This window comes from Callospermophilus lateralis, chromosome 3 (assembly GCF_048772815.1).
Source record: "Callospermophilus lateralis isolate mCalLat2 chromosome 3, mCalLat2.hap1, whole genome shotgun sequence".
NCBI lineage: Eukaryota > Metazoa > Chordata > Mammalia > Rodentia > Sciuridae > Callospermophilus > Callospermophilus lateralis.
Window position 1 is genome coordinate 176,161,615 of NC_135307.1, and position 144,179 is coordinate 176,305,793.

At 39.6% G+C, this 144,179-nt stretch overlaps 3 protein-coding genes and 1 long non-coding RNA gene across 11 annotated transcripts in view; 1 reads left to right on the forward strand and 3 right to left on the reverse strand.

Annotated features, from left to right (window-relative positions):
- Window positions 1-4,262: 4,262 nt before the first annotated feature.
- On the reverse strand, window positions 4,263-6,854 carry LOC143395784 (uncharacterized). The gene is made up of 3 exons (XR_013090810.1): window positions 6,453-6,854; window positions 5,904-6,130; window positions 4,263-4,483 (listed from the first exon to the last, which is right to left on the reverse strand). It is a non-coding gene; the product is annotated as an uncharacterized LOC143395784 (long non-coding RNA).
- Tp53inp2 (tumor protein p53 inducible nuclear protein 2) lies at window positions 6,514-15,016 on the forward strand. Of its 2 annotated transcripts, none has more exons than XM_076851729.1 (4): window positions 6,514-6,734; window positions 10,367-10,540; window positions 10,954-11,242; window positions 11,612-15,016. In XM_076851729.1, the coding sequence occupies exons 2-4, from the start codon at window positions 10,417-10,419 to the stop codon at window positions 11,862-11,864; spliced, it is 666 nt and encodes a 221-aa protein (XP_076707844.1). In that variant the 5' UTR covers window positions 6,514-6,734; window positions 10,367-10,416; the 3' UTR covers window positions 11,865-15,016. The 2 variants fall into 2 exon arrangements, with proteins under 2 accessions (XP_076707844.1, XP_076707846.1); XM_076851731.1 differs by having other exon boundaries at window positions 11,074-11,242.
- A 1,308-nt stretch (window positions 15,017-16,324) lies between these two features.
- Window positions 16,325-107,834, reverse strand: Ncoa6 (nuclear receptor coactivator 6). 6 transcript variants are annotated; one of them, XM_076851728.1, is made up of 17 exons: window positions 107,661-107,834; window positions 87,662-87,731; window positions 86,880-87,045; window positions 79,655-79,760; window positions 74,511-74,792; window positions 71,286-71,441; window positions 60,540-60,662; window positions 52,829-52,957; window positions 50,997-51,857; window positions 48,789-48,899; window positions 44,119-45,232; window positions 40,458-40,579; window positions 33,981-36,968; window positions 30,481-30,549; window positions 27,415-27,451; window positions 23,644-23,792; window positions 16,325-16,855 (listed from the first exon to the last, which is right to left on the reverse strand). In XM_076851728.1, exons 5-17 carry the CDS (start codon window positions 74,743-74,745, stop codon window positions 16,812-16,814), a joined length of 6,138 nt encoding a protein of 2,045 aa, XP_076707843.1. In that variant the 5' UTR covers window positions 74,746-74,792; window positions 79,655-79,760; window positions 86,880-87,045; window positions 87,662-87,731; window positions 107,661-107,834; the 3' UTR covers window positions 16,325-16,811. The 6 variants fall into 6 exon arrangements, with proteins under 6 accessions (XP_076707843.1, XP_076707842.1, XP_076707841.1 ...); XM_076851727.1 differs by having other exon boundaries at window positions 48,789-48,902; XM_076851726.1 differs by having other exon boundaries at window positions 23,644-23,789; window positions 48,789-48,935.
- A 14,432-nt stretch (window positions 107,835-122,266) lies between these two features.
- The window catches only part of Ggt7 (gamma-glutamyltransferase 7), a 24,719-nt gene continuing 2,806 nt past the window's right edge, over window positions 122,267-144,179 (reverse strand). The window contains exons 2-15 of one of the 2 annotated variants that reach the window (XM_076849058.1): window positions 139,475-139,710; window positions 138,798-138,949; window positions 137,247-137,364; window positions 136,101-136,168; window positions 135,816-135,889; window positions 135,335-135,531; window positions 132,774-132,861; window positions 130,676-130,803; window positions 130,415-130,503; window positions 128,904-129,053; window positions 128,666-128,783; window positions 127,759-127,896; window positions 126,479-126,578; window positions 122,267-122,836 (exon numbers count right to left, since the gene is read on the reverse strand). In XM_076849058.1, the coding sequence (XP_076705173.1) occupies window positions 122,673-122,836; window positions 126,479-126,578; window positions 127,759-127,896; window positions 128,666-128,783; window positions 128,904-129,053; window positions 130,415-130,503; window positions 130,676-130,803; window positions 132,774-132,861; window positions 135,335-135,531; window positions 135,816-135,889; window positions 136,101-136,168; window positions 137,247-137,364; window positions 138,798-138,949; window positions 139,475-139,710 (1,820 nt within the window). In that variant the 3' untranslated portion in view covers window positions 122,267-122,672. The remainder of the gene's footprint in view (window positions 122,837-126,478; window positions 126,579-127,758; window positions 127,897-128,665; window positions 128,784-128,903; window positions 129,054-130,414; window positions 130,504-130,675; window positions 130,804-132,773; window positions 132,862-135,334; window positions 135,532-135,815; window positions 135,890-136,100; window positions 136,169-137,246; window positions 137,365-138,797; window positions 138,950-139,474; window positions 139,711-144,179) is intronic. The other variant, XM_076849059.1, reaches the window with a different exon arrangement.

The following is a 144,179-nucleotide window of genomic DNA, read 5'->3' on the forward strand; positions in this document are numbered from 1 at the left end:
AGTTTAAATGACTGGGTTGTAACTGTAGACAGGTGAGGCATGGTTGAAGAGGTGGGTCACTGGGGGCGTGCCCTGGATGGGTGCATCTTCTCCATGGCTCCTTCTCTCCTCTCTCTTTTTCTGCTCCTTGACCCTCTGTCTTGAGCTGAGTAGCTTTCCTCTTCTGGGCCCTTCTCTAATGATGTGCTGCCTCATCAAGGGCCCAGAATAAGGGCATCAGCGATCCATACACTGAGATCTCTGACACCTTGAGCCTTAAATAAACATTTCCTACTCTAAGTTTCCTTGTCAAATATTTTGGTCACAGGAATGCAAAAGCAGTCTGAAACAGGTGGAGGAATGAGGCTGATTCTCCTTCTGAGGAAAGGCTTCATGTTGTACCTTTGTCGCATCTGCCTTCCCCATGGACAGCCTGATCAAGGTACCTGGACTATTATACTACCAGCATCATTCCAAACAGCCTCTCCTGTCACCTCTCACCCACTTGGCTCCCTGCCATCAGGGTTCTGGGCTGAGAACCAAAGCCAACCGAATATATGGTGGTATTTCTAGAGGGTCCTATCAATGGAAGATTGGGCAAAGCCAGCCTAGGAGAAAGGGGCCATCTGGCTCTGACCTCTTTGTCTTTTTTCCTTTGGTGTCCTACCATCTCACCCCCTCCCCAATGTATATTTCTTCCTGAGTCCATTTAGGGGAGAAGGCATCAAGAAAGACCATTTGACTATATGTGTAGGAATTTAGAATTGTCCTCTTTGACTAGATGTATTTTGGAGGCATCTAAAGAGGACAATGCAGGCCAGGGGTATAGTTCAGTGCTCTAGAGTTCTTTGCCTAGCTTGTGTGGGCATCTGAATTCCATCCCCAGCACCTCAACAAACAAACAAAACAGAGAGAGCAATGTTCAATTATGAAATTATGAGAGAGGACATTCCCAGTGGCTCAGGAGGCTGAGGTAGGAGGATAGGGAGTTCAATGATAGAGCGCTTGCCTAGTACATGTGAGGCAATGGGTTCAATCCTCAGTACCACATAAAAGTAAATAAATAAAAATAAAATATTTCCATCTACACTAAAAATATATTTAAAAAAAAAAAAGCCAGCCTCAGCAATGGTGAAGTGCTAAGCAACTCATTGAGACCCTGTCTCACAAAAAAGGGCTGGGGATGTGGCCCAGTGGCCCAGTGCCCCCGGGTTCAATCCCTGGAACCCCCTAAAAAAATTATGAAAGAGGACATAATAGTGGTGGCAGGATTTCTAACACCTGTGAATAAGGGATCTGGAGGCAAAAAAGGTTTTGCTATCACTCCTAAGTCACACTGATAGGCAATGTCACAGAGATTGTGGATTCTGGAGCTAGATTGGCTGGATTCATGTGTCAGTCTGTCACTTAGTAGTTGTTGGAAAACTTGAGCAAATTCCTCTGTTTCTCAGTTTCCAAATCTGCATCAAAGTGGCTTCCTCACAGGATTATTGTGAGGCTGTAATGGAATGTTACATGAAAGTCTTTAGAACACCTCCTGAACCAGAGAAAACAAATTATTAAAGAAAGAGCTGGGTATGGTAGCTCAGCGGTAGAATGCTTGCCTAGAATACATGAAGGTTTTGGGTTTGATTCCCAACACCATAAAAGAAAAAAAAAAAAAAAGGTCTTAAAAACAGTTGAAAGAACTTTCCTCAAGGTGTCTTCTCCCCTACCCTACTTCTTTCCTGTCCTCTTTCCATTCTCTGTCACCCTGTTATCTTAGTGCTATCTTAAAAGTCTAGAAAGACAAATTTCTCCTTAGAAAGTTCTGGGCAGAAGGAAAAAATGAGTAAGTAAAGGAATTTTCATCATGTCTTCATTGTATAGCTAGAAAAATGGAGACCCAGGGAGGGACAAAGTCACTCAAGGTCATGGAGCAAATTAGAAGCAGAGCCAAGTCAAACAAGGCTGTAGGGCTCCTGATTTGAAATTTTATTCCAGGTCTTTCAACCCATTTGCCCCAAAGCAAGCTCCTTCTGACCTTCAAAGCATGGCTGATGTCTTCTCTTCCATGGGAGTCTTCTTTGAATATCCTTTTGTTGGATTCTCTTAGCACCTTGTCCTACCCATTGCCCTAGCTCTTATCTCCCTGAATTATAATGTTTCTGTTTCTGTTTCTATTTATACTGAATGGGAATCTTAAATATAGAAAAAGCATCTGTCTCCCAGAAAGGAACTCAGCATTCCTGGGTGTGTGGTGAATTCAAAGTGTGCAGTGCTGGAAGAGACAGGCCATAGGTTTTAGGAGCTCTAAGGAGAAAGGGCACTTCCTTTCTCCCAGAGAGATTCTGGAGAGCTTCCTGGAAGAAGTACCAGTTTGCTTTTATCTACCCTGGAGTCAGTGGTATCCTACACATTCAAATTACTCAATTTCAACTATATGACTTTGGCAAAAGAAAAAGAAAAAATTTGTTTTTCTCCCAGTTGCAACTCTATTTATTAGGAATATCACAAAAATATTTTCACTAAAACAAAATGTACTAGAGTAAGATTAGTAAGTCTTGGGGCTGGGGATGTGGCTCAAGTGGTAGGTACTTGTCCACACTCACTCTGTCCCAGAAACCACCCCACCCTCATACCCCAGGGATAGATGGATAAAACTAAGCTACTTTCCCCCCCCCTGCTTCCCCTCACTGAAATGAATGCTGTCCTGACCAGAAAAACCTCTTTTTGAGTAAAAGTTCTTGGGATATGGCCCCTTGTTAAAGTATTGGCCATTTGTTGGAGGAAATGTGGGGACTATGTCTGCCCTGGCTGAATTTACACATTAATAGTTTCTCTCCTGCCAGGCATGGGTGGAGGTATGCACCCATAGTTCTAGCTACTCTGAAACAGATTACTGAGCCCAGGAGTTTGGGGCCAGCCAGGGTAACATGAGACCGTCTTTAAAAAAAAAAATCTATCTAAAAATTTTTCAGTTTATTCACCAGTAACATGTGAGGAATGTATGATCTACATCTGAAGGCTTCCTCTCAACCTCACCCTCTATCTTAAGGAAAGGTGGATAAGGCAAGGAGGGAGGGGAGTGGCAAGCAGTTTCTCCAGCCAGGCATACAGACTGGTTCATACCTGTGAGTACACCAAGGTCCCATGAGCATCACACCCAGGCTGACACATCTCCTGCCCTTTGAAGTGGGGTGGGGGAAGCCAACAGGGAATCCCCAGGGCATGGTGAGGGCAGGCCCAAGGCCTAGACAGAAATAGAAGGGTGGCCTTTTGACCTCCAATTCTGGAGTTCATAAAATTGGGCAGGTGCTCACATCTGGGCATGGATTAGATGGGTGTAGGCAACTTTTAATCCCATGGGTGTGAGCTCATGTGCACATAGGTATTTATTTCTATATGGATGCCTTCATGTATATGCATGGATGGCCACGTGTGTGTACACAGGAATGGTACCTCATATCCAATTGGAAATGAAACTTCAGGATTACTCTCATTGTGATGCCCATTCATTTTCTCTCTCTCCCTCTCTCTCTCTCTATCTCTCTCTTTTTTTTGTTCTTGTTTATGTCCATTGCATCTTTTTATGGCCCCTGGCCCAAGTTAGGGTCCTCAGGCCACTCCCTAGGGCAAGGGTCAGTAGATGGCTCAGCTACCATATGATTCTAAGAAGTTTTTTTTTTTCTTCCCCCTCTCTCTCTGGGCTTCAGTTTCCCCACCTATAAAATGAGGGGTTTGGGTAAGTTGAGAGCTGAAGTCTCTTTCATCCCTGAAAGAGATGAAAGAGACTCCTCTCTTTTTTTTTTCTTTTTCTGATAATCTCTTCAGTGGAGAGGAGGGATGGGTGCCAAGGGTTTTAAGAGGCAAATCCACTGGGCTCCAGCCCCCCGGCTTTTCATGAATACTCCCGACTCTACAGAGAAATGAAAGACTGGAATCTGCCTAGCTGACTGTACATGGGGTTCATTTAATACTGGAAATAGAATCCAGGTCATTTAGGGCACCAGAGTGTATGCCAAGAGCCCTTTTCTCTGGGCTTGTGGAACAGGAACCTGGTGCTGAACCGAACTCTGCCTGTAACATCATAGAGGGTCTAGGTATAGAATCCTATGCCAACCATCCTTCATGAGCTTCAGTCTGCAATACTGAGCCTTGAATTCAAGTCCACTCTGTGCCAGACCCATTGCAGACTGAGTGGGGAAGTGAACGGAAAATGATTCTGCCCTTGGGATGCCCATCATCCCCTCAGGAAGACACATACACATTCAGGTATCATCACTTGCATATTTATCTTTTATTAAATTTTTAAAAATTAAGGGACAGGGTCTTGGTATGCTGCCCAGGTTGGCCTGAAACTCTTGGGCTCAAACAATTCTTCTGCTTCTGCTGGGTCTATAGTATGTCAGCACTCCTGGTTACTTACTGTTTTTACTGAATAAACAAATGCCTGTGCATCAAGGTGGCCATTGACACATGGGTAGATCAAGGAAGACTACCTAGAAAAAGGAATGAGTAGAATCTGGAAGACAAGACAGACATGGATTTCAGAAAGGCATGCTAGGAGGTGAGAATGCTAAAGAGACAATGAGGAGTTTAACCTTAGCACAAAGTACATGGATGAGAATAAGGGGGGAAATGAAGCAGGAGAGAACTAGGTCTGGGTCATAGAGGGCCATGAATGCTGTATTAGGAGTGTGGGGCTTATGAACCACATAAGGTTCTATATAGATTAAACAAATGTGGTATGAAAGAACAGGGATTATTTAGTTAGGGATAAATTTAGTTTGCCAGCAAAGAGGTCAATGTAGGGTATAAAGTTAGCAGGAAGTGGGTGTGATAGGCAGAGGTTCAGCATTGCAGGAATGTAGACACTTTAGGGACATCATTCTAAAGAATAGGATGCTACTCCCTCCCTCACCGAAAGTCTCCTGGTATTATATCCTGGCTCCTCTGAGATACTAGGGCTGAGTCCTCACTTGGGGGTTGCATATTAGGTTGAGTCAGGGTTTTATCACCAGAACATGAACCTCTGGACTAGCTCCTACTGGCCAGGTGAGTATTTCCCAGTCTCACGCACCAGTTCTGCTCTCTACTGAGAGAAGACAGAACCTTTGGCTCTGGAGATTCTGAGAATATGTATTTGTGGTCTCTACCTACAGGATATTGGGAGAACTGGGGCCTAGAGTTTGAGATTGGCAGAATCCTGAGGGTAGAGAATTAGAGAGAATTTTACAATGTCAGCTCAGAAAATTTGAATATGTTAAATATGACAGATAAAGCAATTGAGGTCCAAGAGGTAACATGACTTGTTTTAGGTTACACAGCAAGTTTGGGGCATAGACAGGACTGGAAGCCAGGTTTCCCTTGGGAGGCTGAAGCACCCTGAGGTGCAGATGAAGAGTGGAGAGCATCAGGGCTGGAAGCTAAAGGATTAACTCCTGGCTCTGCCATTGACCTTAGCTTAACTGCCTCAGGAAGTTACTTGGGCTCTCTGGGTCTGTCTCCTTTTTTTTTTTTTTTTTTTTTTTGAGAGAGAGAGAGAGAGAGAGAGAGAGAGAGAGAGAGAGAGAGAGAGAGAGAGAGAATGAGAATGATTTTTTTTAATATTTATTTTTTAGTTTTCGGTGGACACAACATCTTTATTTTTATGTGGTGCTGAGGATCGAACGCAGCGCCCCGCGCATGCCAGGCGAGCGCGCTACCGCTTAAGCCACATCCCCAGCCCTGGGTCTGACTCCTTAACTAAAATAATACATTTGGTGTTGTGAAGATCAAAAAACGATAACACAGTGACTGGCACACAATTAAGTGCTCTATAAATATCAACTAATTGGCAGTGGCAATAGTGCCTTTTTTTTTTTTTAACGTGTGTGTTTAGTGCATTAGTGGATATGAATTCATACACTAACAATGATATTTGTGCCTCAATTTCTCCATACCTAAATCGGGATTTATAATCCCTGTCCCTGTCACTCTTGTGTCCAGTTCCGGTAGCAACAGTGGATTCAACAGGGCGTGTAAACTTTCCAGGACAGAGCGGTACTAGCTCAATGTTTATTCAGCCCAGAGCAATTCCTCTCTAAGTCCGATTCTTTGCACAAGTTCACGTCAGCTTCACCAACTTCCCCTCACTTGCTGGTGCTCCCCCGCTGAACCGGGGAGAGAGCTGAGGAAAAATGGGGTGGGAAAACAGACAATGTGTCGGAAGATCAGGGAAATTGGGCATAGTATGCAGGAGAAAGGATACGGGAGCAGTGGGAGGGGTAAGTGCGCTGGGAGAAAGCCGGGAGAGGAGGATTCCCCAGGAAGGAATGGGGATCGCCTTCACTGAGAGGTCTGCAAGTGGCAGGGAGTAGAGATTTAACCCTCTGGCATTAGCCTCTCCAGGCGGCACCGGAGGCTCTAACTGCGGCTTCTGAACTGGAGTCACTAGCCAACAAACCGCGGAGGGGCGGGGAGTGGGGAATCCGCAGCCTGGGATTGGATACCTCTTCGGCGGCCAGTGACGCGCGGCGGGCGGGCCCCTTTGTGATGTCACAATCAGCTGTTTGGACGTTCCAATTTGTGCCGTGAGCCCCGCCGCAGCGGCTGCACAGACTCAAAGCCCCGCGGGTGAGCGCAGCAGCTCCGAGCACCCCACCGCTATCCCCGCGCCTCCCCATCCAGTCCCCGCGATGCGGCCGGGTCTGTGAACAGCCTGCTACCCTGGGACGCCCCGTTGTACAACTACCTCAGCATCACCCCGCCTGCCGCGTCGCTCCGGGTCCCAGGTGAGTCCCTGCCAACTTGGGCCCCGGGGCTCCCTGAGCCCGGGGACACGCCCTGCGCCCCCTCTGCCGGGGCCTTTGTCTATCTCCGCGGCCGGCAGCTGGGGCTGCGTTCCGGGCTCCCTATTGGTTGCCGCGCGCCGGTAGACCTTGACGTCGCACTATTTGCATATGACATTGAGACGTCACCAAGGCCAGCACCGCCCCCAGGCTCGGGTCGTTTGTCCTCCGGTGACCCGGTGGGCGCCGTGTTGGGCGGGACCAAGGGTGAGAGACGTTGAAAGGCTAGCAGGGCCCTAGAGGGCTCTGCGGTTTCCTGGGCTAATCTCGGGGTTGGGGTCAAGGCTCTGATACCCTTTCTCCTTGCGACTTGAGGCTCTGACGACACATCATGTCCAGGTCAGGGGATCTAGGAGGTCTTCCTATTCCAGGTCTTTTGGAGTAGCACCAGATGGTGGAGGAATCCCCTCTCTTGCTCCAGGCTCCGCCCCCCGGGGACTAACACAATAACATCCTCCTAATCCCTGACATGTGTGCGGCGCCTTAGTTGATGTCATTCCTAGGCTTCACATGAGGTGTCTTAGATCCCATTTCAGAGAAGGAAGCACTGAGACCCAGAGAAGGGAGGTAGCTTACTAGAGGACACAGTCAACTAACTAGTCATGTTATTGAGTGACAGATGAATGGCATTAGTGCCAGGCATGTACAGAGTTAGGAGTTCAATAAAAGTTACACATCCTTCTCCCCTGAGGACCGTATCTTGGACTCAGCATCATCCCAATTAGATCTTTTCATTCTTTGCCCTTATTCTAGGAGATCTTTGGGGATCTAGGTCCCCTTTGGTTGCCCTGACCCCTCTGCTCTCTTCCTTCCAATCCAGTAAAATCTCTGCCAACTTTTGATCACAGAAAAGTGAGCTATCAACTGCCTCATGGTATCTCCAGGGCTGATTTGGTTAAGATAGATGGTGAGATGAGAGTTCCCTCTATGATTGCTCACCACCTCCCCAACTCTGGCTTGTCAGCTAGGAGGGTATGTGACCTGGCATAGTACTAGTGATTATAGAGGGTTGTACTGCCCCCTCTCCTTGCTTACATAAGGGTAGGGGAAAGGGGATGAGAGATTCTGGACTTTCCAAGTGCATGGGTCTAGAGGCTGGACCTGGAGCCCCATCCCAGGCTGGAGTTTGCTTAGGGATGGGCTGGACTAGAGGTGGCTTAGGCCTCAAATGCTATTCTGGGCACAGCTGCTGTAGTTATTAAAGGGAATGGCTCTTCCTGGAGCAGAGCTGGGAATTTGAGAACCAGGAAGTTGGCAGGGCTGGGAAAGAAATTCAAGAGGCTCCCCCAGTGATCAAGAGAGGGGGCGGGCACTGGCTGTCTGGTGCTGCTTGTCACTCACACTTTGTGACCTCTGAGCCTCTCTTACCTCAATCTGTCTGTAACTGAGGAGGTCTGCTGCAGGTTCTGGTACATAGTGAATGCTCTGGTAAAGGCATGCTGAATCCTGATGCCAGGAACTCCAGTCTTTCTGTGGCTGGACAGAGGGGCAGTGATTGGATCAAGGTCCCTGTCTGACCTCCCTGCCTCCTATGCATCTTTATATTCTTGGAGATTATCTGTTGAGACTTCCTGACTTTGCACTGAATGCTCCACCACTATCTAGCTGTGTGTTTTGGATGCATTTATAGTCTCCCTCTGAACCCCAGATTGAAAAATGAGCCAAGAGCAGATCTATAGTCACTACTTTGTTGTCTCTATTTCTGCAAGAGGGGATTTATTTCACATCTTCACCCAGGCTAAGAGCTTGGGTCCTGGTCCAACTTTCAGTGTTCATCCTAAGGGGTCCTGGGATTTGATAGGTCCCACCCTCTGTCATCACCTTCTGCAGACCTGCTGCCTCATTGGAACAAGCAACCTGATCTTCCTCCTAGTCAAGGATGCTGCCCTTGAGCAGGAGCCTGGGAAAAGGAGGTTAGAGTGGGTAGGGCCTGTGGGCATAGAATCTTCACACCTCATCTGATAGACACATCTGAGGCTTGCCCAATAACATGGCAAGATGGTAGCAGTTCTGTGGCATTTCTCCTAGCTATAACTTTTCAAATTACACAGTCTCCTTAGTCTCTAGGATCAAAGATGCTGTTGAGGAAATGATGAAAACCAAGACCCCCCCTTTTTTTTTCCTCAGAAAAATACCCAGAGACCATGACCCCAGTCATCAAGTTAAAAATACTTAATCCAGAAAGACACCCAGCAAAGGCAGTGGGCTCTAGTGATCATGGGTACTGCATGGATTCAAATCCCACCTTTTACTAGCTATAATACTTTGGGCAAGTTGAGTTACTTCTCTAAGCCTCACCTTACTTCTATTTTCTTTACATGTAAAATAAGAGTAATTATGCCCACTTTCCACATTTTGGTATAAGGATTGCAAGAGGTAATATAGATGAAGCTGTTTAGTATTGTGCCTGGTACATGAATGTTATATTATTATGATGATAATAAACAATCACAATATGGGGAATTTGTTCCATGCCTGGAGAATTTCTGTTTACTCTTCAAGGACCAGATTGGATGTGTGATCCTCTGGAGAATTTCCCTGACAGAGCCTGTAATACATATCATATCACTCCATATCCCTAAAGCACCTTGTGATAACAATGAGCTTGTTAGTTTATTGAGTGCTTACTATGTGCCCAGAATTGTTTTAAGTACTTTATAAATGTTTAGCTCTTTGTATGTGTGTGTGTGTGTGGGGGTTACTGGGGACTGAACCAGAACCAATAAGCTACATCGTCAGCCTTTAAAAAAAACCTTTTTTTTTTTTTTTTTGAGAGAGAGAGAGAGAGAGAGAGAGAGAGAGAGAGAATTTTTTAATATTTATTTTTTAGTTTTCGGCAGACACATCTTTGTTTGTATGTGGTGCTGAGGATTGAACCCGGGCCGCTCGCATGCCAGGCGAGCGCGCTACCGCTTGAGCCACATCCCCAGCCCACCTTTTTTTTTTTTCAGTTGTAGATGGACACAATACCTTTATTTTGTTTATTTTTATGTGGTGCTGAGGATTGACCCTGGTGCCTCACATGCTAGCACTACCATTGAGCTACAAGCCCAGCCCTCATCTCCAGCGTTTTTATTTTTTTGTTTTGAGACAGGATCTTGCTAAGTTGCTGAGGCTGACCTAGAACCTGCAATCTTCCTGCCTTATCTTCCCAAATTGCTGGATATAGGTGTGGGCCATTATGCTGCATTTAGCTTATTTAATTCTCATTAAAGTCCAGAGGAGGGTACAATGATTTTTTTTTTTTTTTGGTGGAGACTGAACCTAGGACTTCAAGCATGTTAAGCTTATTTCTGCCACTGAGCTACACCTCAGCCCAGTTCGTTTAATTTTTATAAAGGCTAGAAAAAAGGGATATCATTGTTATTTGATAAATCAGAAAACTAAGGCACAAATAAATATCCTAAATTCATAACAGAAGACTTTCAGAAAAGCCTGGACTTGAATGCAGAAAGCTCACACCTCAAAAGCTTCCCCACACATCTCGCCTGTACTCTTATCGCTGCTCTGGGGAATAGGGGTGATACCAGGTGGTGGATTTCAGTCAGTGACTGACTTCTCTTTATGAACCCCAGGTTTTGCACTGCCATAGGGCGCCTCCTTGAGGCCGCTTCACTGCCCTACAATGTTCCAGCGCCTCACCAGCCTCTTCTTCAGTACTCCCTCCCCACCAGAAGACTCCGACTATCCCCACGCCTTTGTCTCCCAGGAAGATGAAGTGGACGGCTGGCTTATCATTGACCTGCCGGGTGAGACTTGAGTCGGGGGCCACAACTCAAACTCCTCAGCCTGTGAAGTCATTGGAAAGGGCCGACGGGACAGCAGTGGAGGGGAAAGGAGTTGTTTGGGGATTTGAGAGTTCCCCCAAACCTACTGGTCAAACGAGCTGAGGCAGTGACCTTGGAGGTGGGGTAACTTGGTCCCTTACCCTGCAAGCCTGAGCTGTCTCCAGGCGGCTCAGTGTTGGGGCCACACATCAGGGTAGCAGGGCGAGCCTCCTGGTCTGAGGGTGTTCCGTGGGCATGGCGGGCAGGGCTGCGGATCTGACTAACGTTGCCCTTTCTCTCCCCGCCCCTTGTGTCCGGTGTGTGTGTGTGTGTCTGTCCCCCTTCTCCCCGCCGTTTTCCCTCCTCCGCATGGCTCCCTCTCCCGCGCCCCGTAGACAGCTACGAGGCTTCCCCCAGCCCTGGGGCCGCCTCTGCCCCCGCGGGTCGCCCTCCGCCCGCGCCCTCCTTGATGGACGAGAGCTGGTTTGTTACCCCTCCCGCCTGTTTTACTGCAGAGGGGCCCGGCCTCGGACCCACCCGCCTCCAGAGCAGCCCCCTGGAGGACCTCCTCATCGAGCACCCCAGTATGTCCGTTTACGTCACCGGCAGCACCATAGTGCTGGAGCCTGGGCCCCCTTCCCCGCACCCAGACGCTGCGCTGCCAGATGGCGACCTCGGAGAAGGGTGAGTGAGCGGAAGGCGGAGCCTGGAGCCTAAGAGTCTTGTTGGAGCCTTCGGGAGTGAGGCGTGTATGGAGACAAGGGGCGGGGCCTATGGGCTGGGCTTTCAGATGGGAGGTGTGGCCTCGTGGCCGGGCGGAGCTTAGCAGCTACGTGGCTGAGATTCTTGGGCTGGGTTGAGAGGCTTGGGCCGGGTTTGAATCCTTGAGGAGGGAGGCTTTGGGGCCGAGGGGGTGGGGCTGCTGGGGGCAATACAGATTGGGGCAGACACCACAGTGCGCCAAGAAAAGGGAACTGGGGACCGCGGAGCGAGATGCCAGTCCCCCAACCCCTCCATGTGCCACTCTGACCCAGACCCGCTTTGTCCCTGCAGAGAGTTGGCAACCGCCCGCCGCGAGCCCCGGGTCCTGCACCACGCCGCGGCTCCTCTGCCCGCGCGGGCGGTACTGCTGGAGAAGGCTGGCCAGGTACGACGACTGCAGCGGGCCCGGCAGCGGGCTGAGCGCCATGCGCTGAGCGCCAAGGCGGTGCAACGGCAGAACCGCGCCCGTGAGAGCCGTCCGCGCCGGCCTAAGCACCAGGGTAGCTTCATCTACCAGCCTTGCCAGCACCAGTTCAACTACTGAGTGTCCGCCAGCTGCGCCACTAATCCCCGGATCCCCGTCAGTCCCCTCCGTGGCAGCCTGTATGTTGGTGGAGGGGCGGAGGGCGCCGCTTCAGGCTGCACCACAACTCCCTTCCTCCTTAGAGTATGTGAGGTGGGGTGATGGCTCTTCCTTCCCCATCTCTGATCCTCTAATCCACTTCTGAATCCTTTTAGCTCCTTTCACCCTCCCCAGCATTTTATCCTCCATCCTCCCCACTCTGGACCTTTCATGCTTCCGAATTCTCTGGCCCTCCATCCCTGTCCCTCCCTTTCACCTTTGCCCTCTTGGCCCACCCCTATTTCTGAGAGACTCTTCCACCCTGATCTGGCTCATTCCCCATCTTCAACTTGCACCTTACACGACTCACCCTTTCATGTTTGGCATTACACTTACTCCTGGCTCCCTTATTATTCATTCCCTCACAATATGGATAAAGGGAGGGGGAACTCTGAGCCCAACTCTGACCAGGTACAACTGGTGGGGCCTGGGCCACTATTCTTTCCCTCCAATAAGGGGTCAGGCTCAGGGTTTTGCTTTTAGTTTCTCCCTTCTCTCTGCCTGGGGAAGTGGGGAGTGGAGGGCTGGGCTCCTTGAAGCTGTTTAGACCTGGAAAGGTAATGTATGTGAAAGAGGACAGTGAGGTGTGAGTTAGAGGGAGGAGGTGGAGGGAATCAAGGGAAAGAAACAGCCTACCGGAGATGTACAGAGGACAGACAAGTTGAGAAGTTATAGGGAGCAGGGTACCATGGGAGCTGGCACTGTGCTTGCTCAGAGAGGCCATGCCCTGCTCTCTTGCTGTAACTTGGAGTCTGCCCCCACTTTCTCTTTCCTATAATCTCACTTCCAAATCTTTTTCTGAAATCTGCCCTCTGCAGGCCCCTGAGTCTGAGGGGCTTAGTACCTTGCCACCCTACCCTTGATATGCTCCCCCAGGAGTAGAAGCTGGGCAAGGCCTGCCATCCTGGTCAACTATTCACATGCCCAAGGTGCTAGAACTAGCTTAGGAGACACAGGCCAGAGGAGTTCTAAGCAGGGAAAGGGCATACACACCCCAAAGTAAGAATGCTAAAGAGGACAAGCCTTGGGGTGAAGCCATCCCAAGACTGACAGCTCAGCCTTTCATCTTGCCTCTGGCCTTGTATTTCACACCCTGCTCACTATGGCTAATAAACACTCCTGGGTTGGAGGTCAGCAGCCCACTGCAATTCCCAAAAATTCCCTATCCAGGTTCAGGGCCTTCAGGGGCCTCTTTCTTTCCCACAGGGCTCTTCCTTTCTAGGCTGCTGGGGAGAAATGGGTGCCCTACGGTCCCCCTCCCCTTCTTCTCCAGTACTACCTGGAGGAAAGAACCTGAATCCCTGAGTGAGACACAGGGGACAGGGGCAGCCAGCTTTCCCTTTCTTGTGGTGGGATTGAATTTTGGGCTCAGACACCAGCAACAGCCTCTTGGGATGCCCTGAGTTGCTTCCCATTCTCTTTCTAGCTGTCTTTTTCTAGTGTGTGCTCTTTCTTCCTTGAAACTTTTAAGATTTCCTGTTACATACTAACATAGGTCTTCCCCTTCACCCCAATTTCAGGTTTCCGGGCCTCACAGCCAAGCTGGGGTTGGAGAAAACTCTGCATTCCCATGAGGGCAAAGGCAGCTGCTCTCCCTGTCCCTACAGCCCCAGACCTCCCATGGCACATGTAGAGTAGGAAGGGAGTATCCCCGTGGATGCTGGGATGGGGACAGAGGAAGCCCTGTTGGGGTCTCCTATCCCAAGGTATAACTGACACTAAAAGCAGATCAAAGTCCCTATGCCAGCTCACTAGGGCTCTCACATTTGATAACCTTGCTCCTTTCCCAAAGTTCTTCAGTTACAACCTATCAACTTTTATTCTTCCAGTTATCCCTTAGTCACTTCACAGCCAGCTTAGGGTCTTCAGCACTTCAAGAGCTGAATCCCTCCAACCTTCTTGCCTACACAACACCAGCTGGGGTCAAGGCTCAGTTCTGGGCAGCGCCCATGATCTTGTTGGTGGGGGAAGAGTTTGAGTGATAGAACATTAGGCCTAAATTTCAAAAGGCCCTGCCCTTTACCTATATTTATGGAGGCTCCTGTAGTTCTAGAACCATCCAATCTATCACCTAGCTGGTTGCAAGGCTCATTATAAATTTTTGTTTGTACTTTCCTATAGATTCTGTAGCATTTGAGTGTGGCAATATTTTAATCATGTATAGATTTCTAAGAACCAACACTACTCAGTCTCCTTCTAGTCTGACTCCTGAAGCATCAGACCTTGTCATACTGCATTGACTGTGTATGTGCCTTTCACCTTGAGCATGCTTCAGGATTTTTTTTCTTAAACTACAGAACTTGAACACATGAGGGAACCAGAATTCACAGTCCTATGCAACCTTAGATAGGAGAGTGGGTAGAGAGTCTGTCTTGACTGATGTTTTCATTGATCCTGGAGAAGTTTGTACCAGTTTGTAAGTATTAATGTTGATATTACCAGCACTTTGCCAAAACTAAGGATGTCAGAGGGACCCATTTCTAGAGTGAGTCCCAATTACATCAAAGGGTGACTTCCAGTTTTTCCCGATAAGTCTTGAGTGGTTCCCTTGAGCTGGGTGTCAATTTTTAACCTTTGTCAGTCTAGCCCCAGCAGGGCACCATGTGTGTATGAGTGCAGTTTGGTGCTGTTTTGGAGTATGCCTGCCCCTCAGCCCCTTGAGTGGAACCCTGTGATGAATCTGCTGTGACCCATAATGTCTTAGGTGCAACAAGCACCCCACAAAGCTCTTGGATGCCTCTCCAGATCCATGCAGCTTTGTGTGAAGAGAGTGAATGCAGACACACCATAACCCACTTTTAATATCTTCCCCTTTACCCTGCCACCTAGATGGAACCAACATATTAAATACATCCCTGTTGGGTGTTTTGTGTTGAGACTGGCTGAAACAAGGAGACTTTGGTTGACTGTGTTGTGATGTGTCGACAGACTCAAGGACACAACCACCTCGACCTGGTCATGTGGCATGCCTGTGTATGTGTGTAACAGGATTCTGTTAGACTGTAATGCTATTCCTCTATGGGAGAAAAAAATAATATAAAGAAAAACAAATAAAAAAATTTATTTAAAGCACATTATGCTTTCTGCCTGAGTTGAGCTAAAGAATGAGAAGCACTCTCTAATCTCAAGCACAGTTGAGGCATAGGGTATTATTATTAAGCTGGCAGTGTGTGTGTGTTATACAGGAGATGAAAAGGGTAGATAAACTTGCTGGGAATGGAGGCACATAATGTGGGGTCTGACTCATAAAAACTATTTTAGAGGATCCCTATAATAAAAGACATATATATTAAGAGTTGAAACAGAGATGAAAATAAGTGCAAGACAGAGTAGAGTCACCGACTCTTTTGGTCTTGGGCACTCAATTATGGCAAGGGCAAGGAGCCACTGGAGGGAAAGTCTGTTCCTAGGAGGAAAAAGCAAAAAGGCTGAAGACCACACGAGACATGGACAGGGTCCCAAGCCCTGGAGTTCCCTGAAGGCTGGGAGAAGGACTGGAGCAAAAGCAGATGGCTTTAGAGAATATGCAAATTTTAAAGAATTGAGTCAAAAAGGGAAAAATTGGGTATGTTGATGACAAGTCATTCTTAGGCCTCATACAGATAAGATATATGGTAACTAAAGAGTAGGGTGTGGTAGACATCTCTAATAAAATATATAACAGAAAATGACCCCTTTAACTTAGGAGTTACCCAAGTAACTACAGAATTGGACTAAAGGTGGAAACCTGGGATAATTTCCTTAAAAAAAAATTTTTTTTTTTTAGTTGTAGATGGACACAATACCTTTGTTTTATATATTTATTTTTATGTGGTGCTGAGGATCAAACTCAGTGCCTCACAGGTACTAAATAAGTGCTCTACCACTGAGCCACAACCCCAGCCCCTAGTGGGATAAATTCTTGATGCTGGTACAAAGAATGTTGGTGATCAGACTAGGCTTACCTTCTGAATGGAGGAGATGTAAACATAGTTGTTTGGGGCAATCTGTCACACGCATGGAGGAGAAGCAGATATATGAGGTGGAGAGAAAGTGCCATTTGAATTGCTAAGTTTCCTATCTCTAGAAAATTTTGGGTGGCCTTTGATCCTAAGCTGATTGTTATTTACAACACAAAGAAATTTGACCAATATATATCAAAGTACCTGGTATAGGGCTGAACAGGGCTGGTTTCTTTAAAGCCAAGGAATTGAGTGAGCAAGCATATGCATTTCCTAAACTTGCCAGGTGGGCATTTCATGTGGATGTTCTAAATCACAAAGAAGGCTATGTCTACTCATTTATGATCCAAGGAAAGCTTGCTCTCCCAATGATCCCTTGCTAATAACGTACCTTTATGTTCTATGACAATGACATTTATTTAGCACATTCAATATTTCACATTGTACAAACCCTTAGATTCTCTTTATTCACTGGTCCATTTCTACAACAAATACATCCAAAACACTATATAATAAAATTATTTACAACATTTCCAAATGACAAGATTGCTTTTGCCCCTGCTACGGCTATTCACACACAGTACTTCCACAGCACAATACATCATTAGAGGACCTAAAAATGCTCACCCTGTACTCTAGGCTGCTTAGGAAATGTGAAAACTAATAACATTTATAATGGCATTAGCTCCTCTCAATACATGGCAACATTTTAAAAATCTTGAACTTCATCTTGCAACACCAAAAGGGCTCAACAACCCTGCTTTTTCCCCATTGCACTTTACAAAAACAGCTTGCAGGGACTAGGAAAAGGGCCACATTATTAAAATGACTAACTGTACAGAAATAGATTTAAAAAAGTCACAGCTCAAAATTGCTCTTTGTAAAATTCACACACATTTACAAGTATCAAGTCACCGTCCAGCTTGTTTTACTTGGATTTTCTTCGCTTCGATTGCACTGCACTGGTTACGTCTGTGGGGGAAAAGGAAGGACACATTCAGCTGAGACAGCTCTTCACCACTCAGCCCGTTAGGCAGTTCACAACAACCAGGACTGACCAAAGTGCAGCTTCAAAGTGTGGTCTAGTGTAACTGAGTACAAATCAGTCAAAGGGGCATTCAGTATGGAGAAAGTCATGGCTTTACCTGATGACTTATGTGGAAAGAACATGTGGACCTCATACCAGGGCCTGGCAACTGGGGAAATGTGATACAGGTGGTGGGAAATGAAATACTCACCCTGCTGGAAAAAGTGGCAGGGCAAGGAGAGAGCCCTTTTAACTGGGCAATTACCCCACAATTTCCCTAACCAGTTGCCACCACTCAATAAAGTATGGATAGACTTGACAGTGCTTTTGGTACAGAGTCAGTAAGTGATGCCACAGCAAGTAAATAAATTGTGCTAGAAATCAGACTTTGGATTCCTTTTGGAACCAAGCTACTGTTTTGCAGTAAGGGACTCTTCAGAATAAGCAACAGCCTTCTCTGAGCCCATGTAAGCTTGAAGGCTACATGGAAGAGATGGGAACTTAGTAACATATACAGGTTAACAGTGACATAAAAGGGAATGACTTATGTTTTAATTCCTTTAACTTCTCTTGTATCAGTGTCTTAAATCAATTAAAAAATTTTAAAGTTATAGATGGACACAATGCTTTTATTTTTATGTGGTACTGAGGATTGAACTCAGTGCCTCACAAGTGCTTGGCAAATGCTCTCCTACTGAGCCACAACCCCAGCTCTCTTAGATCAATCTTAGATTTTAACCATTTTCTCAAAAACTTATCCATACAAAGTTCTCCTATGGCAGAGTATGATGACTAGCTTAAAGCTCTCCAAATGTAAACATTATTTAAAAATATTTTTTTAGTTACAGATGGACATAATATCTTTATTTTGTTTATTTTTATATAGCAATGAGGATCTAACCCAGTGCCTCACATGTGTGAGGCAAGTGCTTTGCCACTGAACCACTCCAGCCCTCCAAATTTTTAAATAATCTTAATTGACTAAAAAAGTCATTTATTTTTCATGCTGCTCCATTGTAGATGTTTTTGTTTTAATATAAAAATATTTTAAATGTTTCTCATCAAAGGGAACAAATGCTTCTAACAGATAAATATTTAAAAAAAAAATTTTTTTTGGTATGTGTGTGGTACTGCAGATTGAACCCAGGGGCACTCTACCACTGATCTATACTCCAGACCTTTTTATTTTTTGACAGGGTCTCACCAAGTGGTACAGGCTGGCCTTGAACTTGTGATCCTCCTGTCTCAGCCTTCTGAGTAGCTGATGAATCAGATTTACCCATTTCTGGAAACTAGGCTAAATTTTCTGATGTTGCATGTTAGGTTTGGTGTTCCTAAGCAATTTTTCTCTTTTCTTTTGTAACATAATTTTTAAAAAAATATTTTTTGTTGGAGATGGACACAATAGTTTTATTTTTTAAATTTTTATGTGGTGCTGAGGCTTGAACCCAGTGCCTCACACGTACTAGGCAAGCACTCTACCACTGAGCCCCAGTCCCAGTCCTGTATCATAGTATTTTGAGAACACAGACTCCCATATATATGTAAACACAATTTTTTTTCTGCTGTTAGCTATGGTAATTGCTAAGAAATGAGACCTACATAACTTTCCAAGAGGTGCCTGTGCAATATTTTCATTCTTCCGTTGATGAATATTTCCATGTGTAAGCCATGTGCCAGGTGGTACACACCTGTAATCCTAGGGACTCCGCAGGATGAGGCAGGAGAATGGCAAAAACATAATGGCCAGCCTCAGCAACTTAGTGAGATACTGTTTCAAAATAAAACAAAAAGGGCTGGGTTATGGGGCTGGGGATGTGGCTCAAGTGGTAGCGCGCTTGCCTGGCATGCGTGCGGCCCGGGTTCGATCCTCAGCACCACATACAAACAAAGATGTTATGTCTGCCGAGAACTAAAAAATAAATATTAAAAAATTCCCTCCCTCTCTCTCAAAAAAAAAAAAAAAGGGCTGGGTTAATTACTCCTGGATTCTATCCCCACTGCCCCAAGCCTCATTTTTTTTCCCCCCAATATGATGAGTATTTTCTTACTTGGGAGATCATGTTGTCTCATGTGGTAGAATCAGTCTCTCTGATTTACTTATTAGTTTTTACTAATCAGAGGACAATTCATCTGACAGGATATTGATAATGTTGTTTTGTTGTTGTTGCAGTACTGGGGATTAAATCCAGGGCCCTGGGAAAGCTAGGCAAGCACTTTACCACGGAGGTACATGCCCATCTCTTTTATTTTCTATTTTGAAATAGGGTCTCACTAAGTTGCTTTGAACTTGAGATTCTCCTGTCTCAGTCTCCTGAATCACTGGGATTACAAGCATGAGCCATCTAACACGGCTCAAGGCTGTTTTTTAAATGATGCTATAAAAGAGACCAGTTTTAGGCAGTCATTCAGGGTTTTCTCCCACAAGATGTATCTATTATGCTCACTGCATTTTGGCAATAAACGTCTGCTTTAATTAATCAAATCTGTATATTTGAAAAGTTTTTTAAATTATTTATTTATTTAATTTAATTTTTTTTTAAAGAGAGAGGGAGAGAGGAGAGAGAGAATTTTTTTTTTAATATTTATTTTTTAGTTATCGGCGGATACAATATCTTTGTTTGTATGTGGTGCTGAGGATCGAACCCGGGCCGCACGCATGCCAGGCGAGCGCACTACCACTTGAGCCACATCCCCAGCCCGAAAATCTTAATTCTACTTTCTTCATATTGGAGCTACTAATCAAGCCCTGGAAGGTAGCCTGGTGGCTCAGGAGGCTGAGGTAGGATTGCAAGTTCAAGGCCAGCCTCAGCAACATAGTGAGGCACTGCCTCTAAATAAAATTTTAAGGGCTGGAGATGTGGCTCAGTTGTTAAGCACCCGGGTTCCATCTCCATAATAAACAAACAAACAAATAAACAAAGAATCCCAAAGAAACACAGAATGTTTATGATTTTGTGTGTGCACATATGACCAAAATCATTTAAGTGCAAAAAGGACAAATCTTTTTTTCCCCTCTCTAAAATTGGGAAAAGTCACAGATTCTGCAGGAAGATAATTTGTATTTCAGATAGGCAACATTATATGTGTCTCCAAATTTGAGATGTGTACATTTTAGAAAACAGCTTGATATTTTGTGATCAATTTCTGGGTATGGGTTGAAATTCAATCATAGGAAGTTATCTTATGGCTTGGTTCACATTTTTGGACACAACACAGCAGGCCAAATAATATGCATATGATTAAATTAAAGAATCCTTTAATTTGGATTCAGGACCTATTTTTTTCTCTTAAAAACCCCAAAGAATTATGGTACTCATATCTAATTTAAAAAGTAATTCTGGGACAGTGAAAGAGTAAAGCCTCCAGTGAAAGAGTAAAGCCTCAGGGCTTGAGGCTGATGTGATCTACACATGGTGGTGACTCTTGGGGCTAGCTGGAATTCTGCCATCCTTAGAGAGACACTACTCATACCCCTCCAAAAAGATCACAAAGCCTGGGAGGGTCATTATGGCTTCTTCTAGGCCAGTTGTTAAGCCTCAATGTTTAGGCACTTGAAAATAACTATGACCACCCTGGAACCATAACCAGTTTAAGTATGTAGGCCTACTTCCTACCTCCCAACCCTCCAACCCTCAGAAAAGCTGGAAAGATGGTTCTAGCTTTCCAGCTCTTCTTGGCTGGCAGTTCTCTGCAGAGTGGTTCTAATTTGAGCATCTGTCCCAGCTGTTTCTGAGATTAATTCTTTCTGGTGCACTGTAAATTACTTTATTAGTACCTTGAGGCTCTGGGCTCAGGCCAAGTTTCCAAAACTCTGGTGTGTGACATCTTTTATTTTATTTTTGAGACAGTCTTTCACTAAATTGCTTATTTAGGGCCTTGCTAAATTGCTGAGGCTGACTTTGAACTTGCAATCCTCCTGCTTTGGTATCCTGAGCTGCTGAGATTATAGGTGTGCACACCATGCCTGGCTGTTTGTTTAAAAGTAATTAAATATAGACCATACTCAATTGGTTAGAAGATGTTAATTCTTTAGGAAAGTGAAAGGCTATAAGGATATGCAGAACTGAGGGGAGGTGGATTTTCCTATGGAACTCCATACACCTTTCCTTTCATGTTTCAAGTTCAATACTTGGTTATGTCAAACAAAAGGCATGCTCTTTCCAAAGAAGTTTCTGATTAGGAGGAGAAAGAAAGTTTTTGGCTTCATTTCTGTATCTAAAGTGAGGATATGTAAGAGGACCCTGCCTGTGGTGTACATAGTATGACTGGAAGGAAAGAAGGCTCTGTAACTTCTCCCCTCACTCTCCAGCAGGCCTAAGTGAGGTGGTATTATTACTTTAACTATCTTTGTTTTACCTATATATGACCTGTAGACTTGTGGCTTACTTCCAGGGACACTTTTGAGGCATTACAACATTCCTGCCCAGAAACATGAACTGCCAACAACAGCTGAGTCCTCAGGTCAGTTTTTGATGTCTAGTGTTGGTATGCTAGGATCTGTATGTACCAAATGGTACTTGGCCATTTCTCAGCAGTCCTGCTGATAGCAGGTACTCGGCCAGGATTCCAGCTCTTCTACAAACTAGTCAAGCTCAGCATATTTCCTGAGAGCATGAAGTAGCAGGCCCTCTCTCAGATCTGGGCCTTTGCACCTGCTAGATCTTTAGCCTAGAATACTCCACTGAATACACACAGCATTTTCAGTCTTTAGGTTTCAGCTAAACATTCGTTTCTCTAAAAAAGTCTTCTCTGACCTTGTAGAGAAGCAAGGATCCTACCCATGTGCTCTTATAGTACCATGTGATTTTGCCATCATAGTATCTAACACTTAACACCCTGTATTAAAATTTATCTTTCAATGTGGTGAAATACAAAAAATGTCTTTTCACTATTATACCCCTGGGTCTGGAATCTAGTAAATTCTTTTTTTTTAATACTTTATTAGTTGTTGTTGGACATTTATTTATTTATATGTGGTGCTGAGAATCGAACCCAGTGCCTCACACATGCTAGGCAAGCGCTTAACCACTGAGCCACAACCCCAGCAGTAGTAAATTCTTATTATATATTTGTTAGATAATTATTCATTTAATAATTACTGACTGACACTTTTCTGATTAGGCACTAGACATACAATGGTGAACAAACAGTGGTGATCATCAGTAGACATGATCTCCTGCTCTAATAATAATTACCTATTACACAAACAGGAATAAAATTATAGCTGTGTTGTTATGACAGAGAAGAACCTGGTGCTATGATCCCTCACAATAGTAACAACTGAGCTAAGGTAAGTGGGAAGAGTGGGACATTAAGGAAAAGAAGAGAGGTAGGAAGAGCACTTCCTGCAACAGCTATAACATATGCACAGGCCTTGTGATGAGAGGGATGAGGACAGCATGTCCTAATTGCTGAGGAGGTGAGATAACACTGAGGGGGTATGACAGGGGCTAGACTGCCTAGGACCTTTGTGAATCATGATGAGGCTTTTAGACTTTAATCCTAATTACAATGGTGAATCATTGAAAGGTTTTATGATAGTGGGCAGCAATGGAGTTGGAAAAAAGTATCTGGATTTAGGTCACCCGAGATAAAATTAACAGCTTTTTGGATTGAATCTGATGTGAGGGTGAGAGAGAGAGGGCTCTCAGGGAAGTCTTGCTTAATGGATACTCATTGGTTGCATTCACTGAGATGGGGAATAGTATAAGAGGACCTGATATCAGAGGTGAAAATCACAAGTGTCTAAGATCTCTAGGAGATCTTAGAAATACATTTACATGTACTAGAAATACATTTTTTTTCTTTTTTGTGATACTGGGGATTGCATCCAGCAGTGTTCTACCACTGAGCTATATCCCCACAGTCCTTCTTATTTTTATTTTGAGATAGGATCTCACTAAGTTGCCAAGGCTAGCCTTGAACTTGAGCTCCTCCTGTCTCAGCCTCCTGAGTTGCTGGGATTAGAGGTGGGTACAATCATGCCCAGCTAGCAACATAAATTTTAGACTCATCTGTAAAAGGTTGTAACTAAAGGAGGAAGGTATAAAGACCAATTGGGGGAAAATATTCATTAAAGAGAAAAGGAGACTTAGGATCAAAGTTTGAGGTAAGTCAATATCTACTAGCTGGATATGGAGAAAGATAAGGAGCAGCCAGAGAAAAAGCAGAAGTGATTGAGAGTTCTGGGTCACAGAAGCAAAAAGAAGAGTTAATTTAAAAATTAGACAGTAGTCAATGGAGAAGAGGATGTTGTTAGTATAAGTTTCCTGAGGTCACAAAAGATAGGATCAATGGCACAGGTGGAGGAATTGGCCTTGGCCAGTACTCTATCGTGGTAGGAACAAAGAAGGCTGTTAGTAAATTAATGTCTTAGTAGTGGGAAGTTGAAAGTTCCATTTTCTCAGCGAAGTAATTAATAAGAGAACTGATCACAGAATTGTAGAAAGATGGCTGGGCCATATGTAAGACCTATCTGAGGTGAGTGACCATGAATTTAAAGTGAGGTCAAACTGCCCTGTTTGTTTTTCTAGCAGTGTTTGTTGCTCTTGTGCACACACACTCAAAACATTTAGTTAAATGAATAAACAAAGAAAGGATCAAACAAGTAGTAGAAATCAAAATAACCTGACAAATTTAAGGGATAAGAGTGAAGAAGAACAAAGTCCTCTGCTGCTGTGATAGAGACCCTCCTCCTCTACCATGCATCGTCCCACAGTCCACTGCTAACCTTTAGTCGAGCTGGAGGCTGAAGCAGGTCGGGAGGATCGCTTACGATGTCCATTTTCCACACTTTCAGAAGCCACAGTTGGCTCTTCAGTTCGGGAGTTTCTTCGGCTTGGGGTTTTGGACTTTTCAACAATCTCTTTTGGCTCACTGCTGACAAAGGGAAGCACAAAGTTTCCAAGGAGGTGAAGGAAACAAGTCACACTAAAAGTGACTCTTCAGAGTGTTTCATTCATAAGGTAGGAGATTATCTCGTTCTGGAGAGAAAATATTCTGCCACTGGAACAATAAGCATGAACTTCTCTACTATTGAGAATTTAGTTAGTCTAGCTTGCTACATTAGAGAAAATAAATACTAAAGCACCTGCTGGTGAAATTCTTCAAAACAGGTAACAGACTTAAGAATTGAGGACAAACCTCCCCCAAAACTTCCTCATCCCTCTTCCTAAAGTAATAATACTTCCCTTTAAAAACTAAGATTTTGGATTTTGTGATTTTTTTGAGTCATTAAACAATTTTTGTGTTTAATAAGTTGTTTGAAAACTGCTAATAACTTAAACAGCATCCAAAATCTAGGACACTGCAAACTATATTGGCATTTACTATGAGTCTGTTATAGTCAGATAATGGTACAAGTCACATTATGGAAATACATTCACAATACATTGCTACCTAGGTAGTATTAATTGTCCCAATCTCAAGCCTCCTTTTTTAGTATGTGAAGATCTATTATTATTGAAGATAGAGTGAAAAAATATTTTCATACATTCCTGATGGAGTATAAACTCAATAGTTCTCAACTTTGCCTCTCACAATGTCTAGAGACATTTTTTTTTTTTTCTTAATAGAACTGGATACTCAACCCAGGTCTTTATGCATGGTAGGTGAGTGCTGTACCACTGAGCTACATGTGTAGACCTCTGGAAATATTTCTGATTGACATGACTTGGGAGAAGTGCTACTAACATCCTTTGCATGGAGGCCAGGTATACTGCTATAACCCTACAATGCATAAGACAGTCCTCTACAAGAAAGAGTTATCTGGTCCAGAATGTAAATGATGTTGAAGTTGAGAAAAACGGACATAAATCCTTTGTCTCAGAAATTACTTTCTATTTTGCCTTAGGAAACAAATCTTTTTTTTTAAAGCATTTTTAAACTGTAGATGGACACAATACCTTTATTTAATTTATTTATTTTTATGTGATGCTGGGGATTGAACCCAGTGCCTCACACATGCTAGGCAAGCGCTCTACCACTGAGCCACAACCCCAGCCCAGGAAACAAATCTTTTTACAGAGCTCTAATTACACACAAAGATATTAAAATGCTTTATTTGTACTAGTGGAAACAGAATACCTAAATGCCTAACAATAATAGATTAACTAAAATATGGCACATCCATATGCAATCATGAAAAATCATGTTGTGTAAGATGATTTTATGATAAACTTAGATCATTATTTGTGTCTGTGAGCATTCATATTGGGGACTGAATCCAGTGATGCTCTACCACTGAGCTACATCACCAGCCCTTTTTAATTTTTATTTTGAGACAGGGTCTCATGATAATTATGTGGGGGAAAAAGTTACCAATATTATGAATAATAAAATTCTATTTTCATTACAATATATATTGAGTATATAAGTGTCTACATATGAATGAATGAATAAGAAATACACACACACACACACACACACACACATATATTTGGCATAATATATCTGTTTGTATGGTCTGTGAAGAGGACTAGAAAATGGTGAACTAAAATACATACAGTGAATATTACTGAATTATAGGAACACTGGTTTCCTGGTAAGTTATTTTCTTTGAATTTCTATGATCTGAATTTGATGTCTTTTTTTTTAAAATTTATTTATTTTTATGTGGTGCTGAGAATCGAACCTAGGCCTCATCTCTTCTGTCTTTTGAGTTCACAGTCTGTATCTGGTATTCTTTAGCTCCCATCAGATTATATAGCACATATTTTAATGTCTTGGGTGCTCTATTAGATTTTGGGATACTTAAAAGGTTACAAACTGGTGATTACCAGTTATCTATTCCCCTTCACTGTTCACTCCTACCAGAAGACCCTTCATAGTAGTACCACGGGTAGGAACTAGGCTACACTGTTTACTACCCTGCTTTAAGTACAACAGCCACTTCACACCCAAACACAAGCTGAAGCAAGTCAAAGACAGGCTAGACTGGAGCTGGGGTGGAATTACAAGTCAAGGGGATTAACACCTCCTTTTAGAGGTTGTAAGGATGCCTTTCTGGCTGGGATCCCAGAAGACAAACATTCTGAGGAAGGAAGATTCTATATGGGGGGGGGGCCTCTTTCTGCTGGTAAAACAAACGCCAAAGTAATAATGTCCTTACGTTTATATGGTTAATGCTCAGATAGCTCTGAAACAAATACCCATAAGGTATTTTTTGTCTGATTAGTTTCTTTCTCTAGACAAATAGTTGGTGTATTTTGAGAAATGCAAATGAATTCAAACACTGGCTCAGTCCAAATGAAACCTGACAAGGCAGAGTGATAAAGCTGGAATAGCATTGAATTTGGAATCAGATGACCAGGGGTCAAGTTGGAAAGATACTTTTATCAGCTATGATATTTAATTCTCTCTATGCATCAGACTCTAGATCTGTAAATCCATATTTTTTTTTTCCTTCTACAATTCAGAGATTAAAGGTAAAGGCTCTGGAGTCAGAAAGACTGTATTTGAATCTCAGCTTCATCCTTTACTAAATCCGTGAATTGGACAATTCAGTTATTAGATTCCTCTTTTATTAGAATTTATTTTTCCTAATAGACACTGTAAAAATCAAGTGAGATAATACATTTAGGGAGCTTGTAGCCCAGAGTATGACAAGAAATAGAATTCAAATAAATGTTGGCTATTATTGCATCCTTATGTGGCTGATAAGAAGAGTAAATGAGAAAATGACTGTAAAGGAGTTTTATAAACTAAGTTGCTGTATAAATATGAGAAATTCTTTAAAATTTATCTAGTTCCTTCCCAGATGAAAAAGGGATGACTAGCCAGGCATGGTGGTGCACACTTGTAATCCCAGTTTCTCGGGAGGCTGAAGTAGGAGGAACAAAGTTTGAGGCTAGCAACTTAGTAAGACTCTGTATCAAAATGAAAAATAAAAAGGGCTGGGGATATAGCTCAGTGGTAGAGTGCTTTTCTAACATGCATGAGGTCCCGGGTTCAATCCCCAGTACCATACTCTTACACACAGAAAAAAGAATGACATTTGGAAGACATTTCTCTCCATGGGGCTAATGAGGTTGAAGATACAAATGTGCTTCATTTTGTTAAATTATGTGGGGCTGCATAATTAACAGAACAAACCATGTATGGGGTCAGACCCTACCTGGCTTTCTCTCTCTTTTCCTTGAGGATCCAACAGATATACTTCATATGGTAGAATACAAGAATTCTTAGTGACACTTAGGACAACAGCTCCCATACATTGAACACTTACTATTTATTTTCCATGTTGAATGCTAAACATGTTATTCAGTTTTCAGAACAACCACAAATGGTAGACAGACTGACTCTGCCACCTAATTTTATCAAGAAAAATCTTACCTCTGAAGGGTTAGGACTCATAGCAACTCTCTACATGAGCAGTAAAACAGACTGCTACAAGAGTGCAGGAAAAGGACAAGGTGAAAATAGGTTTAAAGACTACAAAAGCTGACACCCTTCAAAGAGGCTTATGCTATGGTCATGCTAACTGCAGAAATGATCATCTTACCTTTGTCCAGAGACTATGGCAGCATTTGCCTCGAGTTCTGTCAAAAATACAAAGGACAGACATGAGACGTGTAAGATGCTGGTCTAAATGTCCACAGGGAGATGCTAGGTGTCTATGACAATTCTGAATGTCTTAATTAGGCTAATGGGTCTCTATGCCCAGGGTTTCACCCTAAATGGTATGGAGACAAAAGTTGGCATGAACCCAATTTGGTTTGTTGGGAATATAAGACACTTACTTGGTCTATTTTTATTTCTACTCATACTGTGAAATAATCCTGTTTGGATCAACAGAACTAAATTTCACAGTGCCTGGTTCATATTTCACCCAGCTACAACTAAGTTAGTAAAATAAGTCTCTTCCTTTCATATAGAAAAGACTGTTTTCATTCTCAAAATACCATCACCCTCATGCACTTTTTAAAAAAAGATAGCAATCTTCAAACATGTCTTGAACATCTATTATGGATGCATTTTTCTCCAAACAACTTCCTCATTGAGCTGTGGAGGGCAGAGTGCCTTGCTTTGAGATACCGCCCACAGACTCCATCACATCCCTTTTTTTCAACCTTCTAGCAATGCCCTCCAAGAAAAGACAGTCTCAAGGATTTGTCTAACAGAGTTTTATGTCAATGAGTACCCCGAGTTTATTAAACACTTCTCAACAGCAGAAGAAAACGTCTGCTTCCTTTAGTATGTGAGTTTAGGTAGCTTCATCTTCCACAAAAGCCCCTCCCTGATGGCACAAGACAGCAGTGATCTGTACTGCCTCTGGCCTGCCATGGCCCTGCACCTGTTTTTCCATTTAGGAAATTCAAGTACCTCATACTTGGTGTACGTATCTAAGTTGCTTTACTAAGTACATGGTAACCTTCTTGAAGGCAGTGAACTCAGAGTGCCTGGTTTGAAGCCAATCCTAAAAACCCAAAGGCCAAATGCTCTCTCTGATATGTGGAAGCTAACACACAATGATGTGGCTGGGGAGAACAGAAATTCATTGGATTAGACAAAGGGAAAATAAAGGAAAGGGAAGGGGGATGGGAGTAGGAAAGACAGCAGAATTAACCAGACATAACTTTCCTATGTTCATATATGAATACATGATCAGTGTAACTCCACATCATGTATAGCCACTAGAATGGGAAGTTATACTCCATGTATGTATACTATGCCAAAATACATCATATTGTCATGTATAACTAAAAAGAATAAAAATAAATATTTATATAACTGATATAAGTAGAAGGCTCTGAGGATATCTTAAGGAGATTTATATTTTATTTTTGGTACTGGGAATTGACCTCAAAGGTTCTTTACCATTGAGCTACGTCCCCAGCTCTTTGAATGTTTTTATTTTGAGACAGGATCTCATTAAGTTGCTGAGGTTGTCCTTGAACTTTTGGTCTTCCTGTTTTAGCCTCCTGGTTGCTGAGATTATAGGTGTGTGCCACCACATTTGGCTTAAGGAGATTCATTTAAGACAAACTTTAAAAAGGAACAGAGTTTTTCAGTCAATTATTCTGAGAGAAAGAAAAAATGATAATAGCAAAGCTCATTTTCTAGAGTAAAGAGGTGGGGCAAGAAATGGAATTCCCTTTCCTTTTTTAATCTCTTATTCTTTTTTTAAATATTTTTTTTAGTTGTAGGTGAACACAATATCTTTATTTATTTCTTTATTTTTATGTAGTGTTGAGGATCAAACCTGGTGCTTTACATGTTCAAGGCAAGCTCTCTGCCACTGAGCCCCAGCCCCAGCCCCAGCCCCAATCTCTTATTCTTATGAAAAGAAGTTTTACCATTTAATCCCTTTTCTGAATAAATTATTTTTTTTTAGTTGTCGACGGACCTTTCATTTATTTATTTTTATGTGGTGCTGAGGATTGAACCCAGTGCCTCACATGTGCTAGGCAAGCGCTTTACCATTGAGTAACAACCCCAGCCAGTCCTTTTCTGAATAATTTGTTCTGTTTCTACTCTTTTCAAAATTTTCAAAAAAAAAAAAAAAAATTTTCACCATAATGCCAGTTATCATGTAGGCAGCTGGCAGCACAGAAAAGAATTTGAGTAAATGAAATGTTTTTTGCTCATACATTCTGTCCAGAGGTCTGATTCTTTCTAGTGTGTGCGGGTAGAAGTCCTATCCATCATACAGCAGGTTATAGTACCCTGAAGCAAGTTTTAAAATAACTTTCTATTTCTATTGGCTACTACTCATAGAATTGAATATGGTTATGTTGCCTTTTCTTACTAATTTTGTTAAGTGTATACCTTCCATGATATTCTAATCTCTTTGTGGGAACCAGTCACACATTTTCCCCTCCTCCTATCCCTCAGCCAACCTCCAGTGACAAAGACAGAGGCAAGACTAAACTGTACCACCTATGATACTCATCTGCTTCTGCAGTCTAACCCATGAATGCAGAACAGGTGCTACTATTGTCAATCAAGTTCCTCATGTCTTCAGAGCTGACCCAGCATCCCACAGCAATCATCTGTCAGATTACCATGGACTCTTCCTTTCAGAAACATCATCCCTAGGGCTATTTACAATATCTTGGTCATGGGGAGAAACTAAGCCATCTAGAGATGATTGAAATGACTGCCTCCCCAGAGGAATGACTACCTCACTGCGGCAGAGGTTCTTTGAATAGGCCTCTACTGATTTCATGATGATGCAATCATTATTTTGGTGTATTATTTGGTGCTTGCCACCCCAGTAAATCACTTTATGCCATATAGTCAGATGTCAGCTGTAGGTGCCTGGGTCAGGGAACAGGGCCAACTCTGCAGTGGGAATCACTCATGACTGGGTGGGAGACTGACAATGAGCACAGAGATGCCCTTCTTGATGTTGATATTACAAATGTATAAGAGAGCAAGCTGTTGGGAAAAATAACCTCAAAATATACTGCAGAAGTTCTGCCACTAAATGGAAGTCTGCCTGAAAGCAAACAAATAAGACATGTCCAGCCACTTTCTGGTATAAGAACATGTGACACTGAGGACAAAAGCAGTTCCTTCATATGTGACCCATTCCATTCCAAGAAGTTTTTCCTACACGTCTTACCTGATCTGGCAACAGGCCCCTGCAGTGCTGTGGCTGGAGTATCCTTTGGAACTAAATTCTGTGAAGGGGCTAGGGCAAGAAAAAAAATTATAAACCTTTCACTTTTTTTTCTAAATAAAACAAAAAGCATTAACTGAATCAAGGACCTATTTGCTTAAACACCTTACTCTTAGAGTGAGTACTTGACACTGACCTTGAAATTACAAGTAAAATTTATTTAACAAATCAACTAGTGTACCACTAAGTAACAAAGAATATCACTTAAGAATGTTTTTCCTCTTTATGTATGTAAAGATCAAGGAAGGAAATGGCCATGAAAAGATTTGCACTCACATTTTTTGCTTCCTTTTTTTTTTTTTTTTTGTACTGAGGATTGAACCTAGGGGCGCTCAATCACTGAGCCATATTCCCAGCCCTTTTTATTTTATATTTTAAGACAGGGTCTCACTAAATTGATCAGAGCCTCACTAAGTTGTTGAGGCTAGCTTTGAACTCGTGTTCCTCCTGCCTCAGGCTCCTGAGTGGCTGGGATTATAGGTGTGTTCCACTATGCTTGACATACTTTTTGCCTTTTGAGGGAAAGCATGTCTTAGTAGAAAATCCAAGTCATTTTTAGATTATACCATTCACCTTAGCTTTTTAAAATTCCTGCCTTACCCTTCCTCAGACTATATTCCTTGAGAACTAAAACTATCATATAATTTTGTACTTTTATATAGCACCTAACAAGAGTGATGGGCATAAAGCAAGTATGCAATCCATACTTACTGAGTAAGTCAACCTGATATTATTTACCTGTGTAACAAATAGTTACAAAGAACTTTTGTCTAGGGCCAAGGTACTGTACCACAAACACTTAGAGACCAAATTACATTGTTCATATCAAGAACCCAGTTTGGTGTTAATGATAAATACATGTGATACTAGAGTGCACTGTGATGTCACATGAAGATTATACATAAAGTGCCATGGGAGTCCAAAGTAATGGAGTTCAATTCTAGGTTGAGATATCTGAAGGCATATTAAGGGAAAAATGTCAGAATTAGCCTTTGAAGAACAGAAAGAGCTCAGGCCTTGAGGAATGGAATGGAATAAATGACACACTCTAGAACAGAAACTTTCTGGATCATATGGTAAAGATTAAAGGAACAGATATGCCATAGTCATTCAAGGGTGTGTCCTCCCACCTTGATACTTGAATCTTAAGTAAACACTGCAACAGTAGGTTCCCTCTTATGGAAACTGAATTTTGTAGATTTCTTCTCCTGCTTAATAAAGCAGTCAATAATATATTTGGTTAAGAATTTATCATTGATGCTTATCTGATAAAGCTTAAAACTATACCTTAACTTCTACTTTTAACTTCAGTATTGTTTTCTCACATTTTCAAGGTAAAAGCACAGAAGTCCCTTGAAAAAGAATAGAAACAATCACTATAAGCAAAGTGGGTAGCCATAACTAAAACTGAGAACTTTTTCCCACTGCTGGTTCATCTCCTCAAAATTTATGTATTTCTCTTATTTTTATATGACCCAAATAAAAATATTTTCTAATTACTTCTCATCATTCTTTTCGTACCAGAGGGAGAAGTTCCCTGAAAAAAGAAATAAAAATATTTAATAAAAGAGAATACTTAAGTCATACCAGGTTTCTTTTTAATTCTTATGGTCACCAACATCATCAAAACTTGAAAAAGAAACAAAAGAGTGCTCATCCTGTAAAATTTTTTGTCTTCTACTGAGGCAGCAAAATCCAAAAAACCTTTGTCTCTCCCTATACCTTTTAACACTGGGGTAAAGAGGCAGATGAGGAGAATTAGCTTTTCTAGAGTTCTACATGAGATAGCATTCTGGTCACTGGCCGTTAAAAACTTTTATTGAATCTTTGGATAAATTCAGAGAGGTAGGAATTACAATCTCTATTTTACAGGTAAAGTACAAGGAACTTACCTGACTGTAACCAGTGGAACTAAAATTTGAACTCTGATTATACCCTAAAACTTGTGTTCTTTCTGCCCCTACTCCTGAGTGCTTATCATTGAGTGGTAGGCACTCGAAGACAGGTACTATTAGCTGGCTTTGGATATTGCAGAGGCCCTCCCAGCTCTTGAGAATGTGGGAATGATTGGTCTCTGGGGAAATGGAGCTTCTGCATCTTATGCCTCTAGGAAGGAAGAAGAGGAGGAAGCAAGGGTGGGAAACCAGAGACAGGAAGGAGAGGGGCTATAAGGATACCTATGCTTTCATTATTAGCTCATCTTAACACTACATAGGAAATATCCTGAACTAGATTATCTATGAATGGAATGGAAAAATTTACAAAGAGATTATATTAAAAGAAACCTGTGGGTCTGGGATTTGTGGCTCAGTGGTAGAGTACTTGCCTAGCATGTGTGAGGCACTCAGTTCAATTCTCAGCACTGCATATAAATGAATGAATAAAATAAAGATCCATTAACAACTAAAAACTGGAAATCACTTTTTTTTTCAACATTTAATAATCAATCATTATATTGTTTTTGTTTTTGTGGGGATCAAACCCACGTGTGCTTTACCACTGAGCTACATCCTTGGCCTGTTTATTTTTAAATTGAGATGAGGTCTTGCTAAGTTGCTTAAGTATTCACTAGGTTGCTGGGGCTGGCCTTGAATTTGTGTTCTTCCTGTCTCTGCACCATATGGCGTACAGCACCATAATTGGCCCAATTGTTATATTCTAAGCCTAGTATTCAGCTTGTTATATGAGTTACTTCACTGAAATCTTACAACTACTATTTTCTCCATAATTCAAAGAAGGAAACTTATAGTTAGAAGTGGTCAAGTAACTTGCCCTACTCCATCTGGCTATAAATGCTGGTGCTGTGTTATCAACCCAAACCTATCTGACAATTTGCCACTTTGATCCTTCCACATCTGTTAACATGGAGCCCAATTTTCTCAAAAGCTCTTCTCTGCGGGTAGCCCAGACAGAAAGGGAATATTCCCTGAGGTGGAGTACAATGAGAACAGGGCTACAGAATCTGCTCTGATAAAGCTTCGAGTAAGTCTTCTCATGGTAAGGGGAACCTGCAGAAGCTATCATTTATGTTTAAGAGAAACTGCCAGGCTGGAGACTCACAGTATAGACAGAACAAATACTAATCTTCTTAGAGTTTCAATCTTCTCATCCATACAATGGGGTAAGAAAACCTAACATGATTGATATGAAAATGATGTGATAATGTATATAAAAACACTCCCTTGTAACCTGAGAAACTTTTTTATATATATATATAAACAAAATGTGTTATTTTAGGAGCTGAGAACCATGTCCATGAGCGTAAACATACATGTGATTTAAAAGCATATTTTCCAGTGTATTTTCAATAAATAAAATTATCACTATTGGCATTTAGCCCATTCTTCTTCCTCCAAGTAGAAAAGGAATCATGCTTTTCCTCTTATAGGATAGGTCATCAAAAAACTCTGACATTATGAGTGATGCCAAGGCCAAGTACATACCTATGCTGGGTAGAAGCTCTGGATGGGATCCCACCTTCTCCTCCACTAGGCCACCCACAAGTGGCTCCGATGCTATGCCACCATGATTGCTTTTTGTGGTCGGCGTCGTGGAGATGAGCTCAGAGGATACCAGAGTGGGTACTATTGAGCGTATACTGGTGGGGAGAGCACCGCCAGGCAAGCTGGGTCCTGCTGAGGCAGAGCCCAGGCCCACTGGACTAGAGGTCATTTTTAGCAGAGTAGGTGCTGGGGGTGTTGGAGTTTTACTGTCCAGCTCTGTGGATAACTGCTCTGTTCCCACAAGTCCAGGAGCTGTGGTCTCCAGCCCTTGGCCTTCAGTCTCTCCATCTGCACCATATTGCTCTTCCCCTTTTTCAAGAGAGCCTGTAACTTTCTTACATGCCTTGGTCAACAAAATCTGGCCAATTTTGTCCACTTTTCCTTTGCCCTTACTAGATGAGACCGGGCTTCGTCGGTTGACAGAGGAGCCTGGACTATTGGTCAGAAGGGGAGAAACCATTGTGGTTGATTGTGATGAGGGGAGAGTGCTCTGATCTGCTGAGGTGCTCACCTGAGGACTGGCCTCATCTGGATTCAATTCTTTCACTTGCTGGATAGGGACATGAGGGACAACTGGAGAAGATGTACAAGGAGGTGAAGGAAGCTGAACAGGAGTGGCTCGTGAGTTAAGAACCAAGGGTCGATTTGCCTGTATGTTGGAAGCAGGACTACTGGAGGGGGCATTAGGTGGTACAGGAGCTGAAGAAAATTTTATGTTCTGAGGTATGTGTAAAGGACCAACAACTGCAACAGAGGGAGGCATCAGGCCAGAGTTGGTTGTCAGTGGGGCCGCAGGAATTGTGCTTGGCTGTGATCCTTTCATAACCTGAATTATTGAGGATGAATTGATAAAGACAGGTGTAATGAATTGAGGCCGGGCATTAGACTGAGCAGCTGACTGTCCCTCAGAAACCATAACCTTGCTACCCACATTGGGCATCGTGACAACTGTTGACATCAATGCAGACTGCAAATGAGTTGGCAGGGCTGCTGATGAGTTAGCTGAAGTGGTTATGGGATTGGAAGTGACAAAAACAGTTATTTGATTTGGGGGCAAGGGAGTGGAAATGGAGGAAGAAGTGACAGGTCTTGACATTACTGGAGGGATGCTTGGTGCAACATTGGAACTGACCTCACTCATTTCTGGATGCACAAGGGTTGAACACGGCTCATTACTGTGAGGTAAGTTTAGGGAATTAGAGGGCTCTTTAGAAGACGGATCCTGCAGTGTGGGAATGACAGGTGCTTTTTTGAGGTCCTCCCCTGAAACTAATGGAGGTGTTACTTCCAGATCTGTAAGCCCAGGGGGTTTAATGGTCACATTAGGAGCTCCAGAGTTGTCAAGAAGTTGACTTAACGATGTTGGTGCTTCCCTCATGGCAGGAGACACCAAAGTTTTGTTCTCTTCAACACTGGAAAGTTTGTTAGGATCCGAAGGCTGCCCATCCTTTTTGGATTGATCTTCAGGGACAACCATTTTAACTTCTTGGGCAGGGACTACTTTTAGCTCAACATTTACCTGTTCCTTCCTACCCTGGGAATTCTGGCAATCACTGTCCTGAGGCATATTCAAGCTCTCCTTGTTATCCTCGAGAACAGCCCCCACTGCAGCCACAGGCATGGTGGGATTCTGAGGATTCAGCCCACTGTTGTTAGGAAAGCTCCCAGGTACAGGGGGATTGGCCAGAGGAGTGGGACTGACCAACACATTTCTTGGTAACTCCACATTTTGCAACAGGGCTGCATTTGTTTGAGATGCCAGAGTAAGTTTAGGGGCTTTTGAATTTTGCCTCCCAGGACTTGGGGTAGTTTTCCTACTGGACCCAGGACTAGACCTGCGACTGTTGCTTGGACTAGCTCGTTTAGTTGCTCCAGAATTAGACTGCTTTCCAGAATTCACCACCACAGAATCTAATTTGTGAGTTTGTGGGGCTGCAAAATTGGAAGGATTATTCATGGTAAGATTTGAAGGTGCTTGCCCAATGGCCTTCAGAGTTGTTGGATTTAGGCCCTGTTGATCAAAGCCCCTATTTAAATTTGGCCTAGGAGGTAAAGGAATATTAATCTGTGGAGGAAAGAGTCCTGCTATGGAGGCATTGAGTCTTTCTGGTGACAGACTGATTTCTGAAGGTTCTGTGCTAGGAGGGCGGTTGTTGGGTGTCTGAGGATAATAGGGTCTGGGGCTGGCTCTGTTCGGTGTTTTAGGCCTAGATGTCTGGGTTGGAGCAGCCACATTTGGAAAGTGGTGGCCATGGGAGCTGGGAAGGGAATTTACAGGGGGTTGCTGGGGAGTTGCACCTTGAGTTGCTGAAAGGGATGATGGTCCAGGTTTGGGCCCTGTCATCAGTAACTGGTTCTGGGAAACTACTAAGTGCGAAGGCATGTTATTTGGACCTCCTGAGACCGATGGAACTTCACTGCCACTTGCTTCAGGAAGTGAAGACATCTCTCCCAGAGGTGAGCTAGAAGGATTCTGTGGGTTCTCCTGGTATACCATTTTCCTCGAATTACTTCCCAAAGGAGTATTTACAGGCATTGGCATTCTTTGTTTATCAGGTGATGGTGGCACAGAGGCAGGTCCTTGCAAACTGACCATGACAGGTACATTGCCACTCTGCTGCATGGGCATTCTCTGAGAGTCTGGGTTCAGAGGTCCCCTTGGGGGATGGACATTTTGGGAGACTGGAAGTCTAACGGATTTGGGATCTTGCTGCATCATGAGCATCATCATCATTTGTTGTTGCTGCTGCTGTTGCTGCTGCTGCTGCTGAGACTGCGGCTGACTAGGAGGTGGAGGCTGCTGTTGCTGCTGAGGCATTTGTGGCTGTGGCTGCTGTTGTGGTGGCTGTGGTGGGGGTGCCACATGCTGCATGAGTTGAGGAGGCATCTGCTGCAGTGGCCTCTGTTCAACTGGTTGAGTAGGATAACCTAAAACAAGCCCCCAAAATCAGGGAAGTTAGACTTTCAGCAAGAGAACTTTGCACCTTTAGAGTATAGCCAAGCAATACTCATCTAGGTGGCAGGCAGAATGTGCACAAACACCTCAGGCATCCCTGCTCCTGGGGCAGGGGACAGCCCCTCATTATTTGACATGAGTAAAGAGGCACACTGCTTAAGGAAGCAAAAAGCAAAGCATTAGGAATGTGGAGCTCCTCAGTGTGCAGGGTCTGAATGAGGCATTAATGTACTAAGACTGAGAGTACTCCGTACTACTATGGCAGATGGTCCAAATATGAAAGAAGAAAACTACATCAACAGCAAGTGGCTGGCCACCAGCTTTTGGGTCTCATGTAGACATAATCAGAATTTCACTGTCTACGTGAATGATGTAAAGCCTTTAGGGTTCCCTTTTTCTGTTAGCAGAGAATTGTTTGTTTGTTTTTTAAATTTTTTTAAAGTTGTAGTTGGACATAATACCTCTATTTCATATGAGGTTTTTATGTGGTGCTGAGGATCGAACCCAGGGACCCGCACGTGGGAGGCAAGTGTTCTATGACTGAGCTACAACCCCAGCCCCATCCCAGAATTGCTGTTTTTAAGCTTTGAATTTGTTGAAAACAACAGCATTGAAGATAGCCTTTTTATTCTTTCAATAGAAGTAAAATGTAAAATTCTAGGATTCGTTCCTTAAGAAGGAAGGATTTAAAATTATTCTAGTCCATTGACTCTGTACACTATGCTGCATCCTTCAGGCTCATTCTTTGAGGAAAACGGGTTGAACTGAACTGCCCCTTGGTGCACATCAGTATCAATAAGAACACTAAGGGCTGATATAGGTTGTAAATAAAATGAGGGCACCGAAGTTTTTTGCATATTAATTTCCATTTACTTTCTTACATGTAAACCTCTATTTGGAGAAATGTTTTCTATGAATCCACAACTGGAGAATAAATAAGCCAGAAGCAGAACTCTCAGAAATAAAAATAATTTTGGAATAAGAACTCTGAGGAACAATGCCTTCCAGACTTGCAGAAGACAACATTTCAAATGATTACATCTTTTGAAAATCTGGTATTTTAGAATAAAAACCTTAAAAATCAGCAGAGAAGATAGAAAGATAATCAAATTAAACCAAAAGTAAGGTCATTCAGTGGGAAAAAGTAGGCATACAGCTGGGATACAGTTCCACAAACTGGATCATTCGACTGTTGCATGAAAAATATATGTGGAAGGTTTAACAGGGTACAATAATGTGAATGGTTGGCTCTGGCAGTTGGAAGAAATGCTGGCTCAAAATTTTCACAGAGCAGTACCAAATACTGTGGCTCAGATTTCATACTCAGGAGCTAATTAATTTCTTCTTGTCAAAGATTTCCATAGTACCAATGGGTGCAATGTGCAGAATCCAGTTTTGAAGATTTTCATAAAAATTCTTTTGGTTTTAGGCCCAACTAACTTCTTGACCTTATAAAGCCAAAAGCATATGAGATTTTCACAGGTTTTTACAATGGGATTTTATTTTTTACATCTAGTCTGGGGTTCTCACATTAAGAAAATTATAATTTCTTCAAAAGTCCATTCGTGTCAGTTTTATTACACAGATGCCTTTCATCTTTAAAATCAGCTTACCAGACAGCACAGCAAATACCAAAGAGAGCAGCATAGAGTGGCCTCTTTAAAGTAACAGTCAAAGACATGGCTGCTATAAAGGGTCCAGAAACTGGAGGCAGCAGTCCAAAGTGCACTACTAGGAAAACAAATTGGGGTTGATGTGATAGAATGTCGGAGAGGGAAAGCCATGACACACACAGTGCCCATACACAATCAAAAAACAAATTTATTAGTCAAGGATGCAAACTCATCTGTCTTTAAGGGGCCAGGCATGTGGTAAAGAAAAGAAGTAGGCTAATATAAGACAGCAGGAGTCCTGTGGACACTGCCAAACTGCAGAGCAGATACCCTTTCTTAACAGCATTTAAATTCAGGTTTTTGCTTAAGACACAGCATGACAATTCAAACCCATTATAGGCCAAATTCAGCCTGCAGGCCCCTTTTGCAGAAAAAAGAAAATGATGTGTGTGAAGATCCTTGGAATTCATACAAGAGTTCAGATGTGCTTGGGGGAAGAGGGTACTTTAGGCTCACCATGCCTTCTGTACATATTTGCCAAAGATTGGCAATCCTCCTTCTTAACTGTGCTGCTGAGAACTGTGTATTCCCCAGCAATTTGTTATAAATAACACAAAGTATTGACATCATAATACATTTACTTAGTTTATCTCTAAAATAATACCACTTTTTTTAGGTATTTTTGTTATTGTTGTTGTTTGTGTATGTAGCGTTGGAGTTAGATCCCAGGGCCTCGTGCATTCTAGGCAAGCCTGCACTGGGTCACACCCCAAACCTTTAACATTACTTCCACTTATATGTCAAAAAGGAGGTAGAGTTACTAATGAGGAAGAAACAAAACAGCTCTTTATAATACACAGGAGACAGAACCCTGAGTATGAAGGGCTTGTGTATCTTCAATTGTGTCATAGGGGAATAAAGCTACAAGTCACTGTTCAGACCAGGAGTAACAAGGTATAGAGATACTGTGGCAGCTGGCCTTGGTTCTATAATACCTGGGTTGGAATGAATGAATGAATTCTAGAAGCTTTTTTCCTTTTAGCATAATTTATCAACATTTAAAGGACAATATTTTATAATCAGAGTAAGTAATTTCAACAATATTGTACTATTTGTTATAAATCATTAAGCTGGTGTTAGGCACATGGGTATGTTTTTTTGTATTCTTTATATATTTTTGATGTTTTAAATATTCAAAATAAAACTTCTATTAAAAAACATCACTTTCTTTTAATTCCCTCCTTTGAAAAAGCTCCAGGAAGAAAGGCTGCAGGAAAAGCAGGCAAGCAAGATCAGATAAAAATATCTCTCCATTTAATCTTATTTGATTTTGATGCCAACTAGAACCTTACACTGATAAGAATAAAGAGGCATTTCACATCTCAGTTCTAATTTTATAAAGACTTTAAGTAATAAAGACGATTGGAGTAGAATGTATGTGTTTGTGCCTTCAGAAGTTATATTTGAAATATTTACTTAACATCAAGGCAAAGCTTCCAAATACTAGACACATTAAAATGCTAAAGCAGACTAGTTAGTAGACAAAATACTTTTTTTTTTTTTTTGGTACCAGGGATTGAACCCAGGGGCACTTGACCACTGAGCCACATCCCCAGCCCTTTTTTATATTTTATTTAGAAACAGGGTCTCACTAAGTTGTTTAAGGGCCTCACTAAGTTGCTGAGGCCGGCTTTGAACTTGTCATCCTCCTCCCTCAGCCTCCCCAGCTGCTGGGATTACAGGAGTGCACCACCGTGCTCGGCAACACTGTTTCCTTGAAGAGAAGGAAGCCTTGTAATTTTGCATATATGATGACAAGTATATAACCCTTAGCTAACATTTTATTACCTGGTGGCCGATTTGAAAATTCTGGCAGTTTAGAGCCCGTGCTGTCCAAGTTAATTCCTTGTTCTCCAGGCAATGATTGCTGATCGGCCTCCTCCAGACCAGCTGGACGAGCATCTGGGGTGCTAAAAAATAAGTAAGACATTTGAGAGTAAGCTATCTAGAATATACATGAAACTACCTCAACCTGTCCTCTATTACTAAAGAACTACAATCTATTTACATTATCATTCTTACTGTTATTTACAACTCTCTATTCTGGATAAAATAGTCAATACTGGCATAAAAAATAACCTGGAAAATTCATTAAATGTTAAAATCCACTTACTCTAATAGCACCGTATTTACTCAAAGTGCTTTTTCATGCAATCACCCATTCTCAGAAGGCCTGGACTTGGTTTGGGACTATCAATATTATTAGTCACTGTTCATGTGAAACCACAGTATCTTCAGTGTAGCTTAAGAATCAAGCTCCAGTAATTCATAACACCTTGCAACAAGTTCTAAGTTAGCTGATGGAAATGGTATTTGGGGAACAAAGAAAGGTAGAGACTACAAGAAAGTTAACTGAATTTTGCTATAGATAAACACTGGCTTTAGGATATATTCATTTTTACCAACCTTAGAATTTTTAGTGGGGTGAGGAAAAATGTGAAGAAACTTAGTTACTAATACCCACATTTCCAAGGAATCAGAGTGCCCACATCCCTCATTTGGTTTATAATCTGACTCCCAGCTGTACCTTTCTTTCCTACTTTTAGTTTAGAAACAGGGTCTCTTTAGAACCTGAAGCAGATTTTTAGTACATCCAGATCCCTAGATCAGTTTGTTCCTTATATGACTTTCCTCTCACTTAAAGTTATGAGCAAGGATTCTATGATATCCTTTACTTTCAAAGAATTCTATAACTAAAACAAACAAACAAACTCGAATATTTTCTTCAGTTCCCTTATGTTACAGATGAAAAAACTAAGTTCCAGAGAGGTACAAGAGATAGGAAAAGGTTCCATGGTAAGTGGGTGATCTTCCTACCTAGGAGCCCTCATGCTGTATAAGGTCCTTTTCATAAAGTATAGAACCAAAAAGTAAGCCATCTTCTTCAGGGCTGTTGAGGGCAGTAAAAATGCATACTAACCAGCCTACTGGGAGAAATAAAACAATCATCCCCATAAAAATGTCATTCCAAAAGGCTAATAGATGAATTTAACTGAAGAGAATGGTGGTAACCAAGAATACAAACAATAATAAATTCTGGAGAAGATATAGAAGAAAAGGAACAGTTTAACATTGTTGGTGGGATTGTAAATTAGTACAATCACTATGGAAATCAGTATGGAATTCCCCCAAAAGAAGAGGCATGGAATCACCATATAACTCAGTAATACAACTCCTCAGCATTTATCCTAAAGAATTAAATTCAGCATACTATAGTGATACATGCATACTCATGTTTATAGCAGCACAACTCATAACAGCCAAACTATGAAATCAGCCTACGTGTCCATCAATAGATGAATTGATAAAGCAAATGTTGTATATATAGACAACAGAGTTTCATTCAACCAAAAAGAATAAATTTATGTTATGTGCAGGAAAATGAATGGAACTTGAGAACATTATGTAGAATAAAACAAGTCAAACTCAGAAAGTCAAGGTTTGGATGTTTTTTGCTCCTTTGTTGAAGTTACAGAGGAAAAAGGAAAAGAAAGGTAGGAGATCTCATGAAAATCAAAGAGAGATCAGCAGAGTAGAGGAAAGGGAAGGGAGAGGGAAGAGATAGAAAAGGGGAAATAATGGGGAATGATACTGGCCAAAGTATATTGTTATATTGTATATATACAAACATTTAACAATAAATCCCATCATCATATGTCACTATAAATCACCAATAAAAATATGAGAAAAGAATTTAACTGAGGAGGAGCTACTAGAAAAATTAGATAATTAAAGGCTTTAAGTTTGAATTCAGGAAAACATACTGTTAATATACAATGATTGGCTTTTAATGTATAAAATTCAAGAAACAGTATGATATAATTAGACTACAAAGAATGTTGTGGGAAGGCTGGGGTAAGGGTAGCTACTTTTGGTTTGAATATTTAAATAAACCTTCCTTATTTTTTTCCTATAGTTCTACCAGTTTATTTCAATTAATCTGTTTTACATTCATTGGTCACTATTCCCTATTAGTAAATGTCTCTAAATTCCAGTTTTATGACTAAAGGCTGAAAATCTAGCTTAATTAATATTTATTCTAAAACTTTTTTTAAATCAAAATCAGAAACATTATTTAAATTAATACTTACCTTCAGGAAATGAAGTATAAATTTTTAGTTGCCCTTTCCACTGTGATTTTGCAAAAGCGCTCACCTGGAGAAAGTTTACTGAAAGGGTAACTAATTAAAAGTTATAATCATCTTAGTATGGGGTTTAAGCTTCTAGGGATGATAGGGCCTTTAAAGAAAAGGTATCAGTGCAAAAGAACATTATTTTTTTGGTACCAGGGAATGAACCGGGGGTGCTTTACCACTGACTCACATCCCCAGTCCTTATTTTTTATTTTGAGACAGAGTCTTGCTAAGTTGCTTAAAGCCTTGCTAAATTGCTAATGTTGGCATCAAACTTTTAAAATTTTTTTTCCTTTTTTAAATATTTTTTTTAGTTGTCAATAAACCTTATTTTACTTATTTATATGCAGTGCTGAGAATCGAACCCAAGGCCTCAGATATGTCAAGCGAGCACTCTACCACTGAGCCACAACCCCAACCTGGCATCGAATCTTTGATCCCTCTGCCTCAGCCTCCAGAGCTGCTGGGATTACAGGGGGCGCCAACATGCCCAGCTAGAAGAACATTTTTATTTTTGAGACAGAAGGGAGTCTCCATAAGCAGTTTTTATTCCCAGAACATATTTGGCCTCCCTGGCTCCCCAACATCCATAAGCCTGAAGCCAGTAGTTTGTGGAGCTGAAGTATGGTAGCACCAATTACTTTTCAGGTTCTGGGTACGACAACCCCCTGGGAAAGGGCAGAATTAAGACACATATCAGCCTACTGCAACATATCAACATCATTTGAACCCTTAAACAAGTGAACTATAAGAAAAAAAAAAAACCTGAGATAATCAGAGATATGTGAGCACAGTTTGGATATGTGAGACTATTAAGGATGTATTAGCTTTCTAGATGTACTATGGTATTATTGTGTAGTCATATAAAATAACTGTCCTGCTAGGGACATAGTGGCACATGCCTTCAATCCCAGCTACTTGGGGGCCTGAGGCAGGAATATCACAAGTTCCAGGTCAGCCTCAACAACTTAGTAAGACCCTGTCTCAAAATAAAAAGTGATGGGAACGTAGCTCAGAGGTAGAGCGCTTACCTAGCATATGTGAGGCTTAGGGTTCAATCCTCTCAGTACCACCAAAAAAAGGAAAACTTTCCTTATTTTTGAGAGGTAGGCATTAAAATAGAGTATAATTGCTTCAAAAGAATCAAGAGAATAATGAAAGAAAATACAGATGAAGACAAGATAGGCTATGATAACTGTTGAAGCAGAAAGATCTCATACTATTCTAATTTTATATATTCTAAAAAATTTTCACCAATGAAAGTGTCCACATAAAAACAAACAAACAAAATTTGAGGCAAAATTATCACAACCTACTTTAGATCTTGCTGACTATTTTTCTTCTTCCGAGGGGGTTTCTTCTTCTTAGGTTTATTTGCGTTGGTATTATTTTGCTTATTGTTTACCCCAAAATGACCTGCAGAGATGTCACTCTGCAATAAGTTGACCAACAATGGACTTGTTAGCGTTACATCCTTATTGACAGGAAAGCCTGGATTCTGACCACAGGATATCTGATTTCCATTGGGTGCTCCACTGAAAGGTGCATTGAAAGGCATCCCATGGCCTGAGAAGTGGTTTCCCGAGGCACTGTTTCCCTGCATGGCCTGCACGTGGGGGGGGACCATGTTGGTTTGTTGCATGCTAACATCAGGCATCATCTGAGACAAGCTGACATCATTATTTGCTGTAGTTGCAGGATCACCATGCTGCTGGGCCATGTGTGGGTTGGGCCCTGGTGGCCTTAGGACCTGTCCCTGAATCCCCATAACCTGAGATGGACTGTTGTTCACAGGCCCTTGTTGGGGCAGCATCTGTCCTGACATCTGTCCCGTAAACTGTACCATGTTTCCTTGCATGTTCGGAGTTGGTCCCCTCATTATCTGTGCTGGTCCCGGCATGACACTGGATTGGTTCTGCGTGTTAAACTGCTGCTTATTCCCCTGCATCTGATTGGTCATGATCTGTTCTATCATTGGGTTCTGTTGGAGCAAAACTTGTCCCTGAGGCCCCATCATCTGGTTATGTGGTGCCATCATTTGTGGGCCCTGCTGGGACAGCATCTGCTTGGGTGGGGTCATCCTTTGAGGTGAAGGCCCAAGATTTTGGTTCTGAGGGTTCACCATCATCTGGCCCTGTGGCATAAGCTGGGCCCTTGAAAGGATCATAGGGTTCTGAGGGTTCAGAGTTCCTTGTTGCTGGACCATCTGGCCCTGGGAGGGCACAATCTGCTGGTGCATGCCCATCAGCTGAGAAGGTGGGCCCTGTTGGGGCTGGCCTTGCATGTTGCCCAGGTTCACCTGTGGAACCCCAGAACTACCAGCCTGCTGGTTGTTCATGTTGCCATGAATTCCCATGAGGCTGGGCTGCATCATATTTGGTGGCCCGTGAGACACCTGCATCTGGTTTTGAGGACCAGCTCCTTGACCACCTTAAAGGAAAAAAAGAAAAAAAAATGCACAGTTTCAGAAAAATATTATTATCTTATTGGTATTAAGATACTCAAAACCTTACTTAGAAAAATACCCATCATCTATATATACACTGATCAACATAAATGAGCTGTTGAATATACTTTTTATTTTGGTACCGGGGTGGAACCCAGGGGTGCTTAACCACTGAGTCATATCCCCAGCCTTTTTTTGTATTTTATTTTGAGACAGAGTCTCTCTGAGTTGCTTAGGGCCTCAATAAATTGCTGAGGCTAGGCTGGGGATGCAGTTCAGTTGGTAGAGTGCTTGCCTCACTAAATTGCTGAGGCTGGCTTTGAACTTGCAATGCTCCTGCTTCAGCCTCCTCCCAAGTTGCTGGGATTACAGGTGTGAGCCACCATGCCTGGTTTAACATACTTTTTGTGAGTTTTTTAAACTACGGAGATGCAATATGGGATAATTGTTTACAATTTCCATGACTATGCAACAGAATTAAGAAAGAAGGAGATAGTTTCTTTATTCCTGAGTGCTGACTTAAAGTCAATATTTCAAAAATCAGAAAATCTTTCTTTTAGATTAAATAAAGAGGAAGGCAATATTTCACTGTTTTCAATGACTTGTGGCTACCTTATTATGAAGAAAACTAAACAACAACAACAATAAAACAACATTGTATATACTGAAGTAAACTCTGTTATAAATGAGCCAGGGAAACCAAGAATGTGCCATGTTCTCTTAGGAAAACCCCAACAATGCTTCTTGGAAAACTATTACTCTCAAAGGCTAGTCATGCTATTTGCTGCACTTTAAAGAAGAGAATACCCAATACTTCCTAAGACAGGTCTCCTTTGCCCTGATGTGGTAAACATTGTTTAATCCTGACATAATGAGAGCCAACTGACCAGATGACCCATCTGGAAGTTGCAGTCAAAGGGATGCTAAAAAGTTCAGTGATTGTATATATACTTCTTGAGAGTCCCTAGTGAAAAACAAGGGACATGTTCTATTCTTCTAAGTTAGAGAAAAGGTGCTGCCTGGCCTACTGCAGTGTTTGTTTACTGTTGGGTCCTTGAGATTTTTCTGTAGCTACTTGAATTACCTACCCTCCCTTACCCTCCACTCCCCCCCCCCTTTTTTTAAGTCCTAGAAATGGAACCCAGAGCCTCATGCATGCTAGGCAAGTGCTCTACCACTGAGCCTTATCTCCAGCCCCTACTTCTAGCTTATTTTATCTCTTTTATTTTTCACTTTTAAATGGGGACTAAAAAGTGGCTATAATGACGTTATGAAGCCAGTTCATGTTCCAGTCAGAGAGGCAGGGGACAAACTGTCCCTGGTTCACACTCTCCAGACTTTTCCTGAATCTCAAGGAAGACTCACTTCCTTGTCTCTGTGGAGTTTGGCTGGCAAGAGAGATAATACAAACAGTCGAGTATTTTTTCAGGAAGCAGTAAAAGCTAAATAAAATAGGACAACAGAAAATGACAGGCAAAAGTAGAGCTACTTTAGAAGGCTAAATGGGGAAATCAAAACAATAGGGGCATATGAGAAATACCATATAATGATGACCATCACATTCCACCATCCTTGCTATCCCCTTCCCCCTCTCTTTCCCACCCCTCTTCCCTATCTAGAAATAATCTTCCTCCCATGTTCTCCCTCCCTACCCCACTTTATACAAAATACATGTATGAAGATTTGAATTTGATGTCAACATACCTTATATATGAACAGAGATATAAAAAATTATGGTACATAGTACATTAATAATTGTAATGCAAAAAAAAGAGTACATGTATAATTTGGTGTGAACATACTTTATATACAGAATTACGAAAAATTGTGCTGTATATGTGTAATAAGGAGTATAATGCATTCCACTATTGTTGTGTATTTAAAAATAGGAAACCCCGATAAGCAGGACTAAGAATTATTGTACTTAAAAATTATTGATTTAAAAATAAAAAATGCATCATTAAAAAAACAAGAAAAAAACCCTACCATATAAAAATATGATAGCTGTTCTAGGGTGGAAAATTATGTTTAATTATGCTTTAAATAAAACTTCCTCTAAGCTTGTAATCCTGGTGGCTCAGAAAGTTGAGGCAGGAGGATTCCAACTTCCAGAGTAACCTAGGCAACTAAGCAAGACCTTGTCTCAAAAAAGAGCTGGGGATGTGGCCCCCGTGTTCTAGTATAAATAAATAAGTAAATAGCTTCCTATAAAAACATTAATTCACGGGGCTGGGGATGTGGCTCAAGCGGTAGCGCGCTCGCCTGGCATGCATGCGGCCCGGGTTCGATCCTCAGCACCACATACAGAGACATTGTGTCCGCCGATAACTGAAAAATAAATATTGAAATTCTCATTCTCTCTCTCTCTCTCTCTCTCTCTCTCTCTCTCTCTCTCTCTCTCTCCCTTTCTCACTCTCTCTTTAAAAAAAAAATTAATTCACATAACTCATGAACATAATTTTGCATTGGCAGACAGGTAAAGTCCAGTAATTTGCTATCCCTTCAAGAGACAGTCTGAAATTTTTTTTAAAAATATTTTTTAGTTATAGACAGACACAATATCTTTATTTTGTTTATTCATTTTTTTTAATGTGGTGCTGAGGATCGAACCCAGTGCCTCACATGTGCGAGGCAAGTGCTCTGCCACTGAGCCACAACCCCAGCCTCTGAATTTTTTTTTATTAAGTTAGAATTTTTCCTCATTCCTCAGTAATTTACAATTAAAGTTGGAATCACATAATTAAATTAACTCTGGAGTGGGCATGGCAGTTCTGAAAATATTTGATCTATGTCAATCCAAACTGTTTGAAAGGATAAATGGATTAGGCATGTTCCCTAAGTAACCAGAAACTCAGAAAAATGAATTTTTGGGCTTATACAATACTGATTACAAATACTACTTTTTAGTCATTCCACTGTATCTTATTTCCTCTCCAAAATTTCTTCTTATATACACTTCACTTTTGGCATTAAATTGGTACGAATGATTTTGAAAAATAACACAGTGTACATCAGAATTCAGACTTTGGCATAAACAAAGCTAACATGTATTACATATAGATTTTTAAAGTTGCAATCATCCCAACATGCCATATGCCTACATGCCTTTTTATCTTCAGTTTCCTCTGCCAGAAATGCCTTTTTCCTTTTACTACTTGAGCAAGCCCTAACTCAGAAGTCAGCAAACTCCTCCTGAGTGGGCCAAATTAGGCCCACTGCTGGTTTGTTAAGGTGAATTGAATAGCTGCAAAAAAACCCCAAATAACCTAAAATAGTTTCTGGCTCTTTCCATGGAAAAAAAAAAAAAAAAAAGCCTGACTCCTGCTCTAACTCAAGTTTCACTCCTTTTCTTAGGTGTTTCTAGGCTCCTGAGACATTTTGCCTATTTTCCACGTATCAATTACTATTCTGAATGATTAATATGCATTTGAAATTAAGGGGAGAGACCAAGAATTATTAATCTATATAGTCTGTTGCCTACCAAGGCATCTCCCACATGATGCTCAATAAATGCTAGTTGAATAAATTATAAAAACAAACCTGAATGCTGGACACTTTGATTTGCTTGCAGCTGAGGGGCTCCTGAATTCCCAGGGGTGGTTGCTGTGGTAGAAGGCACCTGACCTTGCATAAAGTTCGGATTGGCCTGTCCTGCTGAGAAGCCAGGTGGGAGGCGTTTAGGCATTCCTTAATAGAAAACAATGAGTAAGGCAGTTACCTAGCAAATTTATACTCTTGCTTAGATATGGAATGAATAAGGAAGGATGAGCTGCATGAAGTTTCCACTGGCTTAGCTCTCTCTGTCACACTGGTAGGATCTTTAATAATAAGGTTGGGAAAGATGGTTAAAAAAATCAACACAATCTCTTACATGAGCATTGTCAAAATGGAAAAGAAATACTAAAAAATTTACACTTAGAACATGCCAAGGAAAAGATGGCAATCTGCTCCCTAAATGTGATCTGAGGCCACGCCACAGCAAGGTTTGAGGGTTCACTTTTCTCTGTAATACAATGGACCCCAAAACTTTACATACTTTAACAAAGGCACCAAAGGAATATGTTAAATTCTCTCATATTCAAATAAATTGATATGAAATACTATAAAACAGAGAGCTGGGTCCCGATATTAAAGATAAATAGATGATTTTTTTCCTTTAAGGGAAATGGATTACAATCTCCTTTGCAGTAAATTTCCCCCTTATGTTGTGCCTGTCTCTTTGGAAGAGATCAGATATTAGAAACAGTTCACAGGAGCTCCAAAATGAGGCTATGTTAAACTTATCGTTATGCCTTTCTCTCAAGGTTTGCTGTGATTCTGACAGCTATGGCACCAAAAACCATGCTCTAATGGAATCTTACTCAAGTATTACTTCCTTTTACAAAGGCCTAATTTCAAAAAACAAATTTGTAACAAGGAGAATCTCAGACCCACTCATTGTTTATAACACAGGCCTTGATGTGGCCAGATCACCTAGGTGAGCATATCATCTGTTCTATGAAAGCATCAAGACCTAAAGCTTGCTTAAAATTTTCTTGCATTTCTCCATTTATTTGTTTAAGGGCCAAATTTTCAATGCCCTGGAAAACTCTTTGTAGACAAATATGCACTTGTCCTTTCTTTAGCAGTGACAAGTCCCCACTTGTATGCTTCCATTGTAATTAAATCAGTAATCACATTTGCAGGAGGGACTACCCAGCTTCCACTGATCCAGGGCTAGATGCCCAGAACAGTGAAGTATGGAGTTGAAACATTCTTGCATTTTCTGTCTTAGGATTCAAATATTAGAGCCTGCATGTCAGCAAAATTAATTACAAGAGAGTGAGAAGACTGATGAGCAACTTAATTTCACCAGAAACCATGGGAACATGCCTTTGCTATGTTGTACTAAAGATGTAAGGGTTTTTTTCTGGGTAGGCAATGGGTGTCTTTTGGTGGGGGATATGTTTATCAGATGACAGTATACTGACACTCTCTATAACTTACTGAAAAGCTCCAAGCACATTCATGTGCACTAGATCAATGATTAATAAGAATAAATAATAAACATGGAGATGGATAAGTTTTACTGTAATCGTTTTACCTCTCACACATTAAGCTCCATTGCTTTTTCTTCATACAAGAGGCACCTTACAAAATAAATAAATAAATCTCCTTTAGGTATAACTAATGGAATTCCCTCTCTGAGGAGCAGGCATTGGCATTATAAAACTATAAAAGTCAATGATTTCTGAACTTATTCCCCTTTAATACTTTAATCAAAGTTAACAAATACCATGCTTACTATTTTACTAACTAGGATTATCAAAATTGGTAACTAGAAGGGCATTTTCCCCAATAAGACCCTGTATTTATCTTTTCATTTTTGCTCTACTGCATAATCTTAATTTTTTCAGTAGCCAAGAAGCTTAAGTTGTTAATAAAATGCATGTTTCTTCTGGAAATTTTAATTTACTAGTATAAGATCAAGCAAAAAAAAAAAAAATCTGAAAAACAAAATGAAATCTCTATATTGAATTTTACCTGCATTTTATCCAGAGATCTAGCTTATATTTAATCAATAAAATGCTGAACAACGTATCAAAATAATAATGCATCAAGTTAACTAAGTTATATTGTCACCACCATTTCACAAAAGCAAATAATTACATCCTTATTTCACTCCCTCCATTAACTCTAAAAACTTAAATTCTATTCAGATCTATCTCCAGCAAATTTACCAACATAAATAGCTTCAGTATTCCTCACCTCCTAGGCCTGGATGTAAACTCTGTGGCCCCTGGTTTGGTGGTTGCTGCTGCATCACCATGAAGTTAGGTGGCACATTTCCCTGTTGAACCATAGGATTCCGACCCGGAGAGCTGACGGGCTGCTGAAATCCCTGGGGAAGTGGGTTATTTTGAGGTGGCCTTGGTCCCATCTGCTGCTGAGTTTGGTTAACCGTTGGGGAGGATGCAGGGGATCCCTGCTGGAAGGAGGAGGGTGAGGAGGCAGGAGACTTGTTGGTGAGGTGGGGCTGCTGCAGGGGGGTTGGGACCCTGGAGGGCCCCCCCTGTAAGCTCTTCATCTGAGGAGCTGTGAACTGGCCTGGGTTGTTCATCTGAGGAAAGTTTGCATGGGCTTGTGAGGCTTGCTGGCTGCCAAAGGGATATGGAGGGGGAGGGTGGGAAGGTGTCTGTACCGTGGCTAAGGATGGTCTTGCCTGGAGTTGCTGTTGCATTGGGCCAGGCAAGGGAGACTTCTTCCACCCTTGGTTTGCAGTCATTGTGCCCAGAGAACCCTGGGCTGGAGGAGGCTGAAGGGCTCCAGAAGGCAGCTGGTTCCAGCCTGGAGGAACAGGCACCTGAGTTGGGGCAGTAAACTGGGGTCGAATCCCCTGTGGCTGCTGCTGCTGCTGATGTTGCTGTGGTGGTCTTGCCTGCAATTGTTGTTGCTGCTGCTGCTGTTGTTGCTGTTGTTGTTGCTGTTGCTGCAGCTGGGGAAAATTAGCTGGGTTCATTTGTCTGTTCACAGGGACAGGCTGCATTGGGTGATGAGGAGGAGCTAAAGATCCTGAGGGATGACTCTGCTGTTGCATATGGAGCCCAGAGAGGAGTGGATCCATTGCATCTGTTAAAGACAGTCAACACAACAATAATCAACTACTGCAACCTAGATGCTTAATGCAGCCTGGTACCATTCATGTTACCATGTTTGCAAGCACCTTCTATATACAAAGCAACATACCAACATTCAAGAAAGTGAAAGGTATAAAGAATTTCTATGGTACCTACCTTTTATTTATTTATTTTTTAAGAGAGAGAGAGAGAGAGAGAGAGAGAGAGAGAATTTTTTTTAGTATTTATTTTTTTTAGTTTTCAGTGGACACAACACCTTTGTTTGTATGTGGTGCTGAGGATTGAACTCGGGCCGCACGAGCCACCGCTTGAGCCATATCCCCAGCCCCCGGTATCTACCTTTTAAAAATCTAAAACCTTTGCTCCCTCTCCTCCCAGTACATATATAGATATGTCAGAAACCCTACACTACTTCTTGCTTTAAAGAGTTTATGGTTCAACAGTGGATATAAGAGCCACTATTGAATATATATAAATGTGGATAGCAGTAATTTCCAAATCACGTACTAGGGAACTGTGTTAATCACTGTTATAAGAAAACGAAACGAAATTGTCAATCAGGTTTGGGAAATAGTGAATCTAACATCCTTAGACAAGTTTGTTTTTTTATAGTAGGATGTAAGCATCTCCAATATGTTAATACTGAATTTCAAACAGGCAGTGTAAAGTAGGATGCATTTACCAAATTTACTTAACTACAGAATTCTGTCATGAAATATCTTGCAATACTAAGTAGGCCCAGGCATGCTTTTTAGAAATGATGGGGTATTATTAATTGATAACAATGAGAAATTCTGAGAAGGAAATGATGACGTTTAGCTTGAAGATATCAGAGCAAAATTGGTAAAGAAGGTAACATTTAAGCTGGACAGTTAGGAATACAGTATAAGAAATAGGTGGAATTTTATAATAATCTCTATTGAAGTTCCAGGTTCTTCAATCCTCAAAGGTTGGTATCATTACCTGACTGAGAAGCAGGGCGAGGGGTCCTGGGCTGCAGCTCTGGATTGGGGCCTGGTGCCATCATGGAAGATGACACATTTCCACTCTGGGGTATCATAACAGTGGCAGGACTGGCCATTCTCATTAATCCTAGGGGGAAAAAATAAAGATCCCTAAAATAGAGTATTGGAATAGGCACAATTTTTGTTTTTGATGATATATTTCAAGAAAGAGAAAAGGTATAAAGAATTTCTATGGTATCTACCTATTAATAATGTAAAACCTTTGCTCCCTCTCCTCCCAGTACATATATAGATATGTCAGAAACCCTACGCTACTTCTATTTCATTTCCTTCCTCTTACTATAATTGGTGTTAAAAGTTCCATGTGGGGCTGGGGCTGTAGCACAGTGGTAAAGTGCTTGGGTTTGATCCTCAGCACCACATAAAAATAAAGATACTGTGTGTTCATCTACAAATACATAGTAGCTCTTGGACGTTTAAGTCCCTTTTATAAAGTGGCATAGTATTTGCACATAACCTATGCACATCCTCTCATATACTCAAAATAATCTCTAGATTACTTATAATACTTAATACAATGTAAAATTTATGTAAATAGTTATTGTACTGTTATTTAGGGAATAATAACAAAAAAGTCTGTACATATTCAGTTACAGATACAACACACAGGCCCAACTATGTATGTATGTATGTATGTATGTGTGTGTATGTATCCATGCCTACTTCAGTAAATTCTCCCTGGCTAACATCAAGATAATTTCCATAAAGGTTGGCAAATCCAGTTTCAGAACTTGACAAGAAGAGATAAGAACAGATATTCTAACCTTTAATTCTTATAATTCTGCAAAGTAATGTATTTGTTAAGAATTCTTTTTTTTTTAGTTGTTGAGGACCTTTATTTTTATTTATTTATATGTGGTGCTGAGACTTGAACCCAGTGCCGCACACATGCTAGGCAAGCACTCTACCACTTAGCCACAAGCCCAATCCTGTTATGAATTCTTATGGACATGTGGGAGTATATTTAGATTATATTAAAAGACTTAGAATTGCTAGGTTGCAAGTCTTAACATCTTCAGTTTTATTAATTATTGGCAAACTGCTCTTAAAAGTGTTTATAATAGGGCTGGGATTGTAGCTTAGTGGTAGAGTGCCTGCCTAGCAAGTGTGAGGCACTGGGTTCAATCCTCAGTACAACATAAAAATTAACAAATAAAATAAAGGTGATGTGTCCATCTATAACTAAAAATAACATTTTTTTTAAAAAAAGTGTTTATATCAACTCATTAAACAGCAGGCTGAGAAATTCTCTTTTTCACATTTTGTAATTTCAGACACTATTAGGTTTTTTAGGATTTAGTATTTATGGTCATCAGTGAGACTCGCTTATAATTATCTTCTTCTGTCCTTTGATTATCAGCATCAAGATTACACTAATCTCAAAATTAGTTGAAAAACATCTTTCCTCTTTTTCTTTCTTTTTTTTAAGAGAGAGAGAGAGAGAGAGAGAGAGAATTTTAATATTTATTTTTTAGTTTCCGGCAGACACAACATCTTTGCTTGTATGTGGTGCTGAGGATGGAACCAGGGCCGCACGTATGCCAGGCGAACGCGCTACCGCTTGAGCCACATCCCCAGCCCCTCTTTCCTCTTTTTCTATGCTCTGGGAAAATGTGGGTATTTGTCCTTTACCTGTAAAACCATCTGGGCCTAAACAGATTTTTTAATTATTTTCTTATATGGTTATGGATTTTTCAAGTTTTTTAATGTCCTACTAAGTTAGTTCAGCTAAATTACAATTTTGTTAATGCTTCGAAGTTTGCCAGTATGAAGTTATTTATGTGATAATCTTTTGTTCTACTCTTTTTAAAAAATTGAGATATAATTCACATACTATAAAAACTTACCCTTTTAAGGGTATATTTGTTCATTCTTTACATTGTTTGTGCCTTCTCTTTTTTTATTTAGCAGTCTTAACCACAGTTATCAGTTTAAATTGTCCTTTCAAAGAAAGTTTTTTGGTTTTGCTGCTCTGTTTTATGGTTTTTCCCAAGTCTTACTATATCTCTGCTTTCCTTTTTATTATTCCCTTTTTAACATATTACTCTGTTTTTTTTTTTCCATTCTTAAGTCAGATACTTTGCTTTTCAACTTGTAGTTGATGTTCTTATATTGGAGGGCTTAAAAATTCTTCTATATGCTGTAATGGCTACTTTCCAAAAATTCTGATATGTACATTCTTTTTTAAAATATTTTTTTTAGTTTTACATGGATATAATATCTTTGTTTATTTTTATGTGGTGCTGAGGATTGAACCCTGGGCCCCACATGTGCAAGGTAAGTGCTCTGCCACTGAGCCACAACCCCAGCCCTTATATGTACTATTCTTATAAATCCATTCTGATCATGATTACCTTTTAAAATTATTAGGTATTTAGAATATATTTCTAAATTTCCGAAAATATGAGATTTTTGTCCAAGTTTTCTTTGGTTGGTTTTTGTTTGCTACTGACATTTGTTTGCTGTGGTCAGAAAACAGATCTATGTGATATTAATATTTGGTATTTACTGAAACTTGTTTGGGAATAATCCATATTACTTTGTATAAATGTTCCATTTATTCTTGAAAGATTAAGGACCCTTGATTTATTACTGCATGGTGTCTATATATGTCCATCATATAAAACTAATTTAATTACATTATTCAAGCTTTCTTTATCCTTATTGAGCTTTTAAAAATTTGATTCATCAATTACTAACAGAGGTTTGTTAAACTCTCCTCTCAAAATTCCTCTCTTTGTATAATTCTTACTTTTTTTTTTGCGGAGGGAGTGGAGCGGGTAGGGGTGGTTACCAGGGATTAAACTCAGGGGCACTCTACCACTGAGCCACATCTCCAGCCCTATTTTGTATTTTATTTAGAGACAGGGTCTCACTGAGTTGCTTAGCACCTCACTTTTTGCTGAGGCTGACTTTGAACTCATAATCCTCCTGCTGCAGCCTCCCTTTTGAGGCTAGGTTAAGTACAGAAAAATTTAGCTATTTTCTTGCTGAAAGTTTTCCTTCTACATCATACATTAGCTCTATTCATTTATATGCTTTTCGTCTTAATGTCTATTTAATTTGGTAAGAATATTGTTATACGTCTTTTTCTTGGTTAATATTCACCTGGTTTAATCTTTGAAACTTCTGAGTCCTTATATTTTATGTATTTCCTATAAGAACATATAGGTCATCCTGAGATTACCATTCTTTTTATCAGTGTTCACAGTCCATTTACCTTTATTGCTAATTACTGGTGATATTCTGATTTGTCATTCTATGATTTTTATTTACCTTCCTTTTTCTATGTTGTTTTCTTATTTCTCCTGAATTTTACTGGATTTTTTTCTATCATGTCCTTCTTCTCTTCCTCTCCACTACTAGTTTAGAAGTTGTACACTCTATTATTTTACTGATCTTTAAAATGTCAACAGACACATCTAAGTCTAATGCCAATGTGATATTCATTATTATTAAATGTCAATACTTATTTAAATTTGCCCCATGTTTACCAATTATTTAGCTCACCATTCCTTCTTAGATCTTATTTCTTCCATCTTAGGTTCAATTTTCTTCTTCCTGAAGTGCTTCCTTGAGCAGTTCAATTAGAAGGGTCTGTTAATGGTAAATTATCTTAGTCTCTTAAAAAGGTCTTTATTTCTACTACTCTTGATAGTATAGCTAGGGTTTTTTTTTAATATTTATTTTTTTTTGTTGTAGTTGGACACAATACCTTTATTCCATTCATTTATTTTTATGTGATGCTGAGGATCGAACCCACGGCCCTGGCGTGCTAGGCAAGCTTTCTACCACTGAGCCAAAATCCCATCCCCATATAGCTAGGTTTAAACCTTTAGACTGTAAATTATTCCCTCAGCACTTTGAAAATACTATTCTAATGTTTCCTGGTTTCCAACACTTCTGTTGATAAAATCAGCTGTCAATCTGAGAGGTTTTTCTTTGTAAATAATTGGTCTTTTTTGGGGGGGGCGGTGCTTTTAATATTTTGTTTTGCTTTTCATATTCTGTAGTTTTACAATATTATGTTTAGATGTGGATTCATTTTTATTTGTAATGTTTATGATAAATTGGGTTCTGATACTGATTACTTATGTCTTTTAGCAGTTCTGGAAAATTTCAGGTATTCTTCTTTAACTTTTTCTCCCTCTCAATTTTTAAATTTTCTTTTAGAACTCTTTTAAAATATATTTTAAACCTTCTCATCTTACCCTTTATGTCTCTTGCTGCCTTTAATATTTCCATCACTTTATTTCTATGTTGCATTCTGGGTGATTTCTTTAAGTTCACTTTCAAGTTCAGCTAATTTTAATTTGCTGAATAATTTATTCATTTTGATTTTTTTTTTTTGAGTACCAGGGATTAAACTCAGGGACTCTCAACCACTGAGTCACATCTCCAGCCCTATTTTGTATTTTATTTAGAGACAGAGTCTCATTGAGTTGCATAGTGCCTTGCTTTTGCTGAGGCTAGCTTTGATCTTCTTGCTGCAGCCTCCCAAGCTGCAGGGATTACAGGTGTGTGCCACTGCACCTGGCTCATTTTGATGCTTTTTAAGTTTCTACAAGTTTTTGTCACAAATCTCTTTATGCCCTGATCATATCTTGTTTTCTTTTTATGATTTCTATAATTTAGAACAGCCTGAAAATTCTGGAAGAAGGAAGTTCAATCCTAAATTTTACAAATTTGTGAGTGAAAGCTTATTTACAGTAAGGCTTTTACTAAGAGAAGTACGTAAGGGCTTGGTTGAGAATGTGCCCCTCCACTGCATCAGCAGTTATGACCAGTCAAGAACAACTAAATGTTAATGACTTTAGTTGGCTGTTTCTGGGTCATTTCACTAACATATTAAACCCACCATGCAAGAAGGTAGAGAAGATAATTCCATACTCTCACTGCCAAGACAGACAAGTTTCTCATTTGTCTCTCTGTGTCAGAGGGTGACATTTTTCTAAGCTATCTTTCACTGAAAATTCTGGCAAATCATGAAGGATACTGAATTCTATCTTCATTCTTCATGTAGATCCAAGGCAAGGTCTTATCTTTTATTCCTTCCTGGCCATTAAAACTAAAATCTTTTCGTCCCCATAAAATCTCCTTTGTTTACTGCTGTTTAAATTTTCATATTTGACTTTTTTTTTTTTTGGCCCTGTAGCATTCCTCTGTTTTCTTAAAGGCTCAATTATGCATTAAAAGTAGTGTTTCATCCAGTGTCTTTCAGTGTTTTATAACTGGAGAGGGAGCTGGCTAACCACCTATTATCTGTTAATACTGGATTTGTTTCTGATGAATCCCATCCTATTTTTCAAAGATGATAATTAGTAAGCAAGTTTTCACAAAGTGAGAAAAAGGTTTTTTTTAGTTCACAATTATCTTAAAGTACCTGCTGACTACATGCTGAATAATGACAATTAACGTGCAGTTTTAGTACTTAATGGAAATCTGCACTAGATCCATGGTTCTCACCTACAGGCAATTTTGTTCCCCAGGGAACATTTAGCAATGTTAGAGACATTTTTAGTTGGCACAACTGCAGGAAGAGATAGTGAAGCTATCACATCTGGTGGGTAAAGGCTAAGGAGGTTATTAAACATCCCACAATGTGTGGGCAGCTATCCACAGCGAAGATTTATTGGCGTAAAACAATGTATTAAGGTAAAAACCCTTGATGAAATGATTACTATAATATCCTTATAAATTTGAGAATGCTATAAGGCCATGAAAAAAAATAGGTCCAGGATTTAGTTTTAGTTGCAAATTGCTTTTGCTTATCAGCTAACTCTATTCCCAATGCTAAGAAGAAAGTACCAAGAATAATTAATGGTATTGTGATATTCCAGATACAGTTACAAAGTCATTTATTATTATTTTAGAGAGAATTTAAAAATCTCTTCCCTTAGAAAATTTTGTTTAGTTTAACCTAATATTAAATTTTGTTTGCACCTTTAAGTCTCACTAAACAAGTGAGAAAAGGAATCCTAAGCTATGCTTGGCATTAAAGAAAGACAAGTAGAGGTTAAAAAGTTACTATGACTGCAGATCATTACTGATTATTCCCAGAACTTTATATTATCACAGTTAGCATCCTTCATTTCAATCTAAAGTTTCTAAATTTCCTATGTTGGTAATGAACTATAGGACTATAATTTGTACTTATTTCCTAAAGATGATTAATAAATATGCTAAACTATTTGCCAGATAGTAGCTGAAAAGAGTTTGCAATTAGTATGGTGACATCAGTTTATTAGAGTCTTAACACTGTAAGCCTGGAAGGGATCTTTAGCATTGTTTCCAGGACATGATCAAAGATGTTTATAGGCAACTAAATCCAGAAAATATTAATTCCTTTGGCCAGGAGTTGAGACTAGAACCCATATTTCCTGACTGTCATGCCAGGTCTATTCATTCTTTCACTATCTACATATAACTTAGCTAGGCTTTTCCAATTCTGCTTCAGTCCCTGGTTCTTCTATAGTGGCAACAGTGTCACCTATAATTTCTCATTAAACTGCCTTAGTACCAAATGCTTGGTCTTCTGTGAGGAACTTCATCAATATATAAAGCACCAGGCTGGGTATTCCATCTACTAGATGGTATCCACATCAGCCTCACAGCAGAGGTCTTCACATATACATAAAAGAGAAACTCAGGGTATGTTTGCTGTGTGGGAGATCTCATCTACTTTCAAGGATGAGTTCAGAGAACAGGAGACATCATCATCTTATTTTAAAGGTAAGGAAACTATTACTCAGGAAAATGCAGTAAAGTAGCTTAAGGTAATCAGTAAATGCTGTGTCCAGATAAAAACCTAGTTGCAAGTCCTCCACTACAATTCAGAACAGCAACTTGAAAATCACTTCCTGTCTTATTTGTTCCATAGCTTCCTAAGCTTTAAATGTCAAAGCCAACTCAATTCTTCTTCTTCTTTTTTTTCGGTATTGGGGATTTAACCCAGGGACACTTTACCACTGAACCACATCTTCAGCCCTTTGTATTTTTTAGTTTGAGAGAGTCTCACTAAGTTGCTTAGGCTGGCTTCAAACTTGTGATCTTCCAGTCTCATCCTCCCAAGTCACTCGGACTACCGGTATGCGCCACCAAACCAGGAAAGAGCCAACTCAACTGTAATATTCTGTGATCCATAGAATATTAGGTTCAATCTCTGAAGAAAAAATTTTAGGTTTACTAGAAAAGGAACCAAACAATTTATAACACTTTCAAATTCTAAATACATAAAAACACATATTCTATATAAGCACGCAAGAACTCTGATTACAGATTCTCAGCCTCAGTGGTAGTAGAAGTTGAAAAACTACATTCTCCACTGTACTATAAACATCCTAAGGGTGGAAAATGTTCATTTCTATTTTGAATACCCAGTATAGGTCCCGTCATACAACAGGAACTCAATAAATGTTTGCTACACAGTTCAGTATTTATCAGATTTTAAGCAAATGATTACAAAGATCAAATGTTTCATGCTCTGATCCTAGCCTCCTAAGAATGATTCATGTCTCCCTTTCCTAATGCAGCAAACAGAGATGTGGGTGTGTCATGAGCCCCTGCCTATCCTGCAGGACTCAAATGATCTTACCTTAGCAAAAAATGGAAAATAGTAAAACACGATTCGATTGAATGGGAGATCTCACCTGGACCACTGGCCATGGGAAATCCTGGTTCCATCCTAACGGAATTTCCAGCTCCCATAGGTCCATTCATTCTCACATCTTGGCTTCGATTTTGAGCCAAAGCCAGGTTGATAGCACCTTCCCCTGAAAATGACAGTCAAGTTATAAAAAGGAAATCATAATAAGAAGCAAGTATTGTTTAAATACAGGTACACAAGAACTTTTAGTTTTCTGTGTTTTTGAAGAATTATGATATGTTTACCACCACAAACAGCGTGTGTCAATACTACATAGGTCTTTCTTCAACCTATTTAAGCAGGTTTACTTACAAGCACAAGGAGATCATAACCAATTCTCACTTGCAAAAAGGGTAAATGGACAATCATTAATGATGCATAGTGTCAACAGAGTTTAGAACTCTGAATAATTATTTTTAGTCAGATCACTGTGTGTGTACGCGCATGTGCAAGGCAGAAAATATTCTCATGAACTCTCAAAATCCTATTCTTTTGGGAATTTAAAATCAGAAGGTAGAAATAAGAGAAAGTTTAATGGTCAAAGAAAATACGATGGTGTAGGGACACTGTAATACTTGTGAGCAAAATACCAATTTCCTTTTAATAATTGCAACATAAAAAGATTTCCAGCAGAGAAATTCATGCAATGAAGAGTAGTTAGCCTGGTATTAACCTACCTCCATAACATCTAATGATAGAATCAGCATTTTCAATTTGGGGGGTAGGGGTGGGGGACAGTGCTGATGATTGAATCCAGGGCCTTGTATATGCTAAGCATGTGTTCTACAAATGAGTTACATCCCTAGTCCCTGTATAGATAATCACTAGAAGTGTTCCAATTAAGTAGACCCTAAACTTAAATCTTACTTGGTCCAATGATTAAAAAGGTCTCTGGAAACAAGTTTCAGAATATTTCTTGCACTTTATCCACAATTTTGACTATGATTACCTTGGAAGACAATACCACCTACAGACAGTTAAAATAAGTTAGCCAGTAGTTGAGGAGTTGAAAGTCTGCATTCCCCAAGTCCTTCCATACCCCGGGGTCTTGGTTTATAGTTGGATGATAAGGCAGAAAGCTAATGAGGACACAACAGTTTCTGCTGTCCCACCGATGTAAGTTACCTTTCCATGTGCACTTTTTTTTTTCAATTGTAGTTGGACACAATACCTTTATTTTTATATTTTTACGTAGTGTTGAGGATCGAAGGGCCTCACACATGCTAGGCAAGCATTCTACTGCTGAGTCACGACACAGCCCCTCCATGTGTACTTTAATCAGCGAGACTGGCTGGTCATCGGAAACAACATCCTACCACTGGGGGTTACAAGATGCTCTGATTTGCCTATACTGTCTACAGTAAGAGAAAGATCTTAAGGGTTTTCACCAATGAGAAGGGACTATATCAAACTTGCTAAGATAATCTGAGCAAAGAGCTCTTAAAATGATATAAGATCATGTCACAGGGCTAGGGATGTGGCTCAATCGGTAGTGTGCTCCCCTGGCATGCGTGCGGCCCCGGTTCGATCCTCAGTACCACATACAAACAAAGATGTTGTGTTCGCTGATAACTAAAAAATAAATATTAAAAAAAAATAAGATCATGTCACTTCTTAAAACCGCTCTACTATTTCCCACTGTTGTAAAAATAAAAGTCAAACATCTTAATAAGATATATAAAACTTCAACTTATCTAGCCTAATGCTGTTCAAAAGAAATACTAGCTATACAAGTAATTCAAAAATTTTTAGAAGCCTAGTAAAAAGCAGCAGATGAAAATAAAACTATAGCATTTTATTTAATCTAATATATCCAAGAGATTATTATTTCAACATATAATAGTATAAAAATTACTGAAATAGGGCTGTGGTTGTACCTCAGTGGTAGAGGGCTTACCTCACACACAAGGCCTTGGGTTTGATCCTCAGTACCACATAAAAAATAAATAAAGATACTGTGTCTATCTACAACTAAGAAGAAAAATTACTGAAATATTTTACATTGAGGGGCATTAAGTCTTCAAAAGAAATATGAATTTTGAACTTATAGCCCATGTCAGTTTGGACAAGCCACATTTTTAGTGCTCAACAGCCACAGATGGCTTGTGCCACATGTTACACAGCCAAATTCAGCCCTCCTCTGCCTCTCTAACCTCACTTTACACTATTTTCTCCTTCAGTAATAAGGACTCAGACCGGGTCAATTTTTAGCTTTTTAAAGGCACACAAATCTGCTTCTCACCTCAAGGGCCCTTGTACACAAATATTGTTTCCTCTGCTCAGAACATTTCTCTGAACTTTTTTATTTTTTAATTTATTCTAATTTTGTTATATATGACAGCAGAATGCATTATAATTCATATTACACATATAGAGAGCAATTTTTCATATCTCTGGTTGTACACAAAGTAGAGTTACACCATTCATGTCTTCATACGTGTACTTAGGGTAATGATGTGCATCTCATTCCAGTCTTTCCTACATCCATGCCCCTTCCCTTCCCCTCTCACCCCTTTACTCTATCTAATGTTTGTCTAATCTCCAATGCTCCCTGCCAACCCCATCATGAATCAACATCGTTATATCAGAGAAAACATTTGGCATTTGTTTTTTTGGGATTGGCTAACTTCACTTAGCATTACCTTCTCCAAAGCCATCCATTTATCTGCAAATGCCACAATTTTATTCTCTTTAAATGCTGAATAATATTACATTGTGTATATATATGACATTTTCTTTATCCATTCATCTACTGAAGGGCATCTAGGTTGCTTCCATAGTTTAGCTATTGTGAATTGTGCTGCTATAAACATTGATGTGGCTATGTCCTTGTAGCTGTTTTTAAGTCCTTTGGGTATAGAGTGGGATGGCTGGGTCAAATGGTGGTTCCATTCCCAGCTTTCCAGGAATTTCCACACAGCTTTCCATATTGGCTGCACCAATTTACAATCCCCCCAGCAATGTATGAGTGTGCCCTTTTCTCCACACCCTCACCAACACTTGTTGTTGTTTATACTCTTAATAGCTGCCATTCTGACTTGAGATGAAATCTTAAGAGTAGTTTTGATTTGCAATTCTCTAATTCCTAGAGATGTTGAACATTTTTTCATATATTTGTTGACTGATTGTATATCATCTTCTGGAATGTGTCTGTTCAGTTCCTCGGCCCAGTTATTGATTATTAGTTTTTTTGGTGTTAAGATTTTGAGTCCTTTATATATCCTAGAGATTAGTCCTCTATCTGATGTGTGTGTGGTAAAACTTTGCTCCCAAAATGTAGGTCTCTATTCACCCCACTGATTGTTTCTTTTGCTGATAAGAAGCTTTTTAGTTTGAATCCATCCCATTTATTGTTTCTTGATTTTAATTCTTGTGCTATAGGAGTATATTAAGGAAGTTGGGGCCTAATCCAACATGATGGAGATTTGGACCTACTTTTTCTTCTATTAGTCGCAGTGTCTCTGGTTTAATTCCTAGGTCCTTGCTGCACTTGGAGCTGAGTTTGTGCATGGCGAGAGACGGGATTAATTTCATTTTGTTGCATATGGATTTACAGTTTTCCCAGCACCATTTGTTGAAGAGGCTATCTTTTCTCCAATGTATGTTTTTGGCACCATTGCCTAATATAAGATAAGTGTAATTATGTGGGTTTGTCTCTGGGTCCTCTATTCTGTACCACTGATCTACAAGTCTATTTTGGTGCCAATACCAGGCTATTTTTGTTACTATTACTCTGTAGTACAGTTTAAGGTCTGGTATAGTGATGCCACCTGCTTTTCTCTTCTTGCTAAAGACGTAGCAAGAAGAGAATTAGCTATTCTGGGTCTCTTATTTTTCCAGATGAATTTTATGACTGCTTTTTCTATTTCTATGAGGAATGCCATTGGGATTTTGTTTAGAATTGCATTAACTTGCATAGTGCTTTTGGTAGTATGGTCATTTTGACAATATTAATTCTGCCTATCTAAGAGCAAGGTAGATCTTTCCACCTTCTAATGTCTTCTTTGATTTCTTTCTTTAGCGGTTTGTAGTTTTTGTTGTAGAGGTCTTTTACCTCTTTTGTTGATTCCCAAGTATTTTATTTTTTTAAGATTATTGTAAATGGGGTAGTTTTCCTTCTCAGAGGATTTGTCACCGATATACAGAAATGCCTTTGATTTTGGGATGTTGATTTTATATCCTGCTACTTTGCTGAATTCATTTACTAGTTCTAGAAGTTTTCTGGTGGAATTCTTGGGTCTTCTAGGTATAGAATCATATTGTCAGCAAATAGTGCTGTATTTGAGTTCTTCCTTTCCTATCCATATCCCTTTAGTTTCTTTCGTCTAATTGCTCTGGCCAGTGTTTCAAGAACTATGTTAAATAGAAGTAGTGAAAGAGGGCATCTCTGTCTTGTTCTAGTTTTTAGAGGGAATGCTTTCAATTTTTCTCCATTTAGAATGATGTTGGCCTGGGGCTTAGCATATAGCTTTACAATGTTGAGATATGTTCCTGTTATCCCTAGTTTTTCTAGTATTTTGAACATAAAGGGGTGCTGTATTTTGTCAAATGCTTTATTTACATCTATTGTGATGATCATTCTTATCTTTAAGTCTATTGATGTTGATTTCCATATGTTGACCCAACCTTGCAGCCCTGGGATAAATCCCACTTGATCATAGTGCACTATCTTTTTGATAGGTTTTGTATTCGATTTGCTGAGATTTTTTTTATTGAGAATTCTCTGAATTCTTCATATAGTCAGTTTTTAAATTTTCATGTGATCTTAAGTGTCACAGGTCCAAAAAGGCCTCCTCTACTTATCTTACTCAAGGTTAGATCATCCATATCAGAACATTTTGTTATTTCTTCAGATATCCCATGAAATTACTAATTTATTTATTTGGTTTCTAGTCAACTTCCCTGCTACTATACAACAATAATATGTCTGCTCTAGTTCTTTAAATCTGTTGTTTCAGTATAATTCCATCATCCACTTTCACTCTCAAAAGTGGCCTAATTTAGCCAGGTATGGTGGTACATGCCTGTAATTCCAGCAACTTGGGAGGCTGAAGCAGGAGTATTGCAAGTTTGAGGTGAGCCATAGCAACTCAGCAAGACCCTGGCTCAAAATAAAAAATAAACAGGGTTTGGTATGTAGCTCAGTGGTACAGCACTCTTGGGTTAAACCTCTAGTATAAAAAACAAAAACAAAACAAAACAAAAGTATCCTAATTTAGATGAATTATATATTCACTTTAATGATATCCTTTATACATAGAACAGTGCTGGGTACCTGCTAGATGCTCATTAGCTATTATCATGTTGAATAATCAGCTTATCACAACCTGGCAAGATGCATAGATACCTTTCCATTTGAAAAATGCATTTCTGTAATTTTTATGAAATTTCATGTTGATAATAACAGGTTTTATGTGAAAAACAGAGTTGGGGCAAACTCAAAACCTATAATAACGTTTTGTAACCAAAGTGCTTTTATTAAACAATAATTGGAGAGAGCAAAATCCTCAAAAACAATGGAATGGAAATGCCTGATAAGAGGTGCTGGATAATATAGATACAGGGATTCTCTGAGCCACTGAGATTACCATTAAGGTCGGCATAAAAGGAAGTATAACCTGTCATAAACTAAAAACCATGTAAGGTTGGAGATGCATGTCTGGAGAAGGTACCTGAACATAAATTCTCATTCTTAATTTTCTTAAATCACATATGAATAAACACAATTTCTACATTATACTGCTATCATTTCCCCATTTGTTAACTGATGTAAAAGAAATAGACGTAGAAACAACTACTGGCTCCCCAAAACTTGCCAATTTGTGGTTCACAAATTATATCCAATGGGCAAATCCAGCTTACTTCCTGTTTATTTAAATGAAGTGTTACTGAAACACAATCAGGTTCATTCATTTACCCATTACCTATGGCTGTGCTTGCTCAACAATGGCAGAGTTGAATACTCGTGACAGAAAGCTTATAGCCTGCAAAATCAAAAATATTTACTCCTGGATCTTTACAGAAAAAATCTGCAGACTCTTGCTTTAGATCACCATGAATTTATAGGAAGAGTCACAAAATGTTCTCAGAAAAAACATATCTCCTCAACACCCTGGCCAATTCTCAAAAAAGGAAGGGAAGAAGGAATATTCTTCAATGAGAATGGAATGTCAAAGAAACAACTTCTCTCTCCATCCTTGCAGCAGACACCAAGAAAGTATCAACACTTCCCCTTAAAACTCACAAAGTTATCACCCCATTACCAGGTTCATAAAAGCAATTGCTTCTGTCACAACCTTCATACCTGTCTCAATTCCCAGGAGTATAGAAAGAGAAAACGAGACCACATGGGCAGCCTAAAAGTTAAGAACTCTAGCTGCACGTGGTGGTGCATACTTGTGGTCCCAGCAACTTGGGAGGCTTAGGCAGGAGGACTGCAAGGCCAGCCTCAGCAATAATGAGACCTTGTCTCATTTTAAAAAAAGGGGGGTGGGGTGTGGCAGTGGGGATTAGGAATTTAGCTCAGTGGTATAGTGCCCCTGGGTTCAATCCCCAGTAGCAAAAAACAAAAAAAGCAAAAAAATCCCCCCAAAACTCTTTCTATATTATGATAATTGTTATTATTTATAAATTTTATAATTTCTTAAATATATATTATCTATTTTGATTCCTTTTTAGTACTTATGCTTTAATTCATGGCTAAAATATTAAAAGGGAACTGGCATTTTATCTTTGTAGGAAGTAGATCTTATTAAGAAAAGAAACTGGAGGCTGGGGTTCTGGCTCAGCAGTAAAGTGCTCGCCTGGCACGTGCAGGGCTCTGGGTTCAATCCTCAGCACCACATAAAAATAAAAAATAAAGATATTGTATCCAACTATAGCTAAAAACCCAAAATATTAAAAAAAAGAAAAAGAAAAAAAAACAGGCGTTTCAAGATACATAGGTAATGGACTTAAGAATTTTTTGGGTTTTGTTTCATTATTTTTCTCAGTAGTAAGAACTGAACGCAGGGGCACTTTACCACTGAGCTATATCCCAGTCCTTTTTATTTTGAGGCAAGTTTTCGCTAAGCTGCTGAGGCTGACCTCAAACTTGTGATCCTCTTGCCTCAGCCTCCCAAGTTGCTAGGATAACAGGTATGCACCACCATGAAGGTTTTCTTTTCTTTCTTTTTTTTAAATTATTTTTTAAGTTGTTGATAGACCTTTATTTTATTTATTTGTATGCAATGCTGAGAATCGAACCCAGTGCCTCACACATGCTAAGCAAGTGCGTTACCGCTGAGCCCCAGCCCCAGCTCTCCATGAAGGTTTTCTAAAAATCAGTTATATGTTCCTTAAAATCACTTATATGTTCCTTAACGTATAAATAGCCTAAATACTGTCATTTTATCCAATCATTATTTGACATCTACTTTATTCAACACTTTATCCTAAAGACTATTGTGAATTGATTTTATTTTTCTGGATCCTTTCAGATAATTCAAAATCATCTTTCATAATAAAATGGTTATTGCTTAATCCACTATTTCCTCATTTATCATATAATAAAATTGATCTCATCTCTCAATTTACAAATAACCATCTCTAAATAATCTTGGTTGGCATTATGCCTCTAGGAGCACAGCATCCTAGACTGTACAAAATATGTTTTTCTCCTACTGATGATGTTTTCAGCTGCTGAGATTTTAATGAACATTTAGGTTCTAAGTGAACCACAGGGTCAGTGGGGCTTGGCCCACAAGTGAAAGAAAAGACTGGAATCACCAGTTGCCATCTTGTTTGCATCAACACAGGAAGAGAAGAAAGGGTTCTAGCTTATTTGGCTCCCAAAAGAAAAAATGTGCTCTCAACAAATATATGTGCTCTCAACATATATTTATCACAGGTTTGTCTCCCTTACTAAAATCATAAGCTCCTTTGAACACACCTGTAATCCCAGCAGCTTGGGAGGCTGAGGCAGGAGGATTTTGAGTTCAAAGTCAGACTCAGCAAATTAGCAAGGCCCTAAGCAACTTAGGGATATCCTGTCTCTAAATAAAATTAAAAAAAAAGGCTGGGGATGTGACTGAGTGGGTAAGTGCCCCTGGGTTCAATCCCCAGTACCAAAAAAATTTTTAAAAAGAAACAGAACAAGAAAGTGTTAACCAAGATAAAACTAGAGGAGAAAGGTAGAGGCCAGACCATGTAAGGCTTGAGATCACGGTAAAAAGTTTGGTTTTCCCAATGGTACAGAATAGAGGACACAGAGACAAATCCACAAAATTAAAACTACATTATATTAGACAAAGGTGCTAAAAGCATGCAATGGAGAAAGGATAGCATCTTCAACAAATGGTGCTGGGAGAACTGGAAATCCATATGCAACAAAATGAAATTGAATCCCTTTCTCTCACCATGCACAAAAGTCAACTCAAAATGGATCAAGGAGCTAGGAATCAAATCAGAGACTCTGCGTCTAATAGAAGATAAAGTTGGCCCTAATCTTCATCACGTGGGGACAGGCCCCAAATTCCTTAATAAGACACCTATAACACAAGAGTTAAAACCAAGAATCAACAAATGGGGGGCTGGGGATGGCTCAAGCGGTAGTGCGCTCGCCTGGCATGCGTTCGGCCCAGGTTCGATCCTCAGCACCACATATAAACAAAGATGTTGTGTCCACCGAAAAAAAAAAAACTAAAAAAAAAAAATATTAAAAAATTCTCTCTCTCTCTCTCTCTCTCTCTCTCTCTTAAAAAAAAATAGGAGAGATCCTTTGATTAAATGTAAAATGGATGAGCTTGAAGTTACCTGCAGCTGTTTTTCTAAAAAAAAAAAAAAAAAAAAAGGGACGAATTCAAACTAAAAAGTTTTTTCTCAGCAAGAGAAATAATATGTGAGGTGAATAGGGAGCCCACATCCTGGGAACAAATTTTTACCCCTCAAACATCAGATAGAGCTCTAATCTCTAGAATATACAAAGAACTCAAAAAGTTAAACAAACAAACAAAAAAACAAATAACCCAATCAACAAATGGGCCAAGGACCTGAACAGACACTTCTCAGAAGAGGATATACAATCAATCAACAAATACATGAAAAAATGCTCACCATCTCTAGCAATCAGAGAAATGCAAATTAAAATTACTCTTAAGATACCATCCACTCCAATAAGAATGGTAGCCATTATGAAGTCAAACAACAATAAGTGCTGGCGAGGATGCGGGGGGGGGAAAAAGGTACACTCATACATTGCTGGTGGGACTGCAAATTGGTGCAGCCAATTTTTGGAAAGCAGTATGGAGATTCCTTGGAAAGCTGGGAATGGAACCACCATTTGACCCAGCTATTCCCCTTCTTGGACTACACCCAAAAGACCTAAAAAGAGCATACTACAGGGACACAGCCACATTAATGTTTATAGCAGCACAATTCACAATAGCTAGATTGTGGAACCAACCTAGATGCCCTTCAATAGATGAATGGATTAAAAAATAACAAGATCATAGCATTTGCAGGGAAATGGATGGCATTAGAGCAGATTATGCTAAGTGAAGTTAGCCAATCCCTAAAAAACAAATGCTGAATGTCTTCTCTGATATAAGGGGGGGTGACTCAAAATGGGATAGGGAGGAAGAGCATGAGAAAATTACCACTAAATAGGGAAGAGAGGTGGGAGGGAAAAGGAGGGAGAAGGGGAATTGCACGGAAGATGGAAGGAGACCCTCATCGTTATACAGAATACATGTAAGGAGAAAAAGAAAAAAAAGTGTGTCACATTAGATTGGATAGAGAGAAGTGATGGGAGGGGAGGGGAAGGGGAGATAGAAAGGGCAGCAGAATAAAATAGACATTATGATTGCTGTATGTATATAGGTGACTCTATGACCAGTGTGATTCTGCAATCTGTACAATCAGAAAAATGAGAAATTATACCCCATTTGATTCAAATGTATGAACTGTCAAGATCATTGTAATGTCATGTGTAGTTAATAAAAAAAAAAAAGAGTTTGGTCTTCATTCTTTGAACAACAGCAAGCAATAGTAGGGTTTTAAGCTGGGTGAATAAGCAGGTGTTTGTGTTGAGCGTATTTTTATTTTGAAAAGGGTCATTCCAGTAAAAATATCTGAAAAATGGACATTGCTACAAAAGGACTGTTTAGGACCTCCTAATCTGTTAGATGAATAAAGAAAGCATTAAAGTTTTGGCAGAAGGAAGCAAATAAAAATAGATATTCTTTAAAAGACAAATCAGTTCCTAGTTAGGGTACCAGTAATACCAAAAGCTGAACGCCAGACATGGTAGTAATTGCCTGTAATACCAGTGATAGGGAGGCTAAAGCAGGAGGATTGCAAGTTCAAAGCCAGCCTCACCAATTTAGCAAGACCCTAAGCAACTTAGTGAAATCCTATGTCAAAATACAAAATTTAAAATAGGGTTGGGGATGTAGCGCAATGGTAAAGTGCCCCTGGGTTCAATCTTCAATACCAAAACACAAACAAAGACACCAAAACAAAAACAAAAACCCCAAAGTCTGAGACTGATGGCCAAAATTTAACAAATGGAAGTCTGAGGGCACAGATGCTGAAGAACATTGGGTCCAAGAAATAACCTTGGTGTCTCTTTATACTAAGGTGCTGCCATGAGCTGCTACTTGGCATTCTGAAACATAAGAGCACGGGAATAGACAAAGCAGCACTAGAAATCATGCTATATTCTACTGTTGTTATGTTTTGGTCCAGATGGGCACATGACAAAGTAAGAGACCTTCAATCTGAACGGAGAGAATCCCCAGATCCCGAAGCTGCTGGTTGTTGCTCTGTGCCAGGATCCGTAGTCGCTCCGCTGCTTCTCGGGGGATGTTGAATGTCACACGCACACTGTTCCAGGGTTCCACCTTCTGTACCTTTAGCTTGCTGGATTCTTTATTGTAAAGAAAAATAATAATATATTAGTGATTTTTCAGGCAATAGAAGATGTGGAACTAAAAAGCAAGCAAACAAGCAAAAAAAAAGAAAGAAAGAAAAGAGAAGAAAAAGGCAGGGTACCACCTTGGAACTTCTGAGATTAAATCATCTAATGCTTTGGCATTAAGTGGACTTCAAATCTAATTCCAACTTTGCCATTTGGCACCTGGGTGACCAGTAACAAGCTATCTAACCTTTCTGAAATGTAATTTTCTCTTTTCTAAATCTAGGAAAAAAACGAATTCATACAATTGTATCGCATGAGATAATAAATACAAAAAACCCAGTACAATACCTGACATACTATAAGTACTGAATAAATAGAAAGGAATAAGATGAAGTAAGGAACATAGGAGAGAAGAGAGAGATAAGTTTAAAATAATCAAGTTAAAAAAAAAAATCAAGTAATGTCTACTTCTGGACTCACCCTAAAGCATATGAACTTAAAACCTGAGAACATGGAAGCCTCAAATTTCAAGTGAAATTTTCTAAAAATATTGGGTGCCACACATGCTAACGACAGAATATTAAGGAATCTGCAACTATAATCTACTAAATTTATATAAAGAAATACACTAAAAAGGAAAAAGAGTAGATTTAACATTTTTCAAAATGTTAAGCAATTTTTCTCTCTCCAAATTAAATACTGAAATTTTAATATAAAACTTAAAATATTCATTGAGCACCTACATGCAAGGTATTCATAGATGCCAAACAAAGAATTCTTCCAATGTCTATAAGTGCTTTAATTTAAGGAGAGCTTAAGTCTTGATTCTTTATGTCTTTGATGTATAATTTTTTTGTACTTAAAACTAAAGAGTAGAGTTTCTATATTGAAGCACACAAAATTGAGTGGGGGAAAAAAGCAACACAAATTTGACAACTAAGCTTCAATTAAGATAGAAAAGCATTACATTTCAGAATAACAGTATTTCTAAAAAGTCAATGTAAACTTCAGGACATATTCTCAAAAGAAGATACAAAATGCAAAACAGTGTATGTAAAAATAAACTCAAAATGGAAAAAAGACCTAAATCCCTTAGAAGAAAATATACATGGCAATAGCTTCACAACACTAGATTGTAGTGATTTTTTGGATATGACACTAAAGGCCAAAGAAAAAAGAAAAAAAAGAGGAAAAAACTGAACTTCACAAAAATTTTGAGTATTAAATGATACCAATGAGTAAAAAGGCAATAACAGATGGGAAGAATTATAAATCATATAATAAAAGACTGAGTTCAGAATACACAGAAAAAGCCTAAAACTCAACAACAACAAAAAATAAGCAAAGAAAAAAAAGATGAGGGGCCTGGGATGGTAGCTTGGTGGTCAAGTGCTTGCCTCACAAGTGGAAGGCACTGGGTTCAATCCTCAGCACCACATAAAACTAAAATAAAACTATTGTGACCATCTACAATAAAAAAAAATTTAAAAGTGGGGGGCTTAAGGATTTGAATAGACATTTCTCCAAAGAAAACATACAAATGGTATACTGAGTATACTGCCCAAAGAACTGAATGAAAGCAGGGTCTTGAAAAGACATATTACACCCATGTTCACTGCAGCATTATTCACAATAACTAAAACCCAATAATAATGCCTAATTTGCTGAGGATGGCCTTGAACTTGTGATCCTCCTGCCTCAGCCTCTGGAGCTGCTGGAGTCACAGACGTGCACCACACACCCGGCCTTAAAATATTTTTTAAACCAAGAATATAATCTGGCAGAACTGTAAATTTAGATTTGATAATAACTGAGCAATTTATAAACAACCAAAAATGGTAATTAAGAGCAATGAACAATTGCTAGACAAATTGCTAGACAAAGGTCTAGGTAGGCCTTTATAATATCATATAGTATGACTGTGATTATGATTATTCTTATAATGATGATAATAATGGCAATTTCAGTACATGAAATTCTCTTATATGTGCTAAGTAATCCTTAACTATCAAGAGCTTTGTACAAGGGGCTGGGGATGTGGCTCAAGTGGTAGCGCGCTCGCCTGGCATGCGTGCGGCCCGGGTTCGATTCTCAGCACCACATACAAGCAAAGACGTTGTGTCCGCCGAAAACTAAAAAATAAATATTAAAATTCTCTCTCTCTCTTTCTCTCTCCTCTCTCACTCTCTCTTTAAAAAAAAAAAAAAAAAAAAGAGCTTTGTACAAGACAGTAAAAAAGCCCCCCAAAAAACTAGGGCTTTTCTCCAAACATCAAATCTCAAAGAAAAACACCCCAAACCTGAAAAATCTAATTAGCACATGACCAAATTAGGATTTGTGAGAAAAGGCTTTCCACTCTGGTGGGATTAGATAATGGTGCTGACTAGAAAAGATGGTGAACATATAAACAAAGTTTCAAAAACACAATGCCCACTAGACCCAGACAAGTTATCAAAATGTGTAAAGAGGCCAGATGGGAACTGTGGAGAGGCAAAGTGCCCTTGGCAGCAGCTGCTACTTAACACCATCTGGGAAATGGGAAGACCTCAATGTTACCCGACCTTCTCATTTTTAATGATAAATTGGTTCCAATGTAATGTATCTCAATTTCTAAAGCACTGGTGATAAACTCAAACACTACAAACAAAATTAAAAAAACAAAGCAAGCAAACAAACAAACAAAAAACTAAAGTGGGCTATACAACACATGTCTGAAGGCTGGATCCAACAAGCTGTCAGTGATCTCTAATCTAAAATATAAGTATGTTTTAAGTACTTAAAGTAGATTCAGAGAATACTGGATTTTTTTAAGCTTTAAAGGACCTTAAAGATCCAGTTTAAACCTGTCAACTTATAGTAAAGAAACAGATCAAAGCATTAAAAACAATAAATAAATTTGGGTCTTGAAAGTCAGTGCTATCACTAAAAGAAACAACAGCATTTCTGCTTTTTAAAAACTCCTAAATTCCTAATTTTGTACTTAAAATTAGCCTTTCAACTTAGTTTAGCAAAACTTTCTTTGTAAAACTCAAAACACCATGGAAGGGAAAGAAGGAAACAATCATTAAAACAAATTACCCATGTGTAACAAATTGGGCACATTCTTCAATATTGCATCTAATTTCCATTGGAAATCTTTATCATCTATATTTCCTTTGAAGGCCATAAAAATTGTGGAATCCTCCAAAATACTGTCACTTTTTGTGTCATCATCTTCTAGTCCAGAGTCAAACTCCATCTCTGAGTCTTCCACTGTTGATGAACACAAGGAAGTATAGATGTCTTCTAAGTTAGGAAGGTCGTCCAAAACCATGGTGAATATTATTCCTGAAGCATATGCCAAGTAGACAATAAGAAAACCTTGAAAAAGAGAAAGGATAAGAGAAGAGTATTACATAGCATAATTATATATTCTACAATGTACAATTCATAGTTTAGTGAAAACTGTAATTTATTTGATAAATGATAAGGACAGTCTTATAGTATAATAAAATTAAGAAATTAAAGAAAAGCTTAAACTGTTTAATTAAGATATCCTAAAATTATTCATTATTTTTCTGTTTTTTTCCCCAGTGTTGGGAATTGAACCCAGGGGGACTATACATATCTACCTCTACATTTCCAGTGCTTTTTATTTTTAATTGAGACAGGGTCTTACTAAGTTGCCCAGACTAGTCTTGATCATCCTGCTTCAGCCTCCCAAGTAAATAGGATTATAGGTGTGTGCACCACACCTGGCTAAAACAATTCGTTCTTTGAAGTAACAGAAATAAAAAAATAAACAAGTCTTTAAATTTCCCTTTTATAATGCTGCATTGCTACCTTTTTGTAAATCTGGAACATTAGGAGGAGTGTACAAAGGATTAAAGACAAACTTTCTGAGAATCTTTTTTTATAAGCCTTTGGTTGACCACATAGAACAAGTGGCCCCCAAAGACTCCTGTTGCTCCTATGCCAAAGAAAGCCTTAGAGGAGCCAAGGTTTCTTTCTAAAGCCCTCTTCTCTCTCCAACCCGCAAAGTACAACTAGACCCAACTGAAAGCATATGGGTGATTACTGAAACTCCTGAATTCTTTTACAAAGACTGTTTTTTTTGAAGTACCAAGTGCTAACAGATTGCACCACTGGAGTTCCTAAAAAAATTGTTTTAAACAACTCTTAAAGGTTTATTAATAGTGATTTGGCTGAAAGTAATAATTCAGAAACAACAAAATAAATCTTTAAATGCTTTTATTAAAGGAGCACAAGTGGTTAGTACATGTTTATAGAAGCAACAAATATGTCCTGGACAGACCTAAATTACCTTTTAACTTTTAGATTTAAAGAAGTTACATTTTTTGCTATTTTCAGTTTTGTTGCTGACCAGTATGCGTATTAAAAATCACATATGGCAATTTCCTCTATTAGCTTTGGGATTGAAGATCCCATTTTTAACCAAAGTGAATGAATAAATATTAATCATCAGCATTTGCGTTATGCAAGAGGAGCATGGGTATATAAGAATCTCACACCAATTTTCTAGTTAAAAAATTCCTTACTAAAATATAACTTTTAAATAAAATAAATAAGAAAAAAAAACTGAAAATACCCTAAAATGTAAACAGTGATTGTATTAAATTGGTAGGATCACATATAAATTTCCTATTTCCCAAGTATGCTGAAAGTCATTAAGAAATGCAGATTGAGGTGGTATATGCCTATAGATATCTGTAATCTCAACTACTTAGTAGGCTGAGGCAGGAGGATTGAAAGCTTGATGCCAACCTGAGTAACTTAGTGAGATGAGGTGTCAAAAAAAAAAAAAAATTAAAGGGGTAGGGTTATAGCTCAGTGGTAGAGTGCTCAAGGTTTAATTTCTAGTCCTGCAAAAAAATTTAAAAAAGCAAAATGTTTAAAAATTAAACTTAGAACAATTTTTTTTGAAAATAAATAAATAAATAAGGACTGGGGGGCTGAGCATATAACTCAGTGGCAAAGTGCTTGCCCAGCCTGCATGAGGCCCTGGGTTCAATCCCTAGCACCGCATAAAAGAGGGAGGGGACTGGTGATGTAGCTTATTAGCAGGGCATCCAGCATTTAACCCCAGTACCACCAAAAAACCAAAACAATAACAATAACAAAAGAAAACCTTGAAGTCAATAGCACATACCTATACCCCCAGCTACTGGGGAAGCTGAGGGAGGAGAATGTAAAGTCAAGGCCAATCTAGGCAACTTAGCAAGACCCTGTATCAAAATAAAAAATAAAAAGGGCTGGGAATAGCTCAGTGGTAGAGCACTCATGAATTTGATGCCCATTACTGAAAATAAAAAAGAAAGAAATGTCAAACTATGTTGTTATTTGTATACTACATGTATTAAAGAGGATAAAGTATTTAAAAAACCTTGCTTAACTCTTCTTTATTAAACAGTGATTAAACTTCAAAAGCAAAAGTTTTTTAAAAACCAACCTAGGGGCTGTAGCTATAGCTCAGTGGTAAAGCACCTGCCTTGCATGTGTGGGGCACTGGGTTTCATCCTCAGCACCACATAAAAATAAATAAAGATATTGTGTATCCATCTACAACTAAAAAAAATATTAAAAAAAAAAAAAAAAAAGCCAACCTAAGGGCAGCTAGGGTTATAGCTCAGTGGTACAGCACTTGCCCAGCATGTGTGAAGCACTGGGTTCAATTCTCAGCATCACATATATATAAATAAAATAAAGGTCCATTGACAACTTTAAAAAAAAAATTAAAACAAAAGCCTAAGCAATATTTGGGGAAAAACTTTTCTGTTGTTTAAGCAAATAGGCAAAAAATACTTGTACATTTGAGCAAAGCACCTTATAATCTAGTAATTATTTCCTTTTCTTGTATTGTTACTGTCAGAACAGAACTGTGTGGTGTGGTTAAGAAACAACAGCATTCAGAAAATACCTATATAAAAACTACCACTCTTTATTTAAAAGCACTTTACAAATTCTAACAAACTTTAGATTAAAGGTAAATAAATGAAGCTAATGAAGGAAGTTTTTTTTGAGAGAGAGAGAGAGAGAGAGAAATTTTTAATATTTCTTTTCTTTTTTTTTAGTTTTTGGCGGACACAACATCTTTGTTTGTATGTGGTGCTGAGGATCGAACTCGGGCCACACACATGCCAGGCAAGCGCGCTACCACTTGAGCCACATCATCCCCAGCCCCGCTAATGAAGATTTTTAGGGCTTAAAAACTGCAGCTTGGCAGCAAAGACTGATGGCTGAAACTGTCTAAAAAGTTAGTTTCTTAGCAGTTGTTCCAACGTTGGAATTGCCAAGAAAATAACTAAAAATTTAAGAAAATTTTCCAAAAGAATCTTTAGCTGGAAAGAGGGAGACCAATTAAAAAGTCTGACTTTGACAGTCATCTAATGAGGCTGCTGATTGTTCCATAAAGGCTGTATATCCCAACTTGGAAAATCCTTGACTGGCAGACACAGATACACCAATTCAGGAATAACCAGTTCAACAATACCAAAACAGTATACAGGTAATTATAAAAATAAGAAAACTGAAACAATCTATGAAAAACTGTTGACTTCCCCTTCAATTTTTAAGGAAACTTCTAGATAATGTGGTCACTGAGATAATATCCACTTAAAATCCAACCCTCGATGAAGGATTTACTATCAAAATAACTGAACAACTTTTCAGTGAAATGTAATTCAGTTAACTGCTCTTGGAAAGAGAAAACAAACTGTAGGTGACTGCTTCATGAGAATCATTTGCTCATTATGACATCTGTCACAAGAAGGCATATGTTATTGTCTGGGTTTGCTAAGAATGACCACCAGCTTTCATCCACATAATAAACTTTCAGATTACCTAATAATTTCATTTTTTACTCAGGCTCTTTTAATCTTTCATAAAGAATTTAAGAACACATGTGATATTTAGGAAAAATTTAAAAGGCATTCATAATATTTATTTTAACTTAGCAATAAAAACAATTTTAGAGCTACCTAATAGCTCCAGTTGATGAAGGAATCGCCAGGGAATCAATTATGTTTATACAAGAATGGATCATGAATAAGGATAACACATTACATGAAAAACTGAAAGAGAACTAAACATTCACACGCTGCTGGCAAAGGGAAAACTCTAACTCCACAATGTAAAGACATGACTGTTGCCATCTGAATGCAATGATCAACCTTAGCATGACTTACAGAGAAACAACAAGAAATTATGTATAGTATTAAGTGCACTGAATTATCTACAAAGCATCTTGCCAAAAGTGTTTAAACTTAATCTAACAAGTCTTTAATAGGAGATAAAGAAAGAACTTAAAAAGCACCATGAGGGAATAATCAGATAAATCGAGAGTATAGGATTTCTACAGGACATCTGATTTAGTCTCTTATAGGAAAAAGCAGATAACAACTCTTCTAAATTAAGAGACTTATTAAATGAATAAATGGTCATCTGTCAAGTCTCCGCAAGCATTTCTGAAGAGTCTCCCATGTCAGTTAAACTGACTATGACATAGCATCCAAATGAAGACTCGAAGAATTTATTATGAATGCTGTACTTGAAACCATAAGTTTCAAGATAAAAATGGTCTAATTTCTGCTGGGCTTCAGCTTAACTCCAATCTAAACAGCATTAAATCATAGGTTGTGTTTAGTCTGCAACTTTCCACGTACATATATTTATTTTCTTTTTTTGTTTGTTTTTTTGAAACAGGGGTCGCACTGTTTTCAAGGCTGGTCTTAAACTCCTGGGTTAAACTGATCCTACCAGTTCAGTCTCCCAAATGAGAATTAAAAATATATCCTATTTTAAATCAGAGATATTTGTTTGAAATCTATTATAGTTTTAATCAAGATAGATTTTAATCATCAGTTATTATTTACTGTGAAATCCGAGGTGATTCTTTATAAAAGGGTGAGAAACTACATTTAAAAAGTTTATTGTAGAAACCCTACTTAAAAACAGAAGAATGAAGGCTGGGGATATGGCTCAGTGGTAGAATGCTTGCCTAGCATGCTGTGGGTTCTGGGTTTAATCCCCAGACCAGAAAAAATAAAATAATTTCAAAATAAATACAAACAGAAGAATGGCATTTGCATTTTATTCAGTGGTTCTAAAAATAAAAAATGCATTTTAGACAGTTTCTCTATAAAGAAAGGCAATACCTGAAAAACCAAAAGAATAAACATTACTTTGGGCCTTTTATCTATTATCCTATATAACATTTTACTCACCAAAATGTCTTTCTTAATTTTTATCATTTATTCAGGTCATCTTCTAAGTCCAAACAAGTTGGCATTTTTAGGGCTTATATTTCAAGACAACAGCCAAATCAGAATTCTAAAAAACAAGACAGAGAGGAAGAAAGAGAAAGAAAAGAAAAATAAAATAACAGTATTTTGGCATCTTTAGAGAATGGTACAATAATTTTCATTGAGTCTCCAATAAATATCTTTTTCTGAGATCTTAAAACACTCATCAGTAAGCATTCAGAATGTGGAAGCAAAACTCAGGAATTTAATACCGGCTTCATTTAAGAATCAAGAGGCCTTAGAGCCCACCCTGTATCTTCTTTCCTAAATCTGTCAAATTAAAATGAATTAACACCATACCACATTGATTGCAGATACTGGGAGCCAAAACCAAAACAGTTATATATACACTAGATAAAAAACCCATATCTTTGAACAAAACTTCAAAGTTAGTTTTTAAACTTCATGAATACAGATGTAATTTTTCCCCCATGTATATCCATAATATTTAAACATTGTATTTTTCATTAAATCTTCAGTTTAAGTTGTTAAGTATTCTTTGTAGTAGCATAGAAATTCTGCACAGAAAATGTATTATTTTGGGGGCTGGGGTTGTGGCTCAGTGGTAGAGCGTTTGCCTAGCACATGCGATGGCCTGGGTTCGATTCTCAGCACCACATATAAAAAAATAAAGCTATTGTGCCCAACTACAACTAAGAAATAAATATTTTTAAAAATGTATTATTTTGGCACACTTCAGAAAAAATTATCTATTTTAATAAGATAGCATCAGTCTATAACATCTTTAATTTGGGTGTTATGATTTTACATTACTGTATGTACTGACTTTCTTTTTTCTTTTTTAAATTTTATTTATTTCTTTAGTTGTAAATAAACAAATACATTTATTTTATTTATCTATTTTTATGTGGTGCCAAGGATAGAACCCAGTGCCTCACAAGTACCAGGCAAGTGCTCTGTCACTAAACTACAACCCCAGCCCAAGCACTGGCCTTAAAAATCTTCAAATTCTAGATGGATATATGTTCTAGTAGTTAATAATTAATAATTAGAGAAAAAAATCCTGTAATTATTTTTTAGTTCAAGAAAAAGGAATTTTAAAAGTAAGACCATAAAGAAAATCTTAACCTAAAAACCAACAATAGGATAATCAAATACTCTGATGATAATGCACTGAAATTATAAATTCAAAATAAAATCAAGAAATAAAGGTCTTTTCCATTGTAAAACAACAGCAAAACTTTGGACTTAGGTTTTAAAAATTACAAATCAGAACTGCCAATTTCTAGAAAACCATAAGGAAATACTACACATAGAAACCTAAGAATATAGCCAGTTCAGTGAAGAAAATTCATAGCCATAAAACACCTTTACTGGGGGGCTGTAACTCAGTGATAGAGCATTTGCCTAGCATGTGTGAGGCACTGGGTTCAATCCCCTGCATCGCATAAAAATAAATAAATAAAATAAAGGCATTTGTCTATCTACAACTAAAAACATTTTAAAAAAATACCTTTATTGGAGAAAAAAAAGGAAAATAAGTGACTTAAATACCTGACTCAAAGTTATAAAAAAAGCAATAAAGTGAACTGAAAGAAAGCATAGACAAATTTATTAAGTCATATGATCTGCCCAGATTGAGTCAGGAAGATACACCCAACTTAAACAGACCAATATCAAGTGAGGAAATAGAAGCCATTAAAAGATTACCAACCAAGAAGAGTCCAGGACCGGATGGATACACAGCTGAATTCTACAAGACATTTAAAGAAGAACTAATACCAATACTCTTCAATTTATTTCAGGAAACAGAAAAAGAGGAAGCACTTCCAAACTCATTCTGAGGCCAATATCACCCTGATTGCAAAACCAGACAAAGATACTTCAAAGAAAGAAAACTTCAGACCAATATCTCTAATGAACATAGATGCAAAAATTTTCAATAAATTAATTCTGGCAAATCGAATACAAAAACATATCAAAAAGATTGTACACTATGATCAAGTGGGATTCATCCCAGGGAAGCAAGGTTGGTTCAACATATGGAAATCAATAAATGTAATTCATCACATCAATAGACTTAAAGAATCATATGATCATCTCAATAGATGCAGAAAAAGCATTTGACAAAATACAGCATCCCTTTACGTTCAAAACACTAGAAAAACTAGGGATAACAGGAACATATCTCAACATCATAAAGGCTATCTACGCTAAGCCTCAGGCCAACATCATTCTAAATGGAGAAATATTGAAGGCATTTCCTCTAAAATCTGGAACAAGACAGGGATGCCCTCTTTCACCTATTCAACAGAGTTCTTGAAACACTGGCCAGAGCAATTTGACAGATGAAAGAAATTAAAGGGATTCGTATAGGAAAAGAACTTAAATTAGCTCTATTTGCTGACGATATGATTCTATACCTAGAAGACCCAAAAAACTCCACCAGAAAACTCACAGAACTAGTAAGTGAATTCAGCAAAGTAGCAGGATATAAAATCAATACCCATAAATCAAAGGCATTTCTTATATCAGTGACAAATCCTCTAAGAAGGAAATGAGGAAAACTACCCCATTCACAATATCCTCAAAAAAAAAAAAATAAGATACTTGGGAATCAACTTAATAAAAGAGTTGAAAGATCTATACAATAAAACTACAGAACCCTAAAGAAAGAAATCAAAGAAGACCTTAGAAGATGGAAAGATCTACCTTGCTCTTGGATAGGCAGAATTAATATTATCAAAATGACCATACTACCAAAAGCACTATACAGATTTAATGCAATTCCAATCAAAATCCCAATGGCATTCCTCATAGAAATAGAAAAAGCAGTCATGAAATAAGAGACCCAGAATAGCTAAAGCAATCCTAAACAGGAAGAGTGAAGCAGGTGGTATCGCTATACCAGACCTTAAACTATACTACAGAGCAATAGTAACAAAAAGAGCATGATACTGGCACCAAAACAGACTGGTAGACCAATGGAACAGAATAGAGGGCATACAGACTAACCCACAAAATTACAATTATCTTACATTAGACAAAGGTGTCAAAAACATGCACTGGAGAAAAGATAGCATCTTCAACAAATGGTACTGAGAAAACAGGAAATCCATATGCAACAAAATGAAATTAAACCCCTATCTCTCACCATGCACAAAACTCAAAATGGATCAAGGACCCAGGTATTAAACCAGAGACTCTGCATCTAAAAAAGAAAAAGTAGGCCCTAATCTTCAACATGTGGGATTAGGCCCCAACTTCCTTAATAAGACTCCTATAGCATAAGAATTAAAACCAAGAATCAATAAATGGGATGGAATCAAACTAAAAAGTTTATTCTCAGCAAAAGAAACAATCTGTGATGTGAACAGAGAGCCTACATCCCGGGAGCAAATTTTTACCCGTCACACATCAGATAGAGCACTAATCTCTAGGGTTTATAAAGAAGTCAAAAAGCTAAATACCAAAAAAATAAAAACCCAATCAACAAATGGGCCAAGGACCTGAACAGACACTTTTCAATAAGAGGATATACAATCAATCAACAAATATATGAAAAAATGCTCATCATCTCTAGCAATCAGAGAAATGCAAATCAAAACTACTCTAAGATATCATCTTACTCCAGTCAGAATGGCAGCTATTATGAAGACAAACAACAAGTGTTGGCAAGGATGTGGGGAAAAAGGTACACTCATACATTGCTGGTGGGACTGCAAATTGGTACAGCCAATTTGGAAAGCAGTATGGAGATTCCTTGGAAATCTGGGAATGGAACCACCATTTGACCCAGCTATTCCTCTTCTCGGACTATACCCAAAGTACTTAAAACCAGCATACTACAGGGACACAGCCACATCAATGTTTACAGCAGCACAGTTCACAACAGCTAAACTGTGGAACCAACTTAGATATCCTTCAGTGGATAAATGGATAAAAAAAAAAGTATATGTACACACACACACACACACACACACACAATGGCTTATATACACAATAGAATTTTACCCAGCATTAAAAAAGAACAAAATCATGGCATTTGCAGGTAAATGGATGGCACTGGAGAAGATAATGCTAAGTGAAGTTAGCCAATCTCAAAAAAAAAAAAATGCAGAAATGTTTTCTATGATATAAGGAGGTTGACTCATAGTGGGGTAGGGAGGGAGAGCATGGGAGGATTCAATGAATTGGGGTGGGAGGGAAAGGGAGGGGGCAGGGGATTAGCAAGGATGGTGGAATGTGATGGACATCATTATACAAAGTACATGTATGAAGGCTTGAATTGGGTGTCAACATACTTTACATACAAAACAAAGATATGAAAAATTGTGGTACATATGTGTATTAAGAATTGTAATGCAAAAAAACCCAAAATACATGTATAAAGGCATAAATTGGCGTGAACATACTTTATATACAAAGATGAAAAACTGTACTCTATATGTGTAATAAGAATTGTAATGCATTCCACTGCTGTTGTGTATTTAAGAAAAATAAAATCAATAAAAGAAAAAAAAGACCTTTATTGGGAATAAAAAGAAGGAAAATAAATGACTTAAATACCTGATTCAAAGTTATAAAAAAAAAGCAATGAAGTGAAATGAAAGAAAGCAAAATTCAAAAAATCAATATAGATAAAATAGAAATCAATCACTGGGAGAAAAAGTAAAAAAAAGTTAAACATCTAGTTAACTTAAAAAGGGAGAAAATTCAAATATGTAAAATGGCAAGAAACAGAAACAGAGGAAATAAAAGGGCTCACTGAGATAACTTTGCTCAAACTTTTATTGATATGTAAATATGCTAAACCCCCATGAACCACATACAAATTTAATACAAAATACAATTAACCCTTTGAAGAACATATAAGTCTAATGATCTGAAACTGTTCCAGATATATATAACGTGTGTGTGTGTGTGTGTGTGTGTGTGTACTGGAAATTTAAGCAGCTAGGGGTGCTTAAATACTGAGCCACATCCCCAGTCCTTTTTATTTTTTATTTTGAGACAGGAGCTGGCTAAGTTGCTTAGGATCTCACTAAATTGGTTAGGCTGGTCTCTTACTTGCAATCCTTATGACTCAGACTCCCAAATCACTGGGATTACTTATAGGCATGAGCCACCATGTCCAGACCAGAGCAATTTTTAAAAAAATAAATTTGCAGGCAGAGAGCTACAAACCAACCCTTTTTACAGTGACACAAGATTCTAAATCAAACTTTAAATAGATCCTGACAGTACATTAAAACATAATGTATCATGAAGGCTGGAGTTGTGGCTCCGTGGTAGAACACTTGCCTGGCATGCATGAGGTCCTGGTTCAATCCTCAGCGCCACATATAAATAAATAAATAATAAAAAAGATTCAATGACAACTAAAAAATATTTTTTAAAAAAGATAATGCATCATAATAAAGTGAAGACTGTTCTGCAAGTTTAAGGAAGACTTGTTATTAGGAAATTAAGGGGAGAAGTTATATGATCCTCTCCATAGTTATTGTAATTTGAAAAAATTCAAGAAACATTGCTGATTTTTTTTTTTTTGTGGTGTTGGGGATTAGAACCCAGGGTCTTCTGCATTCGAGAGGCACACACTCTACCAACAGAGCTATATCCCCACTCTAATAATCATATTTTTAAAACGTCAAATAAATTAGTATATAAGTGCTTCCTTAACATAATAAAATGTAGCTTTCAGCACAGAGGCAGGGCTAGGGGGTATAGCTCAATGGCAAAGTACTTGCATGCATGATGCCCTGAGTTCATTCCCTAGTACCACCATCAGTCCAGAACCTCCCCCCCTCCAAAAAAAAAACACTTTTCATTCATCAAGTTAGCAAAAATTTGATAATGTATTGTCTTGGCAAGGTTATGGAGAAAACAGGCACTCTCGTTTAATTGTTGGTGGTAGTGCAAATCGGTGTTAATGCCAGCAATTAGGTAATATATATCAAAACATCAATTACAGGGGCTTGGGTTGTGGCTCAGCGATAGAGCACTTGCCTCGCATATTCGAGACCCTGGGTTCGATCCTCAGCACCACATAAAAATAAATAAATAAAATAAGGGATTTGTGTCCAACTACAACTAAAAATATAAAAATAAAAAATAAAGATATTGTGTCCAACTATAACTAAAAAACATTTTTTAAAAAATATCAATTACATATACCACTAACAAAATGATTCCACTTAGATAGTGATCTGAAAGATACACCTGTCAAAAACAAAAGGACAGGGCTGGGGTTGTGGCTCAGTGGTAGAGCACTCTGCCTAGTGAGGCCCTAGGTTCAATCCTCAGCACCACATATAAATAAATAAATAAATAAATAGAATAAAGCTACTTATTGTGTCCAACTACAACTAAAAAATAAATATTAAAAAAATGGTACAAGGTATTCACTCCATACTGTTTTCATCCAGAGGCCCACCAATAGGTACTGATCAAATCCATAAAGATGAAATGTAATAAACAGAAAAGAAAAAAAAAAAAAGAAATGCAGTGAGCAAGAATAAGGATGCTGTCTGTGCTGCTATGTGGAAAGATCTCCAAGATATATTGTTGGGAGAAAAAAAAAAAAACCCAAGGAGTAAATCATTAAATACAATATGCTATTTTTTGTGAGAAAATAATATTCTACAGGTTAATTACTGAAACTAAAGAGAATTTGGAGCTTCCTGAATTCTGCAGTAGCTAAAACTTGCAGAAATATTGTTACATACCAGGCACTGTTCTAAGCACTTTGCATTATTAATTCAATTAATCCCCTCAAAACCACCATGAAATAGGTTCTATTACCTCCATTTACAAAAGAGGAATTAAAGCACAGAGATGTTAAGTAACTTGCTTAAGACTATACCTACAGCCAGAGTGTGCCCAGGCAATCAGATTCTAAAAGCAGGGCTCTTCATTACCACACCACACTACATAACCTACTTGAATATTTGGTAAAAGCATACTCTCAGCTCCCGAAAGACTGATGATTTCATTCATTCATTCAACAAATATTTAAGTATGCAATACATGCCAGGTACCATTCTCAATGCTAAAGATACAATGATGATAAAAATACAGACACAGTCCCACCTTTTATGGAGTATAGTAAGAACTTGGGCTTAAAGCACACGATTCTTAAATTAAGTATTTATCCCCTTATTTATATATTTATCCAAATACTTACATGGGGACAGGGTGGTGGGGAGTCACCAGTTGTAAAGTGACCAGTTCTGCTTTAACTAGCTAGAGCAGTGGTTTCCAACTTTTTGGCACTTGAGAATCACCAAAGATCCTTTTAAAATTCCAATGCCCACGTCAATTCCATACATTTAGGGCAATTAAATCACAATCTGGGCAGTGGGGACAGAGACAAAGACATCAGTAGTTTTCCAAGAACCCTGTGGATGACTGCAATATGAAGAAAAGTTTGAGAAATCACTGAGCTATAGTTTTTAATCTGTCTGAATAATGGTAAAGGCCATTCATGATAACACAGAAAGAGATAGCTGAATATAAACAAAAAGTATATCCACTTGTCCTTCTGAAATCTGCTAAGTAGCTACCCCTCCACCTCATGTTATAAATTCTGAGAATATCAGAAAGGGCCAAATAATTATTTTCTTTTCTGGTTTTATCTATACCTCTACTCTATTCCTTCCAAAATCATGGACAACTGAGAAATTTACCTTTTTGTCTTTTTCTGGTTCTTTCTATGGAACCAATGAAGAATTCTGCCATGTTATACCTATTCAACACAACTGACTGCTTTTCTATTAAGCAGATCTCGTTTAGTTGGTTTGGATCCAACCCGCATGCCACCTATAGCTTGGCAAAGTAAAGTACCCTATGAATGCTGAGATCAAAATAAATTCTTTTTAAAAAATCTATTTCTAATTCAAAACTTTAAGTTGAAACAAAATCTTTTTAAAATAATACATTCGTTTGTATTCTAGAGAAGCAACAGACCTGTTTAAGAACTCTCTGACCACTCTCAGAAAAGATAGTCAGTAGGACCCCTCTCCATTCCTCCCAGGACCTAGACAAAAAGGAAAAAGGGCAAAGAGGAAGAAGAGAAATGTCAGAAGACCAAACATAAACCCAATAAATCTATTTAAAGTAAATTTTTGTAACTAGCCAAATTCCATCTGTCACTGTTTCTTATAATTTTATTCTAGAAAGTGTTGTAAAAGACCCAAGATGATCTCTAGTCCAGTGGTTTTTAACAAAGAAAGCTTATTATAATCCCAAATAAAACTCAAGATATTTTCAAAATACTTCTGTATTGGTTACGAAGTATGTTCATTTTGTAATTCGTTATCCTTATGATTTGTGCACTTGTCTTTATGTGTGTTATACTTTACAATTAATACTTTAAAGAAAAAAAACAGATACAGTACATGTGTCTTGGGCAGAAACCCCTACAGATTCTAATTAAGTAGGTACAGAAACAGAGTCCCACGAAAGTTTTGTGATTTGGCCTAGCTCACAGATGTTTAGCTACAGATCTGTATTTCTTGTCACTGTCCTTCTGCTTCAAAACTGTAAATATGCTGACATCATATTTTTAATTTAACATTTTTTCTCCTACTTATCTGAAAAATTATATTACAAGTGACAACTGCAAAAACAAGGAAGTAAATTAATGAAAAACACAGATTTCCCAAGTTATCACAGCTGTTTCACCATACACTTAAGAGAATTAAATATCTAATGCAATGCAACTATTTCCTATCCTGGGTACCCATTTTTTTTTTTTTTTATGCTCTCAATAATCTGTTGAGTAATATGTCAAATTATCAGTAGTAAAATCAACTAGGTACATATGCAAAATATACTAGCATTATTCATGATAATGAAACATAAGGTGAATTAGAAAGAGGGCTAGGCTGAGCATGGCAAGGTAGGTGTGTCCTGGGATCTAATTGTGGCCTTCCTTAAAGTTGTATTATTTGGTCGTACAATCACTATGGAAAGCAATATGGAGATTTCTCAGAAAACCCGGAATGGAACCAGCATTTGACCCAGTCATCCCACTTGTAGGTTTATACCCAAAGGACTTAAAATCAGCATACTACAGTGACAAAGCCACATCAAGGTTTATAGCAGTTCAATTCACATTAGCTAAACTATGGAAACAACCTAGGTGTCCTTGAATAGATGGAAGAAAATGTGGTATGTATACACAATGGAATATAACTCAGCCTTAAAGAAGGATGAAATTATGGCATTTGCAGATAAATGGATGGAACTGGAGAATATTATGCTAAGAGAAGCCAATCCCAAAGAACCAAAGGCTGAATGTTTTCTCTGATATGTGGATGCTAACTCACAATAAGGGAACGGGGAAAATAGAGGTATTTTGGACTAGACAGGGGAGTGAAGGGAAGGGAGGGGACATGAGGGTAGGAATGATAGCAGAATGAACCAGACATTATTACCTTATGTGCACGTATGATTACATGACCTGTGTAACTCTACATCATGTACAACCAGATGAATAAGAAGTTATATTTCATTATGTATGCTCTATCAAAAAACAATCTACTGTCATACACAACTAATTAGAACAAATAAAAAATATTAAAAATTTTTAAAAATAAAACAAAAATGTTGAATAATTTGGGGCAGGACACAATCTGAGTCTAGGAATCTTTTTTTTTTTTTAAGAGAGAGTGAGAGAGGGAGAGAATTTTAATATTTATTTTTTAGTTATCAGCGGACACAACATCTTTGTTTTTTGTATGTGGTGCTGAGGATCGAACCCCCGCCGCACGCATGCCAGGCAAGCGCGCTACCGCTTGAGCCACATCCCCAGCCCAAGAGTCTAGGAATCTTAAATTTGAAAATGAAAAGACAGTTCACCAGAGCTAGAGCTAAATAGAATCTCTCCATTTAGATATAAAAAAGCTTAAGGATTATTTATCAAGAAATTTAATTATTCTTCAGTCCCAGTGGGAATAAGAACTGTGACAACCTTTGAGAAAATCAAACTGGAAGTTCATAATAAAACTAAAATAAACTGAACTTTTAACCTACATTTGGGGCTTATCCTACAGAAGTAAAAGCTCCATTTCATAAAACTATATGCACAAGAATGGCTACTGGGGCCTAGTGTGGTAGCCCATGTCCATAACTTCAGCTATTCGAGAGATTAAGGCAGGAGGATCACAAGTTTGAGAACAGCCTGGGAAACTTACCCTATCTCAAAAATAAAGTTTAAGGGCTGCGGGTGTGGCTCAAGCCGTAGTACGCTGGCCTGGCATGTGCAGGGAGCTGGGGTCGATCCTCAGCACCACATACAAATAAAATAAAGATGTTGTGTCCACCGATAACTAAAAAATAAATAATAAACATTAAAAAAAATTTAAAAATAAAGTTTAAAAAAGGGCTGGGGGTATGACTCATTGCTTGCCCAGTATGTGGAGGTTTTAGTCCTCCAGTACTAAAAAAAAATCTGAAAACACACTGAGCAAAAAAATAATATAAATGGAATATTATGTAGCTAGTAAAAAGGGAAACTAGATATTTCCTTAATGATTTAGAAGGAAATGTATAATTCAGCTTGTTGCAATAAACATATACTATGTTTGTGGTTTGAAAGGAAAATCCTATTTAATTCATAACAGAGAAGAAATAATAAGAAAAAACTGATTACAGGAATAACAGAAAAAATAGTTATATAAAATTGATAAAGAATTGTTATATAAAGGACAGCTAAATGAAATATTTAGAGATTAAGGAAAAAAACAAAATCTAGCTGGGTGTGGTGGTACATGTCTGTAATTCCAGCGGCTCAGGAGGCTGAGGCAAGAGGGTCGAAAATTCAGAGCCAACCTCAGCAACAGTGAGGCACTAAGCAACTCAGTGAGACCTTGTCTCTAAATTAAAAACAAAATAGGGTTGGGGATGTGGCTCAGTGGTTGAGTGCCCCTGAGTTCAATCCCTGTTCCCCCACTTCCAAAACAAACAAACAACAACATCAAAAAACCCCCAAAGTCTAGGTACTTTTTGGGTGGTGGTGTAAAGCAATTTTTATCAACTCAAAATTTTTCCCCTATTTCACAAAGAAAAATAAGTGTTTTACTCAAGAGTTCTGTATTTTTTAGGTTTGTCTTCTTAAAATGCTCTTTTAAAAAAGCAAACACAAATCATCACAAAATCCTGTCAAATAAATGTCTGTTATTTTATTGTTGCAACCTGTAATTCTTTCTTTTTCTTGGTTAAGTTTTATTTGTTTTTAGCTATATCCTAACACTTCAAATTTATCTTTTATAACAATGTACCATTCTTTTTATTATTATTTTTTTTTTAGTTGTAGATGGACACAATACCTTTATTTACTTATTTTTACGTGGTGCTTAGGATCAAATCCAGTGCCTCACATGTGCCAGACAGCCCCAACAACACTCCATTCTTTGTTACATCAAATAAAATTTTACATGCATAGTACAAACATAAAAGAAAAACAGATTTATACTGAATAAGTAGTCAAATGATATGAAAAATAAGTGTTAGTAGATGAGCTATACTTAACATTATTTCTTAAAAATTGATCACCACTGATAAAAATTTCTAAAAACATATTTGCTAGTAACAAAAAACAAAAAAAAGCAACTTTACAATGATTACCACCTTAATTAACCCTGTGATCAAACTTATCAATAACAATGGAACAGATGGGTTGGGATTGTGACTTAGTGGTAGAGCACTTGCCTGGCACATATGCACTGGGTTCGATCCTCAGCACTGTATAAAATATAAATAAATTATAATTTTTTAAAAAATTTTTTTAATATTTATTTTTTAGTTTTCGGCGAACACAACATCTTTGTTTGTATGTGGTGCTGAGGATCGAACCCGGGCTGCACACATGCCAGGCGAGCGCACTACCGCTGGAGCCACATCCCCAGCTCTAATAAATTATAATTTAAAAAGTAAACAGATTAAACTCATCTTTTTAAAATAAAAAACAGTGGGATATTTATATACTTCATGATATGATGCAAAGTAAAGAATATTTGTCAAAATATGTAACCAAAATCTAAATCAAATCTTTAGAATTTAATGCATAAGCTTCTAACCTTCCAGTTTAGGAAAATACAAGGAATAAAGGAACAAGTTAAAGGTCGCAAAGAAAAAAAAATCAGGTAAATCCAGAGTGTGGGACATTCAACAAGAAAACTACTGCTCTGATTTCAACAATGCCACGGAAAAAAGTGGGAGTAGACACAGACAGGATATAGGAAGCATTCTACGTAAAATAATAATTTTTTATATGGGCTGGAGATGCAGCTCAGTGGTACAGTGCTTAACCTAACATGTACAAGGTGCTGGGTTTTCCCCAGCCTCACAAACAACAATAACAAAAGACGACGGGTATAACAACAGACAAATGCAATGCATGGGCCCTTAATTTTATTCCATTTCAAACAAGTCTCCAAAATAGCTTTTTTGGAGAAACTTAAACATAGATTTAATGTTAGATAGTATCAAGGAATTACTTAATTACAGACTTTTTAAAAAAAAATTTTAATATTTATTTTTTTTTTTAGTTTTCAGCGGACATAACATCTTTGTTTGTATGTGGTGCTAAGGATCCAACCGGGCCCATGCATGCCAGGTGAGTGCGATACCGCTTGAGCCACATCCCCAGCCCTTAATTACAGACTTAATGTTAGATAATATTAAGAAATTATACCTAATTTCATTAGGTGTAAAATTGCATTGTGATCATGTAGGAGAATGTCCTTATTTGTAAGATATGTGAGGCTAAAGTATTTAAAGGCTTGGTATCATGATGTCTTTATTTTTATAAGGTTTAACATAATATATTATTAAGCATATGGCAACATGTTGGATATAGGTGGTAGGTATTATTTCTGGTGGTTTTTTTTATATGTTTGAAATTTTTTTATGATAAAACATTTAAATATTTTTTTTAAAAACCCACAAAACTGTGAGGTATCACTAGAATACTAGAAGAAAAAAATATATAAAATACAACATTAACTAGTAGCTAGTGGTGAGAAAAATTGGTGGCCATTCTAAAGAATAATCTGGCAATATGGTTGGTTAAAAAATTATATCCTTGGGCTGGGGCTGTAGCTCAGTGGCAGAGTGCTTCTTATTTGTGTGAGGCACTGGGTTTGATCCTCAGCACCACATAAAAATAAATAAAATAAAATAAAGGTATAGTGTCCATTTACAACTACAAAAAAAAATTTTTTTTAATGATATCCTCGGGCTGGGGATATGGCTCAAGTAGTAGTGCGCTCGCCTGGCATGCATGAGGCACTGGGTTCGATCCTCAGCACCACATAAAAATAAAATAAAGATATTGTGTCCACCTAAAGCTAAAAAAAAAAAAAATTAATTAAAAAAAAAGATATCCTTAACCCTGATTAAATAAATCACTTCAGGGAATATATTCTAAGAAAAAATAGGGGGAAAGTTTTATAAAAAGATGTTATAACAGTATAATTGATAATTACAAAACAAAAACAAACTGAAAATCATTCAAATGCCAAATTATCAAGTTTGGTTATTATGTATCCACTAAAAATGATACAGAGACATGCAGAAAACTGCATCACCCTATTGCCAAATAATAATCCATGAGGCCATGGATTAAATCTCCATCAGCATACACACACAGACTACAAAATCTCTGTATGAATTAAACATAAAGACTGTATAAGTATGATAATGACTGGGCTGGGAATTTAGCTCAGTTGGTAGAGTACTTGCCTCCCATGCACAAGGCCCTGGCTTCAATTCCCAGCACCACACACACACACACAAAAAAAAATACTGTTATGTGCTTGTAATTTTTAAACACAGTTTAAAAAATTTCATGGAGGGCTGGGGATGTGGCTCAAGCGGTAGCGCGCTCGCCTGGCATGCGTTCGGCCCGGGTTCGATCCTCAGTACCACATATAAACAAAGATGTTGTGTCCGCCGAAAACTAAAAAATAAAATATTAAAAAATTCTCTCTTTCTCTCTCTCTCTCTCTCTCACTCTCTCTTTAAAAAAAAAAAAAAAAAAAAAAAATTTCATGGGGGCACATGTTCTTAAAGAAAATATGAACAATGCAAATACAAAATGAGGAGAAAACTGCCCAGGCACAAATAAGGAAAAGCACCTGAGGGCTATTACTGCCCACAATTCAAATAAGTATTCTCAATCTGAGTACAGTCCTACTGGGAACAAAGCCAACATAACCACCATTAAAAAGAAAAAGAAAGATAGCCGGGTATGATGGTGCCTGGGGAGACTGAGACAGGACTATGAGTTCAAAGCCAGCCTCGCAATTTATAGAGGCCCTAAGCCAACTCAGCAAGACCTTGTCTCTAAATAAAATATAAAAAAGGACTAGGGATGGGGCTCAGTGGTTAAGCACTCCTGGGTTCAATCCCTGATATCAAAAAAAAAAAAAAAAAAAAGAAAAGAAAGAAAGGAAGGAAGGAAGAAAGAAAGAAAAATAATATATCACTGGCAGTACACAGTCTGCATCATAGTCTGTATCAATAGACAGTATCTCAAATTGTCAGATATTTTTAAAACTATGGAAAAACTAAACAAAGTTCAGAGAAAAATCAAGAGGTAAAGGACAGAATGAAAAGGAGGTGAGTTCGAAGAAAATGAAGGGGCTGAGGTTTTGGCTCAGAGGTAGAGCGCTCGCCCAGCGTGTGTGAGGTGCTGGGTTTGATCCTTAGCCCCGCATAAAAATAAAACAAATAAAAATAAAGGTATTGTGTCCAACTACAACTAAAAAATTTTTTTAATTAAAAAAAAAAAAAAGGAAAGCATAATTAAACCAAAACCCACGGAGAGGCTTTTGAACAGACCCTGAAAAGCTGATGTCTGTCTTAATGTCCACAGATGACTAAGAGAAGAGTCTAATAAAATACCCTAAGTTTGTTGGGTTATTTATTTATTTATTTATTTATTTATTTATTTATTTATTTTTAGTAGTAGTTGTTGAACACAATACCTTTATTTTATTTATTTATTTTTATGTGGTGCTGAGGCTCAAACCCAGGACCTTGCACAAGCTAGGCGAGCACTCTACGGCTGAGCCACAATCCCAGTCCCTGGGTTGATTTTTTTAATAAGAGGATTTCTTGACCATCCTGATGAAGTTATTGACATAAGTAAATAAGGAAGGCTGGGTATGTTTAATCATGAACCATCTGCTTTTCTTAGGGTATTTACTTAACTATGATCACCTGGTCATAAAATCACTCTAAAGCTTCAATTATCCAAAGCTGGAATCAGTCATCCAGTATTTTAAAATTCTACTGTGACATCTCTCCCCAGCTCCACTCCTACCCGTCATGCCTCAGCAACATTCAAATGTCCTAGACCTGTCCAGAGCCCCAAACTACCCAGGCTTCATCTCTCTACAACTCCTCAACACACCAGCAAATCAGACTTATATTTCATTATCTAATTATTCTTTATCCTTTCCCATATCTGTCATTTCCCTCGGTTCATTTCTCCTTCACTACACTTGTTGCAATCTTACCCTTCCATTTGTAAATTTTAATTTAAGGCCGCTTTGTTATCTCAAATGCTACCTGTTATGGACTGAATTATGTCCCTGGCAAAAAGATATGCTGAAGTCCTATCCTTTAGTATCTCAGAATGTGACTTGTTTTGGAAATAGGGTTACTGCAGATGCAATTAGTTAAGGCAAGATTATACCAGAGTATAAGTATTAAGAGCTCTTAATTCATTTTGTCCTTATAAGAAAGAAATTTGGACACAGAGACAAAGATAAACAGAGAAATTGGTGGACAACAGACACTAGAGTAATGCACTAGCAAGTAATGCACTTCCACCAAGAATTGATGGAAGCTAGGAAGAGACAAGGAAGAATTCCACTCAAAGTCTCAGAGGGAGCATGACCCTGCTGATACCCTGAATAGAGGTTCCAGCCTCCAGAACTGTGAGAGAATAAACTTGTTATTTGTTTGTTTATTGCAGTTCTGGGGATTGAAGACAGGGTCCTGTCACATGCTACCACTGAGCTACATTCCTAGCCCCGACTTCCATTGTTTTAAGTCATCTAGCTTAGTACTTTGTTATATCAGCCACAAGGAACTAATACTACACCTTTTCCATGAAGATTTCTCTTCCAAGTAGAAGTCATCTCTATTTTCTGAGCTCCCATAGTTCTTACTGTCTCATTTAAAACATAACCTGCCATACTTTTTATGTCTGCTTCCCTTTCTCAGATGAACTTTCTGGAAAGCAGAAATTACAGATGATCCTTCATACCCTTGAAAATACTAGGGAAAAAAATGTGTTTGTACTGAACATGTAGAACAATTCAGTATAATAACTATATACAAAACATTTGCCTTATATTAGGTATTAAAAGTAATCTAGAAATGATCTGAAGCATAGTGGAAAGTATGCATAGCTTACATGCAAATACTACACAATTTTATATAAGGAACTTGAGCATTCACTGATTTTGGTATCCAAGGGAGTCTGGAACCAATCCCCTGTGGATGTCTAAGACTATATACATGTAACTGTGTATACTTCTCAACTCCTGAAAGGCAGTCAACATATACTACCATAATGAAAATTTCCCAAAACTTAATTATTCGGATCATAATGCTTTTGAATGAGTCATTTCACATAAACTAAAGAGTTAAACACAACCCAAAAGAGTTCAACTGAAGACTCTTATTCTTCTGTTTTTTTAAATGGTACTAGAGATTGAACCCAGGGGTGTTCTATCACTGAGCTATACCCATAGCCCTTTCTATTTTTTTTTATTTTGAGACAGTGTCTCACTAAATTGTCCAGGCTAGCCTCAAATTTGCAATCTTCCTGCCTCAGCTTCCCATGTCACTGGGTCTACAGGTGTGCATCACTGAACCCAGCAAGACTCATACTCTGTAAGAAACATTCCTAGATTTAAATTTCCTTATTAATATATAATCATATTGATATGTACACATATATATGTACATATCACAGCTAATGTACACAATGGGAAAGGATATTTATTTAAAAGACAAATCAGGATCTACTGACTGATGCATTGCTATGTCTATAAGATACCTATTTATCTAAAATCTTCCCACATTTACTGGTATTTGGTGGTTAACCACAGTGCCTTTGAATTTTTCTAAGTGAAAAAAAAAATTTTTTTTTGAGAGAGAGAGAGAGAGAATTTTTTTTTTAAATATTTATTTTTTTTAGTTTTCGGCGGACACAACATCTTTGTATGTGGTGCTGAGGATCGAACCCAGGCCGTAAGCATGCCAGGTGAGCTTGCTACCCCTTGAGCCACATCCCCAGCCCAGTGAAAATTTTAAGTCTGAATTTTTTTATAAGAGCCACAGCCTTAGGGCTGGGGTTGTGGCTCACCAGTAGAGCACTCACCTAGCATATGCGAGTCAAGGCACTGGATTTGATCTTTAGCACCACATAAAAATAAATAAAATAAAGGCATTGTGTCCAACTACAACTACAAAAATTTAAAAAAAAAAAGAGCCATAGCCTTTCTTCTATACAACAATTAAAATTAAGGAAAGGGAGTCAGGCATAGTGGCACACCTGTAAATCCAGTTACCCAAGAGACTGATGCAGGAGGATACAAGTTTGAGGCTAGCCTGGGCAATTTAGTGAAACCCTGTTTCAAAATAAAAAGAACCGGGATGCATTTCCGTGGTAAAGCACTTGTCTTATATGTGCAAGCCCTGGGTTCAATCCCTAGTACTATAAATAAATAAACAAACACATAAATAAAATGGAAAGGGACTTATAATGAACAGAAACTTGATTCACAAATATGTAACTATTTCTTCCTGTGAGATATTGGTGTCTGGTCTTTAGAAAATGTATATAAATGGGTACCATGGAATTAATATTCAACAGTTTCAATATCAGTAAAGAAACTGGTTAATGGGAACTTTTGTTGCTTCTCTATGTGTATGTTGTGGGTGTTGCTGCTGGCTAATGAGAAATACAAATCTAAATGCCTGTTTATAGCATGAGTACCCTGTGAATTTGGTGATCATTAATATTATTAACTGACATAGTTAATATTATTAACTAATCATACTATTTTCACTAACAGAATATATAAACCACATCTTCAAGTTAGGAGTGAGCAGGGAGGGAGTAAACTTGTTCCATCTTTATCATATCAGTTTTTCCCCATGCTGATCCTGTACTTCACAATCAGGATTCTTTTTCTAATGGGCAGATTTCATTATTTCACTGTATGGCTAAAAACTTTTTATGGCTTCTACTATTTAGCAATCAAATCCAAACTTCTCAGTTTCCTACAAAAAAAGAATATTCAAAGCCTTCCAGGATTTGGGAGCATAGTATGTAAAGATCAGGAAGACAGGCTTTGCAATTAGACTGCCTGGACTCAAATTCTTCATCAATTGTTAGCTCTATTCCTCAGTTTCTTTTTCTGTAAAAAGGGAAGAAAAAACAGTGCCTATCTCACTAGGTTGTTGTGATAATTAAATAAAGTACCACTGGTAAAATGTTCAGCATATTATCTAGCAAAAGCAAGCCAGCAAAAATTGTGCCCTACAGGCCAGGACGCGGTGGTGCACCTCTGTAATCCCAGCAGCTCAGGAGGCTGAGATATGAGGGCGAATTTAAAGCCAGTCTCAACAAAAGTGAGGCGCTAAGCAACTCAGTGAGACCCTGTCTCTAAATAAAATACAAAAAAATAGGACTGGGGATGTGGCTCAGTGGTTGAGTGCCCCTGAGTTCAATCCCTGATACCCCTGCTCAAAAAATAACAACAACAACAAAATTGTGCACTACAATTTTTCAAAGTTTTATTTTTTTATTTTTAATTTTTTAGGTACCAAGGATTGAACTTAGGGATACTCGATCTCTGAGCCACATCCCCAGCCCTATTTTGTATTTTATTTAGAGACAGGGTCTCACTGAATTGCTAGCACCTCACCATTGCTGAGGCTGGTTTTGAATTCATGATCCTCCTGTGTCAGCCTCCCACACTGCCAGGATTGCCACTGTGCCCAGACTCAAAGTTTTATTTTATCTACTACTATTGTTGCTGCTGATCAATTTCTATTTCCAGCTAAAAACAACTCCACAACCATCCTAGGTGATGACCCTGTTCTCCAGGTGAACTGGTTTCTCTTAAGAACCAATCACTATACTCAAGTTTTCACTCAGCCTGGAAAATACTGTTTCATTTGCAAGTATTAAGATCCTAATCATCCTTGAGAGCTCTGCTCATGGCCCACATCATTCAAGGACCATACTCTGATATCTAAGCTCCATAACAAGTTACAGACACTTCTCTTCACACAAATCCTGGCTAGATTCATCTTGGTATCCTGTAGAGTTCTAGTCAATTTGCAGTGTACATGATAGGGCTCAATAAATGTTTGACAAGTGAATTTCTGTTTCCTCTCTCTCATGCAACCTCTCTCTTGGAGAATAGCACCACATAAGAAATAAAAAGACCTCTTTTTATTTCTATTTCATAATTTGGACAGAGTATTCTTTTCTATCACAATGTGGTAATTTCTTTTTTGGGGGGTGGGGGTTACCAGGGATTGAATTCAGGGGAACTCAACCACTCAGTCACATCCCCAGCCCATTTTGTACTTTATTTAGAAACGAGGTCTCACTGATTGCTTAGCACCTTGCCATTGCTAAGGCTGGCTTTGAACTTGCAACACTCCTGCCTCAGCCTCCTGAGCCACTGGGATTATGGGCATGTGCCACCACACCAGGCTACCAATTTGGTAACTTCAGGAAGTTGAACTGAATCTTTTAATTTCAAGCATCATTTTATTCATTATGATCAAGTATATCTCAGCCTTAGAAATAAATTTTAGTATTTACCTGCCCACAAACTCATATGCTTTTTTAGCCATCCTGACCCTACCCAATGTCATTTGTTGGTTTATGGGAGGTAAGGTTTAAATTCTCAGTAGAATTAGAAAATCAAATGTCTACAAAGTCACAGTAAATCAGCAAAGCAAGAGAATAACACAGAGAACTAGAAAAACACATTTTATCTAAAAGTTTCATCTGACTATTGCTATACATATGGGCTTGAAAAATCTTCCAGTTTTTCAAGATAAGCCAGAAACTCTGGAGTTTTTTTGTTTTGTTTTGTTTTGTTTGGGGGGGGGGGCAGTTCTCGGAATTGAATCCAGGGCCTCAAGCACACTAGGCAAGTACTCTAATATGGGCTACACTCCTAACCCCACATTTAAATTTTTAAGATGTTAGTGATACCAAATGTGTGCAGGTCAAATTCAGTCACAGGTTGCCAATTTGTATCCTCTGAAACAGAAATTCACTGCAAAAGAAGTAATGATATGGAAGGTGTTCTATGCCAGAGACAGTCTTAGGCAGCCCTAAAACTAAACAGTTCTTTGAAAACATCTCAGCCTAGCTCTCAATCATTCTGATTTAACTTGAAAGTCAAATTAACTTGAGTGTCTCCTCTTTACCGGGAGCTGGTGAATCAAAAATGAACAGTAGAGCTAAACAACAGTTGACATTTATTGAGCATTTTGTAGGCATCAGGCCCTGTTCTATACATTATATGAATTAACCCATTTACCATAATCCTCACAACAACTCTATGAGGCAAGTGTTGTTATCCTTATTTTAAAGATGCGAAAACTGAGGCACAAAGATATTACATAATTTGTCCATGGTCACACAGCAAGCAGCAGAGGTGAAATTAGGACCTCAAACAGGCTCTACCAAAAAGCTCACATTTGAAACCAAGCCCCATTCAATAAATGGTGCTGGGAAAACTGCTTAAAGGGGAAAAAATGAAACTAGATCCTACCTTGATCCATACTCAAAAATCAATTCTAGATTGATCAGAGTTCTAAACATTAAAGGCAAAACGGCAGTCTAAAAAACAATATAAAGGGGCTGGGGATGTGGCTCAAGCAGTAGCGTGCTCGCCTGGCATGCATGCGGCCCGGGTTCGATCCTCAGCACCACATACAAACAAGTGTGTCTGCCGAAAACTAAAAAAAAAAAATAATAATTATTAAAAACAAATTTAAAAAATAAATAAATAAAAAATAAAAAACAATATAAAGAATAACTTCCGCCAGGCGCAGTGGCACGGGCCTGTAATCCTAGTGGCTTGGGAAGCTGAGGCAAGAGGATCGCAAATTCAAAGCCAGCTTTAGCAAGGGCAAGGCGCTAAGCAACTCAGTGAGATTTTTGTCTCTAAATAAAATACAAAATAGGGCTGGGGGGCTGCAGTTATAGCTCAGTGGTAGAGTGCTTGCCTAACATGTGAGGCACTGAGTTCGATTCTCAGCACTGCATATAAATAAGTAAAATAAAAGTCCATTGACAACTAAAAAAATATTTAAGAAAAATAGAACTGGGGATATGGCTCAATGGTTGAGTGCCCCTGAGTTCAATCCCTGGTAGCAAAAGAAAGAAAGAAAGAAAGAATTTCAAAATCTTGGGGGAGTGCAAGGTTGATAAATTTGATATTAAAATTTAGAACTTTTAAACCAGACACCTTACACATATTTAAAAAAAAAAAAAAACGAGCAAGAAACTGGGAAATGACATCTGTAATACTGATAAATTACAAAAGATTAGTAATCAAAAAACATAAAAAAACTTTTGAAAAAGACAACAAAACAGAAAAATGGTAGAACAGCTAGGCATGATGGCATAAACCTGTAATCCCAGTGGCTTAGGAGGTTTTGGCAGGAGGATCCCAAGTTCAAAGCCAGCCTCAGCAAAAGCAGGGTGTTCAGCAACTTAGTAAGACTCTGTCTCTAAATAAAATACAAAATAGGGCTGGGAATGTGGCTGAGTGGTCGAGTGCCTCTGAATTCAATCCAAGGAAGGACGGAAGGACGGAAGGAAGGACGGAAGGAAGGACGGAAGGAAGGAAGGAAGGAAGGAAGGAAGGAAGGAAGGAAGGAAAGATGGATGGTTGAACAAGCCTCAGGGTTGTCTAAACTGTGTAAATCCAGCACTATCACAGTTGCCACACAGCACACACCAGAACATCAGACCTTGCTATGTTAAATATCCAGGGGTCTGTCATGCTGCAGGAACACAGAGCATGGAGGGTCAGCCAGAAGGGAAAAGTCAAGATGGTTATTCTCTATGATTTGGAAATTGGATGGAAAAACAGAACTAAAACATCCAACAAATCAGACATGAAGATCAGGGTTGGCAAACATTTTGTAAAGGATATTCTTAACTTTGTGAGTTGACACAACTTTTCTGTCACAACTACTCAACTCTGTCATTGGCAGTGCAAAAGCGGCCACAGATAATATGTAAACGAATGAGTGTGGTTGTGTTCCAAAGAAACTTTATTTACAAAAACAGGTGATAGGACCAGATTTGACCTATCGCCCAGGGTTTGCTGAACCCACAAATTTCCTACACTCTTGGTATACTTTCCCCTTCTTAACCCTGTCTTTTATGTCTGCTGCCACTTACCTCTGATTTCATTAACTAAAAACTACACCAAACTTGACAGCTTTGCAAGTCTATTAACCTGCCGGATGTGGTAATGCATGCCTATAATCCCAGTGTCTTGGTAAGAGGATCATATATTCAAGACCAGCCTCAGCAATTTAGTGAGATCCTCAGCAACTTAGCAAGATCCTGTCTCAAAATAAAAAATAAGGGCTGGGGTTGTGACTCATCAGTAGAGCACCCGCCTAATGTGCAAAACCCTGGGTTCAATCCTCAGCACCACATATAAATACATAAAATAAAGGTATTGTATCCAAATACAACTAAAAAATAATTTTTTAATATTTATTTTTTAGTTGTAGGTAGACACAATATCTTTATTTCATTTTTACGTGGTGCTGAGAATAGAACCCAGTGCCTCACGTGTGCTAGGCAAGTACTCTACCACTGAGCCACCACCCCAGCCCTAAATATTCTTAAAAATAAAAAAGCCTGGGGATGTGGCTCGGTGGTAAAGCAACCCTGGGTTCAATCTCCAGTACACCTCAAAAAGTGTTATCCTCGGGGCTGGGATTGTGGCTCAGTGGACAGAGCGCTTGCCTAGCGCGGGTGGGACCCTGGCTCGGTCCTTAGCACCACATAAAAATAAAGGCATTGTGTTGTGCCCATCTACACCTAAAAAATAAATAAATATTTTTTTTTAAAAAGTGTTATCCTACCAAAAATATTTTTCTCCCTTAATATCTGTGCCAATTTTCATCTCTTTTCTTTTCTTTTCTTTTAGTGTGTGTGTGTGTGTATGGTCTGGGAATTGAAGGCAGGGCCTCCTGCATGCTAGATAGGTGCTTTACCATTGAGCTACATCCCTAACCCTTTTTAAAAAACTGTCATTGACAGCTTCTACCCCAAATGAGAAGTATAACCCCTACCTCCACTCACTCATGATATCAATCACCAACACTTAAAAATTCTAACTCGGCTCAATGCCCACGGCCTCTACCATAGTTCAGGTCCTCATTACTTCTTCCCTGCTCTTCACTCTATCTACAGAGAAAAAGCTTCCATTCATCTCTGAAAAAATTAAACCTCATCATATACTCCCCTTCTCAAAAATCTTGAATACTCACCTCTGAGCTGAGGATTTAGTCCAAACTCCCTAGCAAGGTTCTTCATAACCAGGTTCCAAACAGTCTTTCTAGTCTAATCTCTGACCACACCTTTGCATTCATTTTGCTTCAAGTATATTCAATTACATCCTTAAAAATTTGTCTTCAGGGGCTGGGGTTGTGGCTCAGTGGCAGAGCACTTGCCTTGTACATGTGAGGCACTAGACTCAATCCTCAGCACCACATAAAAATAAATACACAAAATAAAGATATTGTGTCCATCTATAATGAAAACTTTTTTTTTTTTAATTATCTTTACCTGAAAAACACTTCTCTCCAACTCTCACTTGCAAACTTTTTTACCTTTCAGGACATATCTCAAATATCACTCTTTCACAAAAGTTCCTAGAGCAAAGACATAGCCACCTCTGTATCCTTAGACTCTTTAATAGTTGCCATCCTGAACTGTCATTATTTACATGTCTACTTCTCTCTTGGGACTGAGTACCCAAAGTGAAATGAGTCTGCCTTAAAGACCTTTGACTCCTCAGAGCCTACCTAACATAATTCTTGACACACACCATAATGTTTATTGAATCAGACATGCCTGGTGGTAGAAGAGAAATGACATCTAAAAGAATGTCCAGAGGGCAATACACACGTGTAATTCGGGGGGAAGGGAATCTATGAATTTGGATGGAAAAAATAAACCATTTTATTTCACTAATCTCTAACTAAAAGTTACCATTTTACTCCAATATAAATATAGGTAACAAACCTAATAGGTTCATAATTTAATCTGTAACAAAAAAACCCCACAAATTTCTTTTTATCATACTTTGGTGCTACAGATATCTTGAAGTATTATCTAGGCTCATGATGTCTTTGAAATTATAATGATTAGACCCATCACTAGATCTGATTCATTGTTGTTGGGGATCAAACCCAGGGCCTCACACATGCTAGACAAATACTCTACCACTGAACCCCTCCCGATCCTAGATTTGATTTTCTTTCTTTTTCTTTTTCCTTTTTTTTTTGGAATCAGGGATTAAATCCAGGGACTTTTAACCACTGAGCCACATCCTTAATCCTCAGCCCTTTTAATTTTTAAAAATTATTTATTTATTGGGTGCCAGGGATTGAACTTAAGGGGCACTCAACCACTGAGCTACATCCCCAGCCCTATTTTGTATATTATTTAGAGACAGGGTCTCACTGAGTTGCTTAGCACCTTGCTGTTGCTGAGGCTGGCTTTGAACTTGCAATCCTCCTGCCTCCGTTTCCTGAGCCATTGGGATTAGAGGTGTGCACCACTGCACCCAGCTTTATTTTTAATTTTGAAACAGCCTCACTAAATTGCTAAGGCTGGCCTTGAACTTGCAATCCTCCTGCCTCAGCCTGCCCAGTTACTGGGATTACACGTGCAGCCTAGATCTGATTTTTTTAATGTGTTAATAAAGAAACACATGTGTGTTTGTGTGTATATGTATGTCATGATTTGTGTATTTTGTTAATATGATCTCAGCTACTCAAAAGAGGCTGAGGCAGGAGGATCACAAGCTTGAGTACAACCTGGGCAATTTTTCAAGACCCTGTCTTAAAAATTAAATTAAATTAAAGGGATGGGGATGTAACTCAGTGGAAAAGTGCTTACCTAGCATGTGCAAAGCCCTGGGTTCAATCCCTAACACCTAAAAAAAAAAAAAAAAAGGTATTCTCAGAGGGATCCATATGCTCCACTAGATGGTAAAAGGGCCCATGGCAGAGATAAGGTCAGGCCTCCCTGAATTAGAAGATCCAGAACAGAACCAGGGTGTATATTTCAGTGGTAGAGTACATGTTTAACATACACAAGGCCTTGGGTTTGATCCCTAGCACAACAACAACAAAAAAAGAAAAACAAAAACAAAAACAGAACAGAACAAATGAACTGTGCTGCTGTGTATGGTATTGAAAATCTCATTTTATAAACACATCCATAACTTTTTTGTTGAGCCTGGTGTAGTGGAGCACGCCTGTAATCCCAGCAGCTCAGGAGGCTGAGGTAGGAGGATAGCAAGTTCAAAGCCAGCCTCAGCAACTTAGTGAGGGCCTAAGCAACTCAGCAAGACACTGTCTCAAAATAAAATATAAAAAAGGGGCGGGGATGTGGCTCAGTGGTAAAGCACCCTTGGGTTCAATTCCCAGCACTCCCCAGAAAATAAATAAATAATGGACTTTTTGTTGAAAGTCTTAGATTATTTAGGGTCCTAGATCTATTATAGTCATCCCTCAGTATCCATGGAATATTGATTCCAGGATTCCCAGAATATCAAAATATTGATTCCAGGATTCCCAGAATATCAAAATTGTGGAAGCTCAATTCCCTTATATAAAATGGTGTAGTATTTGTATATTCTGTATATAAATATAAAATATAAATCTTTTCTAGATTACTTATTATACTTAATACAATGTAAACACCATGTAAGTAGTTGTTTTTACTATATGATTTAGTTAATAATAACAATTTTTAAAAGAATATTTTCACCTGGGATTGATTGAAGCCACAGATGCAAAACTCAGGGATATAGAGGGCTAACTGTATATGATGACTAATTTACAGTTTCCCTCAGAACTTTCCCATAGTCCATGGGAACTCTGAATAACTATTTATCATGATAGAACTTCAATTAAAGTTTGAGAACAATGCAGATTCTAGGTCTCTAGCACTGTTCACTTGTCCCCCCCCCTTTTTTTATTTTTTTTTTTTGTGTGTGTGTGTGTGTGTGTGTGTGTGTCCCTTTGCTATACAGAAAACATCTAAAAGAGAAAGAACATCTCTTTCAAAACTTAAGAAAGTTAGAGGTTTATTTTTTTTTTTGTAAGGAGAATTTTTTATATTTATTTATTAGTTCTCGGGGACACAACATCTTTGTATGTGGTGCTGAGGATCGAACCTGGGCTGCACGCATGCCAGGCGAGCGCTACCGCTTGAGCCACATCACCAGCCCCTAGAGGTTCTTAAAGATAACTTCTTGTCAATGGAGGTGAGCTGGGACATATCCTATAGCCGGTTACCTAGACTTTTTTGATTCCCTTTCAGCCTTTGAACTCACAAAACTTGTTACAAATATACAAAATGCAATTAATTAATTAATGATTCTCTAATATATGCTGTCATGTTTGACTCTTAACACTTTTCTTCCAAATAGCAAAGTCCTTTAAGGCAATGTGTTGAACAAGGAGCTAGCAAACCACTTCCAGGAACCCCCTCAGTCACCAAGGTGTAAGACTTTTAAAAGTCAACTTTACCATTCTGTGTCTTAGCTATAAAATCAGTACTTGATCTGAAATCCTTACGTGATCTCTAAGGCACGTGTCGTTTTTAACACATTCACTCTTCTTCACCATTCTAACTGGCTTCAATAACGACTTTCTGATGACCTCCCCAGGTGACCCTGCTCTTAAGCAGTGGGCTGTCCCCTTCCTGGGAAGACACCTTGGGTAACCGCCCCCAAACAGCCCAGTCCCTCCTTTTAAAGACACACACAAAACCATAAGTTGAAGGAGGTTCTCCCTTCTTGCCAACCACTTCCACTCTCTGTACCCCTTTTGCTGGCCAGCTCCTACATCTAAGCCTCAGCACCCCCACCTACGCCTACTCTTTTCATCAAGCTCTTTTCTTTTCCTGTTGCTCCCCACAATCGTGGGTGAAGGCTCCAGGAATCTCAAAAGTCCTCAGTCCTTTGAGAGTCATAAGGACTTGCAATTCAGCCCCGGGACCGCCCCAATTTGATACCTTCGTTTGTACCCCCATATCTAACCAATCACCTCCTCCCCTCTCTGCAAAGAACTGCTCCAGCTCTGACAGCCTGAGGATGGCCCCCAGGTCACCTCCCCTCACCCTGGGACGTACCTGCCATAGGGTTTGGAACGCTACTCTTGGCCTAAGCCAGCTCCAAAACCTGCCATCCCTTCAGTCCATGGCCCCAACCCCGGTTCTGTTCCGATTCGCTATCTCTTCTCCGCGACCCTGGCCACGACCCTACGTCGGCTCCCGCCAGTTCCCCAGGCCTGGAGCGCCACCCCGTGCAGACCCCGGCCGGCCCTGCACTCTCTCTTCGCCTGGGACCCCGCGTCCCGCACCCTCCCCAACCCGGGTCCGGCCGCCGCTCCCTCCAGCGCCCCCGCCCCGCAGGCCCCGGGCCCGCTCCCCAACATGGCGACGGGGACACGAGCGCGGCGGGCGGGCAGGGCGGCTCCGGGCCGGGCCCGCACTCGGATCGAGCTGCACGGTCGCCCGGCGCCATTTTCCCGCGCCAGGCCCGGGCGGCGCCTCCTCCCGGCGAAGCCAGCCAGGCTGGGACCGCGGACGCCCGGCAGGCCCACCCCTTACGGGCCCGCGTCGCCGTCGCCTCACCTGAGCGCGGCCCCGGCCCTCCCGGGCGGGCCTCGGAGCGCCGGCCCGGGCCGTGCGTGCCCGCCGCCGTCCGTGCGTTCGTCTGCCCGTCCTCGCTTGCGCCCGTCTGTCCGGCCGTCGGCGCCCGGCCGCCAGCAGCCCGACCCGGCAGGGCCTCAGGGAGCCGGTGGGGAGGGGGGATGGGCCGGACCGGGCCGGGGAGGGAGGGGGAGGGAGGGAGAGAGGGAGGGAGCGCGGGCGGGGGCGGGGCGGGGCGGACCGGAGGGGCGGGGTCCTGCTCACGTGACCAAGCGTCTCCGCGAGCGCGAGGTGGCGCGCGCGCTGGCTGGTTTGGGTGTTGGAAACTAGTAGTGGAGACTAGATTTCCTCTGCTTGGCATAATCTCACCAGTGGTTAGCTTTATGCCAGCACCCTGACTGAGTAAACTTGGACAGGCCAACTCCCTAAGTCTCAGTTTGTCCATCTGAAATATGGGGATAGTACAATTTTCTTGCAAAGAGGAAATGAGGAAAGGCACGGAAAGCACTTGGGACAGTGCTTGACACATAGTGTCTAGTAACGTTGTTACTAGGCATAGTGTCTAATAATAATGACGATGAAAAAGATAACAGGATAACAGCTTTTATTGTTTGTCTATAAGTCTCTTTCCCATCATCACCTCTACCCTTAGCAAACTCATTAAGCTCTCAAAAAATATAATTCTGGAGTGAACAAGTGAGTATAACCTCTCTGTTCTCCCCAAATGTAAGGAGATCTCCCCAGTACTGGACTTAGTGTCTGTTTTATTGGCCTTAGTTCAGATCTAGATATCACTTGACAGATTCTTATTTTCTTTGCTTCTCTGAATCTCAGTTTTCTCATCTGTAAAGTAGGAGTTAGGAGTCTGTTACCAGCATCACAGAAGATAGGTGAGCAGGTGGATTGTAAACTGAATAAATCAGTTGTTTTAGTTCCATCTGGAAAAGGGAGTGAGGAAATATTTCATTCCATAAATATTTATTAAGTACACACTGTGCACTTAGACAGTACAAGAGGGACTCCTGACATTTTCATATCCACTCTGAGTGCCCCTCCAGTATATTCTATGCTCTGTTGTCAGAGTAAGTTTTTAGTCACAAATCTGATCATGTCACTTACTAAAGCTATGTAATGGCTTCTCATTGCTCACAAGACAAAGGCCAAATATCTTTCTGTTGCCTTCACATCTCCCAGACTTATCTCAGGCCCCTCTTCCTTCTTCTGGGTTTTAGCCAACAATGACCTTTTCTACACATTGTATTTCCTTCTCTGGACTCTTGCACATACTGATCCCTCTGTCCGAAATTCTTTCTCTATATAGTAACTCATCAGTCTTCAGATCCCAGGTCAAACATGGCTGCCCTAAGGGTACCTTCCCTGATCTCTCTCCAGACAGAATCTCTTAGCATCTCTTAGCAGCATGTATTTGTCCTTAGTAGAGTGTACTAGGTTGTTGGCCACTATACTGCACTACTCAAGGAAGGAAACCTCATTCATCTTGTTTACTGATGTTTCCACAGTATATAGCACAATGCCTGACAAAGAGTCAGTGTTAAATAAATATTTATTATGTATATGAATCCTAAGTGCCATGCTAAATACTAGGCTTAAGAGTATAAAAAGAAACAAAGAACCACAAGGGGGAATGTTAAACTTTGAATCTATGAAATTGACACCAAAAGGGTTTAAAACAGCTTGAGAAAAATTTTTAAGCTTTTTTTCTTAACTTTTAAAAACTGAGTTATAAGTTATATACAGTAGGGCTGGGATTGTGGCTCAGCAGTAGAGCGCTCCCCTAGCACGGGTGGGACCACATAAAAATAAAGGCATTGTGTTGTGTCCATCTACACAAAAGATATTCTCTCTCTCTCTCTCTCTCTCTCTCTCTCTCTCTCTCTCTCTTTAAAAAAAAAAAAAGAAAGATGCTCAACCTCACTAGTCATTAGGGAAATGCAAATCAAACCACAATGAGATACCACTTTTCACCTATTATGATAGCAATTATTTTTTTAAAGGCAGAAAATAACAAGTGTTGGGAAGTATGCAGAGAAATTGGAACCCTTATGCAGTGGGAATGCAAATTGGAAAACAATTTGTGATAGTTCCTCAAAACATCAAACATAGGTTAACATATGAGCCAGTTAAGATATTCCAGCCACTTCAAGATATTTATCCAAAGGAAATGAAAGCATAGGCTTAAAAAGATGTTTGTGCACCCATGATCATAGCAGCATTTTTCGAAGTAGAAGGCAGAAGCAACCCAAGTGTCCACAGACAAATGAAGGATAGTTAAATGTGGTTTATATGTTGGAATATTATTCAGCCTTCAAAAAAGAAAGGAGACACCTTTCAGTGTTCAGTGTCAGACACCCATAATCCCAGCAATTCAGGAGGCTGAGACAGAAGGATTGCAAATTCAAGATTAGTCTAAGTAACTTAGCAAAGCCCTAAGTAATTTGGATCCTCCTATCTCAAAAAAGTAAAAAGGGTGGAGAAGTAGCTCCATGGTAAAGGGCTTCTGAGTTCAATTTCCAGTACGGGGCTGGGGATGTGGCTCAAGCAGTAGCACGCTCGCCTGGCATGCGTGCTGCCTGGGTTCGATCCTCAGCACCACATACAAACAAAGATGTTGTGTCCGCCAAAAACTAAAAAGAAATGAATGTTGAAATTCTCTCTCCCTCTCTCACTCTCTCTTTAAAAAAAAAAAAAAAAAAAAAAAATTCCAGTACCAATAAATAAATGGAAGTAAGGAAAGAAATTCTAACAGATGCTACAACATGGATGAACTTTGAAGACATTACACTAAGTGAAATAAGCACAAAAGGTTGGAGATTGTATGATTCCTCTCATAAGAGGTTCCTAGAGTAGTCAGTTTCATAAAGATAAAATGTAAAATAGTGATTGCCAAGGCTGGAGAAAGGGAATTGCAAAGTGTTTAATGGATAGAGAGTTTTAGTTGCAGAAGATGAAAAAGTTCTGGAAATGGATGGTGGGGATGGTTGCATAACATTCTGAATGTACTTAATGCCACTTGAGCAGTACACTTAAGAATGGTTACAATGGCAAATTGATGTGTATTTTAACACACACACACACACACACACACACACACAAACACGCATATACACATACACAAAGATTCTAGAACCCAAGCCATTATTCTCATATTTTTGCCTTATTGTCCATGTTCTTAAATGAAGATTCATGGTTTTCCTGGGATCTTTGAGGACATAGGGAGTAGAAGAGACAGAGACTAAATTGAGACTAACTTGTCTAGGTTGCTCATTGGGCACTGATATATTTTGTAGATGAAAACAGCAGGTACCTAGTTCACATAAATACTTGTTGGGAACAGGAAGGTAGCACTGGAACAAAATCAGGACATGAACTGGCAGGTACTGTAGTATAATTATAAGATTGAGTTCTGAAGTCAGAACAGCCAAGTTTAGATTCCAGCTCTGTCATTTTTTAAATTTTTTTAAGTTATAGTTGGACACAATACCTTTATTTTATTTATCTTATGTGGTGCTGAGGATCAAACCCAGTGCCTCACACCTGCTAGGCGAGTGCTCTACCATTGTGAGTCACAACCCCAGCCCTGCCCCAGCTCTGTCATTTATAAGCTATGCAATCTTGGGCAAATCCAAGCTCCTTTTTATACATATGAGGAAACTGGAATCCAAAAGAGATAAATTACTTTTCTTATATTGTCCAATTTTCCCTTTATTTTGTTTGATTTTTAATCTTTCCATAGATTTTGTTTTATTTTGTATCTGTAATGGACTATAAACTCCCCAAGGAAGCTAACAGTAATATAATCACTTGTAATGTAATTTAACTTTTTTGTTTCAGTAGCCAATCTATAAGATGCAGATAATAAGGGCTTCTACCTCATAATATTGTCAAGAGGATTAAATTGATTAGTACATATAAATGTTCAGAAGAGTGCCTAGTGCACATGATAGCCTCAACAAGCAACAGATTCATGGAGGCTTCAGAAGAGGCTGTTTCACAGAATATTTTAAGCAAGAAAAGCAGTCCTAAAACATCCAGGATTGTTTCAGATTCAGGGTAGGGTAAAGAAAGGACAAATCAATTTGACTTTTATATGAACAGTTCAATTAGCATTTATTAAACTTCTGCTTGCATATCTATGTTCAAATGGGCTTAAGCTTTGCAGTGAGAAGATTGATAAATTGAATGATACTTGAATGATGTCTTTAAAGAAAAACAGCAAAGCCAGATGTGGTGGCACATGCAGGTAATCCCAGCTACCATCGAAAGTTCAAGGCCAGCTAGACAATTTAGTCTCAAAAGGGGCCAGAGATGTCTGGCCTGGCATGTGTGAGGCCCTGAGTTCAATCCCCAATACCCTTAAAAAAAAACAAATGAGACCAGGCACAGTGGCACACCCCTGTCATCTCAGCAGCTTGAGGGGCTGAGGAAGGAGGATGGTGAGTTCAAAGCCAGCCTCAGCAAAAAACAAGGTGCCAAGCAACTCAGTAAGACCCTGTTTCTAATTAAAATATAAAATAGGATGTGACTCAGTGGTGTTCAATCCCAAGTACCACTCCCCCCACCAGAGGGAAAAAAAAATAGAGAGAAGAAAAATGATGACATGGGAGAAAAGAAAAAACTAACCCACCTGGAGAGCATTTACTTTCTACTATCGGCAGCATTTCTCACAACTCCACCAAATGGCAAGGTTACTGCATTTAGTTGGCTGAGTTGTGCCCTACTGGAAGAAATCACCTCCAAGTCGACTCCATTCATTACCATATTACAATGTGAGGATTTACCAGTAGATGGCAATAAAGTGCCTTGTTATTATAATATGGCCATTTCGCAATTTTCAGACAAATGGAAAGAGCCTTGAGGAGGGGGGTCACTTCTATTTTGCATAAAGACCTAAAATGGGCTACAATGACTTGCTCTTTAGGAAGAAATGATTGAAAAATAGAAGAAATAGAGTGATAACTTTATGACTTAAAAAAATCAGACTGTATCAGGAAGTGACTAAAAAATGGTGGGGCCATTCTTAGTACTTAAAAACCCGTTTTCAAAAATATTCCAAAAATTTAAAACTTTTAATAAGTGTAATATAAAGACATTAAAGTATGCAAATCCTAACAGTAAAGCCTGATGAATTTTTTTTAATATTTACTTTTTTAGTTTTAGGTGGGCACAATATCTTTATTTTACATTTATGTGGTGCTGAGGCTCAAACCCACTATCCCATGCATGATAGGCGAGCACTCTATCACTGAGCCACAACAGAATTTTCATAAAGAGAATACACATGTCTAATCAGCACCCAAATCAAGAAACATAAAACAAGGATTGAGCTGTAGCTCAGGGGTGGAGGGCTTGCCCTAGTATGTAAGACCCTAGGTTCTATCCCCAACACTGCAAAGAAAGAGAAGGGGAAGAGGAAGAAGAAATAGAACATTATTTATTATTAAAAGGGCTCCAAGAAAGCCCTTTTGTGTCTCTTTCCAGTCATTACCAGCATGCCCCTAAGGGTAAATAGTAGTCTGACTTCTAACTCCATAGGTTAAACCATATTAAATGGAAACATACAGAATGTATTCTTCTGAGTCTGGTTTCTTTTGCTCAATTTTATGTTTTTGAGATTCATCTTGGCCAGGCTCGATGGCTCATGTCTATAATCCCAGTGGCTCAGGAGACTGAGGCAGAAGAATGGTGAGTTCAAAGCCAGTCTCAGCAACAGCGAGGCACTAAGCAACTCAGTGAGACCCCGTCTCTAAATAAAATACAAAATAGGGCTGGGGATGTGGCTTAGTGGCCAAGTGCCCCTGAGTTCAATCCCCGGTACCATCCCCGCCCCCCCCCCAAAAAAAAAAGAGATTCATCTATGTTGTTGCATGTAGATGCAATTCATTCATTTTCATTGTTGGGTGGGATTTCCTTATTCAGATCTACCACATTTTAGCCATTCTATTTCTAGTATTTAGATTTCCACTTTAGGGATTATTTATTCATTTATTTATCTTTTGTGGTGTTAGGGATTGAACCCAAGCCCTTGTCCATGCTAGACAAGCACTCTATTACTGAGCTACAGCCCAAGTCCTTTTAAATTTTTATTTTGAGACAGAGTCTCACTAAGTTGCCCAGGCTGGCCTTGAACTTTCGTTCCTCCTGCTTTAGGATCCAAAGTAGCTGGGATTGCAGGTGTGCACTACCACATCCAGCAAGTGCTATTTTAAATTATACATGTATGAGCTTTTTTTGTACATACCTTTGGAGGAACATGTGTACAGTTTCCTTGGACTAGTATTGCTGGAGTTTGCATATATTCAGCTCTAGTTTTTGTGTTTTTTTTTGTTTTTGTTTTTTTTTTGCCAAATACTATGGCCTTTTAAACAGTTTTATTGAGATAATTTACACACCATACAATTTACTCAAAGATACCTTTCAGTGGTTTTTAGTATATTAACATTTTTTTTAAAGAGAGAGAATTTTTTTTTAATATTTATTTTTTAGTTTTCGGCGGACACAACATCTTTGTTTGTATGTGGTGCTGAGGATCGAATCCCGGCTGCATGCATGCCAGGTGAGGGCGCTACCGCTTGAGCCACATCCCCAGCCCAAAGTATATTAACATTTTTATAAAATAAGCTACACCCTTTGGATATCATCCTCTGCACAAACCCTCATTCTCCCAGGCCCAAAGAATCATCAATTTATTTTCTGTCTTTTTATATGCCTATTCTGGATATTTTAGACATTTTACATAAATGGGATCATATAGTATATGACCTTTTGTGTCTGTTTTTTTTCATTTACCATAATGTTTCAAGATTCATCCATGTTGTATCATGTGTCAGTACTTCATTCCTTTCTATAGTTGAATAATATCGCCTTATATGTTTATTTGTTTGCTGATGGACATTTGGGTTGTTTCACTTTTTAGCTATTGTAAATAATGCTGCTATGAACATTCATGTGCGAATTTTTGTTTGAGCATCTGTCTTCAATTCTTTGAGGTACAGATCTGGGAATGGAGTTGCTAGGTAGTATGGCAATTTTATGTTGAGCTTATTTTAAAAATGCCAGCTGTATCCACAGACACTGTATCATTTCTATTCCCACCCAATGTATGAGAGCTACATTTTCTCAGATCCTCACCAACACTTGTTATTTTCTTTTGTTTTTGCTGTCTTTGAAATGGGGTCTTGCTGTGTTGCCTAGGCTGGTCTGGAACTCCTGGAATCAAGCAGTCCTCCCTCCTTAGCCTCGCAAGTAGCTGGGCATATGGTCATGTGCCACTGTGCCTAGCTTATTATTTTCTTTTTTTTTTTTTTTTTTAGCTTATTATTTTCTTTTAAAATTTATAATTATTATAGGGGCTGAGGTTGTAGCTCAGTGGTAGAGCACTTGCCTCGCATGCGTGAGGCCGTGGGTTCGGTCCCCAGTACCACATAAAAATAAAAACAAATAAAAAAATGTAAAATTATTATAGCCAACCTGTGAGTATGAAGCGGTATATTATTGTGTCTTTGATCTGCATTTTCTGATTTATGATATTCAACATCTTATCATAGACTTGTTGACCATTTGCATATTTTCTTTGGACAAAAGTGCATTGAAGTTCTTTGTCCATTTTTAAGTTGGCTTGGTTGTCTTTATGTTGTTGAACTATAAATGTTCTTTATTATATTCTAGGTACAAAATAAAGTACCCAGAGATAAGATTGCAGTTATTTTTCTCCTGTTTTAAAAGGAGGGGTCTTTTTACTCTTTTGATAGTGTCCTTTGATGTATAAATTTTTTTTAAATTTTGATGAAGTCTAATTTATCTCTTTTTGCTTTTGTTGTTTGCACTTTTGGTGCCACATCTAAGATATCACTGCCAAAAATAAGGTTATGAAGTTCTGTTTTGTTTGTTTTTAATGCTGGGCATTGAATTCAGGGCCTCATGCATGCTGGGCAAGCGTTCTACCACTAAACTACTAAATAAACTTTTATTTAGGTTTTTTTATCTAGTTTGAGTTTTTTGAGGATTTTGTTTTTGTTTTAGCAGTGTTGGGGACCAAACCAGGAGCCTCATGCATCCTAGGCAACCACTCTACCATTGAGCTATATCCCTAGCCCTAAGTTATTTTTTGAATGTGATGTCCAGTAAGGGTCAAACTCCATTCTTTTGTATGTGGATCTATTAATAAGCCTATTTTTTCTCCATTGAATGATCTTGACATTCTTGTAAAAAAATCAACAGATCATAGATATATGAATTTATCCTTGGAGTCTCCATTTTATTCCATTATTGTATTTATCTTTATGCCTATTATATGTTTTCATTACTGGAACTTTGTATTAAGTTTTGTGATTGAAATGTATGCGTTCTCCAACATACTTCTTTTTTGATATTGTTTTGGCTGTTCTGGATCCCTTGCAATTTTCATATAAATTTTAGGATTGTCTTATCTATTTCTGAAAAAAAGTCACTGGGATTTTAATAGGAATTATACTGAATCTATAAATAAATAAATTGGGAAGTATTTCCATCTTAACAAAATTAAGTCTAATCCAAAAATACAGAATTTATTTACATTTATTGAGGTCTTCTTTAACTTCTTTGAACAATATTTTGTAGTTTTAAGTGTTTTTTTTTTTTTTTTTTCTTCTTCTTCTTCTTCTTCAGTACTGAGAATTGAACCCAGGGCCTCATACATTCTAGGCAGTTACTCTGCTTTAGAACTATGCACCCCGCCCATTTTTATTTTAAGACAGGGTCTCCCTAAGTTGTTCAGACCAGCCTTGAACTTGAAATTATTCTACCTTGGGCCTCTGGTAAGTTTTATACTTCTTTTATAAAATTTATTTCTAAATATCTTATTCTTTTTTTCTTTAAGTGCAGGAGGATTGAGCTCAATTCTTCGTGCGTGCTAACCATACCCTCTGCCACTTAGGTCCCCAGTATTTTATTCTTTTGATTCTACAGTAAATGGAATTTTTAAAATTTTCTTTTGATGGAGTCTTGCTATGTTTTCCAGGGTGATCTTGACTTCCTGGGTTCAAGGGATCCTCCTGATTCAGCCTCCTGAGTATCTGGGACTACAGACACATCCCACCATGCCTGGCTCTGGAATTGTTTTCTCAATTTTATGTTCAGATTGTTCATTGCAAGTGTATAGATATGCAAATGATTTTATATTGATCTTATATTAGCAATCTTGCTGAAATTCTTTATTAGCTCTCATACTTTTTGTGGCTTCTTTAGGAGTTTCTGTATACCAGATCATGCTACCTGCAAATAATGTTTTACTTTTTCTTTCTGACCTGAATCCCTTTTATTTCTCTATCTTGCCTAATTGCCTTGGCTATGATAACATCCAGCACAATCCAGAATAGAAGTAGCACAAGGGATATCCTCTGATCTTAGTGGGAAAGCATTTGATATTTCAGCATTAAGTATGATGCTAGTTGTAAGGTTTAATTAATTAATTAATTATTTTGGTATAGCTATCTTTTATCAGATTGAGGAAATTCCCTCCTATTCCAAGTTTGTTGAATGGGTTTTTTAAAAATTTAATCACAATGGGGTATTGGATTTTGTTAAGTGATTTTTCCGCAGCTATTGAGATGATCTGTGGTTTTTGCTTTATTTGACCAAAATGGTACAATACAATAATTGATTTTTAGATGTTAAATCAAGTTTCATTCCTGGAATATACCCCCATTTGTCAGTGTATAATTCTTTTTATATGTTGTTAGCTTCTGTTTGCTAGTATTTTATTGATGATTTTTGCATCCATGTTGATAAGAGGATATTGGTCTTTGTTTTTAATTTCAGGGTGAAACTAGCTTCGTAGAAAATATTTCTCCCTTTTCTTTTTTTTTTTTTTTGAAGATTCTGTCAAGAATTGATATTAATTCTATAAATGTTTTGTAGAATGCACCAGTGAAACAATCTGGGACCTAAGTTTTTCTTTGTAAGTAACTTGCTTATTTGTTTTATAGTATATATTGTTAATTTAATCTGTTATAAATTTATTCAGATTGTCTATTTCTTTTTGAGTCAGTTTTGGTATGTGTCTTTCTAGGGAATTTTCATTTCTTCTAAGTGATCTGATTTTTTAACATATGATAGTTCGTAGTATTCTTTTACAATCGTCTTCATTTCTATAGGGTTGGTAGTATATACCCTCTCATTTCTGACTCTAGATATTTGAGTCTTTTTTTCTTTATTGATTAATCAGATTTGTCAGGATTGTTTTTTAACCAAAGAACCAGGATTTGATATAATTGGTTTTGTCTATATTGTTTTTCACACTTCTATTTCAAAATCTCTGCTCTAATCTTTATTATTTCCTTGCTTTTAGTTTGCTCTTCCTTTACTAGTGTCTTAAGGTGAAAGGTTAGGTTATTTTCTTTTAAACAATGCTTTACCTGTATCCCACAAATTTTTGATGTTTTATTTTCATCATAAATTATTGCAAAGTATTTTCTAGTTTCCCTCTATTTATTTGGCCCATTGTTTATTTATGAGGGTGTTGTTTATTTTCCACATATTTATGGGTTTCCCCATTTTTTATATCAATTTCTAATTTAATTTCATGGTCGTAGGAAAACACACTGTAATTTCTACTCATATACATTTTATATGTGTGTGTGTGTGTGTGTGTGTGTGTGTGTGTGTTAGTACTTAGCATATTATCTAAGCTGGAGAATGTTCTGTGTACGTAAGAAGAATCTATATTCTGTTATTTTTTAGTGGCGTGTTTGGTAGATGTCTGTTAGGTCTAGCTGGTTTATAGTTTTGTTCAAATCTTCAATTTCCTTGATGATCTTCAGCCTGGTTGTCTATCTACTATTGAGAATGGAACACTGAAGTCTCCAACTGTTATTATTGTATTATCTATTTCTCCCATCATTTCTTTCAGTTTATGGGTCATGTTTTTAGCTGTGTGGTTAGGTGAATATATTTTTATATCTTTCTAATGGATTGTTACAAAATATCCTTAAGTGAGTTTTTACTTTTAAGGTCTATTTTTTCTGATATTAGTATAGCCACTCCAATTTTCTTATGTTCTATTTGCATGATATATCTTTGCCCATCCATTAATTTAATCTGTTTGTATCTTTGAATTTAAATGTGTCTTCTTGTAGACATCATATCGCCAGATCTTTATTTTTATATTCAGTCTAAGAATCTCTGTTTCTTGATGATCACTTAATCCATTTACATTTAATTTTATTATTGATTTTTTTTTTGTACCAGGGATTAAACACAGGGACACTTAACACTGAGCCACATTCCCATCCTTTTTATTTTATTTTTTATTTTGAGACAGGGTCTCACTAAGTTGTATAGGGCCTCACTAAGTTTCTGAGTCTAGCCTTGAACTTGCAATCCTCCTGCCCCAGCCTTCAAGTCACTGGGATTACAGGCATGTGTCACTGTGCCCAGTCATAATTGACTTCTTATGTCTTTTGATGATATGATTCAGATTATTTTCCTCCTATTATGAAAAATATCTCTTATGTTACAAGAAACAGATTTGAAGAATAAGGCTAATAATACTGACCATTGCAGTATTATTAGCAATGGTCAGTATTGCTAATACTTTTATTATTACTTTTATTATTAATAAAAGTAATAATATATGAATCTACCTCATTATTTATAATGATGTCATTCATTGATTGAAGGGACATTTAAAATGATCACACCAGTGATCATTTTTAAAGTTTCTGAATATTAACCAAGAGGGTGAAGGAAGTACCAAAAATTAATAAGGAAGTAGTTATATCTTAAGAGTTATTTGAGGCCTTAGAGAATATTGGGAAAATTCTTTCAGTTTCGGAGAAACTTCTTATCTCTTCATTCCATAGCTGATAAAAGTTAGGTTCTTAATATGAGGTGAATTTTACATTCTCTATGATATCTCAATATAGTACACCTAAATAAAGTAAAAGTGATTAAGAACATAAGATCCAGGAAAGCAAAGAGCTTGTCTGTCTTGCTCACCTGTGTCTCCAGTGCAGTGGGCCATACGTGGTAGAGTAGACACTTAATAAAATATTCATGGAATAAAATATGGTGTTTTATACTGAGTGTTGACAGATTTTTTTCTAGCATCAGAATTTTAATACGTAAGAATTTTTCACTGAATGAATTCTTTATTCAAAGCTATTCTTATTTCTGAATTTAACAAAGAAATGACTCCAACAAACCCATGTGACACCCCCCCCCGCCCCCAATGCTGACTGAAAGGTCCTGTAACTCCATGCTATGGTCTAAATGTTTGTCTCCCCATCCACCCAAATTTCACAAGTTGAAACCTAATCAACAATGTGATGGTATTAGGAAGCTGGACCTTTAGAGGTGATTAGGTCACTAGGGCAGAACCCTCATGAGTGAGATTAGTATCCATATAAAAGAAGGGCTGCCTTGTCCCTTCAACCATGGGAGGACACAGAAGGCACTGTTTATAATGAAGTAGCCCCTCACCAGGTGCCAAATCTACTGATGCCTTGATCTTGGATTTCCCAGTCTCCAAAACTGTGAGAAATAAACTTCTGTTGCTTATAAGCTATCCAGTTTAGGTTATTTTGCTTTAGCAGCCCGACTGGACAGACACTCCATCACTTGAAAGATAGTCAAGGAGAGTTGGTATGACAACAAACATGACTCAAGCACCTAGAGATATCAGGGCAGAGATATTCAAAACTATACTGGAGCTGGGCGCAGCAGCACACACCTGTAATCCCAAAGGCTCAGGAGGCTGACACAGGAGGTTCGTGAGTTGAAAGCCAGTCTCAGCAATAGCAAGGCATTAAGCAACTCAGTGAGACCCTATCTCTAAATAAAATATGAAATAGGGCTGGGGATGTTGCTCAGTGATTGAGTGCCCCTGAGTTCAATCCCTGGTACCCACCCCATAAACAATAACAACAACAACAACATTGAAGCTGAGCACAGTGACACACACCTGTAATCTCAGAGGCCAAGGTAGGGGGATCATAAGTTTGAGGCCAGCCTCAGCAATTTAGTTAGACCCTGTCTCAAAATAAAATTAAAAATGGCTGGGGATGTAGCTCAGTGGTAGAGCGCCCCTAAATTCAATCCCTGAGACTGGGGCAATGAGGGTGGGGAACTATATTGGAAACCACCTAAATGTCCATCAACAGAAAACGGGATAAACCCGTCAATGAATGACATCATTATAAATAATGAGGTAGATTCATATATATTGAAATGAAAAATATTGATATGAAAAAATGCCCATCCTGTATTGGCAAGTGTTTTAAAAAAGGAATTTGCAGACTATAAAAATATAATTCCCTTTTCATGTTTTAAATGATAATACATGTACTGTACAGAAAAAGGAAATTGGAGAAATATGTACTAAATTATTGATAGTGAGATTATTGAAAGTTAGGGTTTTGAGTGGTGGATCATCTATATATTATATTTATGAAACATTTGATACTTGAATAATTGGTGCATCTGTGACATCTATTATGTTCTCTTGGTTTTTTGTTTTGTTTTGGTGGTACTGGAGATTGAACCCAGGGCCTTACGCAAGCACTCTACCAACTGAGTTATATCCCCAGCCGCATTTTTTTTTTTTTTTTTTTTTGGTTGTGGTGCCCATTATGTTCTCTATGAGGGATACTATAGAGATTATTGTGATGGCGATTTCCTTGTTTTTTTTTTTTTTTTTTTTTTGGTCTGTTTTGCAGTGCTAGGGATTGAAACCAGGGCCTTGCATTCACTACGCAGGTGCCCTGCCAATGAGTTTTATTCCTAGCCCAATGTGTCCTTATTTCTTTAATGTTTGCTTCCTCTTATAGACTGAAAACCTGTAAAAAATAGCCTATTTGTTTTGTTCAGTGCTGAATTCCAGTGCCTACTAGTTCCTGGAACATAACTGAAGGATGCAGGCATGCATGAGTGAATGACATAATCTATGAAAAATACTTATTGTCTGATATATACTATATGAAATATACTTTGAAATAAACAATTCACATGCTAGATGTGGAATTGATTAAGAGTACAGATCATGGAGTTGGACATCCTGTGATTGAACCCCAATTTTTCCATTTAATAGATGAAAAACCATGGACAAATCCCTTAACCTCTTTTTACTCATTTCCCATCTGTAAAATGAGAATAATATTACTACCTATCTCATTAGGTTTTTGAGGGAAATTAAATAAGATTACTCACATAAAGTGCTTAGCATAGAGCCTGGCACACATTAAATGCTCTAGGGATGCTATCAAAAATAATAACAACAAAAACAGATTATTATTAGTAGTGTAAGTTTAGATACAGGACCCCTACAAAGGGGCTCCAGTTAGCCATAGAGGCAGAGATTCTGAGATAGGATACCAAGTTCTGCTTTCCCACACCCACCTCCAACCTAATTAAACATAAATCAGGCTAGAGTCATGGGTAAGCAATATTCTTTCTTTAATTTCCCTTTGCAAATGGAAGCCCCTGAGCTGGTCCCCACCCCCACCCCTACCCCACACCCCGGGGACCCCCAGATGCAAGGTCCCCACCTCAACCTGGTAGGAGGAGAGGATTACTCTCTTCCCACGATGGTCCATTTAAAAAAATCCTAATCACTTAAGAAATGAGGCTGGGAACAGGATAAGGGAGCTGGAAGACAAGGCCCAGGTCAGGATAGTCTATAGATGTTAGGGTTATAACACCCTTGAGAAGGGTTTGCAAGCATATCCCTAAGCTCAGAGCCAGCATGGCTAAAAAGAAGAGAGGAGAAAGACCCCTCAAGGTCCCCTGCCTAGTCGTGGACACTGACATTAACTACCACCACCACCACAGGCCTCATGATGGAGAATTTTTCAATTACTCTGGGATAGGGTTTGCTAAGCATTCCCTCTGGCCCCTAATCTGGGGCATCCCTGGGGTCCCCCTGAGACCAAACTTGGGAGAAGGAAGGACTCTGGGAACATGCAAAGGTGGGGAGCAGAGACCCCGCCCCACCCCGCTGCTCTACAGGATGGTGGCTCCAGCTGCATCTGGGCTCCGCGGGTCCTTCACACCGATGATGAAGTTGTTGGTTCTCCGGCTGCCATGGACCCAGGATAAGACATCTACCTTCTCCACGTGGTGACCCCTGGCTTCCAGGAATTCTATCTCTTCCTCTGTGAACTCACCTGAAAACCATCCCCAACATACACACATTTAGAGTGTTCAGAGCACGGGCTAAGGACACCTACAGCGGATTTGAGTCCTGGTCTTGGGTGTTCCTGCATGACGCTGGGCAAACTGTTTCACCTCTCCGAGCCTCAGTATCCTCATGTACAGAATGGGGGATAATAAAAGAGCCAGCACATGAAATTGTTTCAGGGATTAAAGGAGAGAATGCACAGGAAGCTCAGAGCCTTGCTTACAGCAAGTGATTGAAAATGTAGTCATTCTCAATATTGGAAAAAGGACTTTGAGGGTCTTCATCTCCACCTGCATAGTCCAAGCTGCCATCACTATTTGCCAGGATTACAGCACAGTCTTCTAACTGCCCCCCACCCACCCCCAGCTTCCAGTCCTGTCTTCCATTCAGTCTCTTCACACAGTACCCAAAGGGATCCTTTAGAACACTGGTCAGACCTTGTTAGTCCCCTAAAACACTCCACCAACCAGGCTTAGTGGGACATGCCCATAATCCCAGTGATTTGGAGGCTGAGGCAGAAGGATCATAAATTCAAGGCAAGCCTTAGCAACTTAGTTAAGTCCTTAGCAACTTAGAGAAACCCTGTCTCAAAAAATACAAAAGGCTTGGAATATAACTCAGCAGTAAAGCACCTCTGGGGTCAGTATCAAGTGCCACAAAAACAAAATATTCTACCGGGTTTGATGGACCTAGAATAAAATCCAAAGTCCTTATCAAGGCCTCTAAGGCACAACATTATCTAGAACCTTGCTACCTCTCTAAATTAATTTTATTCCTTCTATTCTCCACCTTACTTTATTCCAAACACACTGGCTTCCTTGCTGTCCCTAAAGTAGATCAAATATGCTCCTACCTGAGGAATTTTGCACTTCTTGTTCTTTCTACCTGGTCTGCTTTCCTTTTAGATCGTTTCAAAGCTGGCTTCCTTTCTTTATTCCAGTCTTTGGTCAAAAGGCACTTATTTGAGAAGCACTTAATGTGTGTCAGGCTTTATGCTGACTATTACCTAGAATAGCAGTCCCTGCCATCTTTACCTTGCTTTGTTTTCTTTCAAAGTATATAATATCACTTGTATTTGTTTATTTATTGGCTTTGTCTCCCCCCACTAGATTAAAGTTTTTTGAAGATGGGGTCGTTATCTTGTTTGCTATTGCTCCCCATTGCCTGGACAGTCAGTACCTAGTAAAAGTTAAGCAGGTATTTACCAGATAGGGGTGTTTACCCCTATCCTCTTGCATAAGTTCAGGTTCTCATCATCTCTCACCTGAGCCATACCCAAGCTCCTTCTTGTATTTCCTCAACTTACCTTCTCTTCCCTTCAATCCATCTGCCCTATTCAATTGGATAGTCATGCCCTCCTCCTCATCTTCCTCTTCCTCTTCTTTTTTACAGTACTAAGGGTTGAATCCAAGGACACTCTATCACTGAGCTACATCCCCAATCTCCCCCATCTTTTTTCTTAAATTTTGAGACAAAGTCTTGCTAAGTTGCTGAGGCTGGCCTTGAACTTTCAATCCTCCTGCCTCAGCCTCCCAAATTGCTGTGATTATAGGTGGGCACCACAGTGCCCAGCAAATCTGTGTTTCTTAACATTGTCCTCCATGATAAGCCTTGTTAACTTCACCTCCCATTGCTCTTCTATAAAGATCTGGTCTGCTTATTTCTCCAGACAGAATGAGTTTAGGTAGTTCTTGAGATAAAAGACACATTATTGAATAATATTAAATCATCTAGTCAGAAATCTGTTCACTTCATGGTTCACTTTCAATCTTTTTGATTATGGCAAGGACCAAGTTTCAGTCTGGCCTCTGAACAGTCTAATTTCCCTTTTAACATAGAAAGCAGGTCTCAGAGCCTTCTGCAGGTAATAATATCTACCTAAAGCCTAAAAATATTTGATTTTTAAAATAGCTATTTAACATCTATTTGTGACAAATGATGCTATTTTTCTAATTTTGATTGAATTTTTTAAAAAGAATCTCTCTGTGTAAATAAGTTTAACTTAAAACACATTTGGGTAAAAAACAAGTCCATTTATACATATGTATTATGTAAATAACGGTTTAGACCACATATAAATGTGATCAAAGTCATGTGGCCAAAGTCGTGAAAGTGCTAAGTAAATTCAGGAGTTTGGGAAATGACTGGCCTCCTGGCTGCACTCTAAACCATTCTTTCTGTTTTTTTTTTTTGTTTGTTTGTTTTCCAGGTTATTTCTTCTTTCCAGAATCCCTTCATCTCCACATGCCAATTTCCTGCTCATACTTCAGGGCTCAGCCAGTTGTTACCTCCTCCTGGGGTCTCAGGTGGATAAATGTTTCTTTTACCAGAACCTCACACTTGATATCCCCTTCTAAGACTGTGCAAGGGATGAGCTACCATAAGTAACTTAGCATGCCACCTTATACATAGTAGAGACTAGCAGAATAAAGTTGAATAAAGTTCAGTTTCAAGAGTCTGCTTCATGCATCAGTTGCGGTTTGACCAACTATAGGGTCTGACTGCAGATGACCTAGGACTATGCTTTTAACATGCTTCAAGCGCAGGAGATATCAAGGGCCAGGCAGTAAAGAAGCAGAGTCTTTGGTATCAGCCAGTGGTTTGTTCTAATATCACTTCTGCCACTTGCTGGTTGATCTTTGACTAGTTTATAACTTCTGTAAGCCTCAGTTTCTTTATCTGCAAAATGGAGATAATACTGAACAAACAAAAATTATATCTTGATCAATTCTCTATCCCTTTTGGACTAGCATAGTACATGGTTGGTTACAATAAAACTCCTCAAAGATGCACACATTTTCCTATTTACAAAATTAAGCTGCATCCAAAATTAAGCCCCTGTTCTTAGAGGCAAGTCATTCTCCTCACCATAAATCTAGAAGGTCTCTGTCTGCCTCTCTGATCTCATTTCATTCTCACTGAGGTTGGTGTTTTTTTTTTTTTTTTTGTTTTTTTTTTTAGTTGTTGATGGACCTGCATTTTTTATTTATTTATTTATACGTGGTGCTGAGAATGGAACCCAGTGCCTCACACATGCAAGGCAAGTGCTCTGTACTTAATCACAACCCTAGCCCAGGTTGGTCTTCTTTTTATTCTTCAAACACACCAAGCCCATTTCTGCTGAGTTCTTTGCACTTGTCCTCTTGGCCTACAAAGCTTTGCCTCAGTTCTTTGCCTGGTGGGCTCTTTCTCACTCTTCAGATCTCAGCTTAGATATCACCTGGTCACTGAGTCAGCCCTGCTATATCATTCTGTTTTAATGCTCGGCTGGGTATTTATTTTACTCTCCCTTATCTCTTTGATTATTTCCCCATCTGCTTACAAATGCACTATCTCTAGAACCTAGAATGACGTCTGGCACACAGCAGGTGTTCAATACAAACTTAGGTATGAACGAAGGTTCGCAGAATGAACAACTGTACCTTATTTTACAAATGAGAACACCAAGGCTCAGAGATGAAAAATAGACCTCTCAAGGACACAAAGGAAATAGCAAGATGGTTCCAGTCCCCAGCTCTTTCATTACTTTAACAGGAAGTTGTGGAAAGAAACCAAACTTTGGTGCTGATCAAGGTAGGGGAAACCTGTCTCTGTGGCCACCCCACGGGAGTCTCTGCTCTGCACTCACTGTCCACCTGCAGGAGGTTGGACTGCAGGTCTGGGTGAAGGCGGCCTCGGGCCAGGCTGTCACTCAGGTTCCGGTTCAAGGTCAGGACATTCAGCAGTACCTGTAGGTAGCCAAGGGGCAGAAAAATCAGGGCTGTCCCAGGATTGATGAACCAGGCAGGGCTCCCCAGCTCTCACCCTTGGTCCAGACTCTTTAGTCTTTAGAACCCTCACACCAGGTGTGTCATCTGGGCTTCTCAACAACCCTGAAACCAGACAGGCAGGCCTGTGATAACTATCCCTGATTCATAGAGGAGGAAACTGAAGGCCAGAGAAGGAGAGAATTCACTGAAGAGTTTAGAGGAAGCCAGGGAAGAGGGACCCTCCCCTTTAAATCTAGCTCAGAGATTCCCTCCCTTCTCTCTGGACAGGGCAGGATTAACAGCTAGAGGTGATTTAAGGTACACATTTGTACTTTCAGTTTAGTGGTTAGGAGCGTGAGTAGACTCTGGATCTGAACTACCTGTCCACCCTTGCTAGTTGAAGGAACTTGACCTAACTTCTTAACCTTTCCAGTTCCAATTTCTTCATCTATAAAATAGAAATAAGCCTTCTTTCCAGAGTTGGGAAGGTTAAAAGTACTCAGCACTTTGTAAGAACTCTATAAATATTAACTATTTTATTATTTCTACTTTATAGAGGATTATATTGAAGTTCAGAGAGGTTAAGTGAATTTCCTAGCATCACACAGTTGGAAATTGGCAACACTTGGATTAGAACCCACGGAAGTCTGGTTCTAAAATTAACTTGTCACCTGCCAAAACATATGCCTGGCACTTACAACAGGAGCTCAAGACATTCAAGGAGCTGTCCTGAGGTATTCTGGAGAGTAGTGGCCCTTCCGTTTAAAATCAGACTCTAAAAATTTTTAAAAATAAATAAATAAATAATAAAAACAGATTTAAAAAAAAAAAACAAAACCAGACTCTAAAGAGGGCTGGTTATCTATTTAGATGCAGGGTAGAGAAATGATGGGAATTGAGGTTCACAGAACACAGGTAGCCCAGATGCTATATCACTTTTCAATTCTATTGGCCCTACGATTTCCCTTGCAACCTGGAAAGACAGGGGCTGCTGTGCCCATTTTCACTAAGAAACTCAGCACGGTCTATTTGTGCCCATGATGGGCCTGGCACAAAGCAATTCAGTTCATGTTTGCTGTGTAAGGGATAGAAGGGGCATCACAGCCCAGGCCACAGCTGGTTCCTGACTGCAAAAGGCCCATAAGGAAAGAAACCTCACCTGGGTCAGACCACTGAGGCCCCGGGCAGCTCCGTTGGCCCCCAGGGCAAGGTAGGTCCCACAGAGCCCCTCTGCTGGTCGGACCACAGTGGGCAGCAGGAAAGACAGTGGCCGCTTCCCTGGCTGCACCGAGTTCTCCTGTTGTTGGAGGGCAGAGACCGCAAAGGAGGTGTGGGGTGGGGCAAGACAGGGAAAGGGCCACTCCCCCACTCTTCCCACTCCTCTCCTTCTTTGCATCATCTACAGGAAAGGGGGACTGTTTCCCTCCAGGCAACAGTGTGCTGTCTGTGAAAGGGAAGGGGTCCCTGGATGGCTAGGGTGGATAAGGTGGAATAATAAGAGGACCCATTGAGCTGTGAGGCAGCTATGGATGGCAGGGAAAAGAACCAAGACAAAAAGATGGCGACAGGAAGGCAGAGTAGAATCCCCACTGGATGACCTCTATGTGTCTTTGCCCTGCCAGGCATCTTATACAGTGTAAGAGTGCTGGTTTCCAGCTAGAACAATAACTTCTAATTCCTTCCTCCTTGGGTTCTTTTTTGGTGCTCAGTCATTGGGCTGAGCCCCATCAGCTCAGCATCATGGTGTTATAGACCACTAGTGCTGGAAAGAACCCAAATCATTAAATTAGAGCCAATATCCTCATTGTACAGGTGAACAAAATGAGGTCCAGAAATGGGCAAGACTTTCCCTGGGTTGCAGAGTAAGAGAGTGGCAGAATGAGATAAGGGTTCTTCTGACCCACCAGAATCCATGCTTCAGAATGAGCAGGACTAGGGATGAAGTGGATATCTTGTTTCCTTATAATAGAATTTCCTAGGGGAAATAGGGAGGAAAAAGCAACCATACAGCTGTACCTCCTACCTAGCCTCAGGGTCCCCATGAGAGGAAAGAAGCAAGACCCTACCAGGTTGGGTGCAGAATGGTTAGCAGTTCTGTTGGGCCAGGAGAAGTCCAGCATCTGACTGTTGAGCAGGATCCCCGAGGGGGTGATGAGGCCACTGCCAAAGGGCCGGTTCAGGGAGCTGGGGGCAGAGATGGGGTCAGATGAGCTCTGTGACTACCTTCATTTCTTCCCAGACTCCACCAGCACCACCCGGTCCAAATGATCTTTGGTTATAGGTTCTAAGTCTGAGCTGGTATACCTGACCATTGCCACGATGAAGTCATCAGGGCCCATAATCAGCACCTGGGCAGTGGTGGGAGCCCCATCTAGCTCATAGACAGGTAGGAGAGGGGCAGGGGCTGCCTGAGAATCATTGATGTGGCCCCGGAAGTAGGCAGCCTCCACCTTGCTAAAAAGACAAGGAGTGGGGGATGAGCATACAACAAGCTTTCAATACACCCCAACTACCTGTGATGTTTATGTGATTATTTGATTAAATCTCCTTCCCTCACTGGACTACTAGGCCTATGAGGGTAGAAGCTCATTGCTGAGTAATTGAACTGAATAGATTTATTTAGGTATTATTCAGATTCTTTTCTAAAATTAATTTTTTCCTTTTTTTGGTACTGGGGATAGAACCCAGGGATGTTTTTACACTGGGGATGTTTTACATCCCCAGATATTTTTATTTTTTATTTTGAGACACGGTCACACTAAGTTGCTTAAAATCTCAGTAAGTTGCTGAGGCTGGCTTTGAACTTGTGATCCTCCTGCTCCAACATCAGAAGTTGCTGGAACTACAGGCATGGGCCACAATGCCCCCCAGGACTCCGACTTTTTAAAGTTCAAGTGATGGTTTCTCAGATTACTATTATTAACTGTGTGTTGGGTTATTCATAATGATTAGAGAATAATAAGTTACCAAGGATTATTGAAGACATTCGTTCAGTTTTCAACCAAGAAGGATGGTGACCACACAGTATAGGAACCTGGGGCTTGGTTTCAGATGGCTGGGAGGGGGAACCTTGGTTTTCATGCTTTTATCCCAGTGGCCATGATGTGGTTATTGTTTCTGACTGCTGCTCTTTTTGCCTGTTTTTTTTTCCTGGATAAGTGATGTTAACTTTTTAATTTGACAGATAAAATTGTATGCATTTGTCATGTCTGATATGATTTTTTTAAATTGGTGCATCATAGATTTACATAATAATGGGATTCATTGTGATATGTTCATACATACACAACCCATAATTTAACGTGATGGATTTTTGTTTTATTTTGTGTGTGTGGTGGGTACTGGGGATAGTACCACATGCTAAGCAAATGCTCTACCACTGAACTATATCCTCAGTCTTTTTTAAACTTCATTTTTAAACTTTTGTTGGTTTTTTTTTTCTTTCTTTCTTTCTTTTTTTTTTTTTTTTCTGTACCAAAGTGGAATCCAGGGGCTTTGCACTGAGCTACATAGATCCCCAGCCCTTTTTACTTTTTATTTTGAGACAGAATCTCACTAAATTACTTAGGGTCTTGCTAATTTGCTTAGGATGGTCTCAAACTTTCGATCCTTCTGCCTGGGCCTCCACAGTAGCTGAGTCTACTGGTGTGTGCCACCATGCCCAGCTCACTGGACACCTTTGCCTGCAGAGGCAAAGGTGTCCAGTGTCAGATCGTGAGTTGGGGTTCAGCTGAAACTGACCTGGAACTTCACTGGATCATTTCCCCAAACCTACTACCACCTCACACCCTTTGGAATCCTGCCCCAAGACCTACCTGAGCATGTCATCCATGCTCTCAGTGATGGTAGAATCATAGATGGGATCTCCCAGTCTGCTGGCCAGGGCTAATGCAATCTTCAAGGTCTGAAAACACAGCAAGGATATGGAAGAGGCTGCCAGGCCCCTTTATGTAGCCCCATCTAGGACTCCTCATAAGAAAGAAAACTAAGGTGATTTAGTCTTCCCTCAAGGCAGTAACCCCTCTCGCCATCCCTAGTGTCCCCAAACCCAGGTGAGATGGAGGGGCTGGCTTTACCTCTGCCACCCAGTGAAGAGCCTGTTCCCGGGATACCAGGCTGGTGAGATTGAAGCCCTCGAGGATGTTCAGAGCACTGATGATGGCAGGGCCTGTGTGTGGGGGTGGGGGACTCAGAACCAGGTGGCCTGAAAGGACAATAAATAACCAGAGAGCAAGAGAGGGGTCAAGTCATCTTCACATTCCACATTCCAGCTGCATCCCATTATCGCATGCTCTAAGACCACTGCACTGAGCCCCCTTATCAGATAAGGAAACGGAAGCATTAAGACGAAAAGGGACCCACTCAAGTTCACATGCCAAGTTGAAGGCAGAGCCAGGACTTGAACTGAGAATACTAGTCTTCAGTTTCCTCTGCTATATGAGATAACTAAGGCTTAAGAGACTGTGACTTGCCCAGAGTCACACTGTAGGCGATTTTCAGGGCAGGGACAGATAGTGAGATGTCCAGATTCCTAGCCACAGTGTGTTTCCTTTCTGCTCCTCCCACAGGCCAGAATAGTATCCAGGGCTCCTAATGATCCAACTCAACCTGAAACTCCTTGGAGCAGGAGCCTCCTCTTCCTCCTGTTATTAAATGTTTGGACATCAAAGGAATAAAGGAATAATAATACCTGACAAATAATACCAACATTAACTAATTGACCCATTTAATCCTTACAAGAGGTACTGTTATCATCCCAATTTTATAGGTACAGAAACTGTGACACAGAGAGGCAACTGGCCCAAGGTTATAGGAGACAAGGGAAATCCAGAGCACTCAAGGCACTGGCATTGCTGAGACAACTCAGGCTGGGGAGGGAAAATAGAAAGTCCAGTGCACTCCATGCCCACTCTGATCAAGGCACCTTCCTGCACCATCTCATCAAATCCTCACAGGCACCCTGAGATCATCCCCATTTTAAGGAGTGAACAAAGGCTGGATAGTGGAAAGTGACAAGTTTGAGGCAAATGGTACTCAAACCCAGGTCTTTCTGTTTCCAGAGCTACACTCTTTCCTCTACTTCATATAACATTGTTTCCAGCAGAGGAATCAGGTAAGAGATTGAGACCTGAAACTTGAATTCAGAAATAGCCTCTTCTGAGGCTTGAAGTGATCTTGCCCTCCCAGAAGGGAAAGAACCTGAGAACTTCTGAAGGACCCAAAACCTACCACTGTGGGCTCAGAAAACATCACCCATGTCATAGTTCAGCTTTCTGGATTTCTTATTGGTTTTCTTGAATTTGCAGGTTGAGTTCCTTTCCCTTCCTAGGACTGTTTTCTTTTGGTACATGAGGGACCAGGTTTGTGACTCTCATGAAGGGTTCATTCGACCTGAAGCCTAGATGGACTTCCGTCTTATGAATTCTTTTATTTTTTAATTTATATTTTTTGGCACCAGGGATTTAACCCAAGAGCCACATCGACAGCCTTTTTTTATTTTTTTATTTTGAGACAGAGTCTCACTAGGTTGCTTAGAGCCTTGCTAAGTTGCTGAGACTGGCTTTGAATCTACGATTCTCCTGCCTCAGACTCCTGTGCCACTGGGATTACAGGTGTGTGCCACCACGCCAGGCAAATTCTTCTTAGGAAGAACAGGGCAGTAAGAATAGGGCTGGGGGGCTGGGGATGTGGCTCAAGCGGTAGCGCGCTCGCCTGCCATGCGTGCAGCCTGGGTTCGATCCTCAGCACCACATACAAACAGAGATGTTGTGTCCGCCGAATACTAAAAAAAAATAAATATTAAAATTCTCTCTCTCTCTCTCCCTCTCTCCCTCTCTCTTTAAAAAAAAAAAAAAAGAATAGCTGGGGCTAGGGTTGAGGCAACATAGCGCCCAAATCCAGAAAACAGATATTTAGAACCCCAACTTTCAGGTCTGAGCCTTTGGCTAGATGAATCCCCCCCATTGTTAAAATAATTAGGTTAAATGATGCCATGATTATTTAAGAAGATGAGCTGGCTCTGGTTTGCTTCAACAGCTCGTTGCCCAGGCAGTTCACTGACTGAGTCAGTTTCTCTCCTGTAGAATGGAGAGAAATCTTCAGGCCAAAAGGATATGGCCTTGGACTGGGATGCTTCTCTTGAGTGGGGACCCTGAAAGTTGGGGGAGAAGTCACCTCTGTACACCCCACACACAGGCTTCTCCACAAGGGCACTGTAGTTGCTGAAGTCCTCTTCAGTTATGACGCCCCCTGCATGCTGAGCCTGGAGGAGAGAAAATGACCACCCACCACTGTGAGCATGTGGCTTGGCCTATAACACACATCTGAATCACAAACAAATTGACTGTTCACAACTTTTATGCCTGATGGCCTTGAAGAATCCCATAAGTCCTAAGTACCATAGGAAGAAGGAGAAAAGCATGAACACCAAGCACCTCCTATGTGCCAGCCATTGTGCTAGGTATGTTCCATGAGGGACCTCTTTAGCTTGGTATTCTAGTCCCTTCCTGCTTCTCCCACTTCATGTCCTGCTGTTTGTTCTTCAGTGAGCTCCACACAGCTGCAGAGTGACCTGAAAGTCCTGAACTCTACCCCCAAGTCTTTTCAAGTGCTGCCCTCTTAGACTCTGTAAAAGGAAGACTTACTCTTACAGCAGCACTCACCTAGGAGATATCAAAATGAATTCTACATCTCATTACAACCAATTAAAGTCACTACAAAACCAAGAATTTTTTTTTGGATGGGGTGGGGTGCCAGGGATTGAACCCAGGGGCACTTACCCACTGAGTTATATCCCCAGCCCTTTTTATTTTTTAAGATGCTTAGGCCTCACTAAATTGTTAGAGGCTAGCTTTGAACTTGTGATCCTCCTGCCTCAGCCTCCCATGCCTGAGGGATTATAGGCATGTGCCACTGTACCCAGCTAAAACCATAAACTGTGAATGACCCCAGTAAATCTGACCCTATGTGTCTCATTGTCAGGAAAACTCGTCCCTAACCAATGAACCAATCTGGTACAAACCAGCAGGCTCATTCCATCCTAACAGTGTGCTAACTGTTAATCTTAAATTAGTACTACTATGAATCTTCTCTTTTTTAGTACCTGAAACCTTTGATTTCTCTAACTTCTGAGTGAACTACATATTGAATTTCTTGGTTACCATGTGTTCCTTTGTCTGGCAAGATAATAAACTCAACTTGGATTTTTTTCTTTTAAAACCCTGATGGTCTTTATGTTAGAGACTCCTGCATGCCCTTCTCCACCTCTGGGTAAGGATGTGTGACCCAGATGTGGTCAATCAGAGCATTCCTTTCTATGTCACAGTGATTAGTTTGGGAATTGTCATGTACCTGTTACAAGCCAATGACACAACCACAAGGCTTTTGCTGGAACTATAAGGAAAGTAAAATACTGTTTCTCTGGGATGGTCTAAGATGGGCTGGTGAGCACAGAGTGTGGATCCAAACTGAGGAAAATATTGGGGAGAGAGAAGGAGACAGAGGCAGATGGACAGACAGACAGATCAAGTTCTGACAATGTGGATAGAGCCCTTGGATCCAGGAGGACTTAAAGCCAGTGTTCTCCTGGACTTTCTAGTTAAGTCCACTTGGGATGGGCTTCTGTCACCACTACCATATCTCCAGTGCCCAGCATCGGGCCTAGCACTGAGCAGACGCTCTGTGAATGGTGAGTGAATGATACACCTATGTAATTCCCACTGTAATATGGCAGAATTTTATATAAACATCTCCATTACACAGAGGAGATTACCACTGAGTTGCTCCATGCATCCTATTCTTGAACACAAGTTTTCTAGGAGTTTTGGACTGTTGATGATAATTCTCAGAACCCACTATTGCCTCAGACTAAATTACTTTGGGGTTGGGTGGTAACCTCCTGTGTCCATCTCCCAGTCCTCACAGTCACCAGTGGAGGAGATGTTTCCCTCAGTCCCTAGAAAAGCCAGAAAGCAAGGAGGACTATGGGCTTAGAGAAACTGAGGCTAATTCTGGGCCTCTACCAGACCTGTGGAAAGCAGGCCAGGCCCCTGAACAGTTAGCAGCAGCCCTGATAAGCCCAAAGGTACCCTCTCAATCAAGACAGAACATTTATATTGCTCCAGGTTTCTTATGCCCCATCCCAGACAGCCCCTCCAATCCTTAATAACCACTAGTCTGGTTTCTTGTCCTTTTTCATTTCTTTTTGGTTCTCAGGGATCAAACCCAGGGGCACTTAACCACTAAGCCACATCCCCAGCCCTTTTGCAATATTTTATTTAGAGACAGGGTTTCAGTGAGTTGCATAGGGTCTTGTTAAGTTGCTAAGGCTGACTTTTAACTTGCAGTCCTCCTACCTCAGTCTTCTGAACTGCTGGAATTACGGTGTGTGTCACCATCCTTGGCCTGATTTCTTTTGGTACTGAGGATTTAACCCAGGGCACTTTACCTCTAAGCCATATCCCCAGCCCTTTTTATTTTTCATTTGAGACAGGGTCTCGCTAAGTTGCTAAGGCTAGTCTCAAACTTGTGATCCTCCTGTCTCAGCCTCTCAAGTTGCTGGGATTACAGGTCTGGTTTCTATCACTGGAGGTTAGGTTTGTTTATTTTAGAATTTCAAATACATACAATCAGAATATATATGATGAAAGAAAGACAGGGAGGGTAGAAAGGGGGAAGAGGGCCTCCCTGTAATAGGGTTCTTGGGACATACCCCTACCTCCCACCCTCACACTCACCTCAGCCACCATCTCCAGTGTGAGGTTGCCACCGTTGTAGAAGGCAGCAGGGCCAGAAGTACCAAGTGCATCCAGCACCTCTGCCAGGTCAGGACGACGCATCAGGGAGCCAGGCAGTGGTGGGTGGCCCAATGGCAGGAATGTCTCCAGAAAGCGCTCAGATGCATTGGGAGGCAGCTGCTCAGCCAAGGCCCGGGCTGGGGGCAGGGATGGGAGGCTGGGCAGGGGGTGCCAAGACTGGGCCAGGTGATTGAAATGCATAATAGATGGGGTGCATGAGGGCTAAGTGGCTGGCCCTAAGTGCTCTGGTCCCCCAGGAGCCTATTATAGGGCACAATCTGCCCTTCCAATATTCCCTCATTTGAAGCCTCTCCCAGGTCAGAGTAAGATGGGAAATGGAAGAAGACTGAGGAACAAACTGGAAGAGAGGTTCCCCCCAATCAACTGTGTGCTTTTCCCCCAACCCCCAGACCCCACTGACCTAGATCATGGGTCACGTTGAAACCATCTTGGGCCACAGCTGCAGCGAAGGCCAGGACTTGGGACCATGGCAGCCTGGGGGGGCCGGAGAGCAGGGGGTGGAGGAGGTCCTGGGGGGAGGAGGAGGGGTCCTGGGGGGAGGGGGGTTCCTGGGAAGGAGAGTCCTGGCAAGGGAAGGGGATATTAGGAGGGGGAGTTGGGAAGGGAAGAATCAAGGAAGGCAGGACAAGGCCACCCAAGGAGAGATGCAGGCAGGGGCCCCTGGTCCCCAGGAGAGGGTCATTACCTGCCATAGAGCTGATGAGCTTCATGTAGCCCCTTCACCATTCCGGGGACCCCCACCAAGAGCCCAGGCTGGGCAAGGCGGGCAGGCGAGGGAGAGAGGAGACCAGGTCACTGGAAGGGGGGGGCTGGGCTGAACTCTGCAGAGCCCCAAGCCAGGGATGGCTGGCATAGGGGAGAGACACATGCCAAGTATCCCAGGAGAGGGACAAGCTTTCCCCTGCAGACATCCCTCCCATCTCCCTGAATTTCTATACACAAATGCAGAAAGGCCTTTATTTATCATAGTTGAGGGATTTAATAAATTAAGCAAACCCCATCAAGAGCCAGGATAGAAACAAGTTAGATAGAAATCCATCCACACTGGATTATACCTACCCTTGCCTTTTAAAGTTGTGGACAATATAGCTTCACTTAACTCATTTTCATACTATTAGTGCTCTGAGTTGTGAGAACTCAGGAATGTGTTTGGCTTTTGCCACTGCACTAAATACCTACTTTTTCAAGTTATTCTATTTCCTCTTTTGCTCTCTGTGGACAGTGGATTGCCTCTACTTACTCTTTCAACATGTTGTAGGCTGGGAAAGTTATAGTTATTAGGCTCAGAGTGTGATATATGAGTTTTTTTGTTTGCTTGTTTTTGCAGTATTGGGGATTGAATCCAGGGCCTCTCACACTAATCAAGTGCTCTATCACTGAGCTACATCCCCAGCCCCTTTCTTATTTTATTTTGATACAGGGTCTCACTAAATTTCCAAGGTTCATTTTGAACTTTTGATCCTCTTGCCCCAGCCTCCCTAGTAGCTGAGATTATAGGCATGCATCTTTATACCTAAGGTATAAGTTTTAACACAGCAACTCTGTGACATTTCAGGGTACTTGGTGGCCTTTTTTCCCTCTTCCTATGTTTCAGACGGTAAGATTATCAGAGAAGTAAGATGTTGCAGTATTACTTGCTAATCAACCATCCACAGTTTTTATTCATTATTTTATTTCATGGGAGTTGCCTGCCTCCCTATAGCCTAAGAAGAACCTGTTCAATTCTTTGTCCTACCCCCATGGTAAATACTCAGCAAATTAATGCTTGAGTTAGCAGAAGAGCAGTGAAGGAAGACCCCTTTGAGCCCTCGCTTCCCAACAGGGTCCCCACCTTGGTTTCCCAGGACCTCTGCAGGGCCTCTTCCCTGAGGGCCCCTGGTGCAGACTCCCGGAAATCAATTAGTTGGCTTTCGTTTCGACGGATGTCATGTACCAGCATTACGCCCCCACTGGAGAGACACAGAAGGGGGAAAGGGATTATAACATGCCGACTTTCTGAATCATTAAACTGCCACCCTTCAATGCCCAGGAGTGAGGGTTATAGGCTCAGTTTGTCATTCTGAGTCAGGAGTTTGAGTCCCCTCCCCAGCAGGGATTCAGAGACTCAGCCACCTTAGAAGGGTAGGGAGTGAAATCAAGGGAGTGGGAGACCCAGAGCTCAAGGACTTCTTTTAGCTTGTTATTAGAGATTTTAATCCCTGCTTAGGGAAACCCAGAGACTGGGAGAGCAGATGTTTTGCCCCTGCCCCCACCCTAGACCAGAGTTGGACCTCTGCCAACTTCCTGCACCTGCCTACTTGGTATCCCTCCCTCAGGACTGGATTATGTAAGGATAGACTGCAAAGCCAAAAGGAGAATTTCTTTGGTAGACCCTGGAGGACTGGTCTTGCAGGAACCAAGATATGGACTTTGTTAGCTTATTCCTTTTCTGTGGTTTTTTTTTTTTTTTTTTAAATATCTGAGACAGGGTTACAAACTTAAATGCCTGCAGCTAAGTAACAAAATAAGGAAATCAGGACAGAGAAACAAGAGAAAGTTGTAGGAACTCTGGCAAGGTGGACAGCACCTGGCTCATCATGGGGAACAGCTTCTACTAAGCTCAAGATAATTGTAGCCATGTGGAAAAATGAGCCCACTGTTACCAGATCTTCTGATTACTCAAGAGATGTTGGAAATCTAGATTTTTTTAAAAATGAAAATTCTCAACTTTTAACAACAGCAAACAAGTTTTTAAAAATTTAAGTGTTCAAACAAGTCATTCTGTGTGCTTGGTGTGGCCCATGGGTGACCAGTTTGTAACTTCAGTTTTAAGAGTTCTCAGCCTAGAGTATATTTTTGGAGGGTGGAGGGACCATGGCTTTCATTAAACTCACAGGGATTTGTGACCCTAAAACATCACTGCCTTTACTGATGACAGTATACTTCACTGTACACCTCACCTTATAATTTACAAATTTCCTTTCCCAATGTGTGTACGTGTATGTGTGTGCGTGCGTGCGTGCGTGTGTGCGTGAAGGGAAGCTCCAGAACCACCTCCAGATTCTCCATATGGTAGCTTTACCCTCTGACTTCAGGGAAAAAAGAGTGACATTTGGTATAAAAAGAAAAAAAAAAATGCAGGGCTGGGGCTACAGTTCAGTAGTAGAGCATTTGCCTCCCAAGTGTGAGGCACTGGGTTCGATCCTCAGCACCACATAAAATAAATAAATTAAATAAAGGTATTGTGTCCATCTACAACTAAATATTTTTAAAAGAAAGAAAAAAATGCAAGGATTTGGGGCTCAGCCTTCCCTCTATTCAAACTGGGAGATCAACTGCATGAAGTCTACAGACCAAAAGACAAGAAGTAGGCCAGGGTGACCCAGGGCTGGGAGCTCCTTACCCGCCTAAGCCAGAACTGTGTGGAGCCACGATCCCTAAACACAAGGCTGCTGCCACAGCTGCATCCACGGAAGATCCCTGTTTACTGAGCACCTCCATGCCCAGTGATGTGCATTGAGCAGCATCAGTCACCACAGCACCCTGCTGGAAGATCTGGGAGGGGAGATAGGAAGGGGCAGTAGAAGCCATCCAGGAACCCTGGAACCTCTACAGGGGCTGCGGCGTGCAAGCCTTGCCCTCTGCTGTCTGCGCCTCCTGTAGTTATAGAGATAGAACTCCAGGGGGCTCTACCACTGAGCTACAAAACCATCCCTTTTTATTTTTGGTCTGGGTCTCGCTTTGTTGCCCAGACAGGCCTTGAACTTACGATTGACCAGCCGCAGCCTCCCGAGTGGCTAGGATTAAAACCATTTGCTCCTCTTGTCACCTTGACTCTTCCTTATGATGCCCACCTCACTGCCCCAAATGCCTCCTACGTGATGGAGTCTCTTTTTTTGTTCTATCCCGCTCCCGTCCCACAATTCTTCCCTTTAGGACCTTCCTCTCTCATCACCCTCTCGCCTTCCTAGTTCCCGGCCCCGTTCCACCACTCAGTCATTCCCCAGTTCGAACAGCCCCTTCAAGCATTTCCTCACTCTCTCCTCCCCAGTGTCCTCTCTGCCAAAATGCCCCTCTCACCTGGGGGTCCCCGAAGTAGATTTGCATGACCAGCGCCACAGTGACGCCGGTAGCGAAGGTGAGGCAGGCAGTGACGATGACCGTAAGCCCATCCTGGCGGCAAGAGCACTCGGCCGCTGCCGCGGAAAATGGGTCCTTGCGAGTCTCTCTTAGCGGTGACCCGTCCTGGCTGCCCATCTCCGACGACGACGATGGCAGCCGCTGCAGTCGCGCCGACTTCAGGAAGGAATCCGGGTCTGCAGGAGGACGGGGACAAAGGTTGGTCTGGGAGTCTCCTACCTGGCCCTGCCTGCGGTCCCCCCTGCCTTGCCCCTGCAACACAAACCCCACTGGCCAGCCCTGCTCGCTTTTGGTCTCTGGGACCACTCCAGGGCTTGCAGGGACTGTGGTCCCAGGTTAGAAAGAGACAGAGACCCTCAATTGGGCAGCTGAGAGAGACTGCACGGCTTCTTGAGTGATACCTAGGTCAAATTTTCTGTGATCCTGAACAAGGACTGAGAACGCTTTGGGAGAGGGGGTGGACCGGTTCAGCCCTCTCTGGAAACCAGATCCTGCCCCAGTTAGGGCCCAGCCTTGTGTATAAAGAGGCAGTTATCAGGCAGGATAACTCCAGTTATCTACTTATTCAACAACTATGAAGAGCCTACTATATGTCTGGCCCTATGCTAAGGGGAGAGGAAAAGACAGTTCCTGTCTTCATAGAGTTCATGGATCAGTGGAGGAAAAATGCAATAACAAGTAAGCAAAGCACTACATTATTACAAGTTGTGGCAGGTGCTAGGAAGAAAAATAAGGATGAAATGATAGAGCGTGGGCTGGGGATGTGTCTTAATGTTAGAGTACTTGCTCTGGTATGATAGAGGCCCTGGGTTTAATCTCAGCCCTGCAGGAAAGAGGAGCAGAGTGAGGAGAGAGAAGAAAGTGAGCAAGGGGGAAAGAAAGAGACTGTTGGTTGGGGGAGATTGCTACCTGGGGAAATCAGAGAAGGGAGGAGGTGGTTTTAAGCAGAGAACTGAGAGATAAGGAGTCAGTCACTATTAGAGCACTGGGTTTGTATGTGGAATGTTCCTGAGGGATCAACAAGAGCCTAATGTGGGAATGAACTTGGTACATTAGAAAACAACATAAAACAAAACAATCAAACAAAAACCAAGGCCTGGGTGGCTCTAGTGTAGCAGGAAAGGAAAAGAATAGTAAGGAGAGAGTATAGGCTCCATAGGCTAGGCCCTCGGTGCCTCCTGAAAAACTTGGATTTTACCCTGTATTATGGGAGGTCCCTGGACAGTTTTAAGCAAGAATATGAAGTCATCAGTTTTGTGATTTTAAATGATACATCTGGGAACTGGGGACAAAGCTCACTTACCTAGCATGTGCAAGGCCCTAAGTTCTATCCTCAGCAATGGGGGGAAAAATCCCCCTGGCTGCTGTCTGGAATAGATTGGAGGATAGTAAGAATGAAGTCAGAGAAGAACTGAAAGCCACTTACTTGTTGAGTGACTATGGACAAATAACTTCATGTCACGGGCCTTACCTTTCTCATACTGGTAATAGAAGTAATCCCTAACAGGTGGGATATGTGATAAATACCAAGTACACCATAGCTATACTGTAGTTAATAATTGTTGTTATTTCCATTCCTTTCCTACCTTGACCAGAGCTAAGACCCTCTTCCATCTCATAGTTCTCTCCTCTGGATGCTGCTGTCCTTGAACCCAAGTGCCTAAATGGTCAAAAAGTCCTGAATGTTTGTGAACAATAAAGAATTAGCTGGGGGTTGGGTTGTGGCTCTGTGGTAGAGTGCTTGCCTAGCATGAGTGGGGAACAGGGTTTGACCCCCAGCACCGCATAAAAATAAAAATAAAATAAAGATATTAAAAAAAAAGAATTAGCTGGTACCTTCACCTTAGCACCTTACTATATTCACATTTAAGTTTATTCATTCAACAATTATTATTTTTTAAGATATTTATTTTTTAGTTGTAGTTGACCACAATATCTTTATTTTATTTATTTATTTTATGTGGTGCTGAGGATCAAACCCAGGGCCTCGCACATGTTAGGCAAGCACTCTACCACTGAGCCACAACCCCAGCCCTCAACAATTATTTTTTTAGACTTTTTTTTTTTTTTTTTAGGGGCAGTGTCTCATTAGGTCTTCAAAGTTGTGGGCTCATGTGATCCTCTCCTCCTGAATAGCTGAGACTCCAGGTATGTGACACCATTCCCAGGACTAGGAGTAAAATGCCTTTAAAAGTTTGTGTTATGGGCTGGGATTATGGCTCACTGGTAGAGCACTTGCCTAGCATGTATGAAGCACTGGGTTTGATTCTCAGCACCGCATATAAATAAATAAATTAAATAAAGGTTCATTGACAAATAAAAAATATTTTTAAAAAGTTTTGTGTTATCATATTAAATATCAACTTAAAATTTCCTATTTAAGATATTATCATGGACTGGGCACAGTGTCTCATGCCTAAAATCCCAGCAGCTCAGGAGGCTGAGACAGGAGAATTGAAAGTTTGAGGCCAGCTACAGCAACTTAGGAAGACCTTGTTTCAAAATAAAAAATAAAAAATGGGCTGGGATGTGTCTTAGTGGTTGAGCCCCCTTGGGTTCAATCCCTGGTACCAAAAAAAAAAAAAAAAAAAAAAAAAGTACTATCATGGTTCACTGATCATTGAACCATGAATTAACATGAGACAAAACATGATTTTAAAAAATCCAAGCTTCTTGATTTAGTATTTAAGGCCCTCCCTGATCCAAACTCTTCTCTGTTATATAAATAAGAAATCACAAATATCAATAAAATGCTGATATAGGCAAGAGATTTTTCAGAATTTATTTATAGGGGTTACTTTTGGGAAAAGATACTACAAGTGGGAATAAGATGTGATGAAAGGATTTTTTGTTTACCTCTTACATATATTTAAAAAACAATACATATCAGAGTTGGGGGTGTAGCTCAGTGATAGAGTGCTTGCCTAGCATAGGTGAGGTACTGGGTTTGATCCTCAGCACTGCATAAAAATAAATACATAAAATAAAGGTATTGTGTCCATCTACCACTAAAAAATTTTTTTAAAAAATCAATACATGGGGCTGGGATTGTGGCTCAGAGGTAGTACACTCACCTAGCATGCGTGGGGCACCTGGTTCTATCCTCAGCACCACATAAAAATAAAATAAAGGTATTGTGTCCATCTACAAATAAAAAATATATTTTAAAAAATAATATTACTAATTTTACTCATATACAAGACACTGGGAAAAAATTATTTGGAAACAGAAGAAAACAAGTCTCTTAGGAGAAAGATGATGAGTTTCATTTTGAGTAGGACCACAAGGAGCCGCCTAGAGGATAGCTAGCCTAGTAGACATCTACTTTTTAGATGTTTAGGTACCATTTCCGAATTTTCTTTTGAGGAACACCCTCTCCCTTCCCTCAACCAACTCCCTCATCCTCATCCTTGACCAGAGTTAAGAGTGCGATTCAGGTCTTGCCAATCAGAACATGCATCTCTGTATCAGGCCACTAAGACTCAAACTTTGTTTTTTGGTTGGGTTTTTTTGTTTGCTTGTTTGTTTGAGACAGGTTATCACTAAATTGTTGAGATTATAGGTGTGTACCTACTGCTCCTAGCCAAACTTTGTTCTTTTGCTAGAACTATTGGGAAAGAAAAAAGTCCTCTTTCTGCATAGGTTGATAAATTGGTAGAATATAAACCTGTAGCTGCTGGGGGCATTTTGCCTCAACAACATGGAATGCTTTCTGACTATGCCCACAAAAACAAAGGCAGAGCAGAAGAACAAAAGTTAAATTATTTTTTCGTTTTTCAGCAGGATCTTGCTATTTTGCCCAGGTTGGTCTGGAACTCCTGAGCTGTAGTGATTCTCCCTCCTCAGCTTCCTGAGTAGTTGGGACTACAGGTGTATGCCACCAAACTAGGCCTAAATTAATTTATTCTGTAATTTTTTTAAGAGAGAGGTGAGAGAGAGAGAGAGACAGACAGAATTTTTTTTTTTTTTAGAAAGAGTCAGAGAGAGTGAGAAAGAGGGAGAGAGAGAATTTTAATATTTATTTTTTAGTATTTGGCGGACACAACATCTTTGTCTGTATGTGGTGCTGAGGATCGAACCCGGGCCGCACGCATACCAGGCGAGCGCGCTACCTCTTGAGCCACATCCCCAGCCCTATTCTGTAATTTTTTAAAAATATTTTTTAGTTGTTGATGGACTTTTATTTTATTTATTTGTATGTGGTGCTGAGAATCGAACCCAGTGCCTCACGCATGCTAGGCACTACCACTGAGCCACAACCCCAGTCCCTGTAATTTGTTTTTGTTTCTATTTTTGTGGTACTGGGAATTGAACCCGGGGGCACTCTACCACTGAGCTATATCCCCAGCCCTTTTTATTCTTTATTTTGAGTCAGGGTCTTGATAAATTGCCAAGGTTGGCCTCAAACTTGCAATCCTTTTGCCTCAGGCTCTTAAATCACTAGGATTACAGGCATTGCTACTATGTCCAGCCTAATTAATCCCTATTTAGGACACTTTAATCCATCTCTGTGTAAAGCCCCATGCTCCTGGACTTCCTGATTATACTATCCAATAAAATTCCTTTTTTTTTTTTGATGTAACTGTTTTAACTGGGTTTATAACAAAGGAACCTTGAAAAGAGAGGATTATGAATCCATTGTCCA

Bases quoted from the DNA above. Each gene is read 5' to 3' on its own strand.
- Tp53inp2 (XM_076851729.1), top strand. From the start codon at position 10,417: ATGTTCCAGCGCCTCACCAGCCTCTTCTTCAGTACTCCCTCCCCACCA. The intron at 10,541-10,953 runs GTGAGACTTGAG...CGCGCCCCGTAG, and splicing joins GCTTATCATTGACCTGCCGG to ACAGCTACGAGGCTTCCCCC. The intron at 11,243-11,611 runs GTGAGTGAGCGG...TTGTCCCTGCAG, and splicing joins GATGGCGACCTCGGAGAAGG to AGAGTTGGCAACCGCCCGCC.
- Ncoa6 (XM_076851725.1), bottom strand. From the start codon at position 74,745: ATGGTTTTGGACGACCTTCCTAACTTAGAAGACATCTATACTTCCTTG. The intron at 30,550-33,980 runs GTATGTACTTGG...TTCTTGCCCTAG, and splicing joins AGAGCTTCTACCCAGCATAG to CCCCTTCACAGAATTTAGTT. The intron at 27,452-30,480 runs GTAAGACGTGTA...TATTTTTGACAG, and splicing joins GGGGCCTGTTGCCAGATCAG to AACTCGAGGCAAATGCTGCC.